Source organism: Scyliorhinus canicula, chromosome 19 (assembly GCF_902713615.1).
Source record: "Scyliorhinus canicula chromosome 19, sScyCan1.1, whole genome shotgun sequence".
Classification (NCBI taxonomy): Eukaryota; Metazoa; Chordata; class Chondrichthyes; order Carcharhiniformes; family Scyliorhinidae; genus Scyliorhinus; species Scyliorhinus canicula.
Genome location: NC_052164.1, coordinates 19,400,033 through 19,544,211, shown reverse-complemented (window position 1 = coordinate 19,544,211; position 144,179 = coordinate 19,400,033). Strand labels below are relative to the sequence as shown.

The window sequence follows — 144,179 nt, the reverse complement described above, 5'->3', positions numbered from 1 at the left end:
TGAATGAATGGTTGGAGCCATCCAGGAGACTTTCAGATAGTTTGAGTCCGGAGGTGGCAAAGGCATGGAAGAGTGTTTCAGCCACAGATGGGTTGAGGCAGTAGTGGGAATTGGATCTGTTCCAGGAGCTGCCTTTGCAATAGAGAATATATGGAGTTGAAAACACAACTCAGGATCAAACAGAATGCTGAGATTATGAACAATCTGTTTCAAACTGGAAGCCTGGTTAATGAAGGTGTTAGGATCAGGGGCAATGGGGAGTGTGAGTAAAAAAAGATGATGACTTTGGCCTTTCCAAATGCCATAACCCTCACGAGGCCCAAGGGGAAACCATTATCGGTCTCTCCCTGGGGCTCATGTGGAGTACGAGCTTCCCAGGTAGGGGGTCGGAGGCCCACCCAGCTGGGGCTCATTAGAACCAAGCATAAAAGTCAGTCCGAGCAGGGACCGACATGTTGGTTGTCCCAACAGGGCCTGTGATTGTAGATAGTTACTGCTGTGGGCAGATTATTATTGAAGTAAAATAAATCTTTTACTTCCTTCCGCTGGCTTCCAAACCAACATATAATTGGATAAAACTTCAGATCATCAAAGATTAGATATCAGTTAGGCAGCCTGATGGGACAGAAGTACCAAAGCGGTTGAGGGAGTAGATTTTATTAGTAAATCAATTATACAATTATTTGTCTTTTCTGTAAACTGCATTCAAATTCCATCCATAAATATACACAAGTATAGTTTAACTGAGATGTATCAATAGCCACATTTTTTGATTTAGATTTTTTAAAATTTTAATTTATTATTGACACGTATTAGTATACAGTGAAAAGTATTGTTTCTTGCATGCTGTACAAACTGCATACGGTACGTAGTGAAGGAAGGAGAGACTGCAGAATATAATGTTACAGTTACAGCAAGGTGCAGAGTAAAGATCAACTTAATACAAAGTAGGTCCATTCAAAAGTCTGATGGCAGTAGGGAAGAAGCTGTTCTTGAGTCGGTTGGTACGTGACCTCAAACTTTAGTATCTTTTTCCTGACGGAAGAAGGTGGAAGAGAGTATGTCCGGGGTGCGTGGGTCCTTAATTATGCTGGCTGCCTTTCTGAGGCAGCGGGAATTAGAGTCAATGGATGGGAGGCTGGTTTGCGTGAGGGACTGGGCTACATTCACAACCTTTTGTAGTTTCCTGTGGTCTTGGATAGAGCAGGTTCCATACCAAGCTGTGATACAACCAGAAAGAATGCTTTCTCTGGTGCATCTGTAGAAGTTGGTGAGGGTCATAGCTGACATGCCAAATTTTCTTAGGAAATTGTATGGAAGCTGACCCCATGTTTTTTGGATGATGTTGCAAAGGGTTGAAGAAAAAGAGATTATGCTTGGGAGACTTCAAAGACAACAGTGTGTGAGTGGTAAGGGAAGCCATTGCTTGTGATGCTCTGGCTGCAGATGGATAGGTAAGAGTGGAACCAAGGAAGGAAAATGCCACTGAATGAGGTTGCTGAGGAGAAACATAGAGGAAGATGGTTTGCTTGACCATGTTTAAGGTTGAAGAGAGATAAAGGAGGATGGGGTGGAAAACTCAATAAAGGCAGTCAGCGAGGGCATAATGATTAAATTCTGCATTCAGTTTGAGGGAGAGAAATATGGGTCTAAGACTAGTGTTTTAAACGTAAATATAGGTAATGTTAAGGGTATTAAGATAGAAGTGGTTAAAATGAACCAGGAAATTCAGTTAAGGGATAGGTCTGCAGAGATGCAATGACAGACTTTAAAAAAAATCATTTTATTAGGGTATTTGTAGTTTTAATAATAATAACAATAACAGCAACATCGACATGGTACATAAAACATTTCCATCCCTATCACGTTCTTCGCATCCCCAATCAATGAAACAATAGCCTAACCACCCCCCCTTAGATTTCTGCCTCTGCTGACATTTTAATTTTCTCCGAGAAAGTTGACGAACAGCTGCCACCTCCGGATGAACCCAAACATTGACCCACTTAGGGCGAACTTTATTTTCTCGAGATTGAGAACACCAGCCATGTCACTAACCCAGGTCTCTAATTTTGGGGGCTTTGAGTCACTCCACATTAACAGTATCCGTCTCCGGGCTACCAAAGTGAAAAAGTGAAAATCGCTTATTGTCATGAGTAGGCTTCAAATGAAGTTATTGTGAAAAGCCCCTAGTCTCCACATTCCGGCGCCTGTTCGGGGAGGCTGTTACGGGAATCGAACCGTGCTGCTGGCCTGGTTGGTCTGCTTTCAAAACCAGCTATTTAGCCCTGTGCTAGAGGCAAAGGCCAAATCTTCAGCCTCTCTTGCGCCCTGGGCTCCTGGCTCTGTTGACACTCCAAACATTGCCACCTCTGGACTCGCCACCACCCGTGTTTTAAGTATCATGGATATAGTCTTAGCAAAACCCTGCCAAAACCCTCCAAGCTGGGCAGCACGGTGGCACAGTGGGTTAGCCCTGCAGCCTCATGGCACGAGGTCCCAAGTTCGATCCTGGCTCTGGGTCACTGCCCGTGTGGAGTTTGCACATTTTCCCCGTGTTTGCGTGGGTTTCACCCCCACAACACAAAGATGTGCAGGCTAGGCAGATTGGTCATGCTAAATTGCCCCTTAATTGGAAAAGAATTGTGTTCTCTAAATTTTTTTAAAACCCCTCCAAGCTTCGGGCATGCCCAAAACAAATGGACATGGTTTGCTGGGTCTCCCGCTCACCTCACACACCTCTCCTCTACCCCAAAGAACTTGCTCATCCGGGCCACCGTCATGTGTGCCTGGTGAACTACCTTAAATTGGCAATGGCAGACTTTTGAAGAGATATTTCAAAGCATTCAGCAAAGAGACATTCCATTGAGAAGGGAAGAGTTTAGGGGAAGAAAGCAATAATTGTGGCTAGCTAAGGAATCTACCCGGCTTGCAATGCCTTGCACGATCTAACACAATGGGTGGGATCACCTTTTAGAAAATCTGCATATTAAAGCGAGGCAGCTAGTCCTACTTTAATATGCAGATTCCCAAGGTACCCAAGGCGTGGGATCTATCTCCTTTATCTTGGAGACCTTGGGCGAGCACCGTTCAGTACAGGTCTCCAAGGGGCAGCACAGTGGTGCGGTGGGTAGCACTGTTGCCTCACAGCGCTGAGGTCCCAGGTTCGATCCTGGCTCTGGGTCACTGTTCGTGTGAAGTTTGCACATTCTCCCTGTGTTTGTGTGGAATCGAGCCCAAAGAATCTGCAAGGGGATATAGATGGATTAAGTGATTGGGCAAAACATTGGCAGATGGAGGGAATATGTGAACTTGCCCACTTTGGGGGGGAGGGGGGGGGGTAGCGATGGTGTGAAGGGAGCAGGCAGTCTGTCTCATGGGAAAAATAAGCTCCAAACCAAATGAGGAAAGATAGAGGAGAAAGCCGAGAAAGAAGTTCAGGGGTGAGGCAGAGCCGAACCTGCGGGGAACTTTGGCATGGTGGACAAGGGCAAAGGATGGAACTAGCACAGGGAATTGAAGGGATGATCTCAATCTCAATGCCGAAGGAGTCCATGAGTTCCTCGCACATGTTGTTGGTGGAGAGGCTGTGGGTGAGGTGTGTAAGAAGACAGTTGATATTGGGGTTTTATTTACTAATTGGAACAAGCATTTGTATCATCCAGGCATACACTGCACAGCAGTAGCATTTTGAAAAAAATCTTTCATGGGATGTGAGACGTTGCTGGCAACTAGGCCAGCCCTAATTGCCCTTGAACTGCTGAGTGGCTTGCCAGGCCACTTCAGAGGGGCAGTTAAGAGTCCACCACATTGCTGTAGGTCTGGAGTCACATGCCGGCTGGAATGGTTCCTTCCCTCAACGGACCAGCTGGGGTTTTCCAGCAACAGACGGTAGTTGCCAAGGTCACCATTACTGACAGAGTCTTTATATTCCAGATATATTCTTTTGATTTAAATGACACCAGCTTTGATTTGAATCCCTGTCCCCAGAGCAATAGGCCTGGGCCTCTGGATTACTCCTCCAGCGACATGACCACGATGTCACCGTCTCCCCATGCAGTGCCCTCTTGACATGTCACCTCTGTTTTTTTTTACAGTGAACTGTTTTGAAAGGAATTGTACCGGTTGGGACTTCCCCTTTAAAATCGTTTTCCATGACTTTCTTCCCATGCCATATAATTTATTCATTAAATCAGTCCATGAATTGGATCTTTGTTGATGCAAATCAACAGTTTCATACTGAAAGCACTCACATCGCTGTTAAATTGCGTTTCACCAATCTGATTGTTGCAATTATGACACATTTTCTGCAACAATCATGAGCTGCGGGTCTGGGAATTGTAGCAGCAAAATAACATTTGCTACATAATTATTTATTTTTACCGGCTCCATGGTTGTTCTGTCGGTAAATGTTCTTGACGTGTAATACTGGGACATGCAGACCACGAAGATATCAGATTCAATTCCTGCTTTGTGGTGGGGGAGCCAGATTACTGGGTGGCCGGGAGGGGGGGAGTGCAATCACTGTCAGTGTCCTTCATACAGAGAGCCGGAAGAAATCAGCCAGGACACTTAATTCTGTTTGCTATCTAGTGATTCCTTCTGGTAATAATAATAATCTTTTTTAGTGTCACAAATAGGTTTACATTTGCAAGTTAATGAATTTACTGTGAAAATCTCCTAGTTGTCACACTCCGAAACCTGTTCAGGCACACTGAGGGAGAATTCAGAATTTCCAATTCACCTAACAAGCCACATCTTTCGGGACTTGTGGGAGGAAAACAGAGCTCGCGGAGCAAACCCGTGCAGACATGGGGTGAATGTGCGGACTCCGCACAGCCAGTGACCCAAGCCGGGAATCAAAACTGGGTCTCTGGCGCTGTGAAGCAACAGTGCTAACCACTGTGTTACAGTGCCGCCCAAAGCAATGGCGCCCAATGTGGGCGTCACACATGTGGGCGTTCAATAAGTTACAAGATTTGCAATACGCTCACAATATATAAGACCATTCCATTAATCGTGTTTTCAACAATGGGCTGCACTCCCAGAATTCATATTGGTGCTGCACAGCCCAGGATTCTCCATCCGTTAAATGGTTGCACATTCATGGGTTCCCGTGATCTACTCTCTTCAAAAATGGATCCCGTTGGTAGGAAGAGCCCTTATGTCCCGGCTTATCCTTGAAACATGGCCACTAAATGGAGTGACCTAAAGGAGGCAGTGAACTCTGAAGCTGGGTTACAACCTCCCTACACTCTCCACTAAGGAATGGAAAATTGAGAAAGTGGGAATAATAAGCATGGCACCCATTTATTTCATTTTAATTTTACATTCTTTCATCATGATTTTTAAAAAAAATTTAGAGTATCCAATTAATTTTTTCCAATTAAGGGGAAATTTAGCGAGGCCAATCCACCTATTCTGCACATCTTTGGGTTGCGGGGGCAAGACCCACGCAAACATGGGGAGAATGTGCCAACTCCACACGGACTGTGACCCAGAGCCGGGATCGAACCTGAGACCTAGGCTCCGTGAGGCAGCAGTGCTAACAACTGTGCCACCGTGCTACCCTTAGTCATGATTTTTTTATGAATCTCACCGCCTGGAACAATTTTTATTCTTCAGGAAAGGGAAACTGCTATTTGGAGAACTCCATCATCGTGTCATCTTATCAGGAGGTTATAAAGCCTCTGAAATGTATTTTGTAATAGGATAATCGCAACTGAGGCATTTCTGGGATTATTAGCATTCACATATATCCCTCAAAAAGGTTTAAATTATTCATCGGGCTAATTTTTATTCCCACTCAATCCCTCCATCAATGCCTAGGATCTCCTGCTCTTTCCTTAAGGACAATCAAGAAATATCTAAATGTGATGGGCGGAGAGGCTGTTCCCATCCCCGAGCTTCAAACCTGCTTTACATTTTGAGTCCGTTTTCATTTTCGTCCAGGGAAATGTTCTGGACAATTTCCCACAAATTCAAGCCGAAGGTCACCCTGTACCATAGACACAGCTCACACAAGTGCTCCCATCAATATGGAAATGGTATCAAAATGCATTTCTGAAACAATGCAGTTTCTAAAATGTAGAGGAAGTCCACCCTGATGGTTAATTGGAGCAAGTATGACGTAAGATAGAACATGGGTGCATAAATCCAAAGGATTTGGGTTGGATGCTTCACCTGTGTTGAATGAGGACAGCTACTTTGAATTTGGACGAAGAAAATCAACCCAGCTTTTGATTGATTGATTGATTGATTTATTGTCACATGTACCGAAGTACAGTGAAAGGTATTTTTCTACGGCTGAGGGAACGTACATAGTACGTACATAGTAGACAAAAAGAAGAATCTACACAATTTCCATCTACACAAAGTAGGTACATGCAGGTCAGTATTGTACTTGGCTGCGTTATCCTCTACATCCATATGTCTAACCCATTGGTACCTACTCTCTAGGTTAGCGCATTGAATTTGGCCAGTTGGGTAAGATACTGGAGGTAGGCTGGTATCCATGGGTCTGCCTCAGCAAGAGAAGGCATAATCTTCCTTAGAAGAACAGAGAGTAACTCGGGGTGCTGAAGAATAATAAAAGTTACAACTTTTTAAAAAAAACTTCTCTACTTTTTCCTTCAGAAGTTGAATTGGAAAATTTACCTCAGTGTACTGATTGCGCTCTGACCAGATAATGGAGAATAAACAATCGTTCGCGTCATAGAGATCCCTTCACTAGGGGAATAGTGAGAAAAAAGGAAATTGTTACAATGCAAATCTCGTGGCAGCACGGTGGCGCAGTGGGTTAGCACTGCTGTCTCACAGCGCCGAGGTCCCAGGTTTGATCGCGGCTCTAGGTCACTCTCTGTGTGGAGTTTGCACACTCGCCCCGTGTTTGCGTGGCTTTCGCCCCCACAACCCAAAGATGTGCAGACTAGATAGATTGGCCATGCTAAATTGCCCCTTAATTGGACAAAATGAATTGGGTACTCAATTTTTTTTAAAAGAAAATATAATGCGAATCTCCCAGTTCAGCCCTTCTGAAGAGATCTGTGCCTTGTCAACCTTAATCTAATCCAATAAATCATACCAATTCGTCCTGATTCATAAGCCAACTCTTCTGTGAAATAATTTCTAAAATAACTAATTATTAAAACATCTTGATAGGAACTCTGATTGCGAAATAGTCTATTTCAATTTACCACTGCTAATGTTGGTTTTCCCAGAGGAGCTCATTTCGACATTAATGTAAGTCATTAAAAAGGGTTTGTTTTTGTAGTTATGTTAATGGCCTAAAATATCATCAATGCATAATGAACTGCAAATTCTGGAAACTGAAAAAGCTTATTGTACTGATCCTCTTTCTTTTGAAAAACAGAAGACATCGCTCTACACAGTATAGCACTTAACTTGAGGGTTCTAATATAAAGGTTATCTTTTTCTTTAGCTCAAACACTTCATTTCTTTTTTCTTCCTAATGTACTCGCGTGCCATGCAAGTGCCATTCCTTATTACAAGCTGGATCCCTGACATCTATTGATGCCATTTTCTGATGAGACAATGCGTGATGTAGGTGACTGATCGGTGTTCTTTGTCCCACCCCTTCACCAATCGAGACATGTTGTGTAGGGAATAAACACCTGTAGTTGAGCGTCCTACATCATACTGTTTTGGGGTGGATGCTGTAGACCTCCGGTGCTTTTACAATCCAGCAGCTGTCATTAATGTATGGTGTGTCACAGCTCAGGTCCTATCAGACATTTCATTCTTTTCAATCACAGAACAGATTTGGATGAAAGAAACCAATTTGGTGCATTTGATCTCGTTCTTTCAGACCACCTACTGTATTTTTATTCAGGTTTTTAATATCCTGCTGAACAGATGGGGGCCCAGCTTTTGCATATCATTGATAGAACAGCACTCGCTGTGCTCCAGCCCTTGTTCAGTGTTGCACTAGAATCCAACACTGCATCATTTCTTCAATCGGGCCGAAATAGGAGATAAACGTTTAACCAACTAATACATGATTGAATCAAGTAAAGGGTGGAATTTCCCATTCTGGATAAGTCCAGTGGTGGGCGGAAATATCAGTGTCATCCCTGCTGGGTGGTAGGGCAGATGAACACACATAATCTTCTGCTTTCAGCTATTTAAATTATGCACTCACGAGGAGCTCCGTGAATCTTGATGTGGGGTGGGCAGGAAGCCACCTCCTGTCATGACCTCATCTGGTCGAAGGTCCTGGTGACATATTTAAAGAACAGCTGGGAACACATTCACTGGTTGCAGGCCAGGAGCTCTGCACTACTCCTCCAGACTCCTTGAGGCCATTGCTCGTACGGGAGAAGCTGGCAGATGTGAGCAACCACATCCCAGGCAATGCAAGGGCGCCTCTGACACTGCCTTTCACTCATCTCTGGATAAGAGCACCGCTGATGATGCACTCATGCTCAGGCCAATGCTCACCATTTCAGTGGTCTGTGCTCGCCAGCATCTTGACCTTCTCGAGGCCCTGCTGCCGCTTGTTGCTCAGGCCCTTTCTCCCCTGGTCCTGTGCCAAACTCGGCAGGCCCTCATTCTCTTCATCTGGGTGAGAGACATTACCAAGGCAGGGTTGCCTGCAGTTTGCATCATCAACGCTTCTGGATGTGTGAGCAATTGAAGTGATACATTTAGTGAGCATCTCTTTTTTCAGTATTTCCTCCATCCCAGCCAGCGCGCCAGTACCAAGCCCTTCACCTGACCTCTGTCTTGACATGGGATCTGACCCCACTCCTTCCAAACAAATGACATCCTAGAGGGCCAGAGAAGGGTGTTCCTTTCAATCATACATGACTGCTTACAGAGACATGTGCAAGGGGCCTCACACAGACACTTTTCCACTTGTCTCCATCACCCTCAAAACTGTATAGACAGACTATTGCCATGGCAACATAGAAAGATGGGGCGGCACAGTGGTGCAATAGTTAGCACTGCTGCCTATGGCGTTGAGGACCCAGGCTCGATCCCAGCCCTGGGTCACTGTCCGTATGGAGTTTGCACATTCTCCCCATGTCTGGTGGGTTTCACCCCCACAACCCAAAGATGTGCAGGTTAGGTGGATTGGCCATGCTAAATTGCCCCTTAATTGGAAAAATATGTATTTGGGTACTCTAAATTTATTTTAAAGAAAGAAAGACTAACCGCAAGATACACTGGTTTAGTTCAGTGGGCTAGACACCTGATTGGTGATGCAGAACAAGGCCAGCAGCGCCGGTTCAATTCCCATAACAGCTGAGAATTCTCAATTCACCCTCTGTGTACCCGAACAGGCGTGGAATGTGGCGACTAGGGGCTTTTCACAGTAACTTCATTGCAGCGTTAACGTAAGCCTACTTGTGACAATAAAGGTTATTTATTTATTTATTTATGATCCCCTGGCAGACATGACCATTCGCCCAGGAGGATGAAGGTTTGGAGTCACGAGTTGGCTGCCCTCTAGCAGCTGTGTCCCTTAGATGCACCAACCTCCTTCCCTCCCTTCACTCTGCCTCTGACAGCAGCCAATGATAAATGGCACAGAATAAACAGCAGCTCCGCACCTTGCTGGGATCTCAATGGGTTCTGAGACCCATGAGTCAGGAACAAATCTGCTGCACAGCGGCTTCACCTGAGAGAGGAGAGCACAACTGAGCTGCTTTGACATCCAGTTGCCTCATAATAATTAGGGGGCCCTTTAGTTGGCCACTTCGGCTGACCTTGAACTCCAGCCACCTGAAAAACTCCTCCTCCCATCTCATGGGGCCTCACTGACTGACTAACTGTGTGGCTACGGTCAAATTGTAAAAAAAAATTTTTTTTTTTAAATATAATTTTTATTGGAATTTTTTACAGAAGATATAAAACATAACGACAAACAATGAAATGCAACAAAATAACCCATAATAACTGTAACACCCCCAGACCGTATCGACGCATGTATCCCATCTCCCACCCCCCCAACCCCAATGAACAACAAAAGAACTTAAAAATAAATTTAAATTAAATAAACAAACATAGTCATCGTCCACCCCCCCCCCCCCCTACCTTTTCCCTCCCCCTCCTCCCCCTCCCCCCCGGGTTACTGCTGCAACTGTCCCCGTACCCTATCGTTGAGCCAGAAAGTCGAGAAAAGGTTGCCACCGCCTAAAGAACCCTTGTACCAACCCTCTCAGGGCGAATTTGATCTTCTCTAGCTTAATGAAACCCGCCATGTCATTGATCCAGGTCTCCACGCTTGGGGGCCTTGCATCCTTCCATTGTAGCAAGATCCTTCGCCGGACTACTAGGGACGCAAAGGCCAGCACACCGGCCTCTTTCGCCTCCTGCACTCCCGGCTCCACCCCAACCCCAAAAATCGGGAGTCCCCATCCTGGCTTGACCCTGGATCCCACCACCCTCGACACCGTAACCTCGGGAGAACTGTCATTTTGACGGACTGCACTCTACCCGCCAACGATAGCGGCACCATGTCCCACCTTTTAAATTCCTCCTCCATCTGTTCCACCAGCCTGGTAAAATTAAGCTTATGGAGAGTCCCCCAACTCCTGGCCACCTACACCCCCAGGTATCTGAAACTCTTCACTGCCCTCTTAAATGGGAGTCTCCCAATTCCCTCCTCCTGATCACCCGGGTGTACTACAAATACCTCACTCTTGCCTAAATTTAACTTATAGCCCGAGAAGCCCTCAAATTCGGCTAACAGCTCCATCACCCCCGGCATTCCCCCTTCTGGATCCGCCACATACAACAGCAGGTCGTCCGCATACAGCGATACATGATGTTGTCAAATTGTAAAAATGGTGTACGTTACCGTTCAATCTCCCTCCATCACCTGCTACCCTCCAACTTCCCTCCACATCCACCAAAGACTCACCCAATATCACCACTTCTCTCCCCTCTGCCCCTCTGTACTTCTGAACCTCCCCCTATTACCCTGGACCCTTCCAGGGTCCACCTGCACATGTTTTTCTCTCCTCAGAGCTGACATCTGTTACCATCCCCATGCCCCACCCAGCCCCCTCTCGTTATCTGAGCCACCTGTCTAATTTCCCTACACCCCTCCCACGCCATGACACATCCGATATAACCTTCACCTACCAGACGTGGACCTGCCACCCTACCACATACCACACCCCCCCTCAGACTGTGATAATTTCCTCCTCATAGAATCCCTACAGTGCAGAAGGAGGCCATTTGGCCCGTCGGGTCTGCACCGGCCCTCTGAAAGAGCACCCTACTGAGACCCAATTGCCCACCCTATCACCATAACCCCACCTAGGGGCAATTTAGCATGGCTAATCCACCTATCCTGCTTTTCTTTGGACTGTGGGAGGAAACTGGAACACCCGGACGATACCCATGCAGACACGGAAAGAATGTACAAACTCCAAGGTCGGAATCGAACCTGGCGCTGTGAGGCAGCAATGCTAGCCACTGTGCCACCGTGCCGTCCCTCCTGTCGCCATACTCTGAATTCTGCCCCCACGACTCCACCGTTGACACAACCGATCCCACTCTGGAAGACACTATCACCCCCTTCCCCGGACACTTCCCCTCTTTCCTGGATACTATCCCATCAACCCCCCAAAAGCCTGGCTCTCCTGTCTAACCCTTAATCCACTCTTCCACTCAACACTACCCCCATCACCCACCCTCCGCTCAGCCTTTGCCTGCCTCCATTGTCCAGCCTTGGTGCAGCATTTGTTAATGGCCTTTGAATGAAGTTGTGCGAGGACCCACAATCTGTGGTCCTTGAAGTCACTGATGAAGTGAAACTCAGCCAATTCTAAATTCTCGCTGGCGAGAGCTTGAGAGGGACAATGTGATACAACACTGGAGTGGGGGTGTAGGAGAGGGCAAGCCCTCCCCCCCCCCAGCCACAAAAAGAACACAGCGGAAGCCGACGGACGCAAGAAAGAAAAGGGGAGGGAAACAAGGTGAAAGGGGAGCTACACCCACCCCCAATCAACCAGGAGGCCAACAGGGGGGGTGGGTGGGCGGAGGGGGAGGAGTTACGGAAAGGGGGCTGGGGTGGCTAGGGGGAGAAGGGGCTAGGCAGCCATTCTATGTAACTGAAGTAATGAAAAGTAGGACAAAGCCTTTTTCTACACTGTATAATAAATGAAAATGGATGGTCAATGTACATAATTTTGAAAAATGCCAATAAAAAGGTTTTTTCTTTTTAAATTCTCGCTGGCAGGGCACTTAATTTGCAGGGGAATCGTAATTCCAATGAGTCGGCCTTTTAGCTAGAATTCATGAGATGTAAATGTGGTTGACGCCATAGGTCAGTGGGAAAATAAGTCCACCTTTAGCGTGCCATCAAATTCTGGGTGGACATTGGTGCCGGGATTTACAAGTGTGGCCCTGATATGGTGGACTTTGCTTCAGCCCGGGGATAGCTCTTTACGGGAATTTCCCCCAAAATCCATCGGAGGGCCACCCTACCCTCACAATGCAAATCCTGCCCCCCTCCCCACACCACCAGACCCCATCCCACCGCTTCCCCTCACCAGAGACCTCTCATGAGAGAGAACCCCAACAGAGATCCCCCAATTACAGAGATCCCCCACAAGAGACACCCCAAGGGAGAGAGCCCTGTCTGGAAGCCCCCATAAGAGAGAGTGATTTCGGCAGAGTAAAAAAAGGGGAAATGAGAGCACTTAACTGTCTTTGATGTGGTCAAAGAGCTGTCAATCAAAGCTAGATGTTTATAAGCATTGCTAGTTTCACAGCTGACTACTTGAAAGCTGCTCAAGCATGAAGGGAGAGCATTTAAGCAATGCAGAAAGCTGGGTATATGTGGAAGCCTAGTTAAAGCAATCTCACAGTGATATGAATGAAAGGCCTTGCAGATCAAAGATCTGAGGGGATTTGAACCCAGCTGACTGGTTTTCTCTTTCCAGGAATTTACAGGTGCTTCTTCCTCTGCCTGAACCAGCAGGCCTATTGAAGAGGTGAGTTTTACGGCAGTGATTTTTTTTCACTGCCTCTGTCTGGATTGCTTGCTAGCTTCCACACATAAGTCTCTTTTATGGGGAGCTTCCAAGCAGGTCTCCCTCCTGTGGAGGCCTTCTAGGCAGGGCTCACTCTTATGGTGTGCTTCCAGCCAGCGGTCTTTCTTATGCGGGGGAGGGGGGTTCTCTGGTGATGGTCTCTCTTATGGGGGGGGGGTCTTTTTTGGTGGGGATTGGGTCACCCTTAAATTGTGGGGGGCGGTGGAACCAAAAAAATACCATAGTTGGGGGGGGTGGAATTTCAATGCGGAAGGGGGGCCCAGCCATGGCACCTAGTAATCGGGCCTCAAAATGGCGGCCTGATGACAGGATTCGCGAGGTGATCCCTCACAATCCCTGCCATGTATATTTTTGCAAGGCAAGGGATAGTGAATCGTACCTGGGCGTACCTCCCAGTATGAGCACAAATCAGTTACGATTCATCTCTGGCGGTAGAATCCTGTCCATGGTCCCTGTAGATTGTGTGGATGACTATCCCGTGTTTTGTCATTGCCAGAGGGCACCATAGGTGTTCCATGGGGCTGTTTAGCACACTGGGCTAAATCGCTGGCTTTGAAAGCAGGCCAAGGCAGGCCAGCAGCACGGTTCGATTCCCGTAACAGCCTTCCCGAACAGGCGCCGGAATGTGGCGACTAGGGGCTTTTCACAGTAACTTCATTGAAGCCTACTCGTGACAATAAGCGATTTTCATTTCATTTTCATCTTTTTTTTAAAGCTATTTTATTCCCAACATATACAACATCAACAACATTGGTCCAAGACATAATTAACAGTTTGTACAATTTATTTCCCCTTTTAATCCCTCCCCTCCCCTTCCTCCTCCTCCCTCCCTGCCCCCGCTGCAACATACAGTTCCTCAAATACAGTCATGAACGGCATCCACCGCACATCAAAGCCCTCTTCTGATCCCCTCAGTAGGTACAAATTTCTGTCAATTCCCATCAGTCCATTCCATACTCTATAGAACACGGTCAGTCTAGTTTCTCCCCTCCTTCACTTTAGTGATTCCCTTTCCAAATCTTTGATCAAGGATGTGACACTGGTGTATTTCCCACGCAGAATCGCACACATGTGCCTTGATCTTTGCACAATAAGGGGGGGGGGGGGGGGAGAGCAACAGCACATTTGAAAATGAGGATAGTTTTATGAGACAGGAAATTTGACTGAAAGTATTTTTATTTGGCATAAGGATAGCACATTCGTACTCTCCAAACTCTGGTTTTTGGAACCAGTGACAAAAGCAGTTGCCTTTCTGGGTCTCTTCTCACTTGAATCCTGTCAGTCCACTTCACTAACAGTTCAGCCTCAACTCTTGACAGCAGCATCACGCGCAGAGGTCCCAGGTTCGATCCCGACTCTGGGTCACTGTCCGTGTGGAGTTTGCACATTCTCCCCGTGTTTGCATGGGTTTCGCCCCCACAGCCCAAAAAGATGTGCAGGGTAGGTGGATTGGCCATGATAAATTGCCCCTTAATTGGAAAACGTGAATTGGATACTCTAAATTTATTTTTAAAAACTTTTGGCAGCAGCAGTTCTAAACTTTGTTACGAGATACAGCCGTCAACATAGAATATATTATCAAGGAGCACGGCCTTTTTGCTGCTTGTGATGAGGAAGAACATAGAGCCACAAAGCCATGATTTACAGTTTTTCAGCACAAATATTACACAGTGAGCTTCTGGGCTGCTAATGAACTGCTAGTGATGCATTACACTCAGAACCAAATATTACAGCATTTGTGGGTAAAGTCATCTCTCACCAAAAAGGCCCGTTGAGGGCTAGCACACTGTTTTTGAAGGAGCTTTCAACTTTGAGTCTGAAACTGTTACATTATGAACCCAATGACAAGCTTACCCCACTGCTAAACTGCACTTGGTGAGATCCATTTCAATGGATTGTCTACCCCAATAGTTGGCCAAGGTACTGACAATGACAGCTCCCCTCCTCCATCACGTCAGGCTGTTGGATCTCATGAACAAGTCAATATAAATGTATGTAACCAGCAGAGACAAAGCAGGTGGCTTTCTAATTTCTCTTGACACCCAGAGCACCAGAGTACATCAACAGACTGTGACTTCCGGTGACGGCAGGCACGAGGCAGCCACACATTGGAGGGCTCCTGTTTGGGGTTTAACGCCCGGTCCCAGGGGCAACGGAGCCAGCCATAGCCAGGAGAAGGCACAGTGAAGGGAAATGTTGAAAATAAGTTAAAAAACGGCCGTGAAAAAAGGGGCTGAAAGTCCGTCGGGGAGTGGAAAGGTCACCGCGGGGACAGCAAGAAAAGTGGAGGCTCCGGCACCAGGGGAGGCCGCATTGCCCACGGCTGAAGAAATGACTAAGGTGATGGCCGTGGAACTCGAAAGTCAGTTCACAAAACACATGGAGGCGATGAGGAAGGAGATGGGGGCGATATTGAAAGTGCTGGTGGAGGAGGCGATTGCCCCGGTGAGGGCGGCGGTATTGAGCGCGGTGGCGGAGGTGCGGGAGCACCGTGAGGTGCTGAAGGAAGTGGAAGAGACATTATTGCAGCACAGTGATCAACTTACCTCGATGGGGGAAGGAGATGCGGAAGGTGATAGAGATCAACAAGGGTCGGTGAACCAAAATGGGCGACTTGGAAAACAGATCCAGGTGACAGAATCTGAGGATTGTGGGTCTGCCCGAAGGAGTGGAAGGCTCGAGGCCGACTGAGTATTTTGCCACGATGTTGGCGAAGCTATTGGGGGAGGGGGATGATCCCTCCCGATATGAACTGGATTGGGCTCATCGGTCATGGAGGCCTGTACCAAAGGCAAGTGAGCCTGTGACTCTGTGATTTCGTAGGTACAGTGTGTTGGAACCAATAATTCTACGGACACGTGCTTGTAGGATTAGAATAGCGGTTTTAATATACTTACAACAGAGCCAGCCTGTTAGCCGTTGAACTTTCGGTGAACTGGCCGGCTGACACTGTGACACTGATCTTTATACAGCAGCTCCCGGGGGGGGAGTCCTGGCCGGAGCCAAGGGAGACGCCCCGTACAACTCTCAAGCATTCCCAGAGCTACTCCCCCTGGAGGTTCAGGTAGTGCCACTGCACTTACAATATAGACACTTGTATATACAGGTTATAATCCGGTGTGAATCACATTCACCACACAGTGTGAAGGAGAAGGCCCTGTGCTGGGCAAAGCAGAAGCAGGTGGTGCAGTGGGCTGGAGCTGGTATACGCATATATCAGGACTTTACGGTGGAGCTGGCGAGGAGGCGGGCTGCCTTCAGCCGGGTGAGGAAGGCACTGTATCAGCAAGGTGCAGTGCAGCATAGTATACCCATCTAAGTTGAGGGTGACCTACAAATCCAAGGACTTTTATTTTGGGACAGCGGAAGCAGCGGAGGAGTTTGCAAAGGCAGAAGGACTGTGGCTGAATTGAGAAATGGTCATGTACCGATGTAGCCTCACGTAACTGTATTTTCTCACTGCGTGCTGGTGTATGTGCTAAATGAGCCAGCGTTGTATATATTTGGACAAGGGAAGAGTTGGGATTTTCACTTGCAATAATGGTTCTTTGGGGCTTGGGTGTGTATGCGGGGTTTGTGTGCCAAAGGGGATTTCTTGGTTTTCCTGGGACCGGGCAAGGGGGAAAGAGACCCGGGCGGGGGCCTCCACGCTGGCCGGTTTAAGCCGGCCAGTGAACAGGAGTGAGGTGGGGGGAGGGGCTGTGGCCATCGGAGCCTGGCAGAACAGGTTCCAATGAGTCTAGCTGGTGTGGAAAATTGGGGGAACAGAGATTGGGGGGAGGAGTTTTATAAGAGGAAGTGGAGGGAGGAGTCGGGGAGGGGGGGTTTACAATTCATAGGTGTCATTTACGGTACTCTTTCGGGGATTGGATGGCATTGAATGTTGGGAGGGGGGTGGACTCTATAGGTCAATGGTGACCATAGGCGATTCCTGATTCCTTTTTCATTTTTTTCCTTAATTTTTCCCACCGTGGGAGGGTTTTTTTACTTTGATGCTTATATTGTCAGGTGGGGTGTTGTTTGGGGTGGTGGGAGGATGGGATCGTTGTTGTTGATAAGGGGATTGACTTTGTATTTGTTACTGTTTACTGTTTGTTGGTGGGGTGTAATTTCTGAAGAACATGTGAAAATGGAGAATAAAAATATTTTACAAAAAAAAGACTCGTGACTGTGATCACATCATAGCACATGAGATCTTGACACGCCCAGTGACTATCTAAGTTCCAAAAGACGTCATCAGAAGCATGAGTAAGATGGATCTTGCACTCACTTCACCACATATTACACAACATGTTACTGGACTACTAATCAGGACAACCAGGGCGATGCCGTGAGAACCTGGTTTTGAATCACACCATGGCGGATGTTGGAATTTGAATTCAATAAAGACCTGGAATTAAAAGTCTGACGATGTCCATGAAACCATTTAAAAAAAATAAAAATTTAGCGTACCCAATTATTTTTTTTCCAATTAAGGGCAATTTAACATGGCCAATCCACTTCCCCTGCACATCTTTTGGGTTGTGGGCGTGAGACCCACGCAGACATGGTGGAAATGTGCAAACTCCACATGGACAGTGGCCCTGGGCTGGGATCGAACCCGGGTCCTCGGTGCCGTGAGGCAGCAGTGCTAACCACTGTGCCACCGTGCTGCCCTAACCATGAAACCATTATCGATTGTTGTAAATCCCATCTGGTTGTGGATCCAGCCAGGAATCAGGCTATTTTGGATTTGGTAATGAGGAAGTTTAATAAATAATCTCATGGTAATAACATGGTAGAATTTAGCATCCAATTTGAGAGTGAGAAACTTGGGTCATAAACAACTACGCTACCCTTAATTAAGAGCAATTATAAAGGAATGAGGGCCGAGTTGGCTAGACTGGACTGGGAAAGGAGTTAAGCAGGAAAGATGAATGATCAACAATGGCAGATATTTCTGAAAATAGTACATGACTCACAACAAAGATATATCACAGTGAGGAAGAAGGATTCTAGGAAGGGGATAAATAAACCATGGTTAACCAAGGAAGTGAAGGATTGTATTAAACTGAAAGACAAAACATGTAGGACGCGATTAAACGCCCATGCTTTCCCGAATAACGGCACGCCATGGTGCAACCTGGTTGATAGAAGTCAGATGACCCTGTTCCCAGGATCTTCCTGGTTTGCAACCCCTCGTGTGACGATGCATTGTGCGCAGGATTACTTTTTGGCAAATCTGCATATAAGTGCGAGACAGCTAGTCTCACTGTAATATGCAGTTGCCTGAGGCACCTGAGGCATTGGGATCTATTCCCTTTGTCTCAGAGACCTTGGGTGAGTGCTGTTCAGTACTGGTTGCCACAAACTGGTACTAGATGGAATGGCACTTTTGGGGGTCTCCCAGGGGATCAGTGACTCCCAGGTGCATGCCATTTGAACAGGGTGGCATTGTGGCAGTACTGGTGCCACCTAGGCACCCTGGCAGTGGCACCTGGGAATCCCTCAGTGTGGAAAATGGACTATGTGTGGCCACGGATGCACATTCCCTGCTGAGGCCCCCTAACTAACCTGAGTGGCATTGGTGGCGTTATATGTCTTGGGACTGTGAGCACCAGGAAATACCTGGCTAAATATCCTCATTATGGGACTTTGTTCCCATTTAGTTAAATCACTCCTGGAATGGAGAGTAGGTCTTATGAGGAAAGGTTGTTCGGTGCTAGGCCTTTTCTCATTAGAACGGAGGAGGATGAGGGGCGACTTGATAGAGGTTTGTAAAATGATCAGGGGAATAGATAGAGTAGACAGGGGGAGGCTTTTCCCCCGTGTGGAACAAACCATTACAAGGGGACATAAATTTAAGGTGAATGGTGGAAGATATAGGGGGATGTCAGAGGTAGGTTCTTTACCTAGAGAGTAGTGGGGGCATGGAATGCACTGCCTGTTGAAGTAGTTGAGTCGGAAACATTAGGGACCTTCAAGCGGCTATTGGATAGGTACATGGATCACGGTAGAATGATGGGGTGTAGATTAATTTGTTCTTAATCTAGGACAAAAGTTCGGCACAACATCGTGGGCCGAAGGGCCTGTTCTGTGCTGTATTTTTCTATGATCTATGTTCTATGTAATGTGTCAAAGATTAGTGGTAAGCCAGAGGAATGGAGAAGTTTTAAAAATCAACAAAAGATTACCAAAAAAAAGATAAACTATGAGGGTAAATGAGCAAGCAATATAAAAATGGACAACAAGAGGTTTTTAAAAATATATAAATATATAGCGGTCAAAGTGAACACAGGCACCTTAGAGAATGAGACTGGGAATATAAAAATGGGAAACCAGGAAAAGTTAAACAAATATTTTGCATCAATCTTCACAGTGGAAGACACTAATAACATTCCAAATATACAAAATAATCAAGAGGCAGAAAGGGGGAGGAAATAAATACAATAACAATCACTAAGGAAACAGTACTGGGGAAACTATTGAGGCTAAAAGCCGATAAGTCCCCTGGACCTGATGGATTGCATCCCAGGATATTAAAGGAAGTAGCTACAGAGATAATAATAATAATCTTTATTGTCACAGGTAGGCTTACATCAACAGTGCAACAAAGCCACCACCAAAAGCCCCTAGTCGCCATATTCTGACACCTGTTCGGATACACGGAGGGAAAATTCAGAATGTCCAAATGACCTAACAGCACATCTTTCTGGACTTGTGGGAGGAATCCTGATCACCCGGAGGAAACCCATGCAGACACGGGGAGAACGTGCAGACTCTGCACAGACAGTGGCCCGAGCCAGGAATCAAACCTGGGACCCTGGCACTGTGACGCAACAGTGCTAACCTCTGTGATAGTGGATAGACTGCTAGTAATCTTAGAAGAATCCTTCAATTCTGGAAGCGTTCCAAAGGATTGGAAAACTGCCAATGTAACACCATCATTCAAAAAAGGAGGGAGATAAAAAAAACTTACCCATAGGATTGTTAGCTTAACTTCTGTCATTGAGAAAATGTTAGAGGCCATTATAAAGAATGTAAAAGCACAGCATTTACAAATGCACAATATAATCAAGCAGAGTCAGAATGGCTTCATGAAAGGGAAATCAGGCCTGACAAATTTATTAGAATTCTTTGAGGATGGAATAAGCAGGAGAGATGAAGGGGGACCAGTAGATATAATATTCTTGGATTTCCAAAGAGCGTTCGATTAGGTACCAGACAAAAGGCTACTTAATAAGATAAGATCCCATGGTGTTGGGGATAGTATTTCAGCATGGATAGAGGATTGGTTAACTGATTCAAGACAGAGAATTGGGAAAAGAGGGGCATTTTCAGTTTGGCGACATGTAACTAGTGGAGTGCCACAGGGATCCGTGCTGGGGCCACAATTATTCACAATATATATTAATGACTTGGATGAATACTTAATGCACTATTGTCAAGTTTGCAGATGACACAAAATTAGATGGGAAGGCAAGTGGTGAGGATGCCTACATAATGATTTAGACAGGTTAGATGAGTGGGCAAAAACTTGGCAGATGGAATATAATGTAAGAAAATGTGAAGTTATGAACTTTGGTAGGAAGAATAAAGGAGCTGATTATTTAAATGGAGAAAGACTGCAGAAAACTGCAGCACAGAAGGATTTGGGTGTCCTCCTGCATAAATCACAAAAAACTAGCATGCAAGTTCAACAGGTAATTGGGAAGACACATGGAATGTTGGTCTTTATTTCAAAGGAAATGGAGCATAAAAATAGGGAAATCCTGTTAAAACTATACAACACACTCGTTAGACTGCACGTGGAATACTGTGACAGTTTTGGTTCCCTTATCTAAGGAAAGATATACTGGCATTGGAGGCAATCCAGAGAAGGTTCACTAAATTGATCCTGGGTATGGAGGGATTTTCTTATAAGAAGAGGTTGTACATTGGGCCTGTACTCATTGGAGTTTAGAAGAATGAGAGGTGACCTATTGAGACAACTATGATTCTCGGGGAGCTTGATAGAGTAGATGCTGAGAGGATGTTTCCTCTCGGAGCAGAGAGCCTCTCAGAGTAAGGAGTCGTCGATTTAAGACAGAGATGAGGAGTAATTTCTTCTCTCAGATGGTAGTGAATCTGTGGAATCTTTACCACAGAGAACTGGAAAGATTGGGTCGTTAAGTATATTCAAGGCTGAGACAGACAGATTTTTAATCTGTAAGTGAATCAATAGTTATGGGGATAAGGCTGGGAAGTGGAGTTGAGGATTATATCAGAGCAGCAATGATCTCAATGAATGGTGGAGCAGACCCGATGGACCTACTTCTGCTCCTATGATTTATGGTTCACTAATGTCCTTTAGGGAAGGAAATTTACCATCCTTACCTGGACTGGCCTACAGCAAAGTGGCTGACTCTTAACTTGATCACTGAAATGGTCTAGCAAGCCATTCTGTTCAAGAGCAATTATGGATGGGCAATAAAAGCTGGCCCAGCCAGCGATGCCCACTTCCCATGGATGAATAGGGGGAAAATAAACTACTAAACCAGGGAGCTCAATCACAATAACCGTAATAATAATAATCTTTACTGTTACAAGTAGGCTCACATTGCATTGAAGTTACTGTGAAAAGCACCTACACAAACCACAATGAGGCAAAGGGAGCCTGAAAACATTTAATCTAAATCAATGTTATCCATCGCTTCTCGGCCTTTTGGCTAAGATTGAGCTTTAGATCAAGCCCAAGAGGAGGTGTAATGCTTTTGGCCAAGATGAGGTATGATGCCTTTTCTGGTCAGCTTGGATCTTGAATGTCTTTCTTCTGGGGACCTGAAATTGGCTTCAATTTGAAATTGAATAGGGTTTTGGAGCAAGCAATGAGAAGGATGAAGGGTTTGCCCTGTCCACTCTGAGTATTGGCTCTGTAACTTTAAGGATGGGATAAAAAAAAAAATTTAAATCCATATTATCCAAATGATCAGGCGCCGGAATGTGGCGACTAGGGGCTTTTCACAGTAACTTCATTGAAGCCTACACGTGACAATAAGTGATTTTCATTTCATTTCATTTTTCATTAGATTTTAGTCAATTATTTTGAGTGTCATGTTTCTAAATGAGAAATAATGATCTCACTTTGGGACGTGTATAGTTGAAACCCTTGGTCAGTCAAGAAATTGGTCTAAATTGCATGTATAACACACTTCTTGTGTCTGGCGATTCTAAAGTACTTTATAGCTAATTAATTATGTTGGAAATGTGTTCCTTGTTATTTTGTAAGGTATACAATTTGTGCACAGCAATGAGATCAATGAGCAGACGATATTTTGGCGATGCTGTTTGAGGAATAAATGTTGGCCAGAATTCCAAATGCCTGCTCTTTTTCATACGTGTTCTCAAATATTTATGTCCATTTGAGAAGTTTAACTTTGCAGCCAAAAGTCATCATGCCTAACAATGCAACAACTTTTCCCTTCTCCCTCTCTTGCCCATCTTCTCCGCTGTACTGTGATGAAGTGCCACCCAAGGATATATGTTCAAATCATAGAGAAAATCTAAAATCCACCAACTTTGGACTCAAAGATATGAATGTCAGTTATAAGTCTCTACATTGTCAACTGGAGGACTTGTGGTGCAGCGGGCAGCATCTCTGCCTCTGAGCCAGAAGGACGTGACGGTCAAGGAAGGTGCGTTCATAACACGGTCAAACAGGTTGAGTGCTTCGACCTGCAAATCCTTTCAACTTGCCAATGGCTGGAGGTAAGAGTGGGAATGACTCCTGGTCAGCCACACTTGATGCAGAGCAGCTTTCCCACAAGTTATAAACTCCAGGCAACAGACCTGCGACCTGTTCTGGGAATTACTAAACAGACGAAAGTGCACCACTAGTTACGGGAAGAGAATTGGATTTCGAACTTTGATCATTTTAAAGTTCTCAATGCAGTAATGACTGTGTATCCATTTTATTTGTCACAATTGGCAACAGGATAATGTTTATCCTCGAGATAGGTAGGACATCAAGGTGCGGCGATGGTGGGAAGGAGAAAGGGTAGAGTGGGTTAGGCTGGAGGAAGAATTTTGTAAGGGGTATAGTTTGAGGGCTATGCTGACAGCAGCATTGCCAATGGCTTCAAGTAGGTATCCAGGGAGCCTGGTGGTGCAGTCCACCACGGTGAAGATATGAAATCAGTTGAGGTCTGTGCGGTGCGCGGTGGGGGGGGGGGGGGGGGGGGGGGGTGGTCGTCAACCATGTCCACATTTTCTGGGCGTGTCCAAGACCGAGGTGGTTCTGGCAGGGGTTTTCGGATGTGATGTCTGAGGTGCTGGGTGTGGATATTGTTCCCAGTCCAGAGGTGGTGATATTTGGGGTGTTGGAAGACCCGGGAGTCCAGGGAGTAAGGGTGGCCAACGCTTCGGCCTTTGCCTCCCTAATAGCCCGGAGACGGATTTTGCTAGGGTGGCAAGACTCGGAGCTGCCGAAAGCGGGTGGGGGGGGGGGGGGGGGGGGGGGGTCGGGGGAGCGACCTGGCAGAATCCCTGAGGCTGGAGTAGGTCAAGTTCGCTTTGAGGGGGCTGGCAGAGGGGTTCCCCCGGAAGTGGGAGCCGTTTATTGATTTATTTAAGGAGGATTGAAGGCGAGGGGAGGTTGGGCACATAAGGAGGTTAAAATGGGCAAGGCGAGATGTGGCGGGGTGTTGGCATCAGGGAAGCAGGCGAGATGTGGTTGTTTATTGAGTTGTTTATGTTGTTCTTCTGATATTTTTTGTGTACAGGCGAAAATGCCTTTAATAAAATATTTTATTAAAAAAAAGAAATAGGAACAGGAGTAGACCTGCTCCACCATTCAATAGGATCATGGCTGTTCTGACATTCCTCATGTCCACTTTCCTGTCATTTCCCGTAGCCCTTCATTTCCTCATTGATCAAGAATCTATCTATCTCAGCCTTAAATATACACACCTCTGCCCCCACAGATGCTCCGCCCCCGATGGGCTGACTTCCTGACAGCGGGGGGCACGCGTGCTCGGAGTTTTTGTCAACCTCGCGTGGCGGCTGTGGACTGTGTCTAGTGACGCCACAGTCGGGGGAAAGGGGGGGGAGCCATTCTGCTGGCCGGGTTGGGCTTCAGCAGGAACTGGTGGGGGGTGGTCATGGGGTGGCGAGCGGGGTTACAGGTCGTCGCCGTGCACATGCGCAGCCACGGAACTGCCAATTGTCGGGCCGTTTCTGTCAGGAGCGGCGGGGGTTTTACAGGACGCGACTGTTCGCCACCAGACGGAGCATCGGTGCGGGGGAGGCGCTGTCATTTTGGTCGTAAGACTAGACACATGCTCCGGACATAGCCTCAAAATCGGACAATCCAGCCCATAGTCTCACAAACAGAGAATCCTGCCCGATATCTTTCCTTAAACAAGGGGACCAAAACTGCTCACAGTACTTCAGCCGAGTTCTCCCCAGTAGCTTTTACAGTTGCAGCAAGACTTCCCTACTCTAACATTCCAACCCCCTTGGAATGAGGGCCAATGTTCCATTAAACTTTCTCATTACCTGCGGCATCAGTGTGCTAGCTTTCTGTGTTTTGTGCACAAGTAGCCCCAAGCCCCTTTGTGTTACAGCTTTCTGAAGTTTTCCTGCTCTTCTGTTCTCCCTTCCAAAATGGACAACTTCATATTTTCCCAAGTTATGCTGTATTTGCCAACTTTTTACCCACTTACTTAACCTGTAAATATCGCTTTGCAAACTGTCTATATCCCTCTCGCAACTTGCCTTTCACCTATTTTTCTGTTGTCTGCAAATTTTGCTACTGTACATTTCTTCCTTCCTCCAAGCCACTAATATATATTGTAAACAGTTGTGGTCCCAGCACAGATCCCTGTGGAACCTCACTTGTTACAGGTTATCAACCTGGAAAATAGTCCCTTATCCCCACTCACCATTTCCTGCCCATTGGCCAATTCTCTATCCATACCTCTAACACTATGGGCAATTATTTTAAGACTTAGCATTTGGTGAGGTACCTTGTCAAATGCTTTCTGGGAGTCAAAATATAAAACATCTACTGGTTCCCCTCTATCTACTCTGGTTGAAACTTGTTCAAAAAACTCTAATAATTAAGTCAGACATGACTTCGCTAGTGATTTTGACAGTATTTAATTTCTCCCCCATATTCTTTACTATTATTGGGATGCTCAAAGTATCTTCCACCATAAAGAGTGATCCAAAATATCTGTTTAACTCCTCTCCAGTTATGTTCCCCATAGCTATCTCCCCAGATTCACTTTTAAGGAATCTATGTTCACTTTGGCCTCTCTCTTCCTTTTTATATGTTTAAAGAAGCCCTTATTTTATTTTCCTCGCTAGTTTGCCCTCGTAGTTTATTTTCTTTCTTTTTATTATCTTTTTAGTCCTCCTTTGCTGGATTCTGAATTTATCCCATCTGTAGCGATTCAAATTTCAGTCAGTTTTGCTCCATCTTATGATTTACAAGAACCGTAATTCCTCACTTGTTTCATTATAACGTTATGGACGGAAAAGAGGACACCTATCTTTGCAACGTCGGAGCTTTCAGCGATCCCCTCTTCCTGCTGTCCCGTCCGCCAAGGGGCAGCCGGCAGACACTGTGATTGTCATTCCAAGCCACCACCAGAATGGCCTGGTACCCCAGGTCTGGCAGCCTGAACAACCTCTCAGCTGTGCCCTTTCTCTCCCACCCACCCCACTCCCTCCATCCACTCCTTCCCCCCCCCCCCAAAACCTGCTCTTACCACTGAAGCCAGTGGTTTCTGCCCCCAGGGAGACCGAGACTGCTTCTCCAATGCCGGTACCATCTTCTGCCATTAGATTTAGTCCAGTTACTCCGAAACCAGGCAGCTGGTCAATGTAGCCTTATTGACATTTATATGTCTTTTACCTTTATACGTTTGTTATGTTTTTTTTTTATTGTTTCATTTAATAACGTGCGGTATTTCAACTTACAGTGTAATGCTTTATTTCTCCTGAGGTGAAATGTGCAGAAAAATCTAACTGCAAAATTTTTACACTCGTTGTAAAGAGAAAATCCGATTCATTTAACATTCCCCGTGTCTGCGTGGGTTTCCTCCCACAGTCCAAAGATGTGCAGGTTAGGTGGATTGGCCAAGCTAAATTGCCCCTTAGTGTCCAAGGATGTGGAGGTTAGGTGAGGTTATGGAGATAGGGCGGGGGAATGGGCCTAGGTGGGGTACTCTTTCAGATGGTCAGTGTAGAAATTATATGGTTCTGCACTGTAGTAATTATGTGGTTCTGACTCCATACTTTTTAATAATATAAACTAAAACATTAAGTGGGGAGTTACTGTGCTGTTTGTCTCCCAAGACCTGAAGCTCCATTTATATGAAGCAACCGGTTCATTGTGTCCAAAACAATCAATGTAGACAAGTCCAGAAAAATTGCAATCTGGAGATAACTTCATCTCTATTCACAACGGATATTGTCACTGTAATTTTGTGGGATAGAAATTTCAGCAGCACCACTGGAATTGCGACAGAATACCTGCCCAATACGTCATCAATTTGGCTGCATCCTAAATTCTGTAGCAACAATGTATGTAACTAACAGAGCCAGAACACATGATTTTCTAGTTTCTGTTGAAACTGCACATTCACATCATAGTAGACGAGGTTTGGGCATGCCCAGTGACAATGCTATGAGTAACGTGGTCATGGGCATTGCACCTCACTCTCTGTATGCCTCACACAGAGGGTTGGGTGGGTGGGCGGTGCGAGTGGGTGGGGGGGGGGGGTTGGTAGCAGTAAAACCTGATGATATTTATCTTCCAGTTATCCGTTTTCTCTGTAGGAATAGCAATTTGTCCTTCTGGAATTGAATACCTCTCTGAATACCCACAGTGCAAACCATACCTGCTCTCAGCATCCATAGGTACCATGGAGCACTTCTACAGAACGTTCCCAAGATTCAACCATGACTAAGTGATGGGAAGAAACTGGCTGGAATTCTCCGGTGCCCCAGCCACATGTTTCGCGACGGTGCGCCATTCGCTGGCTGCGAGATTCTATCTTCCCGCTGATTGTCAATATGATTTCCCATTGTAACTACCCCACCCCGCTCGGAACCCGCTGGCGGGGGTGCGCTGCCAGCGGGAAAAGTGAATCGCAACAACTGGAGAATTCACATCTATTTCTACAGGACCTTCTTAAGGTGTGTGGAAACCTGGCACACTTATGTTCCTCATCAGATACCCAACCTCATCACACTCAGAATACTTCCGACTTGCACGATTTTTCTCCAATTTGTATCACGTAATTACAATTGAACCCTGTAGATATTCATGTGATATCAAGAAACAGCTGAAGGCACTGGATACTGCAAAGTCTATGGGTCCTGACAGCATTCTGGCAATGTAGACTTGTGCTCCAGAAGTATCCATGCCCCTGGTTCCAGTACGGCAACACCGGCATCTACCCGGCAACGTGGAAATGTTTCCAGGTGTGTCCTGTTCACAAAAGGCAGGATAAATCCAACCCATCCAGTTACTGTCCCATCTCCTCTCGATAAGCAACAAAGTGATGGGGACATTGACAGTGCTCGCATGTGGCGGTTACACATCAATAACCTGCTCACTCAAGCACAGTTTGGTTTCCTCTAGAGCCACTCAGCTCCTGGAACATAGAACAGTACAGCACAGAACAGGCCCTTCGGCCCTCGATGTTGTGCCGAGCAATGATCACCCTACTCAAACCCACGTATTCACCCTATACCCGTAACCCAACAATCCCCCCATTAACCTTACACTATGGGCAATTTAGCATGGCCAATCCACCTAACCTGCACATCTTTGGACTGTGGGAGGAAACCGGAGCACCCGGAGGAAACCCACGCACACACGGGGAGGACATGCAGACTCCACACAGACAGTGACCCAGCTGGGAATCGAACCTGGGACCCTGGAGCTGTGAAGCATTTATGCTAATCACCATGCTACCGTGCTGCTCCTGATCTCCTTACAGCCTTGATCCAAACACAGGGCAGCATGGTAGCACAAGTGGCTTCACAGCACCAGGGTCCCAGGTTCGATTCCCCGCTGGGTCACTGCTTGTGCGGAGTCTGCATGTTCTCCCTGTGTCTCCGTGGGTTTCCAATGGGTGCTCTGGTTTCCTCCCACAGTCCAAAGACGTGCAGGTTAGGTGGATTGGCCATGATAAATTTCCCTTAGTGACCAAAAAGGTTAGGAGGGGTTATTGGGTTACAGGGGTAGGGGGGAAGTGAGGGCTTAAGTGGGGCAGTGCAGACTCGATGGGCTGAACGGCCTCCTTCTGCACTGTATGTTCTATGGACAAAACAGCTGAACTACAGATGTGAGGTGAGAGTGGTTGCACATGACATCAAGGTTCCAAGACCCCTTCAACATACCTTCCACCCACTATCCCGACTACCTAGAAGGACTAGGGCAGCAGGTGCATGGGAACACCATCGCCTGCAAGTAGTCTTTCTTCCAAGCCACAGATCATCCTGATTTGAAATGTTCCTTCACTGTCACGGGATCAAAATCACTTCCCTGCAGTTCTGTGTGAGTACCTACACCCAATGGACTGCAGTGGATCAAGATGGTAGCTCACCGTTATCATCTCAAGGACGTTTAGGGATGGGCAGCAAATGCTGCTCTTGCTAGCGTCGTCCATGGAAGAATAATGAAGAAAAGTAATATTATGGAGATTTTAAAACATTAAGGACAATAATTACTTTTTCCCATTAATCGCAGGGCAGCTCACCAAACCATTTTGCAGCTTCACTAAAGTAATTTAAGCCAGGCTATTCAACCTTTTTCTTCCAGATACATTACTAAAGTCACCAATGTGATGACAAATAATGCAGTTCAGATACCATTTAATCACATGGAGATCAAACCTGTTTCCTGCAAGAGTAATGTTGCAAAAAGGAAATTGGAAGGCAGTACATACAAACATGATTTTAGCCTGTAGGTGCTATAGGTAGGTATTTTCTATTTCAAGGGCTTATTACTTGGTTGGACAGTTGGTTCGTGATGCAGAGCGAGGCCAACAGCGCAGGTTCAATCCCCGCACCGGCTGAGGTTATTCATGAAGGCCCTGCCTTCTCAATCTTGCTCCTCGCCTCAGGTGCGGTGGCCGCAGGTTCAACCACCACCAGGTCAGCTCTCCCCCTCAAAGGGGAAAGAAGCCTATGGTCATTTGGGACGATGATGACTTTACTGCTACTCCTCTACAATAAGCAAACTTGGACCCCCCTCCCCCCCGGGTATTCACAGTTTGTGCCCCAGATGGGAGCCTTTTGGATGAGTGTGGATTTTCCACTCATCCAATGGTTTCCTTTCATCACCAGAATTCAAAATTAGATGAAACAATTCATGAGAAATGTTGGAAAAGATTTGTAATGAACTGCCCAAACCCTTGAAACTGTCCCAGAACATCATAATTTGTTGTCTGACCTCAAGTATTTGTCTGTTGTTGCTAGGTTTTCAGAAATAGGATGGATAGAAATTGATGGCACAAATTGGAGTTTGCATTTGTGTTGAGCGAGAATCTGGCTGATCAAGGACCCTCACCTGATCTGGCTGATCAAGGACCCTCACCCTTACCTGCCTTAAATTTAGATTGACGCCAGTTAGAAATGTCTTAAAACATTTCATGAAATTCCTTTGTCTGATATTTTAAAAAGAGTGCAGAGGAGTTTATTTGAAATGGTGTATTTGCCTTGTTAGAATAGCAGACAGTGTAATTACAGACATGACATTCATGCATCTGTGCTGATATCACACAGTGAAATTTTAATGCACAAAGGGGTAAACCTTCCAGTGATTATTTGAGTGGAAAGATCAGTGCTGTACAGAATGAGAATCACCTTTGTGCTTGTGAGCTTTACACGAACAGTTTGTTTGCACAAAAAGGAACACTTTTACAATGATGCTGCAGTAGTAGTGTAAACACAACTCCAAACCAGAACGAGTGCCTGACCGACTGTGTAACATCACCTGAAAGAGGGGGTTACATCCTGCACTTTAGAGTCAGTTCAGGCCTTGTTTCACATCCGAGTTACCCTCCAAATTCTGCAGTAATGCAAAGTGACTTGGGCTTTAAACTAATGTTAAACCTGTGGAACGTGAACATATTCCAGATAACCGAGTCATCTTGACAGTGAAGCTAATTGAAAGATGTGGCAATTTGAATAAAGCAATGTAGATATCTCAACAAAGTGACAACAGGGAACTAAAACAAAAAATCAAATTGTCAGATCGTTTTGTAATAAATGACTTTGAATTAAAAGGAACAGGCTACAAATACGAACAAGAGGAATTTAACCCTCCCAAAAGTTCAGACTTTGCTGAAAGATTAATGCTAAGATCGATTGGCTGCTGTGAGTGAGGAGTGAAGAAATGGAATTTCGCCTTTGACTGACCTGTTGTTAAATCGACCCAAGCCGCGTGCACAACAGAAAGGACACGACTCTCAAACTGAATCCCTGCCATTTGAGAACCATTTCATTCCCATTTGGGCTAATTTGGATTGGCAGTGCCTCCAAATTAAGTTGAAGAGAAAGCTTTCAATGTGGAGCAAGTTTTTTTGCAATGACAGAAATTCAGGCACTGTGGAAGCTCTGCAGAACTCAAACAATAACAGTTGGGCAATGGTGGAACTTTGAAGTGCACCTTGCGTGTGATCAAGAGAGGGAGGAGTGTGGTTTGACTCATATGCAGCGCAAGTTCAAGGTAACCAACATCACAAAGCCATGGCAAGATTCGACTTGTGAGGTTACTATGATTTTATGAAATTGATTTTAAAACCCCCAAATTTAATAAAGATATTTTGTCATGATGACCTGAAGCTGTGCATGAGGGTTTATCTCCTGTAACATATTTGAGAGTAGATTTCCACAGTAATCCAAAAGGATGACAAATGAAGCACAAACGGTGAAAGCTGGGGTGGGAGTAGAGGAGGAGACTAGTTTGACAAGCGGAAACATTAGGCAGGATTTCCATCCCCCACCCCAGGGGGAGGGGTTTACGGTGGAAGAGGTGGCCCGCCATTGGCTGGCAGCAGGATCTTCCAGTCCTGCCAGGGTCAGGGGGTTTCCCCATTGTTCTCACCCTCTGCCGCCGGGGAACCTATGGCAAGGGGTCACCCTCGGCGTGACCGGAAGATTACAAGCCCCGTCACAGTGGGTACTAGGCCGGAAACTGCAGCGAGCCGTTCAAATGTCAGCAGGACTGGAAAATCCCATCGGCGGGAGGGGCTGGAAAATCTCACTCAGAAATCTGTTCATCAGGGGAAGGTTTATGATCTCACTTCAGTTACCACTAAATATAATACATAGACTCTCCCCATTGGGCGAAACCCCTCCATATACCCAGGAAAGCCTTTTATACTGTTGTCTAAATGGTCCCTATTTAGCGCACATTGAATGGGCAGGTGGAAGGCACAGGTGTCTTCATCTGCAAGCCTTGCTTATTGAAAGGGCTTGCAGTCCCATTCATTTAGCTCCATTTAAAATGTGCTCCAATTTAACAGAGCAAATCGAACAAGTAGACATGCTGTGCAGACACGCTCTGTTTTCCCAGTGCAAGTGCCGACAGGTGACTACAGTATTTTGTAAGCTCATAATGAGTGATTACCATGGAATGTATGTGTAGATGAGCTGTCACGCACAGTGGCTAATCACGTTGTGCTGAAGGGGATATTCAAGCATGTGAAGAATAATAAATACCTGGGAGTGGCTAGAGAATGTCATGCAAATCTAAGTTAGACTTCCTGCATAGACTGGAGGTGGGGAGGGGTTGGCGTGGAAGGCCAGTCAGGGTTGGTCCTCCCAGTTACTGTGGCTACTGTTGGGAAGCTAGACTGTGTGACTGGAAACAGGCTCTGCGATGCCCCTGACATCCAGCCAGCTTGCCGAATCCCAGTGTTCAGGCTCACACAGGCTCAAGAACTGGTGATGCAGATGAAACCCATAACCCAGCCTATGTCGGCACGTGGCCACAAGAGGAGAAGGTTTCCAACTCGAATAAGAAAAAGAGGTTTAATGCACTTTTAGTTATTTATTATTTAAAAAATGAAAGCACTGCATATACTCAACTATTTGTTATTTTATTGAAGATGTATTTTGTTTTAATTCAACGATAGCTTTTTGCTATCATGCAGTTTACAGTTAATCATCAGTGTGATGATGCTAAATATGTACTTCTGGTCCAAGGATAAATTGCCCAGAAAACGCCTGTACATCACAGGAACTATTATAGTCTTACAAGAATTATTTAATGGTTCTCCAATTGGTAACACAGATCATACGTGATGTATAAAATAACTAAGTTATTTATTGTAAAATTGCAAATACTGAAGCAGTGGGAGCTTGACTGACAACACTCAGTCTAATACCAGACCTCCTTCAGAGTGGTGCTTGCTGTCAGCTCTGTCTCACCATGTGCCCTTGAGGAGAATGACAAGGTGGTTCGATACTCAGCTCAAGTGCATCATGAAATGATCACACAATTTCATCCCAGTGGAGCAAGTCTAGAGAAGACTGTCACAGGAAGCTTAGGTTACATGTAAGGTCACCTTTGATTTTTTTTTTTTTCCCCTTCAGTTACAGTTGCACCCATGGGCAAATTATAAGAACGTAGCTATTTTAGCCAGGAATTGCCCGTAGGCTAACTGACAAATAATGCATTGGCCACTTAGAGGTTTGTCTTCAAAAAGGGTCTTTCATAAACGCCAGTTGCTACTGCAAATCCAACCTTTAGCCCCATAAATTTGAAGTGTCTCTCAAAGTGTTGGACGAGGGGGCAAAGTCATCAATCCACAGATCAGCTAAGCTAATTTAGCAATGCAATACATTCCAAGGTACTTCAGCAGTCCAAATTGTAATGGTGAGCATTTGTGCCACAACTAGGATTACCTGTTCAACTGATGTCTCCCGAATGGAAATTTCCGCCGCTAATATATATTTTCTTTATAAATTTAGAGTACCCAATTATTTTTTTTCCAATTAAGGGGCAATTTAGCGTGGCCAATCGACCTAACCTGCACATCTTGAGTTGTGGGGGTGAAACCCATGCAGATATGGAGAGAATGAGCAAACTCCAAACAGCCAGTGACCTGGGGCTGGGATCGAACCCAGGTCCTCAAAGCTGTAGAGAGCAGTGCTAACCACTGCGCCACCGTGCCCCCCCCCCTCAGCTGCTCATATTTTTAGCGTGATGCACAGCTACAGAAAACCTACAGTCATTTCTACACGTTTGGAAAGAAAACTAATCTAAAAAGAAATGTTTAGTACTTTGTTTTGGTAAAGGAATGCTGCTGAGCCTTTCTTTAGGAAACACCAGGAATTGTGTAGTGTCATTTGACTGTACCTCAGTATAGGCCAGTACAGGAGCAGCTGCAAACCCACCATTACTGGGCGATGAAGGCACAGTTGTACCAGAGGGAATTTTTAGTTCTTTTTGTAAGTTCTTAATCATTAACAGGAATGTGAAGTCTCCTAATGAATTCTAATGATAAGTATGCAAAAAAGGTTTTATTCGAGTCCAGGAAAGTTCAATAGAAATGATGGCGTAATGCTATAATTCTGAAGATAATAAGTCGGGATATTATATTTGGCGTGTTTTTGTTAGAGTCCAATAGAATTTGTTTCAGAAGGCAATACCCAAGGTGGCTGTCATACATTTTTACTACACAACACAAAAACTATCACTGCCCATCAATCGTTCCCACAGTCCCTGTAGAAATCCAGCTCTTAACACAAACAAACAGCCCACATCTCCCTTAGCAACACTGTTTCACAAACATTCAAACACTTGGTTAGTCTTCCTCTTCATTAGTTCCTTTCCACAAGAAGCCAACACAGCAACAGTCAATCTGCAAGCCTCATAAATAAGCAAAAGCTCTCTGGATTCAGAAATAGCCAGTTTTGAGGCCTAGGCTGAAGGAAAAGCCTTGGATACCGACCTTGGACTAGGCAACAATCCCGTTGCTTCTGTGCCAGTTACTGTACAAAATGCACAATAAATACAAATAATTATAAGTCCATTCTTCACATTATTGAGCAACTTTTAGCACGGTCCTTTCTGATTTCGGAGTCATCCAGTATCTCTGTCCTCCCGGGCAATTGCGACACCCTCTTTAGTCCTCGCTTGGAATTGCTGCGTTTCAGATGTTTTTGCATCTTATTTACAGAAGCCAGGGTCGTAACGTGAAACACATCACGGACACTGTTCTCAGAAACTTTCGATGAACATTCCACATAGGCCGTTGCTCCTATTTGCCGAGCCACTGTACTGCCCTGCAAAAAAAAATGAAGGGGGGGAGAATGCCATAATGTCAACCTTCACTCCGTAAAGAAAAGCATGAAATGTGTGCTTCACATTTAATTAACCTTCATCCATTATGTTGTCCAACACAAGTAATTTGAGCACAGCATGAAATGGCATCCAAGCAGCATTAATTCAAGAGCATGTCAAAATAGCTGAAGTAAAGCTTAGGTTGGCTATGTTTTAAATGCTGCTTTCGGAATTGGATGACCTTTGCGTTTTTCTTTAAGAGAACAGAAGCTCACTTGTGAGAAACGCATTACGGTGAAAATCTAGGTTAAGTCAAGCTTGGTCTTTCCCTCCCAGAGTCACATCACTCTCGCTTCGCCCTTCCCCACCATAAGGAGTGCGGAGGATCTCATTCAGCTTTCATACAGGAGTGTAATTCCATGCTCTTGGGTGGGGTGAGAAAAAGGCTTTCTGTGAGGGTGAGCACCCAATTAAAGGCTCCAAACAGAATCATTGCCTTTTCCGCTCGATTGAGTAAACTTTTTAATGACCGCGTTTCAACAGAACAATTGAAGAGAATGAACGTTTGTACATGGGAATTAGTCAGTTTGTCAGCCGATTACAGTGCAGTTTTATTTATTCTGCAAATCTTAACATAAATTCAAACTATTTCCTGAAGTCTTCAAAAGGAAGTTCATGGCCATTTTGGGAACGGCTATTCCAGTTCGTACTGAGGTTGAAAAAGACGGAACATACTTTTAATCCAAACAATGGGATTGTGACAGGCTGGCTGGGGTACAAATAAGGCCAAGCTTTTGTGCAAAGAGATTTGTGCAGAGTGCAACAATATTAGTGTAATTAGCCACCTGTGGACTATCATGCACTTCTTCAGCTGCTGGAGGGAAGAAGATGGAATGCAAAATATCTGCATATTTTGTTAATTACGAGATGCGATAGAACCAGTTCTTCAGTCAGTTTGTCAGGTGCTTGTTTTTTGACGCCTCACAGGCGCGAAGCAGCGGGAAAAAACCCCACACTAATTGAATTGTGAATAGAGACGTCACTGCACAATATTTAGGACTTTAAAAATAACGAGTTATTAGGATTGAGTGTACAGGTGTTACTTCACAGCTACCAGCTGCTGTCTAACACTCAGTAAATCAGCAGTTACCAAATCCAAATTGTTTATATTTTACTAAGAGTGCTGACTTTGAAAATCAATCTCCAATAGAGCGGAGTGGGAATAATCGGTTGGCTTTTTCAAAGAAGAGATATCAGCATGATGGGCTGAGTGGCCTTCGCTGCAAGATTCGATGATTTATTTTAATTTAAAATTTGCCAAGGCAAGGCAGTTACGGTGGCGCAGTGGTTAGCTGTGCTGCCTCACGGCGCCGAGGTCCCAGGTTCGATCCCAGCTCTGGGTCACTGTCCGCGTGGAGTTTGCACATTCTCCCCGTGTTTGCGTGGGTTTGGCCCCCGTGGTCACGCCCCTTTAAAAAAAAATTTAGTGTATCCAATTAATTTTTTTCCAATTAAGGGGCAATTTAGTGTGGCCAATCCACCTACCCTGCACATCTTTGGGTTGTGGGGGCAAAACCCACGTAAACATGGGGAGAATGTGCAAACTCCACACGGGCAGTGACCCAGAGCCATGATCGAATCTGGGACCTTGGTGTCATGAGGTAGCAGAGCTAACCACTGCGCCACCGTGCTGCCTAAATTGCCCCTTAATTGGAAAAATGAATTGGGCACTCTAGAAATAAATAAATAAATAAAATTTGCCAAGGTGATTACAAGAACATAATTTAACCCTGTGATCCAGGTATGTCCCTTACAAAAGTTGGATGTGAAGGAGGTCGTAAATTAAGGGACTGAATTTAGCTGAAGAGAGGGGTTGTGAATAGTTCATTCACCAAAATGGCCGGCTTGAGGTGGGGTGGGTGGTGGGCATGGTTGAGAGCTTCAATCCTGCAGTATGCAGTTTTATCAGCATGGGGTTAGATTCACAGGGGTTGTGAAGACAGCGAGGGCATTGTGGTTTCTCAGATTATTCATGCAGAGACCTCGCCAGAATACGTGGAGCAGCATTTCGGTTCCAGAAATGCACACACCCTCCCAATGAAAAAGTAACTCCCATGTCCAGGGAACTACAAGTACATTGTAGAAAAAAAAAATCACAAGCGCCAACTGTGAAATGTCACCACGTTATGGATTAGCCCTCAGAGTACTCCAGGCCCTTCACAGTTTTCAAAAGGCGCACGCAGTTTCTGTCATTCAGCAGCTGCAATGGTGTGATTTACAACGCCTTTCAAATGATGGAGTGTACAGAACCTACAAGGGCTTCACTGGGCTTGAGCGGACAACCAGGATTCCCATCCACTTGCAGAAGTCAGCAATTAATAGCTGCGAGTCCGTGGGTGGAGATATTTGGAGTGTCAGGTGTGTGTGTTTCCGTTTGCCAGAGTTGGATTTTGTACATATTGAAAATTCCTTCAATAATACTTTTTTTTTAAAAAGTCACCAATTACTTAGAGGTACATCTTATTAAAACAGGTTCCGACATTTCTAACAACTTGCCATTGTGTATCCGCAGTAAGCCATTTTCTGCTGTCTCTCGAGTTCTCCTATTTAATCACAGTACTGCTCTCTGCAAGAGGAACTCGCTTAGTCCCACACCCCTGCCTTTTCTCCACGGCCCTGTGCATTATCTCTTTTCAGACAATTAACCAATTATTTATTCAAGGCCTCCCCCCCCCCCAGACCCTAACCACTTGCTGCAGAAAAACATTTCCACATGTCATTGTTGCTACTTTTGCCAATCACCTTTCATTAACATCCTTTGTCTATAGATCCTCCTGCCAACAGGAACGGTTTCTCCCCATCTAGCCTGTCCACACTCCACATGATTTTGAGCACCCCTATCAAATCTCCTCGTAATCTTCTCTTCCCCAAGGAAAACACCCCCAGCTTTTCCAATGTACCCACATAGCTGAGGTTACTCATCTTTGGGACCAATCTGGTGGATCGTTTTGGCATGCTCTCTTCCCTTCCTAAAGTGTGGGGCGCTGCTTTTCCTGAATGAAACTCACACTAGCTTTAGGGTGACAAGTGTTGCCAACATCTCTAAGTCAGCTTTATGTCCAAGAAGATCGGGCGGCACAGTAGCACAGTGGTTAGCACAGTTGCTTCACAGTGCCAGGGTCCCAGGTTTGATTCCCGCTTGTGCCACTGTCTGTGCAGAGTCTGCACATTCTTGTGTCTGCATGGGTTCCCTCCGGCTGCTCCACTTTCTTCCCACAAGGCCCGAAAGATGTGCTGTTAGGTGAACTGGACATTCTGAATTTCCCTCAGTGTACCTGAACAGGCGCTGGAATGTGGCGACTAGGAGCTTTTCGCAGTACCCTCATTGCAGTGTCAATGTAAGCCTACTTGTGACAATGATAAAGATTATTATTATTATTAAGGGGAGAAATACATGCTCCTGTACCTGTTCGTGTGTAACTGGAATAAGTCTCTGCTTCGAAAGTTCCCTCAGCACGTTCAGATCTGTCCTCATATCGATCTTACATCCAACCACCAGCACTTTAGCATTGGGACAGAACTCTTGAGTCTCACTTTGCCACTAGAGAAAGAAGAATCAAAAAGGTTAAGTCACACTGGTTGGTGCTGTGACCAAGTAAGCTAATCTCAAATCATCTGCGACCAAAACTATTACAATGCTCCAGATTTTTCATTGGGGATTTTGTTTTAACTGCCCCATCTTCAGAAAGGTAAGAGTGTATCATCTGGTACGCGTGCAAGATAGCTTGGGGTTGGGAAGCACCGTGGCGCAGTGGTTAGCACTGCTGCCTCACCGCGTTGAGGACCCAGGTTCGCTCCAGGTCCCGGGTGACTGTCCGTGTGGAGTTTGCACATTCTCCCCCTGTCTGCATGGGTCTCATCCCCACAACCCAAAGATGTGCAGGTTAGGTGGATTGGCCATGCTAAATTGCCCCTTTATTGGAAACATTTTATAAAAAAAGATAGATTGGGGTTTACCCTGTTGCAGGAATATACTGTGATGCCTCTTCCGAGCTTTGCGAACATTTGTGTGGCAGCCACATGTTTATGGTCAGTTCGTAAAAGGTCAGTCCCAACCTGGCCAAGATCTCCGGATCATATCGGAACTCACGGGTCAAGGACCGTGGGGACTGGGTAAACGATCAGCTCGGTGCAAAAATCGGTATCCAAACATTGCTGGATCAACACATCTGACAGGAGGCATTTCTCTCAGGAGAGAACAAGGGCAAGCAGTGAGGTTGTAGAACACACTGCTTCAAGGTGTATTGAAGTGAATAACATCGGCGCATTTCAGGGAAGGCTCAATCAGCATGTGTAGGAGAAAAGAATAGAAGGATAATGTTGATCAGGTGAGATGAGGAGGGATAGGAGGAGGTTTCTATTCAGGGTAAACACCAGCATAGATGATACTAATTGGGGGTATAGAGTTTGCAGTTTAATCAGCAACTTTGATTGCGGATTGTATTTGTTTGTAGTCTCAAGATGAGAGTGAATTCATCTGAAGCAATTACACTGTCTAGTCCAATTAAGGCCTGTTACATATCCAGACTCCTAAAGTGGACTTGTTCACAATTCCACTGGTCAGAGCTGGCTGCATGAAATGCACCAGGCTGCTTAACCTTCTAAATAATATTGGAAGCTACAGGAAGCCAGTGGGGTAGGTCAGGTTTTAGCTGTCTGCTTATTGCCGTCTCTTCACCCCAAGCAACAACAAGCACCCCCCCCCCCCCCCCCCCCCCACGTGCCCTCACCCCCGCACCCCAAGTGACCAAGGTTAAAATCAGTCCTTTCAATGCACGAGGGACTTTGGATCCTTCAAAGTGTAAAAGATTGACAACCGATGTTTGTACAAACTAACAGGACTGGATTTTTAAAGAAAGGGTTGAACAATTGTTTTGTGACAAACTGCATAACATTCCGCCTTTTTGTGGAAAAAACCTGCCATCACCCGGCTGAATTTAATAAACGACAAAGTAATCACACAATGCTATTTTGCCTGGATTGCTTTTGTTTGACATTATAAAAAGGTTCAAAATAAAGTGACTCCCCTTCCACTTATGAGGATGCCTCAACATCCTTTTCCACAGCACTACTTTCCCATAACACTAATTTTATGATGTAAATTGCATAACGTGCCCCCCCCCCCCCCCCCCCCCCCCTCCTCGAGGGCCCTGCATAATGAACCATGACCTGGATAATGACCCAAGCCCTCAATTATCCCGCTGTTGGTTCCCATAAGTGTTGACAGTTCAGGAAGCTGGAAAAGGATTAGAGTTACTGTGACCCCCTAGAAAGGGGCATTGGAGTCAGGAATTTGGCAAGCTGGGTCATGGATCATTTATAGAGCAGTTGATTTGTGACTGGTGGGTGTCTGACCTCTCTTTTCCACACTCCTCATCATTTTCCTTTTGTCCCGAGTGTCTTGGGCTTCAAACAGCTACCCAGAGACTGTCATTTCATTGACCCATTGTGGGATTAGCAGTTCATTGGACATTGTGCGGGGAAAACGCATCAAGACATGCCATAGCAAGCGGTCATGTGTAATGACAAATGAAGAGACAGTTGAGGACAGCTGTGTCGGCAACTCCGAGCCCAGTTTACACATCTCCAGTCACTTCCTGCTTACAGGAATATAGCTAATGACCTATGTTCAAATACTACTATGCAAAGGGTGGAAATCTATTTTCCTGATAATTGCAACAGAAGCACATACAGGATTGCTAAACAGAGTGAAGCATTCAACATTCAAATCAAATTTATGGCGTTTGGAACAAAGGGCTCCCTGTCAATCAAATGTCCTGGTCATGGTTGGGTGAGAGTTCCCAGCAGCTTGCCAGGGAATGGGAGGAAGGGAAGGAGAGAAAGAGTGGCAGGGTGGGGAATATGTGGAAGAAAGGAGAGGGTAACAGAAAAAGGAATTTGTGATACCGCCCAATACATCCAGGTCATATATTAACTCTTGTGGTGAGTTATAAAGTGTGATTGCCATTGCTCCCTATGGTAAAGTCTGCAAGCTAAACAGGGGCAGGTTGTCACCATGGCGGTGAACTTGGGAATGTAACAGGAGAAAAGACAATGAATTCTATCAATTGCAGCAATCTGCCCCCTTCAGCGTTTGAGGGCAGCAGAAGAATCCATTCACAAAGCATCCAAGCCATTCCACAATGGGAGTGAGAGACCTCTTTTCACATTCGAACCTCAGATTCAGAACGATGAGCTCAATAGGCAACCTTTAAATTCAGACGGTGAACGTTATCCCAATGTTTATCCATGGCACAATGGAGGCCACCAGAGCTGCCCGTTCCTGCAACTGCTGCTGGGTTGTAATCTGGGCCGCTAACTTTACATGAAATTCCTGACACTCCACTTGATAAAAACAGAATTAGATTTATTCCGTCACCATAAGTTATCAGCGCTGATTACCCCCGTTTCCCCTCTCCGTGTGGGGACAGATGTCAACTCACGGCACCCTCATCTCGACCTCCGACTTAGTGCAGGTTGAGCATTTACAGCTCGGCAACCTCCTTGCCTTCATGGAGCAACCTGGCCACTCACTCAGCAATCAGGGGAGTCTTTTAATTGAGAAACTCAGTGAAGGGTCAAGCCTCATTGTGTCAGACACCTTAAAAAAAGGTTCAAACACGACAGAGGAGGCGTGGTAAATCTGGAAGCAATTTTCAGGTAACTTATGGCTTTAGATTAAAAGTCTGAAATTGTAGGGGGAAATAAACAAGAGAGAAAGTTGAGAAACTCCACAGTGCCGAGGGCAAGTTGACTTGGAACAGGACAGGGTGTTATATCTTGACTGCAATAAAGTGAGGATATCAGGGACAGAAACATCTTCTATTATGAGTATTTAGGAAGATTAAGAGGACTAATCAGGCAACACGGTAGCATAGTGGTACTGTAGCACAATTGCTTCACAGCTCCGGGGTCCCAGGTTCGATTCCAGGATTGGATCACTGTATATGTGGAGTCTGCATGTTCTCCCCGTGCGTGGGTTTCCTCCGGGTGCTCCGGTTTTCTCCCACAGTCCAAGGATGTGCCAACTAGGTGGATTGGCCATGCTAAAATTGCCCTTAAGTGTCCAAAATTGCCCTCAGTGTTAGGTGGGGTTACTGGGTTATCGGGATAGGGTGGTGGTGTGGGCTTGGGTAGGGTGCGCTTTCCAAGAGCTGGTGCAGACTCGATGGGCCGAATGGCCTCCTTCTGCACTATAAATCTATGATTCTATGAATCAGTTGTTAAACTAGATCAAAAACTCTTGTCTTAACTATGGGATGCTGCCGATGCTAGCTACGGTGGGCAGCACGGTAGCACAGTTGCGTCACAGCTCCGGGGTCGCAGGTTCAATTCCCGGCTTGGGTCACTGTCTTTGCGGAGTCTGCACGTTCTCCCAGTGTGTGCATGGATTTCCTCCGGGTGCTCCGGTTTCCTCCCACAGTCCAAAGATGTACAGGTTAGGTGGATTGGACATGATAAATTGCCGTTAATATCCAAAAGGGGTAGGTGGGGTTACTGGGATAGGGTGGGAGCACGGGCTTGAGTGGGGTGCTCTTTCCAGGGGCCGGAGCAGCCTCAAGGGGCCGAATGGCCTCCTTCTGTACTGTAAATTCCACGATTCTATGATTCAATACTCTCAGGTGGGACAAGGACTATTTTGCATTCAGAAGATTGAACCAAGATGAGAAAATGGAAGTGGTTGAACAGATCCAGCCACTGTCCATTTCTGGTGAGCTTTATTGCAGAGGAAAACGGAGCAGCAACCTCGTTACAGAAAAACAGAGCTTGCGATAAACCCAGAAAGCAACAACAGCTGTTAAAAGAGATTAACGCAGAGGGACAGGTTATTGACAATTACCGGCAGAGACTGGAGGAAGTAAATGCACACCATCCCTTTTCTCCACAGGGACACTCTGCTCATTTTTCACATGTTCTCCATGCTTAGGCCCATCATTTATAAACTAACCAGGTCTCAGGGGATCTCAACGAACCAACTCAGGCAGGTGGGGAAACACTAACCACAAACTGGATCAAACAAGCTGCTGATGGAGAGCTAACCTTCACTCACAGTTGCCAAAGCAACAGTTTGAGTTTATAATTATGTATTGCATTTTGTGATTCCTACTGACGATATTAAGACTTGGTAAGAGATACAGGAGATTTAAAATGAAGACTAGCACTTGAGTTGGGGGCGCAGGGGGAGGTAGCTCAGTGAGCTAGATGGCTAGTATGTGGCTCAGAATAATGGCAATAGCACACGGTTCTATCCCTGTTCCAGCTGAGGTAGACTTGAGTCCTGCCTCCTCACCATTCCATAGAATCCCAACAGTCCCGGAGGAGGCCATTTGGCCCACCGAGTCCGCACCGACCATCCGAAAGTGCACTCTACCTAGGCCCACCTCCCTGCCCCATGCCCGTAACCCCACCTGAGCCACACAACTTCAGACCGTGGGTGTAAACCAGAGCACCCAGAGGAAACACATGCAGACATGGGGAGAACGTGCAAACTCTACACAGTCACCCAAGGCCGGAATCGAACCCGGGTCCCTGGCGCTGTGAGGCGGCAGTGCTAACCACTGTGTCGCCCTCATAGTAAAAAATCATGACACAGTTCAGCCACCCTCAAAGAATGGAGGATGCTACTTGGCGAAGATTACATGAAGTAAACTAATATCATGCTCTCAGAGGTACGCATTGTCGGCTCTGAGGTACAAATTAAAAGAAGTGTGAAGGATAACTGAAGGTGATTTGTGCGATATAATTGTGGCTATAAGCTGAAGTCACTGAATAAGTAACAAATGAAGCATCCTAGTCAACTTTGAAATTGAAATTAAAGTACGTCAAAGATCTGTACGAATTGTTTATTTTATGCCAATTGAGCCATGCTTTATTTTTAATAAGGAAAGTGTTTGGAATTAATGAATGAATCAAACTCTGATCTCAATGCGTCACTGAGAGACTGAAGGTTTGTCATAACAGGGCCCATTCACACCTGAAGTGGAATCGTTTTTTGGGTTCTCGAGAGCACGAGGAGTCTGCACAGATTTAAAGGTGCATTAAGGCCCTATTTTCAAAGCACATGCGGCCTGCCAGTAACTCATAAGTGAGTTACTGTGTGCCATTTGCTAACTGCTGCTGCAAAAGAGGATGGTAGCAGAATTCTTAAGTATTCCCAATGTGCATGACCTTCTTCCTCAAGGGCATTCACCTTTCCTGAAGCTGGATCATAGGGTTTCACAGGTCAATGTATTCGAGCTACACTTCCCCCTCCCCCGAGCCTCCTTTTTCAGGAGACAATCGTCAACCTGCTGCTGGTGCAGTAATCAGCCTCACCCCAACAACAACTGGCATTGAAATACCACCTCTAATGCAATAAAGGGCAGCACGGTAGCATAGTGGTAGGCACAGTTACTTCACAGCTCCAGGGTCCCAGGTTCGATTCCTGGCTTGGGTCACTGTCTGTGCAGAATCTGCATGTCCTCCCAGTGTGTGCGTGGGTTTCCTCCGGGTGCTCCGCTTTCCCTCCACAGTCCAAAGATGTGCGGGTTAGGTGGATTGGCAATGCTAAATTGCCCTTAGTGTCCAAAAAGGTTAAATGGGTGTCACTGGGTTACAGGGATAGGGTAGATAGGGCTCGAGTAGGGTGCTCTTTGTAAGGGCCAGTGCAGACTCGATGGGCCGAATGGCCTCCTTCTCACACACACACACAATTTACAGTGCAGAAGGAGGCCATTCGGCCCATCGAGTCTGCACCGGCTCTTGGAAAGAGCACCCTACCCAAGGTCAACACCTCCACCTCCACCTCCCCATAACCCAGTAACCCCACCCAACACTAAGGGCAATTTTGGACACTAAGGGCAATTTATCATGGTCAATCCACCTAACCTGCACATCTTTGGACTGTGGGAGGAAACCGGAGCACCCGGAGGAAACCCACGCACACACGGGAAAGATGTGCAGACTCCGCACAGACAGTGACCCAAGCCGGAATCGAACCTGGGACCCTGGAGCTGTGAAGCATTTGTGCTATCCACAATGCTACCGTGCTGCCCTGTAAATTCTATGATTCTATGAAAATGCCCCAAGGCCCACATGACAGGGGCACTATCAAATGAAATTTTCCATTAAGCCACACAAGGCAATACAAAAGATGACCAAAAGCTTGTTCAAAGGGGCAAGTGTTACAGAATATCTCAGCAGAGGTGATGGGCGAAGGAGACGAGATGCAAATTAGGGAGCCTGATGCTGGGGGAGCCTGACCTAGCCTCGTCTCACGAGAACGCAGGCATATTTGTCATCAGGGTTCATAGATAGATGGCAATGGCAGGAATTTTTGTCAATCTCCTCTTACCCTAAAACAGATGTGACAACAACTAGATCCTACTAGAGCATCAGTGTGCAATGGTAATTTATGTTCACTTGTGAGCCTCGCTAGATATCTGTGATCAGTTCAACGGTTAGAGTTGATGCGTGCACAGTATTTACTCCACTGAGCAGAATATATTCTAGTTATAACATTTGCAGTAAATTTTAAATTGATATAAATTAAATAGCTATATTGTTTTGTGGCCAGAGGGTGGAACAGTGCAAACACCTTTATTAACTTTACATTTGTACGAGTTATGCAAATAATACTGTGCATTGGTAAAGTGCTGAAATGTTTTAAGATCAAAGCATAATAGCAAGAAACAATGGTGTTCATCTTTAGTATGCTGCTGGTATCATCACAGTGATACATGCAAAAGCTGCCAACACTTCTTTTCTCATCCATTTCAATAGAAGCTGAAGCCCTTTCAGATGAAGGCTATCCTGGCCATTCTTGCAGCTGGCATTTACAATGGAGATTCTGACAAAAACAGTGGTTCTGTTTTTAAGTGGGAGCTGAAGGCAGTAGGTTGGTTTATTTGCTGGACAGACTACAAATTTCTTTCAGTTTTCCGCATGTGCGCCTACCCTCGCCCCTTGCAGAGAAAGTACGAGACTTCCAAACTTGCCAACAATATAACTGAATGTCAGTGAAAGCCAGCAGCTGCAAGGAATTGCCAGAACATGGGGACAGATTTTCAATTGCCAGCGGGGGTGAGAATGCACCACAATTTCTAAAGGGGAGACGAGGGGTGCTCACCCCAAATAATTGATTCATTAAGATCCCTGCAGAGCACCTTAATGGGCCGAGGAGGGAGAGGGGGTAATTTTCACTGCAGAATTTAGCAAACCTGAACGGTCTGGTACATGCACATTAACGCACAGCGGTTGGATAGAATTTAGGGAGAACTGAAAGTTTGATTTCAAACAATAAAAGGTCTTGGGGCATGGGGAATGTTGTGCAGGATAGGGCGCATTGTCTTTGGGGGCAATTCTCCGAGCCCCGCACGGGGCTGGAGAATCGCCGCAACCACACCACAACGCCGGCGCGCGATTGTCCGAGGTGCGGAGAATCGGCGCCATTTGCGCCGGCGATGTTGGCGCGGCACTGGAATTGGCGGGGCCGCCGATTTTCCAGCCAGAAGGGCCGGGCGGCCACGTGGACACGACAGTCCCGCCGGCGCCGTTCATCCCTGGTCGCTGCTGCCGGGAACTCTGCGCAAATGGTCGGGGGGACGGCCTGTCCGGGGGGGGGGGGGGGGGGGGGGGGGTGGGTGGGGGGGGGGGGGGGGGGGGGGGGGGGGGGGGGTGGGGTGGGTGGGGGGGGGGGGGGGGGGGGGGTCCTCTCCAATGGGCTCTGGCCTGCGATCGCTTGCGGCTACCACCGGCCAAGCCGGCCTCTTCCCCCCCCCCCCCCCCCCCCCCCCCCCGGGGCCTACGTTCCTGCGCGGCTGGCCCCATGAACACCAAGTTGAAGTTGGGGGCGCAGCGCAACAGGTTGGCGGCGGCCCAACTGCGCCTGTGCGGGTTGGCGGGCGGTGCCCATTTGCCCGCCGGGAAGAGTAGGAGGCTGGAGGCGGGCGTGAACCGCTCCAGCACCGTGCTGGCCCCCGGTGAAGATCAGAATCGATCGGGACCCGAGGCCCGGTTTGAACCGTCGTGAAACGCAACGACATTCACGAAAGCACAAACACTTGGGCTCCATTTGAGAGAATCGTCCCCGTATTTTGGCTGCATGGCCACTTTCAATTGCATTAATGCTATCCTCTTGAGGAGCTGCCTGCTCCAATCAACAAGGCAGCGACAAACCCCATCATGGCTACAGTTTGCATTTGCTGCTGGTGCTCTACAGGCATCTCCTGCCTCCTGGAGATACTCAGTGCCACAAACCGGATGATGAGCCTCCATCCCAATTTGGAGATTACCATTTCATAATAGCGTGGCGTGGCAGACAGAAGACATCGGTTTCCCAAACCCGCTTTGACAATTCAACCCATGAACATGTGCACATATTTAAAAAATATATATATCTCATTGTGCCCATCAGCCAATTTGCACAGGACACATAAAAGTACAGGATATACAATCTGCAAAGGTTTGGTTAAGATTAAAGCTGACTTTCACTCGGGAGTACCATTGTATGGGCACATTTTGTATTCAGCTATTACATGTGACTCGTAGTACAGTGCAGAGTTCGGCCCATCGAGTCTGCACTGCCCGTCTGAGAGAACACCGTAACTAGGCCCACAGCCCCAACCTATCGCCGGGGTGCAAATTCCACACAGTCGCCCAAGGTCAGAATTGAATCCGGGTCCCTGGCGCTGAGGCAGCAGTGATAACCAATGTGCCACCGTGCCATCCCCGACTGAACATCATTATCTGTTAAACAAGTTGGGTTCAAGAGATTCATGTCCTAAGTTTAAGAATTCTCTGGTGGCAGCTTTCATACCTGTCCACTCAGTGATCCCTACTGTCTCTTGCACTTACGGTGAACTTGGGAAAAGAAGCAAAACTGCCCAGTCAGTTATCTGAATTGATCTGACATCCAGTGGTTCCAGAGTCTTTGATTGGAATTAAATCTATTAACTGCAACATGCTGCATCCCAATTTGGAGACTACCATTTCATAATAGCATGGCGTGGCAGCCAGAAGACATCGGTTTCCCAAACCCAGCTCATCACCCAGTTTGTGACATTTTTAAAGTCCAACTGGACAGTTGGTTTTAAAATGATTTTTTTTTGATCACTCTGACATCTATTTTTCAGAGTATCTGCCAATGCTCCCTGTGTCATTGTCAGTTAGTGTCTCTCTCTACTTTTGTTTTATACAAGCTATAAGTGTCTCAAATGCTAACATAATTTGTGATTTTACAGTGTTACCAAAATCTAATAATCCCTTACTAAAGAGCAAAATAATCTTCAGGGGACAAGTGGATCTCATGAAAAATAGAAAGTTGCATTTTAATGAGAAGATCTAAGGAGTGCACTCAGGTCTTCTCACAAGTTGGCTCAGTCAGGGAGCCTAGCACAGCTCAAGCTATTAATCCTGAAATGCCTGTCAGGAGGGTGTTATAGACACTTATGTTTGGAACACTGTCGCATTGATCTGAATACCCTTTGTCCACTGTTCTGCTCTCTCAGCTTCGCTAGTTTCCATGTAAAGCCTAGTGCAGCAGGAATGATTGGGCAAGAAGGATTTTCTACATACTTAGTAGTTGGCAGGACTTACTGGGTCAATAGGCCAGAGATCTTGCTGCCTGCATCACTGGAAAACAGAGTTTGGTTTACTTTGGCTTCCAGTCTTTGCCATTTAAGGCAAGGTATTTCTATATTTACCAGATGCTTTTGAAAATATTCTAAAATATAAACTGCAACAAATTAAGGTCTGGAGCGTTTTCTTTCACACAAAGGACACAGTATTTAGTTCAAGCCAGGCGAGTGCAATATTTTCCCTGTTTTGAAAACAGCTCTTGTTCTGTTGTCCCTTCCTTACTGCACATTTGTGGTCAGTTAACTCAGTTGACTGGACGGCCGGTTCACGATGCGGAGCAATACCAACAGAGTGGACTCAAATCCCCTAGCGGCTGAGGTTATTCATGAAGGCCCCGCCTTCTCAACCTTGCCCTTCGTCTGAGGTGAGGTGACCCTCACCACCAGTCAGCTCTCTCTCTCTCTCTCTCTCACTCAAAAGGGGAGAGCAGCCTATGGTCCTCTGGGACTTTCCCTCATAGGTCAAGCGGCCTGCTCCCAGAATGCCAAGCTCTAAATTGTGGCCAATGTAGTATGAATCTTTCTGACCGTTAGGTACTGCCCCCTTTTCTCTGGGGATGTGATTGCACTCAGCACCACACTGGTTGAGCCTAGTGGAGTTCGGAAGCTTGAGGTGCAAGAAATCTAGAAGTGAAACATGGGCCTTATCTGTCCAGGGCACATGCCTTCATGCACAGACACAGCAGGCGATAGTTTAACTCATTCAAAACCCACCTACTTACAGAGAGTTAAAGCCAGGGACACTGTCAACACTTCAGCAGGTTCTAAGCATTTGTGCAGCACTCCACAGCCAGTTGGACATGTGCTCGCCCATACAAAGTGGCTACCAATTGCCAGAGTCATGGAATCTCAGAATTTGTAAGTGAGAAAGGCTTAAACATTGGATTTCAAAGGCCGTAACCTTGATGTAACATCTGGGAAGCAGCAGATATCAGCCACTGACAGTATTTGAATGGCTTTAGCACCGAGTGAGATCAGGATCAGACCATACGGGCTGGATTTTATACTCCCCCCAGCAGTGGTTTGAAGGTGGAGGGTGGGTGGGGTTGGACATAAATCCGGCACGTGGGCCTTCCAACCACCATCCTGCCCCTCCCCAACCGCTGAAACTTTACACGGGTAGGGGACGCATTGGCTACCCCTTGGGCCTATTGATGCCCTTAAGTGGTCAGCACACTTGCACAGTGGTCACATTGCTGCCTCACAGCGGCAGAGACATAGGTTTGATTCCGACCTTAGGTGACTGTGTAGACTCTGTGCTTTCTCCCAGTGTCTGTCTGGGTTTCCTCCGAGTGCTCCGGTTTCGTCCTACACTCCAAAGATATGTGCAAGTTTGGTGCACTGGCCATGATAAATTGCCCCTTAGGTATCCAGGGATGTGCAGGTTAGGTTATGGGATTACGGCGCTAGGGTGCGGTGGATGGGGGTGTGCACATGGTTAGGGTGCTCTTTTGAAGGGTCGGTGCAGACTCGATGGGCTGAATAGCCTCCTTCTGCACTGTAGGGATTCTATGAACAATTAAGGTCCTCATTCTGCCACCACTGATATTTTATCCGCGGCAGGGAAGTTGGCACTTTAATTGAGTGGTCTAGTGTCAGGTGAAGGGATAGAGGGAACTTCCTTTATCAGCTCTTTCGCCCTATTGGTGGCTCTTTGCCAGCCCCCCACCCTTCCAACCACCCCAAGCTAATCCTACTATTTTAACCCTCCCACTCGTCTCGTGAACCCAACCTTCCACCCTGGTCACCCTCTCTTCACCGAGTCCAGATTGGCAGGTCTCAGAGAGGACTCCAGACATACCTGTGAACTTTGGCATGGTGGAACGGCCCGTAGTCCCAGCAATGGCCATAGCTCCCAGTGGCACTGCTGGGACTGCAGAACTCCCAGCCATTCAATTGACCAGCAGATCTCCAAGGTGGGACATCCAAGATGGGGGAGCGGGAGCTTATCTTAAAGCAATTCACTTTGGCCCCAGTGTTAAATCTCTATAGAGCAGCCATTGGACCCATGAGCGGGTTATACCCCCTAACCTTCTAGCCAATCCAGCCCTGTGTTTTAGGTGTTGGTTGAGGGATACATAAAAGAAAGGATACCCGGGTAAATACTCTGCTCATTTTCTAAACGACGTGGGATCATGTCTCCTTAGAGGACAGATGCACCTTGTTTTAACATCTGATTTGCACAAATTGGGTAAAATTTAACTGTAGACCTATATCAGTTTACAGCGCAATGTGGTCCATCGTATTTATGTTGGTTCTTGAATAGAGTAGTCAAACCTAATTGGACTGTCCTGCTCTCTCCCAATAGACCTAGACCTACAAAAGTAAAATACTGCAGATGCCAGAAATCTGCAATAAAAACAGAAAATGCGAAATATATTTTGCAGGTCAGGTAGCATCAGTGGGGAGAGAAACAGGAGTTAGAGTTTTAAGTTGATGACCTTTCAGCAGAACATTGTTAACCATTACAACGTCAACTCCATTTCCCTTCACAGAGGCTTCCTGACCGACTGATTATTTCCAGCATTTTTCCATTTTTAATCACCCTATACCTTCCTCAGCTTCAAACTTCTTGAAAGGTCATTCAAAAGCAATATTAAAAGGTCACACTGGAAATTATTTGCTTTTCGTATTTTTTTAACGAAAGATTACCCTACAGCGCCAGGGACTTTACTCCTGACTGGCTCTGGAAGTATTTTTAAAATTCCGACCTTGGGTGGCTATGTGGAGGTTGCACGTTCTCCACTTATCTGCGTGGGTTTCCTCTGGGTGCTATGGTTTCCTCCCACCATCTAAAGATGTGCAGGTTAGGTAAGGTTACAGGGATAGGGTGGGGGAGTTGGCCTAGGTAGGGTGCTCTTTCAGAGGGTCAGTGCAGACTTGATGGGTTGAATGGCCTCCTTCTGCATTATTGGAATTCTATCATTCTATGGTTTTTGACATTTCCAATGCTGCAGCTCTCCCTCAGCGGTGGACTGAAGGATGAGCCCAGAAAATATTGTTCATCTCTCTGGACTGGTTCTTATAAATGTAGCCCTCTGTCTCCAAGTAATACCATCAGGCTGAAGCTCCTGCTCTTATCCTATTCTCTCTCTCATCTCCACAGGGTAGGGATAACAAGCAGTCGGTGGACACCCTCCACCAATAACCCCAAAGTATCAGAAACACACAGACAATCCACATCTGTACAGAGAAAAATGGACATTTCTTTTCTGACCTTTTGTGGGACTCTAGTATTTTGTGTTTCCCAGCACTTTACCCTCTAGTACAACTGTGACTGACACATTGGCTTGCATCAATAAGCATTAAAAAAAATGCTAGGAACGTGAGACTATGAAAACATACCACTGAGAAGTCATGGTTTCTCAGCTTGCTTTCTGAGGCTACTATACGAGAGTATTGTGAGATCTAACCCTTTAATCATAAGAACGCATCCCTTTCTCAAAGTTGCCCAAAAGCATGTTGTATTTTTAAACCGCCCTCGCATGCAAATTTACATGTCAGAATGAGAACAGAAAGGTTTGGGACTTTATGTATGGTCCTTTCTAAAATTAAAATTTCAACATTTTCTTAAAGATAATTAAACTTTAAACCATGGTCCCCAGAGGGTATCTGTAAAAGATTTGCCCTGCATTAGCTTTGGACTATACTCCTGACAAGCTCTGGAAGCATTTTTAAAATTTACTTAAAGCTTTACACACACAAAAATCAGAAAAGAAAAATAAGTTTTAATGTTTGAAATACTACCGGAAAAGAAACTGAGTAAAATGTAACTGTAGGACTATTTCAGTTTATAGCACAATGTAGCTCCGCGCAGCACGGCGGCGCAGTGGTTAGCACTGCTGCCTACGGCACCGAGGACCGGGTTGGACCCCTGTCCGTGTGGAGTTTGCACATTCTCCCAGTGTCTGCGTGGGTCTCACCCCCACAATCCCAAAGATGTGCAGATTAGGTGGATTGGCCAAAGTAAACCGACCCTGAATTGGGTACTCATTGTAAAAAAAATAACACAATGTGGCCTATCGGTGTGGGTTGTTGCATGGTGTAATCAAAAATTAATTGCTCTCTCCCAATAGCCCTTGATCTTCAAAAGTAAAATACTTCAGATGCTGGAAATCTGCAGAAAATGCTGGAAAGACTCAGCAGGTCAGGCAGTATCGGTAGGGAAACAAAACAAAGGTTAACGTTTCGGATTGACGACCTTTCATCGGAACATTCGTTACAAGGGGCTGGTTTAGCTCACAAGGCTAAATCACTGGCTTATAAAGCAGACCAAGCAGGCCAGCAGCACGGTTCGATTCCTGTACCAGCCTCCCCGGACAGGCGCCGGAATGTGGCGACTAGGGGCTTTTCACAGTAACTTCATTGAAGTCTACTCGTGACAATAAGCGATTTTCATTTCATTTCAAGGTCAACTCCGTTTAATTTCTCTTCGCAGAGGCTGCCTGAACCTGTTGAGCGTTTCCAGCATTTTCTGTTTTTCTAACCCTGCACCTTCCTCACCTTTGAGCTGTTTCGAAGGCCATTCTAAAGCAGTTCGCCCTGTGGAAATTGCCTGCTTACTGGACTTGCAGGAGGTTCGCTACTTCAACCGGCGAGAAATTTCATCCCCATGAGCTAATCATTTTTCTTTTGCTAAAATGGACACACAAGGTAATTTCTGCCCTCCAGCTGGGCCTAATTCTTTTTCCTGCAACATTAGACACACAACCCGACTGGTCTACTTCCTTAAAAAGGATGAGAAATTGACGCCAACCTTCTTTAAAACACTGTCTAGAGTCTCCGGGCGACTGATGTCAAAACAGATTAGCACAGCATCCGAGTCAGGATAGGCCAGCGGGCGAACGTTGTCATAATATGCTGATCCTGGAGGGAAATGAAGAAAGATGTCAGAATGGGATGGAAAAGGAGTTATTTTACACACCTTGTGAGAGCTCCCGTCATGACTAAGCAATGTGCAGTTTCTTTTTTTTTGGAAAAGCCGTTAAACAAAACATTTGCAATGGGCCACAGAGATCAAAGAGAAGGTCACTGAACATGTCTCATGCCGGAATGCTGCATTTAGTAAACCCAGAAAGCAGAAAGTGAACTGCTCATTGGATTGCACATTTCAGTGGGCTACAATCAACCAGTTATGGAGGGAAAGCGAGTTTGATTTTGATACAGCATTACTAAAAAGAAAATCCACATTGGGTGGTATTTTAGTCTCCACCGCATGGGTTTTGGGGGCAGGGAGGGTATTTAAATCAGGTGGGAAGATAGTAGCAGGGAAGCCCACCATGTTCCTGCCTCCACCCTATTAGGTCTGTGGCAGGGAGACCCGTGGTTGGCCTTCTTGCCCCGTCGCCAATCGAGGTCCTGGAGTAGGCAATTAATGCCCAATTATCAGGGCCTCTTCCCACTGCAGTTGGTATTAACTCAACAGCAGTCCCCTCCCGAGCACGGCCATGGTGCTCAATCCCCTCTCCGCCCCCCACAGGCCCCAAATTCACCTTTCGCGCACTGTTCATGCCAGCAGCGACATATTCTCTGCAGTTCAGTAGAATGAGAAAAGATCTAATTGAAGCCTACAAGACACTGAAGAGATTTGTGAGGGTAGAGGCTGCGAGATTGTTTCTGTTGGTCGGTGAATCTAAAACACGGAGGCAAAGTCTCAGGATAAGGGGAGGCAATCATCTGGGACTGAGATGAGGAGAAATGATTTCACTCAAAGCATTGTCTTTGGAATTTTCTACCCACAGGGGTGAGGATGTTTCATCATTGAATATATTTCAGGCTGAGACAGACAGAATTTTGGTGCCTCGGGCAACTACAAATTATGGGGAGGAGATGGGAAAATGGAGTTGAGGCCCAAGCTCAGCATGATTGCATTGAATGAAGGACCAGGTCAAAGGGCCGTATGGTCTACTCCTCCTCCTATTTCTTGTGAATGGCCTTCTTCTGTGCCTTAATGATTCCAGGACTACTGTTAGAATTTTACACCGCTCCTGGGTGTGGATTGACACGCCCAGGGGGGGCGGGGGGGACTTCCTCTCCTGAAATCCCGCCTCAGGCCAATTAACTACCCCACTGACATTAAAAAGCTGCGGGCCAAGCCGGGGAATCTTAGGCAGCCTGTGCTAGATTTTGTATGCTGGAGATGGGGCCGCTGCAACCCCACACTTCCGGCCCTATGACTCGAACCCGTAATACACCATGAGCATATGGTTTGAACTATCATTTTCTTTGCAGATGCTCATGGCAACCTTCAGTGAATGATATTTTCTGTTTTCATCATTACAAATACTCACTACTCGATTGTGGCTAATGTACTGAGGATTTTCAAGCTGCTCTCGAAACACGGCATCAGTCTGTGCATATGACAGATTGAGCACCCTGAATGCCACACATTGCATATAAACAGTAAATCACAACGTACAACCTTCAAAAATATACAAACAAGCAGAAGAAAACCAGCCATTTCCTGTAGATTTGTTCCTGACCTTGGGAGGTATCTGGTCTCTCCTCCAGGAAGGAGCCCAAACCAGGCTAATCTGCGGAAACCTCGAACAGTAATTACATTTCACTGGAGCTCAGGATCTATCTGGACTTGCCGGCTCATTGGGAATAGAGGAACAACGGCATTCACAAGGGATAAACCAGATTACCACCCAAATACCTCAACCAGGCCACCGAGGCTGACTATCCATGAACAATAACACAGCAGCTCAACTGGTGTTCAGTTCCTGTTTTCTTTGGAAAATGGGTGGCTTATGGTTTCCTCTTAAATTAAGTGACAGATGAAATTGTGTAAAGCCAGAGGGTGCCAGGTGTAGTCACAACATTGAAGCAGGGAGGATTATTTTACTTTCTGATGCAGGTGAGAAGGACAGGCACACCGTGAGTCACAAAACAAAACAGCAAAAAGACGCAAGCAGTTGTTTAGATGACTGCATTTGCTGCTCCACCCAAGTCTATTTTTGCGGTTCACAGCCCAGTTCACACGTTCATTAAAAAAGGAGAATATTTTTGTTACGCCAGATGCGGGTGCACTGATATGACACATGGCGCTAGGTTACCAGTGGGCAGTCAGCTGTGGCCATCTCGACCCCAGAACCTACCTCGTAGCCACCCCTCGCTACTCCCCACAGCCCTGGCAGACACTCCCGGGCCAGCGGCTCAACTGTCAGCACACAATAGCGCTGTTGGATACTTTGTCCCCCCCCCCCCCCCCCCCCCCCCCCCCCCCCCCCGCCGCACCGTCAGCAACCACGGCGACCGGTTCCCAATTTTAAATACCGCAAGTGAACCACGCAGTGGAGAATTCCTCTTGGCGGAGGCGGAGCATCACTGGAGTCCCCGGAGAATTCTGGTGTGGGCCCACTAATGGTATGCCAATGGCGTTTACTGTAAATTTGCATATCCACGCAAGCACGCGGTGTAGAACGCATTCACGCCACTGTGGAGGGACCAGAGAATGGCATTCTTTTTGACGCCCGGCACCGACCACGATTTCAGTTGACCCGCGATTCTCCGCCCGATCGCGTTTCCCGATTCAGGCCTGGCTGGACGGAGAACTTTACTTGACTCCATTAAGGCTACTGGAATGCGTTTTCTCTCAGAAATGAAGAGCAAAGCTGTATTATTTCGGGAGGTTACTTCTGATAATCTCTGGGGAGTCTGCGGCACAAAGGCCAGTTCCAAATAACCCGCCATTTACTCAGAATTATTGGATATTGGAAATCCTCTTCATGCCACAAATCTTGTTCTGGGGTTAGGAATTCAGCTTTGACACACGCCTTGCTGTGCAAGGTCAACACATGGGTCATCCGGGCACAGAAATACGTCCTATTAAATGGCATTCGGAGTATGCTGTTGGTACTGGACAACTTAATCAGCAGCACTGAAGAATACTGAAGCCCATCTTCGGCGTGTGCGGTTTACCTTTAGGCAACTTGAGAAATCAGAGAGATGACAGGTCATCACCACATCACACATCTTTGAGGCACCGACTAGCGGTATTGCAAAGCCCAAGTGTCTTTTATGACTTGCCATATAACCAAGAGTCCAGTGGATGTTGGAATGCCAAATTTCACGTGATCCTCACCATGATTCATACTACAGGAGGCAAAGATGCTGATTTGTTGACAAGGCAACTCCAAAACCAGAGAGATAAATCATGGGTCCAGGTGCTTCTCCCGTTTCCCTTAACCCTCCCTCACAACATTCTGGTTCCCAGAATTGGGAACCATAGTTGGTTTTTAAAAAAATAGGTTTAGCAAAACCTTTTTGCTTGTGTACTCTACACTCTATTTGTAAAGCCCATTGAAAGACCACGTTTCAGTATGATACACTCTATAACTACTGCTTTGTCAGACAATTACACACAGGGCGGCAGGGTGGTTTGCACCGTCTATCTCAGTGCCAGGGATCTGGGTTCAATTCCCATCGTGGAGACTGCATAGAGTTTTCGCAATCTCCCCATGTCAGCGTGGGTTTCATCCGGGTGCTCCGGATTTCTCCCCAGCCCAAAGGTTAGGTGGATTGACCATGCTAAATTGCCCCTTACCGTGTAAAGATGTGCAGGTTAGGTGGGGTTACGGGGATAGACCAGGGGAACGGACCCAGGTAGGGTGCTCTTTCAGATGATTGCTGCAGACTCAAGGGGCCGAATGGCCTCCTCCTGCACTGTAGGGATTCTATTCCAGGGTCATTCAAGTTATGCAACCAATGCCGCTTCTTTGAACTTGGCTCTACGTAATATCCGGACTGGAACATCCAAAAGACTTGAACCTTGAGCACTGCAAACAACAATCTCATGTACAAATGAGAATATTTTGAACTAACAGGGACACATCCTATTGGCAAATATGATGTTCTCACTTCCAAATTTAAAACTGCCAAAACCGTTCAGTAAATTAGCACCAACTAATTCACCGACAAAGATCTGTTATTCTATCCACATAAGCGGGCTTTGTTAAACAGAAAAATTTACTTTGCATTGTGAGGTAAATAATTTCCCATACGTAATTGAATCTAAGCAGACTTACAAATGCCCCAACATGCAGAGAATATAATAGGGGAGTAAAGTACTGCAGATTCTGGAAATCTGAAATGCAAATAAAAAATGCGGGAAACACTCAGCGCGTCAGGTGGCATATGTGGAGAGAGTAACAGACAATGTTTCAGGTGCATCATTCATTTCCGATGCCCCCACAGCCACACACCATCAGGAAATAGTTTATTTTTGATCTTGGTTTCATTTTGTTTTGAAATAACGTGCAATGAGCCAATTCAAGTGAAGTAGTAAATTGGAAAAGAGTTGGATAACTGAACTGGAAACATAGATGCTGAGGGAATTCCATGCGTGTCACACGTCAATATCAATCATATTTGACTTCCGTTGTCAAAAACAGAGAAAATAAATTTGATACAGGAAACTAGTAACTAGGAAATATAAAGAAATTCATGATGCAAGGATTATTAACAAGACTTATGGTAGTAATTCAGATATTAGCCAATCAGCAATTAATCAAATAATTAAAGTTAGGCCAGAAAAAAAAAGAGTAATGATCCAACAGTAATGGTCCACTAGTTATGTGCAACCTGCCATGCACAAATAAAATAACTAGAACAATGCTAAAGCTATTGTAATACATCAGAGAAAATTGTACAGAAGGGAAATAAGAAACTTTAAAAACTAATAAGACGTATTTTCATTCCATCAAGTTCGGGTTGAAACATTTCAATTGCTCCTAAAATTGCACTTTAGTCCTTTAGTGGCCAGCGCCTGCGTGGGAGGGTGAGAGCGCGGCCATTGGCGGACATCCGCATCACCCAAAATGCCCCCTGGCTGTCAAGACAAATGGCCACATGGACTTGTGCTCTCGCTGCAGGACAATCGGATCCAGAGGGCTGGAACTTTGTTCCGACGCGGAGCACCCATTGTGCGCTTGTTTGCAAGCACATTGGTCCCTGAGACAGCTACATCAGAGCGAGGTGGTCACGTTGGCGTCTGGAACTCTTGAAGGCATGGATCCTGGTGATTTGATCCATATGCATCCCCTCCCTCCCAACAGCCCAACTTGCCTCTAGAAACTATAAATACCCCAAGCTCTTGAGTAATGCAAAAAAGTTACAAGACTTGAAAATATTCCTAGTATTTGCAGAGAATGGAGGTTTGTGTGTCTGAATGTGTGTGTTGCTTTGAGCAAGCGTAAGTGAGTCATGTTGTGAACTTGACTGATTATCCTAAATTGGTTGTTAGTGTAGCTATTAGCGCATTCAGAATTCTTCTACAAGTGCTGCCCGATTGCAGATTCACATCTAACAGGAGATATTTTGTTTGGGCTTTGCAAGCGTGGCCTGGTTGAATGCATTTAGTATCTGCCTATTACAAATGACTGGAACAACATATTGTTTGATTCAATCAGTCAATTTTGGGGATGTACGGCCGGGTAACTGGTATCGCTTCAGCAACATTTCTCTCTTTTCAACATTAATCTTCTATTAGTGGTATCCCGAGCTAGCCATGTTGAAGGTGAGGATACTAATACAGCTACAAATGCAACAAGCGCACAAATTGGCAACACTTTGTGCAGTGCCAAAACATTCATTATAGTTTCATGTTCACTACGACTAAATAGGGTGACTCACTTGGATGAAGCCAGGAGTTCAGATATGAGGAAGGATGAAGACTAACTACATAGCAGCTGGTAAAATATTCAAAATGAATGCGTCAAATCTATGACTTTGATTTTATTCTTGAATAGATGTGGCTCTAATAAAAAAATTGCCTTTTTGAGCAGAAATTGTGAATGTTATGATTTTTTTAAAAAAAAAGTGTTAAACTACATATTTGGCATTTTCCCACCACATATGATGCACGGGACTGGCGAGTAGGGCTTTGAATAGAATAAAAGCTTGGAAGAATGCTAGAAACAACTAGTGAGTTCTTGGTTACCAGGCATAAGTAAAGGAAATCAAACCTTTAACAAAATTTAAACCCAATTATTTTCTTTTCCAATTAAGGGGCAATTTAGTCTGGCCAATCCACCTAGCCCGCACATCTTGTGGATTGTGGGGTGAGACCCACGCAGACACAGGGAGAATGTGCAAACTTCACACAAACAGTGACCCGGGGCCGGGATCGAACTAGAGTCCTCAACGCCATGAGGCAGCAGTGCTAGCCATTGCGCCACTGTGCCGCCCAAAAGGAAATCAAACCTGAGAGACTGCGAAGATTACAATAAATGTAGGCAACAATTAATTAGTTCCACCAGCAAGACTTTGGAAGGGAAAAGTATTTTTCAGGAAAATATATTTCCATTTGTAATTTACAAAATTAAAAATATTTTGCAAAATTCTCAACTGGAATTAACCATTAGATAAGAGAGCCAATATTCCTACATCAGTAAGATCAAAGGTCTAAAAATTTAATTAGCCCTGCTGAACGAACTCAAAATGGCTGAATTTATATTTTATTTTCTGAAACAAGATCTGCAGGGATCCTTAAAACTACCTGGTGAGAATATTAAGGAATGCCACTTGGTTCGCTGCATTTCTAAATTTTGTTTAATTACCAGTACCAGAAATTGTCACGGTGGCGCAGATTGGAGAAGTGAATCATTCTTTACAAAGCTACATCAACAAAGATTAATTTCAGAAATATCTGAGGTTAGAAATGTCAGTGATGTAAGGGTGGTGAGCACTGCTGCCTCACGGCGCCAAGGACCCCGGTTCAATCCCCGCCCCGGGTCACTATCCGTGTGGAGTTTGCACATTCTCCCAGTGTCTCCACGGCTTTCACCCCCATAACCCAAAGATGTGCAGGGTAGGTGGATCGGCCACACTAAATTGCCCCTTAATTGAAAAAAAAATTGAATTGGGTACTCTAAAAAAAATTTTTTAAAAGGAAACATCAGTGATGTATAATCTTTTTTTTTTAAAAACCTTTATTATTGTCACAAGTCGGATTACATTAACATGGGGAGAACGTGCAGACTCCACACAGACAGTGACCCAAGCCAGGAATCGAACCTCGGACCCTGGTCCCTGTGAAGCAACAGTGCTACAGATCTTTCAATTATATTAAATCCCACTAACTTTTCTAATAGAGAAAAATTTGAGCACATATACAGATGGATTTAAAATCAATGAAATAGGGCAGCACGGTGGCGCAGAGGGTTAGCCCTGCTGCCTCACGGCGCCGAGGTCCCAGGTTCGATCCCGGCTCTGGGTCACTGTCCGTGTGGAGTTTGCACATTCTCCCCGTGTTTGCGTGGGTTTCGCCCCCACCACCCAAAGATGTGCAAGGTAGGTGGATTGGCTATGCTAAATTGCCCCTTAATTGGAAAAAAATGAATTGGGTACTCTAAATTTATAAAAAAAAAAGAAAATCAATGAAATAATTTAAGATTGGAGGGGGGGGGGGGGGTGGGGGGCGGTGGAGAAAGGGATTCAAACACACCAAGCATGAATACTGTATCATTGTTGACAGGTCGTTTTTCTCCAATATTGTCTGTGATTGCACAAATTTACAATGCTGACTGATTGAATACTTGCCGTAATGCAAGATGCCATTAGGTTATAAATTAATGTCGTCTAAATATTAGCATCTTCCTTGATTAGCATGTCAGTCTTGTTACACTGTGGGCAACCCTGACTTCCAATCCATTAATATTCTTACTGAAAGCATCACTGGTGAATTCCATCCATTCATCATTAATGAACAAAAGACTATTATACATCTTTTTTTTTTAAAAAGAAAGAATACAGCACTGCTACTGTCACTGGAGTTTAGTCAATAAACCAGGGAGAAACTCATTAAATCATTGATAAATGAGTCAGAGTGTCGTGTTCTGGCCATCGAACTCTTACTTTTTGGATCCATGTTGGAATCCAACGCTGCTGGCCAGAAATCGAAATGGATCCCAATTTTCAGAATCTCCATTTAAGCCATAACCATTCAATATGTTAGTACACTGTGCAATATTTCATTAAAATCATGTTTTTGTCATTGTTTTCAGGGAAGGTACACTTAAAACTGATCATTGGGATTTTAATTATGGGACAGAATTAATTTGTGTGGGCTGAAGGGCATGCAGGTGCATTCAGGGATAACTGGAACACCTGCATTTTGTGCACAAAAGGAGGAAAGAAGCAATAGCAAATTAATACAGGTACTTTTTGTAAGCATTCTATTGCGGGAAGCGGTTGAAAGGTAGAGTAGGGAGGAGTGGGTTGACCTATTGGGTCTTAAACGATTCACCCTTAAAGTGGGAGCCAATGTCCAAAGATCTGTCACCACATTCAATCCAATCATCGCTTTGCATGAAACCTTGATGGTATGTTGCACATTAAGCAAGCCTAAGAAAGACTTGATGTTTTTTCTACCAAACAAACGCAAAATACTGAGCCTGTTGGAAATCTGAAATAAAAACAAGAATGTGCTGGAAATATTGTAAGAAGTCTTACAACACCAGGTTAAAGTCCAACAGGTTTGTTTCAAACACGAGCTTTCGGAGCACGGCTCCTTCTTCAGGTGAATGGAAAGGCTTGTTCCAGAAATGTTTATATAGACACAGTCAGAGATGCCCCGGAATGCGAGCACCTGCAGGCAATCAAATCATCAAAGATGCAGAGAGAGAGGTAACTCCAGGTTAAAGAGGTGTGAATTGTCCCAAGCCAGTTCAGTCGGTAGGCCTCTGCAAGTCCAGGCTTGTTGGTGGGGGCCGAATGTAATGCGACATGAATCCCAGATCCCGGTTGAGTCCGCATTCATGCGTGCGGAACTTAGCTATAAGTTTTTGCTCAGCAATTTTGCGTTGTCGCGTCTCCTGGAAATATTCAGCAGTTGAGGCAGCATCCGTGGAGACTGAAGCAGAGTTAATGTTTCAGACTGATTTTTTTCCAGCCACTGGTTAAAATTTGGAAGCACCTAGTATTCGGTAAAATTGCTTCACAGGACAGCAACTAAACTGGCTTTACCTCAGAATGTGTTTGTGCAGTTCAGAGGCACCTTTTAGATGTGGTGTGGAATGTTGTTGTGGCATTGTGGTCTCACTTGCCTGTGAGACAGTAGGCAAGAGATCCTCAATGCCTCTTTTTTAAAATATAAATTTAGAGTACCCAATTATTATTTTTTTTCCAATTAAGGGGCAATTTAGCGTGGCCAATCCACCTAACCTGCACATCTTTGGGTTGTGGGGGTGAAACCCACGCAGACACGGGGAGAATGTGCAAACTCCACACGGACAGTGACCCAGGGCCGGGATTTGAACCCAGGTCCTCAGCGCTGCAGTCCCAGTGCTAACCACTGCGCCACATGCCGCCCCCTAATGCCTCTTTTCTGAAGGCCCACTGACGACCACATGCCAGTTAAGGAGTAGCAAGGCACTGGCGGGTTATTCCAGGGAATCAAGATGTTGGGGGTGGGGGGGGGGGGGGGGGGGGGGGCGGTTGGGGAGCACACCTCCTGTCTAAAGAGGGATGCCAGGCAATCAGAGACCAGGAACTCTTGTATTCAGCAGTGCCACTAAAACGGCCATTGCTGCTGTCAACGCAAACCCCCACCCCCACCCCCACAAAGTCCCAGGGTCACAGAGAAGACAAGCCATAGGTAAGTAATGTGGAGGAGGGGAGGTAGTTTTTCCTGGGAATGGGAGGGGCAGGGTGACTGAAGTAAAAGCAGGGGGGTAGTGCTTATCTCCTCATTTATAATGTCCAGTCCCTCAATCAAGCACTGATTGCCTTTGATCAAGGGACCCCTGTTCTGCCCACTCTCGTACATGACAACTGGTCCACAGAGCTTTGCTTACCATGCACACCATGATGCGACAGGACCACCTGCAGCTGGGTTAACCATGTAATAAGTTACTATATAACTGATCACCAATTGACCACTTAAGGGCCTCAATTGGCAGTGAAACGGGAAGGTTCCCATCCAGAACTTAATTCGGTGAGGGCGGAAAAGCAAGGGGGTTCAGAAACCTGGAAAAGGTTGATTGGAATGTTGATAGTCCCAAAATCCTTCAGTGGTCAATACATTAAAGAGCGCCATTCCTCACCCATTGCACTGAGTTTTCAATTGGTCTTCTAGTGGGGAGAAAGACTGACAACAGAAAAAGCCACTCAGCACCAAGTGACCCTTTCCTGGTGATTAATCTTGTGGGTGAAACAAAATAAACATTGGTGGCTTTAACTCCATAACTGGAAGGGGAGAAGAAATACTGCAGCCTCCAGCAAAGGACTAGTGGGTTGTCAGGTATATGACTGAAGTATTTCTTATTTTTAAATTTTCTAATGGCTTTGTTGAATGGCTTGTATTGTTTGAACTTTTCCTTCACAGATTGCTGCACAGTGGACACATTTTTATTGATGGTACACACTTAAATATAGGACCTGCTCTTTCCTGCAGCTATTCATTGTAGGCCAAGTTTAGATATCAGAAACGATTAACTATATAAGAGACAACAATAAAACATTTAATTAAATTTGAAGCTCCTCTTACACAGATTATTTATTTATTCAGCCCTTAATTATTTCTTTTTTAAACTTTCACAATTTAATTGCCCAGACCATAAAACATGGGCAAAACAAAGGCAGCTGGAGTTCAATACAGGGGAAACGTGGAGCCATCGAATTTGGAGGAAAGAAAGACAAAATCGGATTATTCTCCTAACTGTTGAAGAGCAAAAAGGTTTAAGTAGCTATGGACACAACACACTTCGAGCCACTGCACAGGCACAAAAATCAAAATCAAAAGCGCTAATGGAAAATTGACCCATAACTCAAGATGATTTGAATATTATGATACTTCAGGGTCGAGATTTTTCAGATGGTGGAGTTTGCCATCCCACCATCTGGGAAGCCTGGGGTGAACACATCCCTGTTTAGACCCACTGCTCCGTAACCATTTAACTCTCCAAGCAGCGTGAATTTACTGGAGACAGGACTTGTGCCCCTCAAGCCCTGCCTCAAAGGCCGGCAGCTCTTTAGTTCCAGCAGTGCCAGGACCTGCAGTGGACAGCACTGGTATTGCAAGTGGAACCCAGAGTCTGAAGACCCATGAGTCCAGAGCCAGATAAATTTTAGTGTCTCAGGGCAGGGAGAGGTAGTGAGGCCTGGGGGGTGTTGGGTAGTCTGGGGTATGGATGTTGGTGGAGAGGCCAAGGGCAGGACCTATCACCTGCAGTGGCCAGACCTGTTAAGGGTCTCCCACTGTTCAAAGAAAATGAAGGCCCCCAGGCCCATAGTTAAATCTGCCATTTAAAACCAGCCATGATCTAACTAAATGGCAAAATAGTTTGACGAGCTGAGCGGCCCACTCATGTTCCTATTGCAGTTCTTGTCAATACAATAATTGCAGAAAGAATATGAATTGCTTGTTAAAATTTTCTCCCTCAACCTCTCTGTATTGAAAGTCTTATTTTCAGCACAGTTCTCCATGTAATGGCATACCTTCATACCTCAGCAAAGGACCATTCTTTAGGAATGCACCTATACGGGCGGCACGATGCTGCAATGGTTAGCACTGCTGCCTCATGGCGCTGAGGACCCGGGTTCGATCCCAGCTCCGGGTCACTGTCCGTGTGGAGTTTGCACATTCTCCCAGTGTCTGCATGGGTCTCACCCCCACAACCCAAAGATGTACAAGGTAGGTGGATTGGTCACACTAAATTGCCCCTTAATTGGAATTTAAAAAAAAAGAAATGCACTTATAGTAAATAGCAGCAGGAAACGCAATCATAGAAGGATCATCATTGAAGAATCGGATTCATTCTTTCAACGTGTACTTTCCTGAAGGGGGATTTTTGATAGCAATGTGATCCTGATACAGTGCAACAGTGCCATACAGCACTGTGGTATAAGACCATAGTGTTTCATCATGCAGTACACCCATACGCATGCAGTGCCAAATTCATTAAATATTTAAATTACTAAACAAAGATGTCCACCGTTCACAAATCCTGATACAAAAAAAAAACAAATGCCCTGAAAGATGCCACAGACCAATCTCATTTCGGGCAACCCTTGTATAGTTATTTGTTCCGCTGGGAAGTTGAAATCTGTTTCAAATGTTTCCATTCACTGATCAATTGTTTCGCTGAAATTTAACTTCATGATAAAGAAACTGTTTTCTTTTCCCCCCCCAGAGCTAGGCAATTGTTCCACGGTCATGCATGAGAAATTCCTGCAGGTCTTCCAATTGTCAGTGTTACTTGGAAATGTGTAACACTTTGCAGAGAAAGTGGAGCCATGCCAGTGATGCAGTGCAGGACGAAACAGTGATTGAGTGGGATCGTTTTAATCTCCTGTTCAGTTATGACAAAACTATTCATTAAGTGCCTAAGCAGAAGCGGCTCCAGCAGCTCAAATGTGGAACAAAGGGTCAACACCTCAGCCACAGTCTAAGGATACAAACCAACAGGTTACATCCCCCCACCCCGCAGTAATTCCCGACCAACCTTAAAAGCAGAACTGTCCACAAGAACCAGTAAATGAAAGGAGAGAAGGAAAAATTGGTGCAGGGAGGGAGCGGAATAAATGTCTTCAATTAACAAAATCTTTTAAGGTCTCTGCAAATTCATTAGTTTTCTAACCTCCAGTAATTGAATTAAACACATGTGACTCATTTTATTGTTAAGAGAGAGTTGAACTGCCTTCGAGTTGCTTCTGAAAGGTAGCGTAGCAACACTTTCTGCCAGATAATGATGTGTAAAATTGTTCCTTTGTGGGATGGTGGACATGAATAGTGGAAGAGAATCGGCAGAATGGAAAAGTAAATCCACAGCCAGAAAAGAGATTCTGCTGAATAATCACAAAAAAATACCGGACACCTCTCGTCATTTAGTGCATCATGGATTCTGTGGACATGTCTTGCTGCAGGAAGCGACTGCGGCTACTCTAGAGGATTTTGAAAAGCAGTGAAAGCAATAATGGCACAATTTGTTTTACAGTACGTTTGAGACCATATTCTGAAACAACTGCAATTTCATTTGGAGAAAGAGGGAATAATGCAGCATAATGATTATTGGATTGGAGTACGACAGAAGAGCTGCTCTTTATCTGTATGACATCAATATGGTACTTAAATTCCAATTTACTGGTTTACTAATTTACTCGCAGGCCAACAATGCATCAATTTTAAAATCCTCATCCATCTCGAATCCCTTCATGGCCTGGCCCTCCTTATCTCTGAAGCCTCCTCCAGCCCTACAGCTCGGATATCTGCACTCCTCCAACACAACAGGACTCTTGTGCATCTCTGATTTTCTTGAAAATTGTGCCCTCGGGTATCCAAGCCGTGAGTTCTGGACTGCTCGAGGCAAATGCCATTGACGCCTAGGCGGAGTCTGAGAAGTGCGTGAGGAAGAAAAGATTAGAAGGGCAAACTGTTAAGATTACATCAGATGAGGTAAAGTGGGTGGAGCAAGTGCAGAGTGTGAACACCATCATGGACCAGTTGGCCCAAGTGGGCGGTTTATGTGTTGTAAAGTCTACGTAATTCTGCGTAAACTCCAAAGTACAGCATTTCTACTCTGCTGAGTGAATTAAGGTCTTCCTGTAGTCCAGTTCCACAATCGCTGGGCAATTGTCACCAGGTGGAGATAGAACATAGAACATAGAACAGTACAGCACAGAACAGGCCCTTCGGCCCTCGATGTTGTGCCGAGCAATGATCACCCTACTTAAACCCACGTAACCCGTATACCCGTAACCCAACAATCCCCCCATTAACCTTACGCTACGGGCAATTTAGCATGGCCAATCCACCTAACCCGCACATCTTTGGACTGTGGGAGGAAACCGGAGCACCCGGAGGAAACCCACGCACACACGGGGAGGACGTGCAGACTCCACACAGACAGTGACCCAGCCGGGAATCGAACCTGGGACCCTGGAGCTGTGAAGCATTGATGCTAACCACCATGCTACCGTGAGGCTACCGTGAGATGAACAGTGAATGTTGGCAGGCTATTTCACCTTGTGGGGCATAGCAGCTGGAGAGCAATCCTGGCCTGGCTCCCCACTCACTTGTTCACTGTCCAGCAGGAATTTCGGTTTCAAATCGGCAAGAGTCACTTCGACCTCCAATATTCCTTCTCTAACCCATGGGGGAGCCGAGATCCACTGAAACCAATCAATCACAGTGCCCCTTAGTGCCACCCTGACTAAGACCAACCGACTCAGCACCCAGGTGACAACAACTGGCACCTTTATGGTCTGCATGGCTCAACCACCCAAAAACATCTCCTTGAAATTGCTCATTAAAGCAAAGAGCTTATTTCAGCCTGGCTATTTTCTTAAAACAAGGAAGTCACAGCTGAGAAATGTTCTGTGCCATCAACAAAAGCATTTCCAGGGCAGCATGGTGGCACAGTGGTTAGCATTGCTTCCTACGGCGCTGAGGACCCAGGTTCGAATCCTGGCCCCGGGTCACTGTCTGTATGGAGTTTGCACATTCTCCCCGTGTCTGCGTGGGTTTCACCCCCACAACCCAAAGATGTGCAGGATAGGTGGATTGGCCACGCTAAATTATTGCTTAATTGGAAAAAATAATTGGGTACTCTTAAAAAAAATAATAAAACAAAAGCATTTCCTGAAAGAAACACATATTAAAAGGATTTGTTTTCAGGTCGGAAAAACAAAATAACAGCAAACCACAGAAATCACTTCCAGGTTTTGTTTCTCCCCGATGATTCCACAGCAGATGGGGAAACAAATCCTCACAGAATCATCAATGTTAAAAGCAAACATTCTCTCTCTTTCTCTTCCAAAAAGCAAATGCAGGAGGAAATTTTTTTTTTTAAAAAGGGTAATCAGAATTAATTTGACGATCATGTGATTTGGCAAGTAGGACAGAGTCGGGAGTTACAGACATCACTCACTGACAAGCCAGTCAACAGTTCACTACTGAGCCCAACTGGCTTGCTATCAGATCGATGAAGTCTGAAGAAATCAATGTCAGACCAGTGTGATTCAACAGAGGGAAAATTTGGTGTGTGCAAGTAGAAAATTACAGTAACCCACCTGGCAAACCTATTTTCCTGCACTCTTGGCCAATATCCAAGAACCAGGATTTAGTTTGGCTCTCATTCCTGGTGCCTGATAGGCCCGGAGGCTGATCGGGCCCATCAGACTGTTACAACTACCAGCTGAATATCATGAGAAAGGGCGTTCTTAATGAAGAACATACTGGAGAGCCAGCAGAGATGAAAGAAAGTCCACTAATTGACAAACGCCGTTCCTAACAGCAGGGCCTTATTCCTATTTGCAACACCTTTGAAGATATTTATAAATAAAAACGATTCAGCCTATCTAGTGAAGGGAAATATTAAATCTAGAATGAGGCATCTGGAAGTGGATTGCTTTCAGCATAAGCATCAAGTTGTAAAAGCTCAGCTTCTCCCGAGCTCATTTGCTAACAGCAGTCAATCGTGTTAACGCTAACACTGGGAATTCTCCCAAAGTAGCAGGTCTGTTTTATGGAATTCAGGCAGTAAAGCTTGCACGCATTCACTGAACATTTTCTCAGGACAATACTCGAAGAGGTGCATAAACTAAAGAGGGGGTTGGGAATTTGAGCTACGTTTTATTAATAACAATTAAACACAACCCAAACTTGCTCAAACATAATCGCACTGTGACTCCGATCTTGGGAGATTTTCCGGTTTGTTATTCGATACTACATAGATACAAGAGAAACCGTAATGAAAGACCCATCGAAGGCAAGAAGTGATGTGGCTGTTTTAGCATGCGCGGACATTCATTGATGTGGTCTCACCCCGTGGTCTATTAATTCAGTCTCCCTGGTGATGGATTGACTGAGTTTTACCGCGGAAGACAGGTGCCAGTTTAATCCTGGTTCTGTTACGAAGTTTTGGCCTTTAGAGAGTGAGGAAAGTGGTTCTCAAAAGCAGCTGGCAGTCAAATCACATTAAAGCTGATTGTCATAACACGGTATGCATATCTGCCGAAGAAGTCATTCTTCGCCTCTCCCATACAATGCAGTTCTAAAGAGCAGCTGTCAACATTCATGCTCGCCTGCCATTAAGAGTCAGATCTGCAGAGGGCACCCCAATTATTGCACTGCATGCTGACCAAAATATATTTGCCACCAAGTCTGCAATGCAACTACACATATATTCCACTCCTCAATCGGTGGCAAAGTCTTCATTGACCTCATCGCAATTCTCTGAAACTTCCTTCCCAAACCTCTCTCAACACATCTCTTTCAGCAAGCTTTTCTCCTCAATCTCTCTCAACATGGCTCCCATCAATTGCTTTCCACCCATTCATGAAGTGCATTGGGCCATTTCTTCAAATTAAAAGGTGTCATTGTTATTGCTGCAAAGTGCACAACCGTGATGGTGCTCCGAGTATCAGAGGAGACACACTTGGTTAATATAATATAGGTTAGGGTGGAGGTGTGGGCTCAAGTAGGGTGCTCTTTCCAAGAGCCAGGGCAGACTCGATGGGCCAAATGGGCTCCTTCTGCACTATAAATTCTATGATATCTATGATAAGCTGGCCAGGCACAATCAAGATACGTGACTACCACAACGATGTGATTTTTGAGAGTGCACATTGATTCTTTGTTCTTGTCTCAAGGTTTTTCTTTCCAAAGTCAACAACCATCACATACTTGACGGGCAAAAAGTCCTCCTTCTGTGCTGTACTCTTCTCAGAAGGGTTGAAATGCATGCATTTATATACCGTCTTTCACAAGGACATCTCAAAGTGCTCTACGGCAGGGGGGTCAACATACAGCTTGATCCAAATGTCAGCACTGCTGAAGGGACTGCACTGGAAGTGCCAACCTAGAATTTTGTATTCAAGGCTCTGGAGTGGGATTTGAGCCCACAACCCTCAACCCCAAGAGTTGAGAGTATGAACAACTGATCCATGGCTGACACAGGCATTGTTTTGTCAGAATCAATTGACTATGAGTAAAGGTTCTAATGGCCTGCTGGATAAAAGGGAGGAGCTGAGTAATCTGAGCTTTGGGAAACCAGGACCTTTTGGTTGGCACACATTCAAATAATAGGATACTCTGCATGTCTACTGAATCGGACTCACGGTAAAAGGTCAGCACATAAAAGGCACCATTGACTAGCCACGTTTCGATACAGACTTCCTTTCCCAGTCACGTTGTGCAGAGTGAATGCAAAACATAGTAGTTTATCCCCACCATGCTTTAGAGCTTCGATCTACTAAGGAGTCAAGGGTTATAGAATCCCTGAAGTGCAGAAGGAGGCCATTCTGCCCAAAGAGACTGCAGCAACCTCCGAAAGAGCACCCTATTTAGACCCCCTCCACCCCCTTTAACTCACCTAACGTTTGGACACTAAGGGATAATTTAGCCTAGCCAGTCCACCTAACCTGCACATCTTTGGACTGTGGGAAGAAACCGGGGCACCCGAAGGAAACCCACTCTTTGACAATTAGTTTCAGCGGACTATAATACTGCGGGAAACCTTGCAGCGGAGCCGAATCCCATCCTCGGACAATGACCACATGTACAGACTTTCCACCGTGAGGAAATAGCAGGGTGAGCCTTGGCTGGAAACCCTGCCTGTCTTCTCTCCTCGCAGGACTGTTGTCCCCGTTGGGCAGTCAGTAAGGAACAAGGAAGTGACAGAGGCACCAGTATATTTGCAGCTATGGCCTTTTATAAAATTCTTGATTACTCAGTAATTCATGTGATTACCAGCAGCACCCAGCAATTATAGGATTAAAAGGTGACACAGCGCCAACGGTACATCTGTACACAAATTGAGGGCCCACCTTGTATTCAGTCAGCATAATTGCAGGTTTTATTTTGCTCAGCATACTCCTGTTGGGTTGGGTCCTTTTGCTGCTTGCATGTTGAAACGGTGGAAAACTGTGGAAGTGGGCCGACAGCTTGGGGCGGTAGTTTAGATGTTCCAACTGTGTCAAGGGCAGTCGCATCTAGTAACATGCAAGTGCTTGGTGCACTTAGCATTGCACGAGCTTAAACCAGGAGCTGCAAGAAGTGGTTTCCTATGTGGAATAGGCAATTATCGTTTCTCACAATGTAGTCTTTTGAATATAAAATTTCCCCATATTTGTCCTTCAGTATTGTATTGTGATTGTTGTGCTTACTTCAATTGTGTCTCTTCCCTCCCCCCCTTCAATTAGAATTTGCCTCTAGATATTTGCAGCATTGTGAAACCCGATTGCAAGGCATAGTGCACAAGGCCACAATGTACTACGGCCATCATAGAAATCATTCTGTCAACAGCATTGCAGGCGTTTTATCAAGGCATTCAGAATTCCCTTGCTGGGACTTTCCTCAAGCGGCCACTCAAACGGCTGCATTAACTTTAGTGGAATGGCGGCCTTGGCTCACGGGTAGCATTCCGCCCAAAGGTCCTGGGTTCGAACCCCACTCCCGGGGCCTGTACTCCCCATCCCAGCTGACACAGTGCAGGGACTTCGGCATGGTTGGTAGCTCCCACATTTTGGTTGCAAGGTTAAAGTGAGGCCCTGTCCCTGTCAGCCCCCTTACTTCTTTGACCATGGGGACTGTCTTTTCCCGGTTACCCGGCAGTGAGGGGTGGCTTCAATGGGAATTCCCATTGACTAGCAACGGGAATAGTGAATCCCACCTCCAGCAAACCGCACGCCGCCGAGAAACACACGGCTGGAGACTGGAGATAATAATAGGATTTGGAAGGAGCACAGGATTGTTCCCTCCAGCATTCTGCCAAATATTTATTCCTAAACTGACTCCCACGACAGATTCATTTTCTCATTGCTGTTAGTGGGACCTTTGGGTGGAAATTGGCTACCATGTTTCATACACCACAATCGCTTCTCGGCCTTTTGGCTCAGATCAAGTGTAGTATTGGTTCTCGGCCTTTTGGCTAAGATGAGCGTGAGGTCAGGCGTAATGCCTGGATCTGCTACATCTCTCTTTAAGGGGACCATGAATTGGATTCAATTTGAATTGGTTTTTGGAGCAGGCGGTTATCAAACAAAATAACATCTCACAGGACAAATGACCAAACATTTAGTCAAAAAGATATTGGGCAAGGGCACCACGGTGGCCTAGTGGTTAGCACAACCGCCTCACGGCGCTGAGGGCCCAGGTTCGATCCCGGCTCTGGGTCACTGAGTTTGCACATTCTCCCCGTGTCTGCGTGGGTTTCGCCCCCACAACCCAAAAATGTGCAGAGTAGGTGGATTGGTGACGCTAAATTGCCCCTTAATTGGGAAAAATAATTGGGTAATCTAAATTTTAAAAAAAAGATATTGGGCAGAGGGCAACATGATTGTGCAGTGGTTTTACTCTGCTGCCGCACCTCACGGCACCGAGGTCCCAGGTTCGATCCCGGCTCTGGGTCACTGTCTGTGTGGAGTTTGCACATTCTCCCCGTGTTTGCGTGGGTTTCACCCCCACAACCCAAAGATATGCAGGGTAGGTGGATTGGCCACGCTAAATTGCACTTTAATTGGGTACTCTAAATTTAAAAAAAAAAGATATTGAGCAGAATTTTAAAAAGGAGGAAAGAGATAGAAAAACAGACAGATTTAGGGAGGAAATTCCAGAGTTAGGGCCTAGGTAGCTGAAAACACTATGCCAATGGTGAAGCAATTACAATTATAGCAGTGACTATGCTTCAAAATTACTTCAATTAACTATAAAAGCACTTTGGGGTGTCCAGAGGTAATTGAAGGCAGAAAATAAAGACTTTTTTTCTTTCCTAAATAGGGACAGAGTACCATAGTGTGCAAGATGAGCTGGGTTTTTCCCAACATTCATAGCAACAAGAAACACCCCACTATCTGACGCCCATCTGGAAAGATCAGAGGCCTCAGTGGGGAACTCCTGAACGAGGCCGGCACTTAGCCCCGTTTTCTGCATTGAGAAGTTTTAGCGAGCAGAAGCCCCCCCCGCCAGATGAAACCCTGAACCCCCACACCCACGTAGGGCATAGAATAGAATCCCAACATTGTAGAAACAGGCCATTCAGCCTATCGAGTCTGTGCCTACCCTCCAAAGGAATACCCTACCTAGGCCCACACCCCTGTCAATCCCCTTAACCCCACCTTTTAGTCACTAAGGGACAATTTAACCTGGTCAATTCCCCTAACCTGCACATCTTTGACTGTGGGAAGACACGGGAGCACCCGGAGGAAACCCACGCAGACAAGAGGAGAATGTAGCTACTAAGTGTGATTCCCACCTCTCTATCTTGATATCTGATGAATGAAAGGCCATGGGCTGAAGGCAGCCAAGGTCATTTATTAATATGTTAACAGCTACTCAAATATCAATCTTAAAACAAGTATTGAAGCCTTGAACTTGGACTGCAATTGCTAGGAGTGTGGATTAAAACTACCACCACCTTAGCCCAATCACCGCCATGCATTAAATGCCAGTTTGGCATCTTGGCAGTGCCAGAGTGGTACCACTCTGCCCAGAAGTCCCGGGGGCCTCCAATTCCCTGGGAGACCCCCACAAGTGCGTTCCGTCTAGACCCTGTTTGCGGGGACCAGCACTGAACGACGCTCGCCCGAGGTCTCCAAGGTGAGGGAGAAAGATCCAATGCCTTGTTTAAATCTCTGGAGCGCATATTGGAGTGAGACTAGATGTCTCTAACATGCAGATTTTCCAGAAGGTGATCCCAGTAACAATGGGCAGGATTCACATTGCGAGATCTCGCAAGGCGTGGCCAGCCGGATAGATCCTGGAAGTGGGGTCTCCCGGCATCTACCGGGTGTGTTGCACCACGCCGCTTTTCGGGCACATCGCTATCAATGGATCCCGCCCTGTTTCAGTGGAAATGTGTAAATTCTGTCAACTTCCCATCAAAGTCACCATGGATGTGCAGAAAATCCCCCAGCAATGTATTTTGTGGTATTTGGCCCCTCCGTCCTGCAAGGTCATCTCTTCAGACTCACCTAGGATGCGTACACAATTGTTACCCAGCCCAAATGAGCATACTGTCACCCTTGACCGTTGGTTGTGCCAAGCTTCATATCATGGGAGCACAAGTCAGGGCACCTCACTCGATTGCCCATCCTAACGAATGGAAAGGATTGAGGCACATTGAAACCTTACAGGCATGCTCCCCTGTTATCTGAAGCTCTGTGTTGTGACTCTTGTGAATGGAGGTCCTGCTTCACTGTAGACCTCCCCACCGCAGATTTCCTGTTCACTTGAACCGGGTCCCGAACACCTCCCCCTCGCGGGGACCTACAAGCCTGACCCCGGCAAAACCTCCCACTCCTCTCAATCTGGATCTGTGGCTCCTCAGGGTGAGGGACTGGAGAGCTGCCATCAGATTGGCTGCATCTCTAATAGAGGTGGGGGAGGAAGAGAGACACACTACCTTTGAGAAAGAGGGTGGAAGTCTCACCTTGAGCCAGTCAACAGTCCGATGGCTACTACAACCCTGTCAAGAGGTGGGCAATCAAGGGGTCCTTTTCAATTCTCCCATCACTCGGTTTCTCACAGACCCCATAAAAATTCGAAGCTTAAAATATACTAAATTTTGTACACAGAGAACACAGGAGGATGTAATTATTCTTCATGAAGCATCTCTAGATGACGAATGCCGTTATATACTCACTATTTTCAGTCTTTTAAAAGGTGTGCACTTGAACAGTACCTAATGCGGCCAGAGAGGGCTATTGTTCATCCCTGGATCGCAGACAGATGGCTTCAAGTATCCGGCAACCATCCAAACATCCCCTCTAACATTAACAGCCATCCCTGTTGCACTTCACTGTCAGTATAAATGCTCCTGCTGAATCGCAGGACCGAGTTGAGTTTTACTCTGATTTCCCTTCACAATCATCTCGATCTTTCTGGCTGCCAACGTCAACACAGATCTTATTACTTTAGATCTGTGTGTGCAGCTTTAGATTTGACAACTGGAAGCAGCACTTAGCTCCCAAGACAAGCTTGTCCTGAGCTACCGTGCTGCTCCTTAGAAACGCACAGTAGGGCTGACGATTGTTCTTGGCATGAAGAATAAAAGGCAGATCGTGAACGAGTAGGTGTCTCAAAAATATTGAACTTGTGCTGTTGGTGTTATTCTGAACCACATGCTAGCAATCTAGCCAACCGAGCAAACCGGGCCCCACGTTTTTGGGATGCAGATGCATAAAAGAACAAGTCTATAACAACAGCTCAAAACCAGAAATGTGATGGCCTACAAGCAGAGGGAAAAAGACCAGAGTTTTTGCAACCATAAAGTAAAATCGTGATGCAGCCCACATTAATTTCAAAGCAGCAGAATAATGTCATAGTGAAGGGTCTCTCAAACAGGAGGTCTGTATGGTGGAGTTTTCTCCAGCTCAGAATTTGAGAATATTTTTCTCCTACAATTTTTCCCCCCCACCCCCTTAGTCCTCTTCTTCCAGCAGCAACACACCTCCGGTTCACCCGGAGATGCAGAGTTCTGAAACTGGGGTCTAGACTTAGTTCCGTTCAATAATTCTAGTGACAAAATGAAGTAGGAGTGGTGTTGTGGCAATGAGAAAGCACTAACCGACTAGGTGACACTTAACACATGACACCGCTCCTTCCTTATCAAGAACGGATTTGAGATCAGCAGGAATAGGAGGGGGAAGGGCAGCACGATGGCACAGTGGGTTAGCCCTGCTGCCTCACAGCACTGAGGTCCCAGGTTCGATCCTAGCTCCAGCTCTGGGTCATTGTCCGTGTGGAGTTTGCATATTCTCCCCATGTTTGAGTGGGTTTCGCCCCGACAACCCAAAGATATGCAGGCTAGGTGGATTGGCCACGCTAAATTGCCCCTCAATTAGAAAAAGAAATTAATTGGGTATGCTAATTTTTTTTAAAGGAATAGGAGGGGAAGAAAACGTGATTATTGCTCTACGTTATTATTCGTGACAGTTCATAGGCCAGGATTTGACTCGAGGCAGGAACGGACAATTCTGGCGGCAGCTGGGAATAGAAAATCACGCCCATGGAATTATACGGCATGGGGTTATACAGCCATTTAGCCCATTGTTACTGTCACCAGGGCACTGCAAATGTTATAACCATTCTCATGTTATCTTCCCTTTGGAAATCTCATTTCAGGCGGTGACCACAACAATTCATTGCAGAAAAAATATTTTCTAATCTTCCCATAAGTTTTTTTTTGCGAATTACATCAAATCTGCATCCATTGGTTAACACCCTCCTGCCAGTGGAAGCGGTTTCTCCTTATTTACTCATCAAAATCCCTCATGATTTAGAACACCTCTATTAAAACCCACACGCTTCTCAGCTTGATGGAGAGAACAATCCCAGCTCCTCTGGTCTCTCCTCACAACTGAAGGGTCTCTTTTTTCACATCATTCTGATAAACCTTCTCTGTCCCCTCTCCTAGGCCTCGACACCCTTCCCAAGTGCTCAGATTTAGGCCCCAGTGTTCAGCTTCCTGAAGCAGAAAAATCAAAGTAATTGTAAGTAATTCACTCAAGGTCAGGCCTGGTGTCACCAAGTTTAGCAAAGCAAAGGTTTTTGAAGTATTACCCCAACCATGTGCACTGCAGCAACTCACCAAGGCTCCTCTGACAGCACCTTCCAAACCTGGGACTCCTGCTACCGAGAAAGACGAGGGCAGCAGGCGCACCACCACCTGCAAGTTCCCCTCCAAGTCACAAACCATCCTGACGTAGAATGTACTGCTGTTCCTTCGCTGCCACTGGGGCAAAAATAATACAATCCCTTCCCCAACAGCACTGCAGGTGTACCTACAGCACATGCAATGCAATGGCCCAAGAAAGTCATTTACCACCACCTTAAAGGCAATTAGGAATGGAAAATAACTGCTGCCTTGGCCAATGATGTTCACATCCCAAGACCAAAAATAAAAAAGCACAGAAGATTTTGCTTCCCGAATTCACCTCAGTAGTGGAAGAACAAAAGTAAACTCCAAGCATGGCATGTACCTACCTGGGTACGGCAAAGCAACAACATTTAGGTTCACAAAGATTACAATTAAGGAGTGCCATGCTGCGTAAACACCTGCATTCACAATGAATCATCGGCAAAGCAATTTTATGCTGAGGGACCCGAGAGGCTTTTGGACGGACTTCAAAATTTCATGAAGACAAATTAATTTGACTCGGTTTTATAACACTGTGGTAAATCAGTTGAATAAGATTTTCTTACTCCTTGGTTGTGGACCATTTGCTAATGGGTTAATGTCTATTGAGGTATTTCATTGACAGTACAGGTAGCACTATGCACTTGTACATACTAAGTAGCATATCATGCAATATATAGAATACGCCATTACTCTAGTAAATACCAGTAGCTGTGTGTGTCCGACCTGTCTCTACATTCCCAGTCTATTTTGGATTCTTCCATTCCAAATAAGTTCCAGATATTATCTGCTCTAATGGAGTAGTTCCGGCCAGATCATTATCAACCTGTATGACATTATTACGTGTCCGTGCTTTCGTCAAATATAGGAGTGGTGAGAATGGAAATCTGATAATGTGGTTCCTCCAGTACATTATCTCATCATGTACATCCTCATTTATATATTTTATTGCTTTATTTGCTACTTCCTTGTTATCATTTCTCAGCATCAGTACTCCAATTTTTTCTATTTACCTTTATAAAAATGTACTTTTATTCCTGGCCAGGTAGATCCTGTGTTGTAATTTAACAGTAATGCGCATATTGTATCTGTTTCATTGTCACCTAACAGCACCTGGAAGTGTTGCCAGGTCTTCTGAGTAGACCAAGCAAGATCAGCACACTTGCCTCTTCCCCACGGCAACGTAAAGATTTTTTAAAAATAAATTGTCCTTCTTGATGGTAGCGGTCTTGAGTTTGGAGACTGCTGCCGGAGGAGCCTTGGTGAGTTCCTGCAGTGCATCTTGGAGATGGTGCACAGTGCTGACGCTGTGCGTCGGTGGTGGAGTGATGCACCTTAAACCACTCTCTTCCTCATTTTTATGACATTTGTCCTTGGACAGCCCCCAGGGCAAAGGTTAGACAAATCTCCCCTATCTAATGGCACATCAGCAACACCTGTCTGTGGATTTCATTTCAGGTCACACAGTTTTTTGTCAGTGTATTTGCCCGAAATAGGCCAAGTCAGTGCAAAGGATTGAGGAATTTCAAACTGGCGATTCTCCCAGATCAAATTAAGACCATAAGTCATAGGAGCAGAATTCGTCCACTCGGCCCATTGAGTCTGCTTCGCCATTCAATCATGGCTGATTTTTTTCTCATCCCCATTCTCCTGCCTTCTCCCCATAACCCCTGATCCCCTTATTATTCAAGAACCTACCTTATTATTCAAGAACCTATCTATCTCAAAGGCATTAGTGATTTGGCCGCCATAGCCTTCTGTGGCAAAGAGTTCCACAGATTCACCACCCTCTGGCTGAAGAAATTCCTCCTCATCTCTGTTTTAAAGGGGGCAGCACGGTGGCGCAGTGGGTTAGCCCTGCTGCCTCACGGCGCTGAGGTCCCAGGTTCGATCCCGTCTCTAGGTCACTGTCCGTGTGGAGTTTGCACATTCTTCCCGTGTTTGTCTGGGTTTTGCCCCCACAACCCAAAGATGTGCAGGGTAGGTGGATTGGCCACGCTAAATCCATGCAAACACGGGGAGAATGTGCAAACTCCACACGGACAGTGTCCCAGAGCTGGGATCGAACCTGGGACCTCGGCGCCGTGAGGCAACAGGGCTAACCCACTGCGCCACCGTGTTGCCCTCTGCTCACCTTTTTTAAAGCATAATTCCCGAGTTCAGAAAATCGGGCATTCATTAAGGCTGTACGATATCCATTTATTGTTAATTCCTCTTTTTTTTTAAATGGCAGGTTTGACTGCCATTTGCATTCTGACTGAGCTCTCCAGTAAAGATTAAAAGAGTTTTTAAAAATCATGGCCTACCATTTTTAATAAAATCTGAATGATCTGTTCCCTTGAAATCTGAAGTACAGGCCTCAGCAACTTCAGAAGTTAATATTTAATATAACACTGTCAGCATAAAGAAAACCACAGACTATCATCCTTTCTGGGAACAATTTTTTGACATTAGGCAACAACAAAGTAGTTGCCAAGTGGCTCAGATACAAAAAAAAAAATCCCGTCCAGTATTTACCAACCCTGTCCAGTATTTACTAGAACAGAGAGGAGCAAAACCTGCTAATCTGATTCATCACATATTGCTATCATCTGTGTCTTAAAGGAAAATTAATTCAGTCGCCCATTGTCTAACGGCGATGATCATTTATTTGCCTGCTAATGCTTTATTTAGAAACTACTGCCATGTGTCTAAATCGGTTAGAATGAGGAAAGAAGCTTTGCACTTCTTGCCCTCAAAGGTTGAGGAAATCAGAACATTGCACTGACATACAAGCTACAAAATATCAGGTATGACATAGCTGGGGATAAATCTTTCTAAACAAGCCCTATGTCTGCGTGGGTTTCCTCCGGGTGCTCTGGTTTCCTCCCACAATCCAAAGATGTGCAGGTTAGTTGGGTTGGCCATGTTAAATTGCCCTTTGTGTCCAAAAAGGTTGGGTGGGGTTACTGGGCTTGAGTGGGGTGCCCTTTCCAAGGGCTGGTGCAGACCCAATCGGCCGAATGGCCTCCTTCTGCACTGTAAATTCTATGAAATGGCTGAAAAAGTGTGAAGGAAAAAAGGGAGAGGAGGGTAATGTTGGCATGTCTCCAGATCGGCCCCATCATGCAGCTTACCCCTCCACTACAGGTTTGGTTTAGCCGGGGTCATAAAACCACAGAAAAATAACGGCACAGAAGAGAGCATTCAGACCACTGGGTGGGATTTTCCAGCCCCGCATACCAGAAATCCCCGTCCACAGTCAACGGATCTCTAAATTGTCCTCAAATGTTCCATCCTCCCCCTCCCCCCCATCCCACGCGATAATGGGCGGACCATAACATTTGCCCCATCATATCTGCACTGACCAGAAAAGGAGAAAATAACTAACAAGCACCCAGTCTGTAGCCTTGCAGGTTGAACCACATTATGTGAAGATCATATTGAATATTATCCACTCAGTTCTGCTCCTGAAGACGGCATGTTAGCACAATGGTTAGCACTGTTGCTTCACAGCACCAGGGTCCCAGGTTCGATTCCTGCTTGGGTCACTGTGCGGAGTCTGCATGTTCTCCCCGTGTCAGTGTGGGTTCCCTCCGGGTGCTCTGGCTTCTGCCCACAAGTCCCAAAAGATGTGCTGTTAGGTGAATTGGACATTCTGAATTCTCCCTCTGTGTATGCGAACAGGCGCCGAAGTGTGACGACTAGGGGATTCTCACAGTAAATTCATTGCTGTGATAATGTAAGCCTACGTGTGGCACTAAAGATTATTATTATTATAGGAAATGGTTTCTGAAAGTCATCTTCATTGGAGAATCAAATATTTGCAATGTAGAAATGTCCAAGTTATTTTCTTCGTAAACAATTTGAGGTGATGATGACCTTGCTGTCACAATGTTCAAGGGACAGCCAGTCACAACATACATTTATAAGGCATAGTGCAGGCCAAAAATGATCATTTTCTCTAGCTACTATCCACCCTAGTCTAATATCTGGAACAGAGGTGCATGATGACATTCTGGTGGGGTCGACAGGCTGTGAGCGCCAAAGATTCACTCCAGTGCACATTACAATATCATTGCAGCATCTGTTAACAAGTTCATTGTATGCAGTGCTCAGTCCAGCAATTTAAATATTTCCAGGAACAATTGGCACAGAAGGTAATTTCTGTTACAGTTAATGCACACGTTAAGTGTGTTAGGCCTGCTGGGTTCTTCCACCCATCTGTGCTCTGTACCTTTCGTACAAAAGATGATAAAAAACACACTGCACAGCCAAACACTGTGCAATTTCAATGGCAGAACTGTCATACAGTCTGTTCAGACCGTTCGCTGGATAGTGTGGGCAGTTCTTGACACTGAGAAACAAGGGAATAATGCAAAGGCACAAGAATAATCCGGGATATCAAGAATTGAAATGATAAGGAAAGACTCGACAAATGTAGGCTTTTTCATCTGGAAATAAGGTGACTGAGATGATCTTGCAGAGGTGACCATTGAATCCCTACTGTCCAGAAAAAAGCACTCCGAAAGAGCACCCTATCTAGGCTCACCTATTCCTGTAACCCCAGTTAACCTGCACATCTTTGCACTAAGGGGCAATTTAGATTGGTCAACCCACCTAACCTGCACATCTGGGGGCTGGTTTAGCACAGGGCTAAATTGCTGGCTTTGAAAGCAGACCAAGGCAGGGCAGCAGCACGGTTCAATTCCCGTACCAGCCTCCCCGAACAGGTGGCGGAATGTGGCAACTAGGGGCTTTTCACACTAACTTAATTTGAAGCCTACTTGTGACAATAAGCGATTTTCATCTTTGGACTCGTAGTTCCATTCCATTGACTATCTTATTACTTCAAAGTTAAAGTTAGTTTGACTGGGTATTTTGAAAGGATACAAAAGGAGCAGTCTTTCATCTCCTGGCCTTGGTGAAATGAAAGATGTAGGGCGTGATTCTCCGTCCCGGCAGCCAGCCAATGGGGTTTACCATTGTGGGCAGCCCCACGTCGTCGGGAAATCCGCGGGCGTTGAGTGGGCTGTCGGTGAAACGGAGGATCCCGCTGACGGGGAATCCAGCTCTCAACGTTTGCTGGTCAATTTTATGGCCGGCACCCAGTAGGCCCAGTCCCTTGGTTAGACTGCCCAATCCCTTTTACATAGGAGTCTGCAATGTGTATATTCTGCCTCGTTGTACCATTACATTGCAATCTGGGTCTACAACTGGCATGGAACCCCTCAAGCAACCTCCTGGAAGTTCCTGCAGGCAGCCTTTGTCCATTTACAGGCCCGCTCAAAAGATTACATCCTGTTGGGTCCTTGATATTAATGGAGTGGCCAAAAGGTGAACAGTTTGGGTGGGGGGGGGACAACAATTCCCTGGTTCATTCCCCATGGCAATTCCTTGACCAGAGTAGACCCGCCTGGTTTGACTTCAAACAATAGCTTGGCAGTTAACTGGTCCCTCATGCATTCTCCAAAGAAATTCCTCTAACCATCAGTGCCTACTTGCCAACCAATCAGCACTCTTACAATGCAGTGTAAATTATTGTCCTCCTTGAGATTTGGTATTCTGGCGATTCTGTCTTGATGAGTGCAAGGCAAAAAGCTTTGAAAGTAGGTCTCTTTTTTCCCCGCAGTACTAAAATTGTTTTCTACATTCCACAGCAACTTGTGATCTCAAGGTAAGTTATATATAAAACCCATAGAAAGTTAATGAGAACATTTGAGATTGGTTGAATACATGCAATTGTCAGCTATATGTGGACATGAACTCTGCTTCAATTGTTCACATCTACATCATTCTAGAATCTCCTTTTTTTGATGCCGCACCATATTCATTACTTTCCTTTGTGTCGCATTTGCAGAAGGTGACTGATCAATTTGAGTTAAGTAATCTAATGTACTCAAGCAACCACATCTGACATCTGCAATTATGTTTGATTGTCATCAGCGTCTGCTTAATATATGGGAATCTTCAGATATGACAGGCTACATTCATCCATTCTCTTTCTTATTTCTCCCCACGGTGCGCACCCCCCCCCCCCCCCCCCCCCCTCCCCCCCATATAGGCTTCAGAGCTCTTCTGCTGACTATGTGCAAAGGTCCTCCATGACGGTCCCTCAGTAACTGGGCAATCTGTAGACAACAATGCGCTGTACCCTCAGCGATGTACAGAAGCCGATCCTTAAATGCTGCTTCAAACTCGCTGCCCTCTCTCCACAGTTCAGAAACTGCACACCACACAGTACGGTTAACCATTTAATTAGCTCGTGAGGCCCAGCAGTTGTTTCCTGAAGAGGTTATTTAGTTGTCTGACATTTCTTGCTCACATTAACACCTCTGGGTTCGGAAGGTGCACAGAGTAAAGGTTAGCATCCCTTGGATGTGTTTGAAGGTGACAAAAGCTCCATGTTGTACATTGCCAGTGAGCCAAGAGTCACTTCATCCATTCAATTTCTCAGCACTTGGTGCTCTTCAAACAAATGCAGGGGCAAAATAAAGCAGATCCATGAATGCAACAAAACCTTAATGATACACCCCAAACACCCACACTTTTACCAGAAAAAGGGACGGACACAAATGAACTAAATGGGAACAAAGTCTCATAACAAGCGCGTTTAGGGCTTAATAGCGCTGAGAAACAGAAAGGCTATAAAACGCGACTCACGTTTGATAAGGGGCCTGAACCGGGAACACGCAGCACAGGCCACACATAGCCCCACTCGCGCCGGAACTCCTCAGTCTGGCGAGAGATCGGGATACTTTTTAAAAATGGCATCCAAATCTGAGGCCCCCAAAGTGACAATCCTAACCACACACCCCAAAACATGCCCCAATGCAAGGATCCCCAGGCAGCCCCCCCCCCCCCCCCCCCCCACACACACAGTAGATGCCAGCCTGATCATACCCACACACAAAATTGCCAGCTTGGCACTTTGGCAGTGCCAACCTGGCAATGCCCACATCAGCTGACAATGCCACTAGGGCACCTTGGCAGTGCCAGGCTGGCACCCAGGTGGCACTGCCAGGGTGCCACCCTGCCCAAAGGGCATGCACCTGGGGGCCTACCCATTCCATCTGGTCCCTGTTTTTCTGTTTGTGGAGACCAGTAGTGAACAGCGCTTGCCCAATGCCTGAGGCAAAGGAGATAGATCACATGCCTCGGGTAACTTCAGAATCTGCACACTAAAGTGAGACGAGCTGTCTCGCTCTGATGTGCAGATTTGCTAAAAAGCGATCCCACCCACACTGGGCAGGATTTACACTGCAACGAGTTTGTGTTAGATATCGCGAGGCATTGTCGATCTGGGGAAAGGGCTCTCCCAGCTTTTATCGCCCACAATGCACCGCAGTGAGCTTTTCGGACACATCATGGCCATTAAATTGCGCCCTACAGCTCCAGTTTTAGGCCCATCTTTTGACTCCTGATTTAGGGAAACTGAATATTCAGCACAACACACAAGTCACTGAATGGGTTATCAACTTCTCATTTGTTAATTAAAATAACAAATGGGATCACGTGAAAGAAAAAAATAGTATATGGCCCTGCTTCATTACGATTTCTTTATTGATTTTTAATGTCTGTGAGCTTGGGAAATGAGGAATCAATCATTTTCTGAACAGACTGTTTTCAATAGGAAGGAAGACAATTTCTAACACTTTTTTCCTACTCCAAAGAGGCTGTATGAATGTGGTAATGTTCCAAATGCCCTAAACAATCAGATAGCACAAACATTGAGGATTAATTCTTCATCCAATTGGTATCAAAATTCCCAATGGTTAGTCCAGTGAACAAAATTTACAGTTAATTGTCTATTGCATTCTCATGGTATACAGGGGTATTAAAGTATTCTAAATTTTCAGTACAGCATTTTTTAGCTTAAGTGCATGTAGCTTAGTGATATGTTAGGAAAATAACATTTTTTTTCAAACTTCAAAGAGTATCCAATTATTTTTTTCCAATTGAGGGGCAATTTAGGCTAGCCAGTCCACCTAACCTGCACATTATTTTGGGTTGTGGGGGTGAAACCCACGCAGACACGGGGAGAATGTGCAAATTCCACATAGACATTGACCCGGGGCCGGGATCGGACCTGGGTCCCCAGCGCTGAAGGCAGCAGTGCTAACCACTGCACCACCATGCTGCCCGGGAAAATATACCATTGAACGGCGCTGAGCTACATAACTTCAGAGCATCACGGTTACAGGGAGTAAAATTTGCTGGATCACCGATCTCCCAGTGGGTTGCATAGAATGCATGTTTCCCTGGGGAGAGGGCGGACCACCCAGCTGGGGCTCATTAGAGTGACCTTTAAATGTAGCTCCCAGTTCCCGATCGTTCAAGGCTGGGATGTGTGTTCTGTGTGCCATGGTAACGGCTTTATTTTTAGTTTCAAATAAACCATTTGGCTTTCACTTTGCCCCTCCTGGAATTATTATTAATTTAGAGTACCCAATTCATTTTCTCCAATTATGGAGCAATTTAGCGTGGTCAATGCACCTAACCTGCACATCTTTGGGTTGTGGGGGCAAAACCCACGCAAACACGGGGAGAATGTGCAAACTCCACACAGACAGTGACCCAAAGCCGGGATCGAACCTGGGACCTCGGCGCTGTGAGGGAGCAGGGCTAACCACTGCCCCACCGTGCTGCCCTCCTCCTGGATTTATTACACACTTATTTTTCCAGGGTAGAGATCCAGAGGACGCGGCTTTAAGGCCAAAAGGCATTGGAGGAAGAACGTTTGCTTTTGCACAGCGAGTGGTTCGAATCTGGAATACACTGCCCCAAGAGTGAGGCCGAGGCAAATTCATTGGTGAGCTTCAAGCAGGAATTGGATAGTTATCTGAATTGAAACGATTGGTGAGGCTGGAAGGAGTAGACAGGGGCAGCAGGACATGGTGAGTAAAGGTCAAAAGCCCACACAAGGCCAAATGGCCTCCTTCTGTACTGTAACCATTTGATTGATTGTTAGGCCAGGCCTCCAGTTCACTAGCCCAGGAACATAACCGCACTACTGTACCCAACGATACGTAACACAATATTTGACATTTTCTACTGCTCAGTGTCAGTTTACATGCTGGAAGTTGGCAGTATTTGAGTGTTTTACTGTGAACTGAAAATGACAGATTCATCTTGACCCATTGATATCAGCCTGAAGCAAGTACCCATACTGCTAACTGTCTCTCAATCCAGAATCCACAATTAGGATAGTCACTCCACATTTACAAACTCTACATGACTTGAACGAGGACTACTGCTGCACATTTTCAGTTCTTGCTAATTCGAATCTAAAAGTGTCAAGAGAATCAGCCTGTTTACAGAAGGTTTTTGTTGCTCGAATTAACTCAATGTTACTTCACTCAGAAGTAGACTTTGGTGGGGATCAGGTCCAGAATAAAGAGAAGGAGGTTGTGACAGCAATCTGATCGAATTTCTCTCCATTTCACCAAGATGTTCCAGTACAGCTACAACACTGGCATCTACCCAGCAATGTGGGAAATTGCCCGAGTCTGGATTGGGAGCAGCTGTTTGAAGATAAAATCACATTTGATATGTGGGAGGCTTTTAAAGAGAGGTTGATTAGTGTGCAGGACAGACATGTCCCTGTGAAAATAAGGGATAGAAATGGCAAGATTAGGGAATCATGGGTGACAGGTGAAATTGTGAGACTAGAATATCGGGAATGTAGGACCAATCTGAAACGAGGAGTCAAGAGGGTTAGAAGGGGTCATGAAATATCTTTAGCAAACAGGGTTAAGGAAAATTCCAAAGCCTTTTATTCATATATAAGGAGCAAGAGGGTAACTAGAGAAAGGGTTGGCCCACTCAAGGACAAAGGAGGAAAGTTATGCGTGGAGTCAGAGAAAATGGGTGAGATTCTTAACGAGTATTTTGCATCGGTATTCACCGAGGAGAGGGACATGACGGATGTTGAGGTTAGGGACCAATGTTTGATTACTCTAGGTCAAGTCAGCATAAGGAGGGAGGATGTGTTGGGTATTCTAAAAGGCATTAAGGTGGACAAGTCCCCAGGTCTGGATGGGATCTATCCCAGGTTACTGAGGGAAGTGAGAGAGGAAATAGCTGGGGCCTTAACAGATATCTTTGCAGCATCCTTGAACACGGGTGAGGTACCGGAGAACTGGAGAATTGCTAATGTTGTCCCCTTGTTCAAGAAGGGCAGCAGGGATAATCCAGGTAATTATAGACCGGTGAGCCAGATGTCAGAAGCTGCTGGAGAAGATACTGAGGGATAGGATCTATTCCCATTTGGAAGAAAATGGGCTTATCAGTGATAGGCAGCATGGTTTTGTGCAGGGAAGGTCATGTCTTACCAACTTAATAGAATTCTTTGAGGAAGTGACAAAATTGATTGATGAGGGAAGGGCTGTAGATGTCATATACATGGACTTCAGTAAGGCATTTGATAAGGTTCTCCATGGTAGGCTGATGGAGAAAGTGAAGTCTCATAGGCTCCAGGGTGTACTAGCTAGATGGATAAAGAACTGGCTGGCAACAGGAGACAGAGGGTAGTAGTGGAAGGGAGTGTCTCAAAATGGAGAAGGGTGACTAGTGGTGTTCCACAGGGATCTGTGCTCGGACCACTGTTGTTTGTGATATACATAAATGATTTGGAGGAAGGTACAGGTGGTCTGATTAGCAAGTTTGCAGATGACACTAAGATTGGCGGATCTAAAGAGTGGTCAAGAAGGCATAGGGCATGCTTTCCTTCATCAGAAGGGGTATTGAGTACAAGAGTTGGCAGGCCATGTTACAGTTGTATAAGACTTTGGTTTGGCCACATTTGAAATACTGCGTACAGTTCTGGTCGCCACATTACCAAAAGGATGTGGATGCTTTGGAGAAAGTGCAGAGGAGGTTCACCAGGATGTTGCCTGGTATGGAGGGTGCTAGTTATGAAGAGAGGTTGAGTAGATTAGGATTATTTTCATTAGAAAGACGGAGGTTGAGGGGGGGACCACATTGAGGTCTACAAAATCATGAGAGGTATAGACAGGGTGGATAGCAACAAGCTTTTTCCCCCAGAGTGGGGGACTCAATTACTAGGGGTCACGAGTTCAAGGTGTGAGGGGAAACATTTAAGGAAGATATGCGTGGAAAATTCTTTAGGCAGAAGGTGGTGGGTGCCTGGAACACATTGCCGGCAGAAGTGGTAGAGGCGGGTACGATAGCATCATTTAAGATGTATCTAGACAGATGCATGAATGGGCAGGGAGCAGAGGGATACAGGTCCTTAGAAAATAAGCGAGTTTTAGATAAAGGATCTGGATTGGCGCAGGCTTGGAGGGCTGAAGGGCCTGTTCCTGTGCTGTAATTTTTCTTTGTTCTTGTTCTTTGTGGCCTGTACATAGGAAACAGGGCAAATTCAACCCAGCCAGTTACTGCCCAGTCTACTCTCCATCATCAGCACAGTGGTGGAATGGGTCATCAACAGTGCTATCAAGCGGCAGTTATCAGCAATAACCTGCTCAGTTTGGGTTCCGCCAGGGTCACTCAGCTCATGACCTCATTATAGCCTTGGTTCAAACATGGACTAAAGAGTTGAATGCCAGAGGTGAGGTGAGTGATTGCCCTTGACATCAAAGCAACATTTGACAGAGTATGGCATCAAGGAGCTCTAGCATAACTGGAGTCAATGGGAATCAAGGAGAAATCTCTCTGCTGGTTATATCTGGCTTACAAGATGATGGTTGTGGTGGCTGGAGGTCAATCATCTCAGCTCCAGGACATCACTGCAGGAGTTCCTTGGGGTAGTGTCCTAGGCCCAACTTCATCAATGACCTGCCGTCCATCATAAAGTCGGAAGTGGGAATTTTAGCAGATGACTGCACAATGTTTAACATCATTCGCGACTCCTCAGATAATGAAGCAGTCCATGTCAAAATTCAGCAAGACCCGGACGATATCCAGGCTTGGGCTGACAAGCAGAAAGTTACATTTGTGCCACAGTAGTGCCCAAATCTCCATCTCCTACAAGAGAGGATCTAACCATCACCCCTTGACATTCAATGGCATTACCATCGTCAAATCACCCACAATCAACATCCTGGGGGTTACCATTGATCTGAAATGGAACTTGGCTAGCGATATTAATACTGTGGTTACCAGGGCAGGTCAAAAGCTAGAAATCCTATGGAGAGTAACCCATCTCCTGACACCTCTCCTTCCCCCCCCCCCCCCCCCCCAACCCGCGCAAATTAAAAATCAGTCCACCATCTACAAGGCGCAATCAGGAGTGTAATGGAATTGTAATGACCTCCAATTAGCATTATTGGTTGGCCAATTGGAGTATGAGCTCCCTCAATGATAGCTCATTGAGGGGGCCCATATAAGCACCTGTGTAGGCTTTGTGAGCAGTCTTAAGTTGACTGGAATGCCAGCAGCACTGTTTGGAGCTGCTCTTGTATCTAGTTATTGGCAATAAATATTGGTGTGGTGACGGGACTCCTGCATCCTGTGAATTATTACAGGAATACTCTCCACTTGCCTGGATGAGTGCAGCTCCAACAACATTCAAGAAGCACGACACCATCCGGATAAAGCAGCCCGCTTGATTGCTACCCCTTCCACAATCCTTCCACCACCGACAAACAGTGGCAGCCATGTACATCATCTACAAGACGCACTGCAGGAACTCGCCAAGTTTCCTTAAGCGGCACCTTCCACACCCATGACCACTACCGTCTAGAAGGATAAGAGCAGCAGATATCTGGGAACCCCACCACCTGAAGGTTCCCCTCCAAGTCACTCACCAACCCGACTTGGAAATATATCGCCGTTCCTTCTCTGTTGCTGGGCCAAACTCCCTCATTAATGGCACTGTGGGTGAGGTTCAATAAGGCAACTCACCACCACCTTCTGAAGGGCAACCAGGGGTGTAGCCTAACCTCCACTGCCCAAGTCCCATAAATGATTTTTTTTTTAAAAAATAGCAATATATTACTGAAGGGGGTTGGACAACTCAGTTGATTGGATAGCTGGTTCATGATGCACAGCGACGCCAATAACAGGTTCAATTCCCATATCGGCCAAGGTTATTCAGGAAGGCCCCGCCTTATTCTCAACCTTGTCCCTTACCTGTGGTATGGTGATCCTCAGGTTAAATCACCACCAGTCACCTCTCTCTCATAGGGGAGAGCAGCCTAAGCAGTCTTCTGCGACTGTGGCAACATTTAAATATGTACTGACAGGGCAGCACGGTGGCCTAGTGGTTAGCACAGCTGCCTCACGGCGCTGAGGTCCCAGGTTCGATCCCGACTCTGGGTCACTGTCCGTGTGGAGTTTGCACATTCTCCCCGTGTCTGTGTGGGTTTCGCCCCCACAACCCAAAAATGTGCAGAGTAGGTGGATTGGCCACACTAAATTGCCCCTTAATTGGAAAAAATAATTGGGTAATCTAAATTTAAAAAAAAAAGAAAAAAAAAAAAAAAAAATATGTACTGACAATCATAGGTACTCTATATTATGGTGATATGTACAGTCTCTTCTACTGCTTGGAAGGTAACAGTGTGAAGAGAAGTAAAGGAGGGATCTAAAGTGAAGTCAAAAGTATTTCAATCACTTCCGTGGTTCATTAAGTCATCCAAGTAGATGTTCCTGCTGTTATTCTTCAAGGAAAGCTACCTAATGTTACGGTATATCGCCCCCCTCCCCCCTTTGTATTCTTATTTTGCTTAGTCATAAAATGTTATTTGTGGATTTGAAATGCATTGAATGGGATTATAGAACAATGGCAAAATAGTTCAGATAAGCAAGATATGCACTGGGAATATTAATATTTATTCCCCCCCCTCACCTTCTCTGCGACACATTATCAATGATGAAAAGCTCTTGACTTTGGAATGGGAAATAATATTTTACAAATCAAACCAAAATGCAATTGATGTGCTCTAATGGAAAGTCTTTTTTTTTTACAGCAAGAGTGATTAGACAATTTTACATTTTTTGTTTGTTTTACTCGAGGGAACTTTAGGCTTTCATTTGATTTGGTTTGTGATACAATCCCTTCCAATTAACTTGCTGGGGAGTAGTGCTCAATAGCCCACTAGGACGAGCACAATGAGTGGGGCCAGGTTTAGCACACTTCCCTGCAGCTGCCCCTTCCGGCCCACCTGTAGTTCACACCCCAGTTCCCAGGCAGCACATTACACAGCGACAGATGCAGAAGGCTGCTTAGTGCATTTCTCACTACAGCTGATCCCAACACAAGGTGGAAAGAGCTGCCTGCCATTGGCGGAACAGAATCCCTCATTTTTTAAATCTAAAAACAGTCTAACACCCCTAGGAATGAGGGTTTGTGCAAAATCCTGAAGCAAAACATCCAATTTTGTTGGAGGAAGTTTGCACTTAATTTACATGCTCAAGTTTCTTTCGATCACAAGATGTGTCTGCAAAAAAACTGTAAATCAATAAAACGGTACATTCAACAGCAACACACTGAGAATATCCTTCCTCCCCTTTTGAACACGTTGCAAACATTAAAGCAACAAAACCTGGGGCAGGAGGAACAGTGAGAGAGAATTAGAAAGTTCAGAATTGAGCGCTTTGAATTTTAAAACAAGTCACAAGGTGTTATAAACATACAGCCAAAGGCGGCACGGTGGTGCAGTGGTTAGCACTGCTGCCTCAGCGCCAGGGACCCAGGTTCAATCTCGACCTCGGGTCACTGTCCATGTGGAGTTTGCACATTCTCCCAATTTCTGCTTGGGTCTCACCCCCACAGCCCAAAAGATGTGCAGGGTAGATGGATTGGCCACGCTAAATTGCCCCTTAATTGGAAATATTAAAAAAATAAACATACAACCAGTCAGTCAAGAACTAGCACCTGAAAAAGCAGATCAGATTCCATTGCAAGCATTAATCTATCATTTCTCGGGGCAGCACGGTGGCACAGCGGTTAGCATTGCTGCCTATGGCGCTGAGGACCCGGGTTCAAATCCCGGCCCTGGGTCACTGTCCGTGTGGAGTTTGCACATTCTCCCCGTGTCTGCGTGGGTTTCACCCCCACAACCCAAAGATGTGCAGGATAGGTAGATTGGCCACTCTAAATTGTCCCTTAATTGGAAAAAATAAAAAACAAACCTATCATTTCTCTTTCACTTTCAGATGCTTACGAACCTGCTGAGCATTTACAGTGTTTTCTGTTCTTATTTCAGGTTTCCAGCATGTGTTGTTTCCTTCTTTTCTACCCATTTCTATTTTAAATTGGGCCTCTTTTCAAAGAAAGGGGAAACTTTGAAGGTTCCCTTCCCTCCGCCCAACACCTATGATTACAAATGGTTAGAAAATGGGAGTAGCAAACCGGCTCATGTACTCTCTCGAGTTAGCCTTTTACATTGGGATAAGAAGCCTCCGGATTGCATTGCCGCTGTAAATATCTTTATCAAGGTTTTATCTGTATGGCATTTTTAGCAATATAAACATCATCCCAAATACAATAAAATTGTTACACATCAGGCTGGAAATGAATGTGAGCCACATTAGTATCCAGACACTTCACACATGTTAATATTCATCAATCTGTTTGTACAAGTTAATACAATACTAAAATATGATACAGAGGAATGTTATGCAAATATGCTAAGCATTCATCCGCTAATATTGCCAGCAGTCATTTCTACAGTGAACTACGGAGATTCTTGATCTGTTGCTTTCAATCTGACAGGGACAAGCTTCAACACTCTGCGATTTGAGAGAGACACGGAATGCCCAGAGGACTTTCCAACTCCATTTGAAAATAATGAGGCCAGCGGAAACTCCATTGGTCCAACCAGAATCATAATAGAGGTTGTATTGTCCGAGTGACATTTCCTGTTTGGGTCAGAGTTTGGAGGAGCATTGCTGTTTAAATTGACACGAGTATCATTAGGCTTTGCCATCAGCCTTATAATTTATTAAAAGACAATACAATCCTTGTGCAGTAAATGAAGTATTGATTGTGCGTGGGGCAAAATAGCTTGTACGGCTTCCTGTGCAGTATTAATCCAGTTATTGTTCTCGGATTTGGTTCCACTTTATTAATCTGCGTTCCGGTCCATTGATCAATTAATAGGCTTTGCTAATCAAGAGGCCAGAGTCTTGGCCTGTCATCTGACCTCAGAGGGAGGCAGGGCACAGAGGGATCAAGGGGTCGCAACCTTTGCAAGTTCTCAAGCTGACAAGCAGCTTTGGCCCGGAATCCAGGAGAACGGGCTGTTCACACTCAGTTTTGGCAGCCTGGCTGCCTGAAAGGTGAAAATTTCATTCAAACCTATGGAACAAGTTCAAATAAGTGGCGATGGGGGGGTGGGGGGGGTATTAATAATAGAATTCAATCTTTATGGGCCTGCAAAGTTCTATTTATACAGCCAGCTCAGAATGGAACTGTGTTGGAATCATGTGAGAGTTAGTTTAGTTTATGAAGGGGGGGGGGGGGGGGGGGGGAAGTGACAGACTTTGTCCTGGCAGGATTAGGCCATGGAACCCTTGTTTGGCATTAACTAAATAACCGCCTGTACTCCAGGGATAACAGAGGAACTCATTTACATAAATACTTTAATGAAGCAGTTGCAGCACCTTCACATCAAGTTGCCCTTGCCTCCACCCCCCCCCCCCCCCACCCCCATCCCCACACGTATCATCCTCTTGACTATTAGTGTAACTAACTGATTAATGCCCAATTGACTCTCGGTGCAGTTTATAATCAACTTTTCAGGACCACGGTCAGTCTTGTGATGGGTGAAAAGAAGACAGCAGAACAAAAAAACAATATAAATACTACCATTTTTATGGCCTCACAGACGTTTTAGCATTTCCTTGTATTCTAAGAAATTGTTGAGATACATTAGCAGCCTGTGATAATCCCATGGGTGGAAGGAACTGAGTAATGTGCTTGCACAGAGTGAAGGGCATCAGATACAATTTCCCCAGCGAATTCTCAATTTCAGCCTTGAGACAACCAAGACACTGGCCCTCAGGGAAAAGTGGGGACAAGTAATCATGTCTGGAGGGCTGATAAGCAGCATTTGCAGCCTTGGAAACCATAAGGCCATCTGGACTGTATTGTCCAGTGAAACCCAGATAGGAAAAAAATAAATAACTTGGTGACTGGAACATTGAAATTATTTTTTCCCCCCCCAATTTAGAATAGTCAATATTTTTTTTTAATGAAGAGGCAATTTAGCGTGGCCAATCCACCTACCCTGCAAATCTCTGGGTTGTGGGGGTGAGACCCATGCAGACACGGGAAGAATGTGCAAACTCCACATGGGCAGTCACCCGGGACCAGGATCAAACCCAGGTCTTTGGCATCATGAGGCAGCAGTGCTAACCACTGCGCCACCGTGCTGCCCCTTGGACCATTGAAATAATGGACAGCATCTTGTGCTCTCGCTAATGGAGAACTTGGCAGTTGGATGGGCATGTAATTAAACGGAATAATGGCGTGCTTGAAATCCACTACCTTCCCTCCTCCACCAGAAATAAGTTCTGGGTAGGAAGGCTCTTGGTCACCCTTCCAACCCCGCCATCTACTGAGGCCCTTAAGTGGCTAATAAACAATCACAAGGGCTTCATGAATACCCAATTATTTTTTTTTCAATTAAGGGGCAATTTAGCATGGCCAATCCACCTAACCTGCACATCTTTGGGTTGTGGGGGTGAAACCCGCGCAGACATGGGGAGAATGTGCAAATTCCACACGGACAGTGACCCAGGGCCGAGATTCAAACACGGGTCTTCAGCGCCGCAGTCCCAGTGCTATCCACTGCGCCACATGCCGCCCTATGCCTTGCACTTCTGATATTAACCCAGTGGGAGATGGGCCTGTCGCCATGCACAACATGCAAAATTGTGTGGGCAGCTTGTCACCTCTGGGTTGGGGGCCTCAATCAGAAGCATTTTGTCAAGTTCCCCAGTCAGACAGTCAATTTGAGGAAGGTCAGGGCCTGCTGGGAACCACCCCGGCCCATGATGCTGACCGCCTACACCCACCCCCCTTCCCAGCAACCCCCACCCTGTGAAACCCGCCTCCACATTTCGTACCTGTGGCCGAGTTCACTCTGGGTCCTGGGATTCCATTGCTTGTCCTTCCAGTGACAGCTACCGCCTCCCAATGGCCCTTGTGAGCACAAGAACGGTCAGCTCCTGTGGCTGATAGCTCTCGGTAGGACAGGCATCTACAACTGGGATCTTGATTCCATGGGAAGGCCCGCAGCTGCCTCTTGCCACTGCCTGGCTGGCTTGTGACACGGTGGACCTTCTCAAAAAGAGGCAACATGGGTCTCTTGCTGGATCTCAAGCCAGCAGGTGAGTCCTCCCCCACCCATTCCCAAGACCTCAGCAAGATTCTGCCCAACAACACATGTAAAAGAAATGCTTTTCATAGCTCATGTAAAATGTTGTTGTGTTAAAAAGTCTAAATACTGAAATAATTGTGTTTGCCACTCTGGGGCATCATTTGCTTCCTCCACTTTCTCCTTTCTTTTAAACAATGAATACACTGAAATTTGATTCCAAGAGCTCTGGCAAATCTCTGGTATTTTGATGAATTATATTATTCATGCACAAGCTGAGAATGCAAATATCCTCAAGCCTGCCTAACATCCACACACTTTCCAGCAAGGTTGCTGCAGTGTGATTCGGAGAAAGAGCCCCGAGGCCAGTTGCAATGCTCCTGATTCAATTCTGGCTAACACCAGCTAACTGCACAGACCCAGAATCAAACATGACTCTCGGGTCCTGTTTTCCTCTCTTACAGCCAAACAGATTTAATGTTGCAAACTTAATGGGCATATGACTAAAGATTGGGTCTTTGTTCAAACCAAGACATCATTTCATTCTTATGTGAAAACTTACTCGAACTTCACATTAGAAATTTAATTTTAAAAACTATTGATTACGATAAACAGGAATTAGTAAAACGAAAGCTCATCCAGTGCCTAGATAAGTTACTGCAGCTCAAGATGTCTGTTCCTTTCGCAAAACCTTTTCAAGTTTAACACTGATGTGGGCAGCATGGTGGCACAGTCAGTAGCACTGCTGCCTCACGGCGCCGAGGTCCCAGGTTTGATCCTAGCTCTGGGTCACTGTCCGTGTGCAGTATGCACATTCTCCCGTGTTTGCATGGGTTTTGCCCCCACAACCCAAAAGATGTGCAGGGTAGGCGGATTGGCCACATAAAATTGCCCCTTAATTGGAAAAAATTAATTGGATACATTTTTAAAAAATTTAAATTAACACTAATTTCAAATAAACTACAATATTATTTTGGATTTTTGAAATAAAACTATTGTTTTCGATTAAAATTACAATACAAGTTAGGAGAAATGCAACCAAAATTAACATCATATTTAATAGCATCTGTGGTCAATGACTTTTCTATCCACATGGGCGCCTATATCTCTGGGAACCAGCAAGGGGTCAGGATAAAACCCTAGTCTATTCATGTACCAAATCTCATCAACATTCCTCAAGCACTCTTGCTGAAGGGGGGAGGGAATTTGTTATCAGGAACCACAGGTTCCCACACTACAGACTTCTGTGAGGGGACAAGGGCCTATTCCAAGATATTCTGCTCATTTACAGAGGGGGGGGGGGGGGGGGGGGGGGAACAGGGGAAGTTCAATTATTTGCATGTTTTATAAAAAGGCACAACTCAAACCATTCTCTTCCAAATCCCCTTGTGGAACTTCAAACTTACAGTGCCACATTTTTGGCTTAACATGTTTTGCTCAGCTTTTTCTTAAATTTAGAGTACCCAATTCTTTTTTTCCCCCAATTAAGGGGCGATTTTAGCGTGGCCAATCCCTGCACAGCTTTTTGGGTTGTGGGGGTGAGACCCACACAGACACAGGGAGAATATGCAAACTCCACACAGCCAGTGACCCTGGGGGGATTAAACCTGGGCCCTTGGTGCCGCGAGGCAGCATTCTAACCATTGTGCCACCCTGCCACTCAGCTCAGCCTTTTTGTTATTAAAAAGAAAGGTACTCCTGAAATGCAAAGTTAGACTTGATTCAGCACAATGCATAAAGATTCAAGAAATAGTTATGCAGAAATCCATTTAAAATAAAAGACAAGGGGGTGGCACAGCTGCATAGTGGTTAGCACTGCTGCCTACGGCGCTGAGGACCCCGATTCGATCCTGGCCCCGGGTCACTATCTGTGTGGAGTTTGCACATTCTCCCAGTGTCTGCATGTCCCCACAACCCAAAGATGTGCAGGTTATGTGGATTGGCCACGCTAAATTGCCCCTTAATTGGAAAGAAAAATGAATTAGGTACTCTAAATTTATATTTAAAAAAATAAAATAAAAGCCCTTGCAACTCATAACCCATAATTTATTTTAAATCATTCTGGAATTGTATGTGGCCAAGCATATAATAGCAAATTAAGGAATCATATATGGACTCAAAATGTTAACTCTATTTTCTCTCTCCCCAGATGCTGCCAGACTTGCTGGGATTTTCCAGCATTTTCTATTTTTGTTTCAGCATCCAGTGTTTTGCTTTTATTGCACAGTATTCATTGTATTGAAAGCCAATGGTTATCGAGTGCTTTTGTCGATACCCACCACAAAGTACAAGTGTAATAAAAATAAAAGATGCTCGAAATTCACAATAATTTCATCAGCTGAAAGGAAAAATGACAGTTCAGGATATAGGTCGGAGATTCTCAGCCAGAACTAACCCACTTTTCTCCTTTCAATGTCCAGCTGTCCATTTCTGCTTTTATTTCAGTTTATCAAAGACGTTCAGAAACAAAACCATGTCCTATCTTGAAGTCAAGAGCTAGAATTACTGGATTCTTCATTATTTTCCCTTGAAACTTTAATCGGATTATTATTTCAATTATTTAACTTTTTTTTGAAGAAAAGAAAACTCGGAAACTGATATGTTGCTGTTAAATGATACCAAAAACTGACTGTGGCAGAAAGAGGTACAACATCTAGATGTAATTGGTTTAACTGAAGGCTACTATTGAAAATAAAAGCATGCAAAGTCCCTTTATAAATCTATTACATTTAATTGGAACCTTGCGTTATAAATCAATTATAACTGCCCCAACGTGCCCTATTAGGCATGATTGGGTAACATAGTATTTCCCCTCTTAAGATCGAACAAATTTTATGGTCACCGAATCCAAGTAAATCAATACAAATCCTTGCAGTTCATAGCTCCTGAAAATAAAATCCTCAGAGACAGAGAAGCAGAACATGGGAAGTGCAATCTTCCCATTCAGTGTAACACATATTGGGCTCTTTAAACATGAAAGATGATCCTCATGGCGAAAGTAATGGTTTCAAGCTCTCTTTAGGCTATTGATTCAGGAATTTGGCTTTGGAAAGGCTCATTGTAGCTTCAGACAATACTCCACATGGGAAAGAGCCATGAAAGGGACAGCCGAGAGACTGGAAGAGACCTCTGCTGGGTCCCAATTCCTGTTCAACAGCACTGATTGCACGTTCCTTTTTACAAGGACTCTCGAAATAGCAGCCACTGGAGGAGAAGTGCATTCACTAACTCACACTGAATAAAAATAGCCCTTGATGCAAACATGGAATGCAATTATAATTTTAAAAGGAACTATTGTAATCTGTAAGGAATGATGTTTTCACTGTAGGAATCAGCTGATATACTGACTCTGCCACCAGACATAATGCAATAGTTTCCCCTGCACCCCCCTCCCCGCCCACCCTTAAATTTAGAAAGAATAGCCTTTCGGAATCATTTATTGAGAATCCACAGTGAAGGGTCAATGTCCACAATGCGAGGCATCCTCAAGGTTGAAAGCATCAGGAGAAGCGACAAATTAAATGAATAAATCCCCGATAGGTGACACCAAAGTTCAGAATTCACAGGGGGAGGATTGCGTTCAGGAACAGACGCACACCCAACTTTTCTGCCAGTGCCACTTTCTTTCATTTAATAATAATCTTTATCATTGTCACAAGTAGGCTTACATTAACATGGCAATAAAGTTACTGTGAAAAACCCATAGTCACCACACTCCGGCGCCTGTTCGGGTACACTGAGGGAGAATTCAGAATGTTCAATTCAAGTAACAATGTGTGGGGCAGGGTGGGCACCACACCTAAAGTTAAACAATGTAGCCCATTTAATTTTAACCATGTGAATATATGACCAATCCATCAGATCACCTCCATTTATTCATCTGAAGATAACGTGATTTAGTTCAACGTGGAATCAACACCTAAAGTAGGCACTTTATAATCAAATCAAAACTCCCCATCTACCTCAGCAGGGAGTAAAGGGACATAAAGTTAGTGTTGTGGTCCAAATTGGGCCTTGAAAGAGTTGCCAATCAGCCTGAATATCTCATGTTATTATCAAAGCACAAATACATTAAAACAACAACACTATGGTTTAATAGATAACTACTACCAACAAAACTCTTGCACAGCATCAACTTATAGGATGCAAAACAAAAAAAAACAAACATTGACCTCTATAACGTCTCCTGAATCTGCGCCTGCCTCAGCTGATTGGCCACTGAAACCCTCAGCCATGCCTTAAGGCTTGAATATTCAAAGGTTTTCCTGGCCAAGCTCCCCATTTCCACCCAAATAGACTACAGGCCATCTATAACTCTGCTGTTCATAGAATTTACAGTGCAGAAGGAGGCCATTTGGCCCATCGAGTCTGCACTGACCCTTGGAAAGAGCACCCTACTTAAGCCCATGCCTCCACCCGATGCCCATAACCCAATGACCCCACCTAAGTTTTGGACACCGAGGGTAAACCTGCACATCTTTGGACTGTGCGAGGAAACGAGAGCAACCAGAGGAAACCCATGCAGACATGGGGAGAAAGTGCAAACTCCACACAGTCACCCAAGGCCGGAATTGAACCCGGGTCCCTGGAACTCAGTGGCAGATGTGCTAACCACAGTGACACCGTGCGCCCTTTTTAAAAAATAAATTTAGAGTACCCAATTCTATTTTTCCAATTAAGGGGCAATTTAGCATGGCCAATTCACCTACCCTGCACATCTTTTTGGGTCGTGGGGGTGAGACCCACAGAGACACGGGGGGAATGCGAAAGCTCCACACAGAGAGTGACCCAGAGCCGGGATTGAACCCCAGTCCTCAGCATGGTGAGGCAGTGCTAACCACTGCGCCACTGTGCCGTCCTGTCATATCACAACTCACAAGTCCTATTCACCAATCACCTCTTTTTACTCTGACCACCATCTCCCCCCGCCCTCACCAGGGCTCCCAGTCCTGCAGAAACTCAATTTTAAAATTCTTGTCCTCATTTTCATAGGCTTCTGGCCATACTTCCAAAGATCTCTGCACTTGCCATGGTAAATTGCTCTTAGTGTCAAAAATTGCCCTTAGTGTTGAGTGGGGTTACTGGGTTACGGAGATAGGGTGGAGGTGTGGGCTTGGGCGGTGCAGACTCGATGGGCCGAATGGCCTCCTTCTGCACTGTAAATTCTATGAAAACTATGAAAACTTCTCCAATGCTTAGCCACTTGCAAATCCCGGATTTTATTTGCTCAATCATTTGTGGTCGTGCTTTCAACTGCTTAGATCCGTAGCTCTGGAATACCTTCTTAAACCTCACCAGCTCTCTAACTAACTGTCTGTGCTCCTTCTAGATGTTTTTATAAATAATCACTGACCAAGCTTTGAGACGCCCATCAAACTGTCTCCTTAAATGGCTCAGTGTCAAATATTCTTTGATAATACTTCTGTGAAGCATCTTTGGATATTTTACTATGTTAAAGACATTATATAAATGAAAGTAATTAATAGCGCATGACTGATAACAGGAAGAGATACAAGATTCAGCGTTAAAATGTTGGCACAGTCCAAATCAACATCTGCTTATCAGATTTAAGCAAACTTCTGGTAACTTCTCACCATGAGCTTTGCAGAGCAACTTTGGGCTGGGCAATAAATGTAAACTTGCTAGTGTAAGTCGTAATCCAAGGAGGCACTTTTTCGTTTTAGGTACCATTCTGAAATCTTGTCACCAAAGTTGCAGGCAAGATTCACTTTCAAAAAGGAGAACCAGGAAGTCTATTCCCCATAGAGAGAGAGAGACAGGGCGCATCTCAGTCACTCTGCTCCCCACTCTCATGGCGAAGAGGCAGACAGGAAAGTGTTCAAGAGCTTCTCGCAGTCACTTCAACGCCTCCATGTGACCAGTATCAGAAAAGGGCCGGGAGGTAGCAGACTGCACCAGTGACTGCTGCTGCTACAAGATCAGAAATCTGTGCAGTGCCCCGCAGCCTAAAGATTGGTCGCTTCAAAAAAAAAAGTAATTTTTTTTTTTTTTTACAAGTTTTGTCACTAAAATCATTTGACAGACTCGTTGTCCGCGAGAGACGTGGGGGGAGACTTTCATAAATGACAATGGACATGTTTCTCACAAACATAAAAGGGGTTGGACAGGTTTCCCATAAGATATGTCCTTAAGATGAGTTTCTTTAGGGATGTAGGAGTAATCGGTCACCCTCCACCCTCTCCCCTCCCCGATACAAGACTCGGCTGCCACATTCCCTTCCATATCAGCTGGGCTGTGGAAACTGAATAGACCCATCCAGCTCCAGATAGACCGCGCCTGGGCTGCTGTCTGTGCAACTGAAGCAGCCTCGCCACCTTCCAGAAAGTTTATTTTCTGTGTTTGTAAATGAATGATCCGACCTCTCTTGGCTGCTCGGCGTTTATCTGCGGTGACAATCCCCATGTCAATCTGCCCACCGCACATTACAGTCCAATTGATTAAGGGGGGGGGGGGGGGGGGGGGTTGGACATGTTCCCATTGCAAAAGCCCCCTCCCTCCCCAAGCAGGATGTGATTCCCCTTATTATCAGAAACAAGAGGTCACAAAGCAAATGAGGTTACATTTCACTCTGGACCTGAGCACTTCGGATTGGCTCAAGCTCACAAAAGTGGCTGGCTCCAGGTGTTGTATTGGATTTGCGCATTGCCGCACAGTTTGGAGAGGGTGGGGGTGTCTCAGCGACTAAACCAGGGGACCCGTCATTCAAAAACACAGCAACAGCACCCCCCCCCCACACCAAAAAAGGGGGTCCCAAACAGCACAACTCACCTGAAGTATCCCACATATTCAATTCGATTCTTTGCTTTTCAATTTCGAAACTCGCCGTGTAATTCTCAAAGACGGTGGGAACATAACTCTAGAATTAAAAATACGCAACGTGAGAACTAACGTCTTGTGTTAAATATACAGGCATTTTAATAATTGTTACGTTTAACAATGAGGCACCAGTGGCAAATCGATTGAATACAGTTCATTGAACAATGTGCTAGTGTATTATTTTTTTAAACTTACTACAGAAGTGTTCTTCACCTGGGAGATGGTTTGGGAAAGAGCGCAGAAGGAAATATTCTAATCTAAATTCAGTACCAGCTTTCACACAAGCCCCAAGCCCGATTGGTTTTTCTTTAAGAAATTCTTTTCAAAGTGAATATCGTTCTGAGCAGGAGAATCGATTATGTTTGGAATGAGATGTGTCGTTTCGCGGTTAATCAATTACAGACCCGAGACAAAACTTCATACAAACCACTCTTATCGTTGTGTTTATTTCTAGGGCAACGCGAACCCGGGATCGTAGCAAAAATGTGACTTGCTCAACACACCAGGTGGTCTGTTCAAATTTTAAGTGGAAAAATTATTTTTAAAAAACATTCACCTCGGGATAGCAGTCCTTGGCAAATACATGCAATAAAGTAGTTTTCCCACACTGCGAATCCCCAACCACGACAATCTTGCAACGAGCGGTTTGGTTCTCCATGGTTTGACCCTGGTCCTGGTGACTGGTCCCTTTTTTCATCTACTGTGCGATGTGCTGCCGCTTTCTAACCAGTAAATCCCCGAAGTGCAAGAACAGCTCCCCTCCGCTGCGCTCAGTCTTTTGCCTCCTCCAGCCCGGACTGCCTTTTGCTTTCTCAGGGCTGTTTGTCGAGGAGCCGGGAGCTTCCCTCATTGAGGAAAGAGTCTCCAATCAGTGCTGTGTTCCCGGAGATATGCAAAACCCTGGGCGGGGCCACCAGTTGGAAAATAATTCAATTAAAACGAGTGGGTTAAGTCAAAGGCAAATCAAGCCAACTTAACACAAAAGTGTGTGAAAGACACCCTGTGAAGTACTCATCTGGAAGAATAGGCTTTAGGTGCCAAGAGAGACTGTGACATTTTTTGGAAAGATTTTTTAAAATGATGGGCTGGAGTTTGTATGTATGGAATGGGACAAATTTTCTTTTTGCTGACATCTGAAATATTAGCTTTGAAGAAGACGGGCATTTAAAACATGCACCAAAATATGGGAAGTAAAAATAGATGACATCATTTGACAATTCTACTGTGTGTGCACGTACAAAGGATGCGTTAAGGATAGAAACTGCCAAATGGTTCAACACCAGCATGCAGTGCCACAGTGTGGGGAAATGTGGGATTTCCCCTCACTACGCATTGCCCAATCCCAATCATTTTTTTAAATGTCGTCTACGGGATGTAGGCACGGGTGGCAAGGCCAACATTTAATGCCCATTCCCCAATTGGCCGTGAGAAGGAGGTGGGGAACCACCATATTGAACCACTGCAGTCTATGTGGTGTAGCGATAATAATAATCTTTATTATTGTCACAAGTAGGCTTACATTAACACTGCAATGAAGTTACTGTGAAAATTCCCTAGTCGACACACTCGGCTGCCTGTTTGGGTACATTGAGGGGAAATTCAGAATGTCCAAATTACCTAACTGCACGTCATTTGGGACTTGTGGGAGGAAACCGGAGTACTCGGAGGAAACTCACAGACACGGGGAGAATGTGAAGGCTCTGTACAGACAGTGACCCAAGCCGGGAATGTTATGGAGGAAATTCCAAGATTCTGGCCCAGCGATGATGAAAGAGCAGCGATATGGTTCCAAGTAGAGATGGTTTGTGACTTGGAGGGGAAATTGTAAAGTGATGGCTTTCTCATAAGTCTGATGTCCTTATCCTCTCAGGCGGTGGAGGTCATGGGTTTGGGAGATGCCTCCAAAGAAGCTTTGGTTACCTGCAGCAGTACACACAGCACCCACAGTGTGCTGGTAATTGAGTCAATGCTGAGCATTGTGATGACATCGTTGATTTGAAACATGGTGTTCTTTGCTCTTAAAGGGGAAATTAGATGTGGGGTAATAATTCACCCCATTCAATGAAAGGCATGCTTAACCACCCATGTTTGTGCATCAGAGGAAACCACAACACTATGTGATGTAAGGTAAGGCCACCATAGTCCCAGATGACTATAGGCTGCTTTCCCCTTTGAGGGGGAGAGCTGATTGGTGGTGGTTTAACCTGACGATCATCACACCTCAGACAAGGGACAAGGTTGAGAAGGTGGGTTCTTTATGAATAACCTCACCTGCAATCAAATTAATAGGCATCAACACAGATCTTGCAGTATGTTGTTGGAAATGGGGAAATACAGCACCAATATCAGCTTAATATTGATATAGATATATTGATATAGCACTTTCAATTAAAAAATAATTAAATTAAGGGGCAATTTAGCGTGGCCAATCCACCTACCCTACACATCTTTGGGTTGTGAGAGTGAGACCCACGCAGACACGGGGAGAATATGCAAACTCTACATGGACAGTGACCCGGAGCCAGGATCAAACATGGGTCCCCGGTACTGTGATGCAGCAGTGCTAACCATTGTGCCTCTGTGCCGCCCCTAGCACTTTCAATTTAAATGTGCCCCATGGTGTTTCAGAGATGAAGAAAGGATTCCAGAGACGCTTGACATTCTGTCACGAGCCAGATTACTAATAACCTTTATGCAGGGTTTGGGATCCACTTGTGTCTATAATAGCCATCAGAACAAAAATGATCTTATTCGATTCCACAGTTCCAGATGACCATAGGCTGTTTCACCCTTTGAGGGGGGAGAGCTGACTGGTGGAGATTTAACCGGAGGATCACCACACCTCAGGCAAGGTTGAGTATGTGGAACTTTCATGAATAACCTCAGTTCATACGGGAATTGAACCCACATGTTGGTCTCTGCATCACAAACCAGCTGGGGTCGGTTTGGCTCAGTTGGCTGGACAGCTGGTTTGTGATGCAGAGTGTGACCAACAGCATGAGTTCAGTTTCACTAGCGGCTGAGGTTATTAGATCTCCTCAACCTTGCCCCTTGCCTGAGGTGTGGTGATCCTCAGGTTAAATCACCTCAATGGGGAAAGCAACCTATGGTCATCCGGAACTATGGTGACTTCATTTGATTCCCTTCTGGTTGCTTTGCTTGCATTGGATATCAGGAGGAACTGGGGTGAAACCACACTTTAAAGCACCATTAATGTATGAAAATGATCCGAAGCATTTCACAGAAGTAAAACAACTGAATGTTGAGCGTTAGTGGGAAGCTGACATTCCGGAGCAGTAATGAGGGAGTTCTGAACTGTTGTAGCTGATGTCTTTGGATGAGAACATAAATCGAGGGCTGCATTCCTCCCACTCAGGGGGATTAAAGGATCCTATGGCTTTATTTTGAAGGAGGCCAGGTCAGTTAGACCTTGTGTCCTGGCTGATAATTATCCCTCAATCAACATCACTAAAACAGGTTTTGTGGTCATTATTTCATTGCTGTCGGTGGGAGCTGACTCTGTGCAAATTGTCTCCCGTATTTCCTACATGACAAGTACTTCAATTGCTCTATAACCCATTGGGACAATAAATGCAAATCTTTTGGTTTTGGAAAAAAATGCCAAAGTGTGCGGCCACGATAGCAGAAGTTTCTGCGGCTGAGGATGAATTATGAAGAGAGGGGAGGATGTGAAGGAGGTGTGAGCCAGAAGAGTCATGGCAAGCAGGATGCTTGATTAACTGATTCTGGAGGTGACAAAGACATGAATGAAGTTTTCATCAACGGATGAGGTGAAGGGGGAGGTGGGTGGTGTTTCGAAGTTGGAAATAGGTGATGGTTGGTAATATGGAATTTAACAGTAAATTTCAAGCTGAACAGTGATTCCATGCACCATAGAAATCAGTCTAAATGAGCAACCAGGGGCAAGTTAGAGGCTGGCTTCAGAGTTTCAGGGAAGACAGAACTGAAGAGAAAGTGAAATAAAACGACCCAATTAAAATAATAATTCAAGGAGATTGTAAAATAATAGTAATCTTTATTATTGTCACAAGTAGGTTTACATTAACACTGCAATGAAGTTACTGTGAAAAACCCCTAGTCGCCACATTCCCGCGTCTGTTCGGGTACACTGAGGGAGAATTCAGAATGTCCAATTCACCTAACAAGCATGTCTTTCGGGACTTGTAGGAGGAAACCGGAGCACCCGGAGGAAATTGAAGTAAGAAATTAAAGGAGAAGGAGGCCAATAAAAGCAGAAACAAGCAAAAAAGAAGATGGACTTCCAGAACCGAAGCAGCATAAGAAAAAAAAGATGCAATGTCCCTCTGGTAAACATGTTTAATCAATTTAGATAAGAAAAATAAGAGCGGGCTGCACAAGCAATGATAAGATGAATGATGAAAAAAGGTTGAGATAGTGCTGACAAAGAAATAGAACTAACAATTGTAAATGGATATGTCAAAGATGAGGTGTTGCAAAAGATGGTGTTTGCAATGAAAATAATTATAAAGTGAAGTTGTGATTTAAATCAGTGAACTGTATGTCACATATCTCGTACGAAAAGTCAAAAATGAAAATGAAAGACGTGAATAAAGTTTCGGAGCCAGCAGGAACATCCAGATGTTAGTTTTGTAAATTATATTGCGTTGCACACTAACCCGTTCTACAAAAACCTCTCGCACCCAGCTAGAATCAGCAACGTGTTTGTTTCTTCCAAGCCAGTTTATTTGAAAGTTTTTTGTTTTATAAATCCTCAAGGCAGCTGTGTCCTCTGTTAAGCCATTTCTTAAGGCCTGCCTCTTTGACCAAACTTTTCAACATCTGTCCTAATATCTCCTTTTGGCTCAGTGTCAAATCTTATTTGGTAACACTCCTGTGATGCACCTTGGGATGTTTTATTACATTCGATGTGTTATATAAATACAAGTTGTTAAGGTTGCTGCTGCTTCATGCTGGGGTGTTATTCCCTGGTGGCAGCTGCCTTATCCAAATGGTCACAAATGTGCAAGCCTCAGCAGTGGGTGAGGGAAGGCTAAGAATTCACACTTCATATCTTTCATTAGAATTGATTGTTTAATCATCGCACCACTACCCTGATTGAGATCATAGCTGCATCAATGTCAGGATTTGTGCTACTCAATAATGAATGCCGCATTTGACCCATTAAACTATCAGAAAATCTAGTAAACTGATGTAAAGCAAAAAAACAGAAAATGGTGAAATTGCTTAAAACGGAGTCAACGCCTCGGGTCAATGACCTTTTGTCAGAACGTTTTGATGAACTACCAACAGTCTGAGACACTGGGCAAGGGGTTTCCAGTCCCCCCCCCCCTCCCCCCTCCCCTCCCCCCCCTCCCCCTCCCTCCCCTCCCCCTCCCCCCCTCCCTCCCTCCCCCTCCCCCTCCCCCTCCCTCCCTCCCCCCCCCCTCCCCCTCCCTCCCTCCCCCCCCCCCTCCCCCTCCCTCCCTCCCCCCCCCCCCCTCCCCCTCCCTCCCCCCCCCCCCCTCCCCCTCCCCCCCCCCCCTCCCCCTCCCTCCCTCCCCCCCCCCCCCCCTCCCCCTCCCTCCCTCCCCCCCCCCCCCTCCCCCTCCCTCCCCCCCCCCCCCCCCCCCTCCCTCCCCTCGGAATGTATTCCTCCAGCGGAGGTATCTCGCTATCGGGATCTCCCGGTCCTGCTGAAATCAATGCCAATTCATGTTGCTCGCCCACTCCGCCACTGGGGAACCCGTCATGGGTGAGGAGGGGGGTCACCTTCGGCGGGACTGAAAGCTACTGGCAGTGGGAAGGGCTGGAAAATCTCACCCAATATCTCTGCTTCTCCCTCCACAGACACTGTGAGATCTCGTGCGTATTTCCAACATTTTCTGTTTTTTATTTCCATCATCTGGGGCAACATTTTACTTTTGTACTTGTAAATTGCTTTATTGAACTCTGTACATGATCTAGGTATAATTTGTGTGTAACGTTTGCAGTTTGATGATGTCCTTTACAGGCCACTTAGAGTGCAAAACTCAACCTGTTCTTTAATTTGATGTGCCGTAATGGGTTCACAAAAGTTGGAGACACGTATTTCTCTGGCATGACAATTCAGTATTGAATATTTTCTTGAAGTCAGTTCCTAGCTGAAATTAAACAGCAAAAGAAAGAAAAGAGGATCATTTGTACAGAGCTTATCACTCTTCGGATGGACCAGCTGAAGCACTTTGCAGCCAATTACTAAATTGTGAAGTGTAGTCAACGTGATTATGTGCAGAGGATTTGCACCAAAAGTGACTGAGATAAGTAGCTAGATAATGGACAGGATTTACCGGCCTCAATGTGACTGATTTGGTGACACGACGAGGCCTTTGAATGTCGTGAGTGTCCTCTCATGAGGGTTCCTACGCTCCCACTGGGCATGATCCAGATCAGCACATTTAAATGAGCCATTATGTCTACATAGAACAGTACAGCACAGAACAGGCCCTTCGGCCCTCAATGTTGTGCCGAGCCATGATCACCCTACTCAAACCCACGTATCCACCCTATACCCGTAACCCAACAACCCCCCCCTTAACCTTACTTTTTATTAGGACACTACGGGCAATTTAGCATGGCCAATCCACCTAACCCACACATCTTTGGACTGTGGGAGGAAACCGGAGCACCCGGAGGAAACCCACGCACACAGGGGGAGGACGTGCAGACTCCACACAGACAGTGACCCAGCCGGGAATCGAACCTGGGACCCTGGAGCTGTGAAGCATTTATGCTAACCACCATGCTACCCTGCTGCCCTTGCATTGCATTGCATTCCCCCGGGGACCCAGGAACTAATGGCCACCCCAGTGAGGCCTCAAATAGGTGCAGTTTAGTACTGGTCCACACTAACTTGGACCAGCCGTGATGGTACCTGGTGGGGGGGGGGCATTTCCCAGGACATTGGAGCCCCCCAGATGGTTGGCTTCTGGATAGGGTGGCACTTCTGTTGGCACCAGGGCACCGTGGCACTGCCAGCCTGGCATTGCCACCCGGGTACTCTGTCAGTGCCACCTGTTGCTCTGTTTTGGTCCCAACAGCGTCGCCAATACTGTGGGTCTTTCTATTTATCTTAGTGAACCACAAGCCTTCCCTTATATCGATCAAGTGACCACACAACCGGTTAGTTAGTTCAAAAGATGGTTTATAAACATACACAAGAGTTATCTCAACATGCAAACACAATATCTACTACGAGTTAAACTACATCTATCAGCTACATTAACCTATACTTAACTTCAAGGCGACCGGCACTGTGCAAATGGATAAGGCCATTATCTGGATTTCACTTGGCTCATTCGAAGAAAGTGGCTCTGTCTCTGCTGGGCTCATCTGTCAGGTAGCGATCATCGGTCTGGAACTTGGCTGGCTGTTCCTGCTACAATTGTGTTGGCACAGGCCGGATCCAAAAGAGACAGAACACATGGCTGCACTCTCTTTTATCCCTCTGGGGCGGTCCTTAACCTTGGACCCAATAGTTCGACAGGGCTTCGATTTCGGCTAATAAAGGGGCGGATGCCTAGGTGGCCTTAGCGGTCATTGACCTTGGCAGTTGGGCTTTCTGAGTAAGGGGAGTTTCGCTGATCAGTCTGTGGCTGTACTGGTTGCTTGATTGGAGTTCTATTGTCCTGGGAAAATGGGCCATTAAAATGCAAACGAGCAGAGGTTTCGATCAGGTCTGGTTACCTGTGTTTCAGATACACATAGGCTCTGTATCTGTCTGAGTCCTGGGTTGGCCATAATTCCCATGGTCCATTGCAGGTGACCATCTTAGATGGCTATACATCCTGGAATTACCAGGGTGCCTGGGTGGCACTATGGCAGTGCCCCTGCCAGCCTGGCAGTGCCAAGGTGCCTGGGTGCCCATGCCAGGGGTGCCCTTATGAGATGGGGCGGGGGGGCTTGAAGAGCCCAGATGAGGTAGTTTGGGTGCAGTGTGGTGGTCCAGAGGCTGCGGTGGGGTAGCTGGGGGGGTGAGGGGGGTGGAAAGATCGGGCCTGACTTTAAAAATAGGGCCCGATCCACGAGTACTCTTCCTGCACTAGCGTGTTGAGCTCATCAGTACAGGAAATGATGTCATCGCGGCCTCGACAGGAAGTTCCTCACTGAGGCCCAACAAAACGGCAAAGTGCTGTTGAATAGCTGGGTGTTTCTCAGCACTGCAGCCACTGAGAAACAACCCACTAAATGTACCCAAAAGTGGACTCTGATTTCCCCCCCCCCCCCCCTTAAATCACACCCTATAGTACCGATCTTCTGAATGTCCCCAGCCCAGACACTAAACAGGAGCAGTGCACCTCTTCAGCCCTTCGAGCTTCTGCATTTGAGCTAGTGGTCCCGCTCTGGCATGGCCTCGCACTGGTGGTGGAGGCAAGAGGTCCAGGAGCAGCTGTGGGACTTTGAGACCTGCAGGCCCTTCTCTGGCCCTGGTGCTCAGGATTTCCTGGCTGCCAATTGCAGATCAATGATCAAATAATCCAGGTTGAAATCCAAACTTTTGTTGAAGGCAGGGAACAATTAGAAACGCTTTATCTAGTAATTATTCACCTGCCCGGGGACCTCCGCTAGCCTTCCAGTCATTGGAGCTCAACGTTGATTACAGTGCCGGTTCTCCTTGACCTTCAGTATTCTTGGGCATCCAGAAAGCTTTAGTGGATGGAAATAGAAGCAGCAGACCAGGAACAATCCACACCTCCATCCCCATTGGAAAACACCTGGAATCCCGAGGCTTTAGTAGAGGGGTTTAGACGCTGCAATCATGATGCCTCCCATTTTTGGGGGCCTTCTGCCTGCAGGGCACTTAGTTCCCAAGTTTATGGACCAGGTAAATTGGCCTAATCATTTTTTGGTGGTCAGCACGGTAGCATTGTGGATAGCACAATTGCTTCACAGCTCCAGGGTCCGAGGTTTGATTCCGGCTTGGGTCACTGTCTGTGCAGAGTCTGCACATCCTCCCCGTGTGTGCGTGGGTTTCCTCCAGGTGCTCCGGTTTCCTCCCACAGTCCAAAGATGTGCAGGTTAGGTGGATTGGCCATGATAAATTGCCCTTAGTGTCCAAAATTGCCGTTAGTGTTGGGTGGGGTTACTGGGTTATGGGGATAGGGTGGAGGTGTTGACCTTGGGTAGGGTGCTCTTTCCAAGAGCCAGTGCAGACACGATGGGCTGAGTGGCCTCCTTCTACACTGTAAATTCTATGATAAAAAATGCATATTGCCCAAAGCACATCGTGGTCTTCCTGCCCTATTTACATTGTCTAGTGGAATCCTTTACATTGATTGCACTTCTCACCAGAATCCTTTACATTGATTGCACTCCTCACCTCGGACACTGCAGCACTCCCTCACTAATGCACTTAAGTGTTAACCGAGATTTACGTGTTCAAATCCTAATGCAGAGTTAGCACCAGTCTTATGACTCAGAGTTCACAGTATGTCCGCTGACACGAGCTGATATTAATCTATCTCCCACTCTGAGATTCTTTGAGGAGGAACTTCATTTGATAACACTGGGGTAGAAATTGGTATGCTTCGTGGCTGCAAAGCATAGCAATCTAGCAACAGGACAATTTGCAATGCTTAGGTAAACCGCTATGCTGTTCTAAACAGAATTTAAAAGGTTGAGAAAAGCCCAAATTAGAACATTTATTGTTCTAACTCATTTCTTCTAAACTCATTCGTTTTTAGGCCAAAAATAGTTATTAATTCTTGGTTGTAAATCATGTGAAGATCTGAATTGGATCCATCACTATCCTTCTACCCAAAGTTACCCTTTCCCTGCAATATTCTTGCTGTGATCAGTGCCGTACTCAGAAAATAGTACTCGGCAAGGTGCTGTGAAATAACATTTGAAATCTTCCTATTGTAATCTTTACTGCTTTTAATTATAATGGAAGATTTCCAATAGTGTAAACAGTTCTTTGAATGACACAAATGTTCTTTAGAGGTTTTGTGTTACTCCCTGTATTTGGTGTGATTTGACTGAAAGTTGAATTAATTGGAATGCACAGCATGCGAAACAGAAATTCACTCAGGTAATTTGATCTGTGACGTGGTCAACTACAAAATCTGCCCAACACCCCGGAACTCAATTAACAGGAGATAATGGATAAAATGGTTAATACAATGAGTGGAGATAAAATGATTTCTAATTGTTCTTGTCAATTTGTTTAAGACAATTCTTAACTTATTAATGTTGGGACAGTTAAATTCTATAATCAAAGGTCAAACCAGCCTGGGGTACTGGCTGAATGAGTACAAACACTTCTTTCCAAATCACAGCTTGCCAATATAATTGTTTGGAAAATGGCTATATTATGGTAATTTTCATAAAATTTAAATGACTTGAATTATTTTTCAAATTTCCACTTGTGCAGAGTTAAAATTAACCCACTGTCTTCATTTGCTAAAGGTAATAGAACCATAGGATTCCTGCAGTGCAGAAGGAGGCCATTTGGCCCATCGTGTCTGCACCAACCCACTGAAAGAGCACCCTACATGGGCCCACTCCCTCACCCTTTCCCGGTAACTCCATAATACCACCAACCTGCACATTGTTGGACACTAAGCAGCAATTTTAGCATGGCCAATCCACCTAAGTTGCACACCTTTGGACTGTGGGCGGAAGCCGGCGCACGTGGAGGAAACCCACGCAGACTAAGGGAGAACTTGCAAACGCCACACAGACAGCCACCCGAAGCTGGAATTAAACTCGGGTCCCTGGCGCTGTGAGGCAGCAATGCTCACCATGCGCCACCGTGTCGCCACAATATTAGAAAGATATTGACTATTAGATAACAACAACTATGGTACTGGAGACAAATGGAATTATACATTTGGGCAAGGAATTCACTTATCTCCCTCAGATTAAAAGAATGGTGACGGTAAATTTAAGTCAACATGGGTTAATGGTGATATTTGGAAACAGATTAAACAACAACAAATACTTTATCAGATTCAGGAAAAGTAATTATTAAACTAACAGAATTAGATATAAAGATTAATGTTGCCCGCTACAAAATCTACTCTCAGATTGACCAGCAGAATAATGGGTAAAAGGATTGTGGATTGGCACAACAGTAATTGTGTGGATTTGTTTTAGTTACATTCGAAGTCAGAAAGGAGCCAAAGACCACAGAGGGGTTATCAGACATGGATGGAGTTCCAGCATTTTCCAAAGTTGCTGAGGAGTCTGTTATATCTATTTTAACAATTGAGTTGCTGGCGTTGATAGATTATATGTGATATGAGATGAGAGTGAGTGACCTTGACATCAAGGCAGCAATTGACTGAGTGTGGGAACAGGGAGCCCTAGCAAGACTGGAGTCAATGGAAATCCGGGTGGAACTCTTCACTACTTGGAGTCATACCTAGCATTTTTGGACACTAAGGTCAATTTAACATGGCCAGTCCACCTAACCTGCACGTCTTTGGACTGTGAGAGGAATGTGCAAACTCCGCAGGGAGACTCCGCACAGACAGTGACCCAGCAGGGAATCGAACCTGGGACCCTGGCAGTGTGAAGCCACAGTACTAACCACTGTGCTACCGTGCTGCCTGATATACAAAGCCTTCCTTTAACTGTGGTGCAATAATTGTGATGGCAATCAGGAAGTGGCGTCAATCCGTCTTTATACCATCCGCAGCAGTATAATAACAATATGGTGTAATGGACAATTTTAATACTTAATATTGAATAACTGCTTAATAGTGTGATTACCTAAAGCTTCAGGCCTTTGTGTGTGTGTGTGTGTGTGTGTGTGCAAGGTTAGAGAGGGAGAGAGAAAAACTGATATCCCAGCTGTCTGAAGGTCGAGAAAGTAAAGTTAGGAGAAAAACAACTCCTTATATGGAATGGAGATTTACTTGTATCTTTTGAATGAATAAAGACTGTAGCTTGCTGCGCTCGGCGCGCTTTCCTCTCTCGCCTGTAGAGAGAGGAGGGTGTCCTCTGCAGAGCTAAGAAATAAACTAAACTTGTTCTTGTTCATGACTGATTGTTTCTGAGTTTTCCTTTTCCCACCACAGTTCTTGGCGACGAGGATGGGATCCCATGCTTGAGGTAGACACTGGGAGATTCCGGGGAGGCGTTAGCGCTGACGCCTTGAGGGCTTTTCACCTCATCTCAAACGCTTCAATGGCCATCAGCGTGAGAGGACCAGGAATTACTGTGTCACCTCAACACCGGGATCCGGACTGAAATCTGTGGTAAGGAATTGCTCTATTATTAATTATAGACAGTGGTGAACAGTCTCACAGTGACGGGTGGATTTAGACTTGGATCTATCAAACAGGTTGGACCTGTAAAAATACCTAAACGATAGGTATTGGTTTGCTGGTTTAGGAAAACCAAGCCACCTAAGCGGACGCGCTTACGTGCGGGAGCCTCCGGAGGAAAATCAAGTCACAAAGGATAAGGTCGCTGTGAGTCTGGCTCACAAGTAAGAGACCGGTCATGGGTAATAGCAATGGGAAAAAACAAACAAATTGGGGCAGCAGGGTAGCATGGTGGTTAGCATAAATGCTTCACAGCTCCAGGGTCCCAGGTTCGATTCCCAGCTGGGTCACTGTCTGTGTGGAGTCTGCACGTCCTCCCCCTGTGTGCGTGGGTTTCCTCCGGGTGCTCCGGTTTCCTCCCACAGTCTAAAGATGTGAGGGTTAGGTGGATTGGCCATGCTAAATTGCCCGTAGTGTCCTAATAAAAGTAAGGTTAAGGGGGGGGGTTGTTGGGTTACGGGTATAGGGTGTATACGTGGGTTTGAGTGGGGTGATCATGGCTCGGCACAACATTGAGGGCCGAAGGGCCTGTTCTGTGCTGTACTGTTCTATGTTCTATGTTCTAAATGCTGCAAGTTTAAATAGCCCTAATATACGATACATGGTTACTAATTATGGACAAGACTCGGTGAGTCAAGTTAAAATGTGGGTGAAGGAGTGTGGTTTTCCTGAAGGAGGAAGTTTTAGTTTAAGACAATTGGAATTATTAAAAACCCAGTTAGAACAGAGGGCAAAAGAAAGTGGAAAGAAAAGCAAAAGGAAAAAAGAAACAATAAATTGGGCGGCTTACGGTATGTGGAAAACAGAGGCAGAAATAAGAAATAGACGATCACAGGCGAAACCCAAAGAAACTGCAAATAAAACCAAATCTCTTCAGTGTGTTAAGTCTATTTCAGGTCACCCCATTCCGGATGATCCCGACCTGGATGGCTGCCTCCCAGGCCAACGGCTCCTCCACAAGTGGCCCCCATGAACCCAGGCCAAGAGTCGCGACCGAGCCCTCCACCATATAGTGAACCCCCTCGGGGAATGCCTGAGACGTCCATGGGAACTCTACCGTCAGGAGCTGACCGTCACCCCCTTTACCCAGACATCAGTACCATGACTACATCTGACTCCCGAGTAGCTCACCATACCCGGAGTAAGGCGTCGTGCAGACCTAAATCTGCCCTTCCAGATGCACCAGAACCGTTTAATTATCACAAAGGCGACGAAGAAAGGGAAGGAGACAGTAAATTCCTCGGCAATGTCCTCAATGCTCCAATGATAGAAGTGGCGGGCCCGGAAGGACAACCGATACTTGTCCACAGACCGTGGACAATGAAAGACATTGAATGTGCCTATGAACAACTCCCAGATCCCAGAGAAGCGGGAGGCCAGAAATTTGCAGGCGAGGTACGCAGGTTCTGCCTCGAGTTTCGCCCCACGTCTCATGAGATGCGGCGATTATTGGGGAGGAAATTGGGCGCAGACATCCCCAAGATCCGATACAATTGGCCAGGTGATAATGTACGAGCTTGCCAAGTTCAACCAGACCATGCAGATAATGTGCCTTATAACGCCTTTGTTACAGGTCTGGTGGACGCCTGTCAAACTGCCTTTCCGGTAAGAATGGACATGACAAAAATTGCCACGTGTAAGCAGCGTGACGGTGAAACTGTGTCCCAGTACCTGACCCGGCTCACAGAAGTCCATAACGCTCATAGTGGACTTACACCACCAGCTGACATAAATACAGCTGAAGTGACTCCGTATGAGGCACATCTGCGGAACAGTTTTATGAATGGATTAAGTGAGGACATCGCTAAGAAGGTGAAAAATACATGTATTACATGGGACACAGGGAAACTCAACTTAATCGAACAACACGCCATGCACGCTGAAAAGCTACTGACACAAGAAAAGGTGAAGCGGAACAAAAGGAGGGAGGATCAGAGTCACCAAGCACAGCTAACTATGATGCAGATGGTGACACAGGTTGCAGAAGGTCAGCAACGAGGAAGAGGTAGAGGACAGACAAGAGGAAGAGGCAGGGGAGGTCGAGGACGCGGTAAGACGGATGGGTGTTTCACGTGCGGAAGCAAGGATCACTGGGCAAGAGACTGCCCAACAAAGAGACAAGAAGGGCCAAGAGACAATGATGACAATGGTAATTGACAAAGGGGAGGAGAGGACGATGGAGGTATGCCTGAAGGAGAGGGTGAGTCCAAAACCTTGATACTTTGCAATGAAGAACCGCTTAAGCTAACCTCTTGTACTAACGTTCTTGAAATCTTTACACAGACTATAGAGAGTGTGATGCACGAATCCAAGGAGTTAAATTTGACGCCAGACCCCTGATGTATATTTATGAATGGAGATTGACTCCAGCGGCAGTGAGTTCAGTAAACCAAGCACTCATGGGAGAAGCACGCAAACGCGTTAACCCTATTAACACTGACTTTATGTCCAAGGAGAATCTGCACTGCACCGCACACATTCACTTGGGGGGACCAGATAATCAATACGAGAATGAATGGCTCGGGAAGTTGCAAAAGTCTGAGGTGCTGCTGATATGGGAGTTATATTGGGATGAGCATAGGTTCTAGACCTGTCTAGAATACGTCTGAGATCAGGAGTACCACACCCCTTTACAATAGAAGGGTCACACCCCCATGTATCATTAGCGAAAGGGCGCAATAGACAATGGAAAGATTTGGGACCGTGGGTCCTTAAAAATCTCAAAGTCAATGATTGGACACTGCTTTCAGACACAACTGTGTGGTTCAGTACGAGTATGCGAGCTTATAAAAAGAATCTTAACTGGCTATCTCGGGCAGAGAGAGTGGTGGAGATAGTCCCCGCCTCAGACCAGAGCCATAGGGGAACAACCTGGAGTTTTGTACAAATTACTGCCGATGACCCGCGACTGCAGACAGTTCCGGGGAAACTTTGGGCAAAGGGAAAACATGATGTGGTTGAAAAGGTGTACCATACTTAACCCCGCCACTCTTCATCCCACCGCAGGTGATGGGGAACCACATGATTGTGTTGCTCTAACTAATGAAGTTTGTAGTCCGCGACCTGACTTGCAGGATACCCCCCTACAAAACCCCGACATGGAACTGTTTGTGGATGGGTCTGCGTTCAGAGATCGAGAAGCGGGCCAGAACTGTGTGGGGTATGCCATAGTCACATCACACAACATACTAAAAGCAGAGCCACTTCCTAGACACCTCTCCGCACAAGCTGCGGAATTGATAGCCCTTACAGAAGCATGTAAACTTGCAGAAGGCAAGTCCGTTACTATCTACACAGACAGTATGCCTTTGGGGTGACTCATGATTTCGGAACCTTGTGGAAACATAGGGGATTCTTAACATCAACAGGCAAACCAATCACGCACCATGGGCTGATTTCTGATCTCTTGGACGCAGTCCTCTTACCTGAGTGTATTGCAGTCTGTAAGTGTGACGCACATACAGGGAAAACCGATCCAGTCTCACAGGGAAATGCAAGGGCGGATGCGGCAGCGAAAGCAGCAGCACGAAAACCTATCAGTGATAATGTAAACATGCCAATGCTAACAGTTCCTATCCCAACAGCGGACATACAAGACCTGCAAACACAAGCCTCACGGGAAGAAAAGAAAGAATGGTCAAAGGCAGGGGGTAAGGTAAAAAAAAGGGGGATGGTACGGCCCCAATGATAAGCCATGTCTACCGAGAGCGCTATTTCCTCATTATGCTAAGTTGACACACGGCAAGGACCATGTGTCAAAAGGAGGGATGTTCAAGAGTATCGCTGCACATTGGTACACCAGAGGCTTTACTAGTTACTCCCAGAAATTTTGTGAGCGATGTGTTATTTGTGCTACCAATAATGTGGGGAGAGGAATTAAGATAAGCCCAGGGGCGCACCCAGAACCTCTGAGACCCTTCGAGCATATTCAAATGGACTTTATTGAGCTAACCCCAAGTGAAGGGAAGAAATACTGCCTAGTAATGGTTGACATGTTCTCTAAGTGGGTAGAGGTGTTCCCTACAGCCAAACAAGATGCTAGTGCAGTAACCAAGGCCCTGTTAACTGAAATCATTCCACGATGGGGCATCCCAGAGAAAATCAGCAGTGATAATGGCACGCCATTTGTAAACCAGGCTCTGAAACAGGTAGGAGAATACCTAGGTATTGATCTAAGGCAACACTGTGCATACCATCAAGCGAGTGGAGGAGCGGTAGAAAGGGAAAATGCCACTCTGAAAAATAAGCTAGCAAAGTGTTGCGATGAAATGGGAATACCGTGGACGAAAGCCCTGCCCGTAGTACTAATGTACATGAGGACTAGGGTCAGAGGTAGAGCCAATTTAAGTCCATTTGAAATATTATTCGGCAGACCACCCAACACTGGAATTGGGCCAAAACCCGTCGCGAGGACCCTGACTAGCCATTGTGAGGATGAAATGTTACGTTACTGTACAAAACTCTCTGCAATTTTATCCCAGGTGCAAGCTCAAGTGAAGGAAGCCCTGCCACGACCGGCTGAGGGGAAGTTGCACGACCTGCAGCCAGGCGACTGGGTAGTGGTGAAAGACCTCAGGAGGAAGAGCTGGAGAGCTAGACGGTGGCTGGGACCATTCCAGGTGCTTCTTGTGATGCAGACAGCGATAAAGGTAGCAGAAAGAGCAACGTGGATTCACGCTAGTCATTGTTAGCAGGTGCCGGAGCCCCAGCTCACACCGGACAAGTCAACATGAAAGGGGTAATGTCGCTTATCATGATGCTTATGCCGGAACTGATAATGGGAAAAGCGTATTGGGCTGGAGAGGTTACAGTGACATTAACCAGAGGAGAGACAGGCACATTTACGTGTGACCCATGGCCCTATGACTCTAAATACTTGCGAGATGATAAGTACTTATGCCGAGACCCCTGTGGCCCATACAACTGGAACCTGGTGGTGGCGAGCACAGCGAAAGGACTTCCCAAAACTGGACCATGCATCTGCCAATGCCTACAGAAAGCAGCTATAGCAAACCTGTCCCGCAGTTACCGGATGTTGAAACTATCTGACCCAACAGCAGCAAGGGAACAAGTTGACTTAGAGGAGGCAAACCAGTAGATACCTCCATTCGAGAATGAACTGTCAATAGACTAATCTGCTGTGTCATATAGCTATAATGACAACCTGTTTCCCATTTTATGTACCAAAGATTAATGATGGTATTATTGAAAAATCTACAGGAGTACGATGATACCTGATATATGTTCTTTGAGCAAACATTTGTTTAACAATAAGGGAATGTAGATATTGCTTAGGTGACTGGCTGCGATTAAAATTTTGATAGATGTTGTCATTAGGATGACAAAAAGGAGGGAATAGCAATGGACAATTTTAATACTTAATATCGAATAACTGCTTAATAGTGTGATTACCTAAAGCTTCAGGCCTTTGTGTGCGTGTGTGTGCAAGGTTAGAGAGAGAGAGAGAGAGAAAAACTGATATCCCAGCTGTCTGAAGGTCGAGAAAGTAAAGTTAGGAGAAAAACAACTCCTTATATGGAATGGAGATTTACTTGTATCTTTTGAATGAATAAAGACTGTAGCTTGCTGCCCTCGGCGCGCTTTCCTCTCTCTCCTGTTGCTCTTATTCATGACTGATTGTTTCTGAGTTTTCCTTTTCCCACCACAATGGGTTACAGCAATTCACAGGGCACTAAAGACAGCTCCTCAGATGATTAAAATCATGTGAAATCTCAATGGCTTTACCATAAGGGTATAGGAAGACAAAATATACAAGAGATAAATAAATAATGGGCAAATATAAAACCAATGGAAAGTAAATATCAGGATGAGTGTAAAATAATGGGCGGGATTCTCCGGCCTCTCAGCCACGCGTTTCTCTGCAGCGGGAGGGGGCGCGCCATTTACTGGTGGTGGAATTCTCTCTTCCCGCCACTGCCAATGGGAATTTCCAATGAAACCAGCCTACGCCGCCTGGAAACCCACGGGTGGAGTTCCACTGCTTACGGGACCAGAGAAGCCCGCCTCCAGCGAATGGCCTGAACATTCCGGCCCAGTTAGCACACTGGGCTAAATCGCTGGCTTTTAAAGCAGACCAAGCAGGCTAGCAGCACGGTTCAATTCCCGTACCAGCCTCCCCGGACAGGCGCCGGAATGTGATGACTAGGGGCTTTTCACAGTAACTTCATTGAAGCCTACACGTGACAATAAGCGATTTTCATTTCATTTTTTCATTGATTCGATACAGGGAGAATGTGCAAAATCCACCCGTGTTCAATCCCGGCCCTGGGTAACTGCCCGTGTGGATTTTGCACATTCTCCCTGTATCTGCGTGGGTCTCACCCCCACAACCCAAAAAGATGTGCCAGGTAGGTGAATTGGCCAGGCTAAATTGCCCCTTAATTGGAAACAGAATTAGGTACTCTAAATTTTAAAAAAATCTTTGTTCTTCAAATTGTGCTATGGGATTTTTAAAAAAGAAATTTAGAGTACCCAATTCATTTTTTTCCAATTAAGGGACAATTTTAGCATGTTCAATCCACCTACCCTGCACATCTTTGGGTTGTGGGAGCTAAACCCAGGGGGAATGTGCAAACTCCACACGGGCAGTGACCCAGAGCCGGGATCGAACCTAGGACCTCGACACCGTGATACTGCAGTGCTAACCCACTGTGCCACCATGCTGCCCTTTCTATGGGATCTCTGATAGCCAACTGAACAGATATACAAGGCCTTCCTTTAACATCTCTTCCAAAGAGGATACACCTTTGACAATGTGGCACCCCCTTAACACTGAACTGAAGGGTCAGTCTAAATTCATAGAATCATAGAATCTACAGTGCAGAGGGAGGCCATTCGGCCTATCGAGTCTGCACCAGCCCTTGGAAAGAGCACCCTACCTAGGCCCACACCTCCACCTTATCCCCATAACCCAGTAACCCCACCTAACCTTTTGGACATGAAGGAGCAATTTATCATGGCCAATCTACCTAAACTGTACATCTTTGGACTGTGGGAGGAAACCGGAGCACCCAGAGGAAACCCACGCAGACACGGGGAGAACATGCAGACTCCGCACAGACAGTGACCCAAGCCGGGAATCGAACCTGAGACCCTGGAGCTGTGAGGCAGCAGTGCTAACCACTGTGCCACCGTGCCACCCTTTTAATGTGCTGAAGTCTTGGGATAGGGCTTTAAACCTACAGTCTTTTGACTCAGAAACAAATGCAACCACAGAGTCAAGGTGACACTTAGTAGAAGCCAACGAGGTATGCTGCCAGTTCTGTACTAATCTGGACTCAGCCAGACCAGCTTCCAACACACCTCTGTTGCGATGCCAGTGAATTTTTAATGCCGTGTTAGCTCGTTACCAACATTAAAAATAGGATAGGAATTTCTCGTGCTGTATGCTCAGCAGGTTCTGAGGATTTTCGAGACTTTTACAATTGATCCCTAGCTTTGGTTGAGGTCCTGTATATATTTTATTACAATGAACTCAGCCGCCATGTGGTATGGCGCTGATTCTGAACACAGCTGGCTGTGGTAAAGCGCTGGTTCTGAACAGAGCTCACCATGGTGCTTCCAGAAACTGGTTATTCTGACCTTTTTTTCACAGCTCTGAAGCTTTTTAAACCACTCGTGGCATCAAACTGACAGTTTGCTCACCCCTGCTAGGTCCTTTGACTCTGCACTGGGTCAGCATTCACAGTGGCCCTCCACAAGATCTTGTAGAGCTGTCAGCTGCATAGTGCATTTTTGTTTTCTTTGCCTCTCTGCCTCTAACTCTGCAATGGAGCTTCTTTTAGGTGATCGCCCTCAATTTCAGGTCAAAATGCTCCTCCTTTGATTTTCAAGCTTTTGAATTTCTCTCCAGCTTCTCTGAGGTTCTTCTATTTATTTCCATTATCTGTCAGCGTGTTGTATCTTCAGTAGGTCTGATAAGACGTTTTGAATATTGTATGGTTGAACATTAAGTGTTTATTGATAGTAGAACTGTGCACATATATACAGGGTGCAGCACAAGCTAGGAGCTAACTCCATGCTTGCTTCTACACCAGTTTCTGTCCAGTCCACAACTGATCTACTCTCAGGTCTTGTATCTCTTTATATCACACTGTGAGTGGCACCATTTCCCAGTCCCAAATTAATCCTTGCTATGCCAGACACCCTTACACTACATCTTCGAACTTTTTAAACTTCGAAAGTAAATATTTAAAATATGAGTTTGAACTTACAGCAACAATGCTTCAGCCAGAATTAAGCTTGAGTGAGAAGCAGCAGTCAGATTCTTGAAATAATCTCGCACTTCTCCCCATGTCTGGTTAAGTCTTACCCTCACAACCCAAAAAGATGTGCAGGGTAGGTGAATTGGCAATGCTACATTGCCCCTTAATTGAAAAAGAAGAATTGGGTACCCTAAATTTATATATTTTAAAACACTTTTTTCAAAATGGAAATAATCTACCTACGGCGTGGAGGTCCCGGATTCAATCCCGGCCCCAGGTCACTGTCAGTGTGGAGTTTGCACATTTTCCCTGTGGTGTGGGTGTCACCCTCATAACCCAAAGATGTGCAGGTTAGGTGGATTGGCCACGCTAAATTGACTGTTAATTGGAAAAAGAAGAATTGGGTTCTCTAAATTTATATAAATTTTTTTAAAAATAAGGGCAGCACAGTGGTGCAGTGGTTAGCACTGCGGCCTCACAGCGCCGAGGTCCCAGGTTCAATCCTTTTTTAAAAAATTTAGAGCACCCAATTATTTTTTCCAATTAAGGGGCAATTTAGCGTGGTCAATCCACCTACTCTGCACATTTTTTGGGTTGTGGGGGCGAAACCCACGCAGACACGGGGAGAATGTGCAAACTCCACACGGACAGTGATCCAGAGCCGGGATCGAACCTGGGACCTCAGCGCCGTGAGGCGGTTGTGCTAACCACTAGGCCACCGTGCTGCCCTCCCAGGTTCAATCCTGGCTTTGGGTCGCTGTCTGTTTGGAGTTTGCACATTCTCCTCGTGCTTGTGTGGGTTTCCCCCCCACAACCCAAAAATTGTGCAGGATAGGTGGATTAGCCATGCTAAATTCCCCGTAATTGGAAAAAAAAAAAATTGGGTATTCTAAATTTTAAAAAAACAAGATTTTAATCTTAACCTATGCAAATGAAACAGAATAAGTTCCTTTGATTGTTGTGAATGACTCTAATAGAAATGTTAACGTTTTCTTACCACTGGAAGTCAACGCTCCTTGGAGTTTGAAACCATTTGGGCAAATACAGAAAATAGCAATGTTACACTTGTGCAGCAGAGGGTGCTATTCTGAGGCTAGCACAATGCATTTGGACCCAATTCTGCAGGAAAATAACATTATGAGGTGGACTTTCCACTTCTTTACCCCAGTAATATTAGTGCAGTCTTGTTGGTAACAGCTAGAAGAACAACAACGAGTTTTAAACGTAAGCAAATTATGCCCAAATCCAATTATGTTTATGCTTTTCACAATCTTTTACACTGGTTCCAGATTTGATTACTCCCGATCAGGCCCTGAACACAAAATTGGTGTCTGTGTTGCAATTGCGTAATTACAGCAATTGCACTGGTTTGAGAAGGCTCTGCAAACAACATTATTTTTCGTAGGGTCACTGGTGCTAGTAGATACATTTTAAAAGTCTTTTCCTATTAAAAATGTTAAAATTGTAGCATACAACACGCAGATCTTGCGGCACAGTGGGGAGTAAACCTACCTCTGAGCCAGAATTTCCAGGTTCAAGTCCCACTTCAGGACTTGATGACTGATGCTGTGGTCGCGAAGGACACAGGGGGATCGGCGACAGATCTCCCTGCGGTTTTCGTGGAGGGTCAATTCCCCATTAAGCAGGCGACTGCTCGCCCAATAGGGAATGCATGGCGGTCCCAAGGATACTGCAGAAGGTGTGCTAGAGGTCCCCATTCCAGGGCTGCATGAGAGGTTTAAACGTCGGATGGGAAATTACCCTACAGCCTGGAACTGTCCAATACACTTTGATTGTTTCAACTCTGAGCAGATAGTTACCGAGGAAAAGTTAAATGAATTCAAACTAGTTCTAACTCCTGGGCTACTCGGGCATTGACACACCCGATCACTTGACCACCCCTGACCCATCCGACACGCTTACATTCTCGCCTGCTAAAGTGGCTGGGGCCTCTAAATTTACTGGTTTATGGCAGCAGGGGCAGTACTGTGGTTAACACTGCTGCCTCACAGCACCAGGGACCTGGGTTTGATTCCAACCTTGGGTGACAGCCTGCGTGGAGTTTGTACATTCTCCCCATGTTTCCTTCGGGTGCTCCAGTTTCCTCCCACAGTCAGAAGATGTGCCGAAAAGGTGCATTGGCCATGCTAAATTACCCCTTAAGGTGGGTTTGAAGGAATAAGGCGTGGGATGTGGCATGTGGTTTTTCGAAGGGCCCATGCAGACTCGATGGGCTGAATGGCTCCTTCTGCACTGTAGAGATTCTATGTTGCAATTTTCTCACTAGGTCTGGGTGAGAAATGTATAGTTGCCGGCTAGGATAAGTAAAAAGAAGCAGAGCGGCAATTCCACGGTGCTTATCATTCCACTTCGGGCCAACCTGTAAATCCTTCCAATCCACCTTTGGCAGGCAATATAGACTGGGAGAGTCTCCTGGTCAGCCTGTTTGGTGCAGGGTGGAGCCCAGCGAGCTATACAGCCTCTGGCAACAGGCCAGCAACCTGTTCCAGGGAAAACTAGTTTTGGAAACAGATGTAAGCTCGTGCTTTGTCTGCCTCATGTGCCACTAGGCATGGCAAAAACACGCCATGGTGCAGCGCCAACAATCTATCCCTCAATGCCAGCAAAACTAAAGAGCTAGTCATTGACTTCAGAAAGCCAAGTACTGTACACACCACTGTCAGCATCAACGGGGCCGAGGTGGAGAATGGTTAGCAGCTTCAAATTTCTAGGGGTGCACATCACCAAAAATCTGTCCTGGCCCACCCATGTTGACGCTACCACCACGAAAGCACAACAGCGCCTATACATCCTCAGGAAACTAAGGAAATTTGGCATGTCCACATTAACTCTTACCAACTTTTACAGATGTACCATAGAAAGCATCCTATCTGGCTGCATCACAGGCTGGTATGGCAACTGCTCGGCCCAAGACTGCAAGAAACTTCAGAGAGTTGTGAACACAGCCCAGTCCATCACACAAACCTGCCTCCCATTCATTGACTCCAGCTATACCTTCCGCTGCCTGGGGAAAGTGGGCAGTATAATCAAAGACTCCTCCCACCCGGCTTACTCACTCTTCCAACCGGCAGGAGATACAAAAGTCTGAGAACACACACGAACAGACTTAAAAACAGCTTCTTCCTCGCTGTTACCACTCTCCTTAACGACCTTCTTATGGGCTGACCTGATTAATACTACACCACTGTGTGCTTCACCCGATGCTTGTGTCTATGTAGTTACATTGTGTACCTTGTGTTGCCATATTATGTATTTTCTTTGCTTTTCATGAACTTAATGATCTGTTGAGCTGCTCGCAGAAAAATACTTTCCACTGTACCTCGGTACACGTGACAATAAACAAATCCAATCCAATCCAAGAAAGTAGAAGAGTGTACAATGAGAAAACATGCACTAACATGGTTCAGCTTCAATTTCAAAATAATTTCTGATGATTTTAAATCAGTTTACTCACAGGTGGGCAACGAGGCACCCTCATTAAAAATGCCTTGTTTTAGGGGTGGCACAGTGGCACAGTGGTTAGCACTGCTGCCTCATGACGCTGGGTCACTGTCCGTGTGGGGTTTGCATATTCTCCCCGTGTATGCGTGTGTGTCACCCTCACAACCAAAAAGGATGTGCAGGGTAGGTGAATTGGCCACACTAATTGTCCCTTAATTGGAAAAATAAGAATTGAATACCCCAAAATCTTTTTTTTAAATGCCTAGTTTTGCTGAGGAACTCATTTTTACCGCATTAATAAAATTGTGACCAGTTCACCACTCTTCAATATTCAAGGGATACTTTTTAACGGAATGAAGAGAAGGAAATGTTCCCCTTTCTATTACACAGTGTGGTGGCTCTTGAAAGATTTAACACTTGTGAACATTTAGCAGAAATGTTCCCTGTCATTCTATTGCTCCAAACGTGAATCAATCAGCTTAAACATTTTGTGTGCACTTGACCAAATCATAATTTAAAAATTAGACAAATCGCATTTGTATGAAATAAAATTGTCCTCTGCATTGGTCTTCAAAGCTCAGATTCAAGAGGAGGGAAAATCTCCGGGTAGCAGACACATAGTTAATGTTATACATATCGAGGGTATATCGAGTCAAGAGCAACAGGCGTGCATTGGTCCATTGACACAATAGGCCAGCTTAAAGAATTGAACACCTCATTTATTATTCCAAAAGGCAGTCAGATTCAAATGCTAATTTGCTGAATCAAACATCCTTTTTGAATGCTAAACAATCTCATCTTAACCACTGTGCCCCCTGCACAATAATTGTTCTCAGTTTCATTTAGTTCTATGCCGTGGTTAGGATACTCAAATGGGGATCCTGACCTATGACTGTCATTCTCCCTGTTATTGTTCACATTGTGTAGCCGGTCCCATTGCAGGACCAATAAGCCCGATAGCCGGATGGCAGATTTCGACACCCATGAAAATTCATGCCGTGGACCGTCTCACAGGTCTCGAGTTCACTTACTCTGTAGTGCCTGATGCCATCTGCAGTGAGGGGACCATGTGGATGCAGCTAACAGCAAATAAGGGAAAAATAAAACAGATTGATGCCACAATCATCACAGCAACTGGAGTCTGGAGTTACGTTGCTTGTTTAAATATGGCCAAGACTGCACTGCCAAATCTCATGTCCCTAGAGACGATACTGTTGTTTTCCGAAGTCATTCATTTATTCTTGCAGCTGCTTCACAACCTTGTTCTGATGCTCCTTTCCTTCAGTTAGTTCTGTAGAGACGAGATAAGGAAAACTATAATCCCAACTAAAAAGATATCATAGAATCATAGAATCCCTGCAGTGCTGAAGGAGGCCATTCCGCCCATCGAGTGTGCACCGACCCTCTGAAAGGGCAACCAACCGAGGCACAATCCCCTGCCCTATCCCCGTAATCCCACTTGGGGCAATTTTGCAAAGCCAATCCACCTAACCTGCACATCCATGGACTGTGGGAGGAAGCTGGAGCACCCGATGGAAACCCACGCAGACACGGGGAGAACGTGCAAACCCCACAGTCACCCAAGGTCGGAATCGAACCCGGGTCCCAGGTGCTGTGAGGCGCTGCACATAAATGCAGAAACACACAGAAAGAAACACACACACAAAGATATACTGACACACGCATTCAGATATAGAAAGCGTACACCCACCCACACACACACACACAGACCTATGGCTACTCCTTGCACATCTACAATGTGTCGACCAACTTTGTCCTAACTGACTACTATGCTACAGTTAATGCAAATGGAGAAAAAATGGCTTTATGGGATATAAATTGCCCGTGGCAGGGAGGGGGAAAAGGATGACAGTTCTAGAAATAAGAATACTGTACACCATGCAAAAGATTTAGTTTGCAAATTGGTGGTTGTGGAAGGAGTGAGGCTTGGGGTGAGGAGGATCGAGGAGCATGAACCCCCAAAATCTGACAGTACGCACTTGATTTGGTGCATGAACAGCATATAATAGATAAATATTTAGATATTTAATAATATACCATCTCATGATGTACGAAAATGGACTATATAATTAAAATGCAAAATCCCAACGTCCATGATGTTGTGGTTAGAAGCTGAAACATATAAATTAGGAGGGACAGTCAGCCCATAATTAGTCCACAACCGTCCCAATCAGCCTATAGTCAGTCCCAGTCAGAGAACAACCGGCCCATGGTCAGTCACACAAGCGGTAACCGGGCAACAAAATTGTGTGCGGCAACCAGGATTGCAGTCCAGACTGTAATTGACATACCACTGGTATTATTCTTCAGTTGCATTGAGCAGAAGACCAACCTCTCCTCTGGGAGTAAACTGGTTGCCATGGTGTCAGACAGTTCTACTTTCCTCTGGGATGCCCTGGCAGCACCTTGGAGGTCTCGTGCGACATGTTGTCACCTCTGGTTTACTCTCTTTCTTCTTCATCGGCTCCAATTCCTAGCTTTTGCTGAATATATTATTATTTTCGGTGGTGTTTGCACCTTACTTTCTCTCCATGTTTACAAAGTAAAGCTCATAAACTGCTTCAAGAGACCCAATGAACATTGTGTACGTTTAGGCAAAAGCATTTAAATTTGCATAAATGTTGCAATATCTGCCGTGCTTCAGCTTTCGAAGATGGGCCGCATTCTTTGTTCCGGAGACTACGGGGGCGATTCTCCAAAATGGACACCAAGTGGGCACGGGGACGACCGATTCTGGCCCCACAGGGGGCCAGCACGGCGCAGGAGTGGTTCACACCGCTCCAGCCTCCCTTCCCAGCACCAAATGAGCGCCGCGCCAACCCGCGCATGCACGGGGGTCTTCTTCAGTGCGCCGGCCCCGACTCAACATGGCGTCGGGGGTTCAGGGGCTGGCTGCGCAACAAAGTAGGCCCTGGGGAGGGGAGAGGCCGGCCCACTGATCGGTGGACCCCGTTCGCGGGCCAGACCCCATCGGAGGCCCCCCCCCCCCCCCCGGTGAAGGAGCGCTTTTCCCCGCCCCACAGGTTGACCCCCGACCCTTCGCGCAGAGTTCCCACTGGCAACGACCAGGGGTGAACGGTACCGATGGGACTCTGCCGTATCTGCAAGGCCGCTCGGCCCATCCGGGCCGGAGTATCGGCGCGCCCCGCCATTTCCAGCAGCCCGCGGCTGGCGCCGCATCAAACGCGCCGGCGCAAATGGCGCTGATTTTCCGCACCTCGGAGAATCGCGCCCTGGCATCGTGGCGCGGTTGCGGCAATTCTCTAGCCCAGCGCGGGGCTCATAGAATCGCACCCTAAGTGCTCCCACCAGCAGAAATTTGGGACTGGTCCCCGCTGCCTTTGGGAGTGGCACCCAGATGCAACTCACAGTCCTTTGGTATGCAAATATATGCAGAGCCGGCAAGCTTGTCGGATTTCCATCACTCTCCGGCTCGGGCTGCCTTCTGGAATGGATGTCCCGATCCCAAAGTCCTGCAGCGCAAATGTTGACCCCCCACCCCCACCAGCAAGTGGAGCACCCCAAATACCTCATCAAGGAAGGGCATCCTTCCCTCCATCACGGGAATAATAATAATCTTTATTAGTGTTACAATTAGGCTTACATTAACGCTGCAATGAAGTTACTGTGAAAATCCACTTGTCGCCACACTCCGGCGCTTGTTCGGGTACACTGAGGGAGAATTCAGAATGTCCAATTCACCTAACAAGCACGCCTTTTGGGACTTGCAGGAGGAAACTGGAGCACCCGGAGGAAACCCACGCAGACACTGGGAGAATGTGCAGACTCCGCACAGACAGTTACCCAAGCCGGGAATCGAACCTGCGACCCTGGCGCTGTGACAGGTAACCCACACACCACACTCGCATGAGGTTGGCCCGACTTCTCAGCCTCCTCTTAATCCCCCCCTCAGCACCCACCCCCTCCAGCCACCATCACCACCATCACCCCCCCACCCCCCACTCTCAGCCGCATCAGCGGTTAAAAAGAGCAAGTGAAACCATTTAGATTTGTTGATATGGTGAGGAGCTGTCACTCATAACAAGAGTGTTTATAAACATTGTGGTTAGAATCAATGAGGGGACTTAAGATGCATTCAAGGGTGAAAGGAAAGATAAATAAACAAAGCCCCTAGCAGCGGTGTCTGAACCATTAAGCTTAAGCTGGCAATCATAGGCTGGCGAAAGGTATTGCTCTGTGAAAATGAATGAATGCTTAGAATTTCAAAGAATCTCAGGGGATTTCAAGCTTTTTCAAGGTGTCAGAAAGAGCAGTTCAGTATGAGGAGGCCACCAAGATGATGCTGTTGAACAGAGGGCTGCCTCAGATCACCATTCCAAGGGTGATCTTTGGGTTACCCAGGGATTGAAGGGCAGTCCATGCATGGGACTCCCATCCCAGGGTAGGTACCGAGATCAAACCCTCACCCATAGCCCAAGCCCACCCAACCCCTGGGACACTTGGGGATCCCATTTTTCAGCCAACACTCCATTCTCCGCCCAATCAGGGTTCCCGATCAGAGCGACAGAAAACAGAGCACCTTGGCCACCATGTTTTGAAAGAGCCCCGTTGGCAGGATCCTCCGCTTCGCCGGCAGCGCACTCACACCCGTGGATTTGCCAATGGCGTGGCAGTGCCCACAATGGGAAACCCCATTGGCCGGCTGCCAGGACGGAGGATACCACTGCCAGCTGGCGCGCGCCGCACCTGAAAACGGATTCGGCAGGACGGAGAATCCCACCCATGTCTGCCCAAGATCTAAGGGCGCGATTCTCCGCAAAGGCAGAGAGTCGTGAAGGCTGCCACGAAACCGGCCGTGTTTAACGGCAGCCTCTGCGCCCCCTCCCGGGACCTGATTCTGCTCCCCGGTCAGGGCTAGCATCGCGGCCCCGTGAACTCCGGCATCGCGGGCTTAACGAAATTCGTTAAGCCCGCGCGCCAAAGTTAGCGACGGCTGATGCATATGATGACGTCAGCCGCACATGCGCGGATTGGACGACTCCAACCCGCGCATGCGCGGATGATGTCATCCGCGCATATGTGTCAGACCCGCGCATGCGCGGTCCGTAATACCCCTCAGCCGCCCCGTGGACTTATCCTGCGGGGCGGCGGAGGGAGAAAGAGTGCACCGATCGCGGGCCCATGCCACCCTTGGCACGGCCGTGGTGCGACCGTGCCAATCGGTGGCATGGTTGTGCAGAACGGCACTTTGCGGCCGTTTTCATGAACTGGTATAGCAGGTGTATTAAAAATCGTGAAAACGGCCGTAAAAGCCTTGGAAATCGGCCCATCGGCCAGGGGAGAATCGCTGCTCGCCGTAAAAAAACGTCGAGCAGCGATTCGTGTCGGGGGGCGGGCATGGGGGGGGGGGAGAATAGCGGGTGGGTGTCGGACCAGCGTCGCCGTAAAAATTTGCGCCGCCCGCTATTCTCCACCCCGTCATGAGTGCGGAGAATCGCGCCCTAAGTCTTCCAAAAACCACCTGACTTTGAAAACCTGCTGGCCTCCTTGAATGGCTTCAGAATTGGGGAATCAATGCACCACATTAAATAGTCTATCATATCACAAAGAAATACTAAAAAGAGTCATGACTGATAGCGACAAATGAAGATGGCCAAATCCAACACTTGGGTTCCTTTCCAGGGAATCACTCGATTGAAGGAAGCCAGGTCAGAAACTGTAATTGCCAAATTTTAATTAGTCTGTCAAATTCCAAGTGAGGCATTTTGCTCCTTTTTTCTAAGAGCTTGGATCGCGATAGGAAGACAGACTTTCTGATATCAGTTCTGTTCCAACATCTCGTTATCTTGTTCAAATACCACGTTAATCACTCTTTTATTTTTGAATGTTGGCGGCCCAGTTCTGGCTGGTACAAGCGTGTTAATTAGGAACACCTGGCTACATCAGAATGTGTGAAAACCTCCTCTGTTTCACTAGGATTTCTCAGAATGCAAAGATGAACCATTTTAACCCAGGGCTCTCTGCACATCCGGGCACCGGCCGCCTCGTGAGAGACAGCAGTCACACAAGAGCTGGCAGCCAACAGGAGTGGCAGCAGCTACAGTAGAGTTGGCAGACGCGACAGTGGCAGCAACGACAGGAAAACTGGCAGGAGTGACAGGTGAGGCAGCAGAATGTGAAGCCTGGCATCGTCAGGAGCAGGAGAGCGTGGAGGCTAGGAGTGAGAGGGGCAGCTCAATCACTTGATGTTGGAGCAGACGATACAGCTACAGAATTGGCAGCAGCAGGAGAGATAGAGAAGGAGAAAGACTGACATTTACATAGTGTTTTCGTAACCGTAGCGTGTCCCAAAGATGCTGTACAATCAAAGAGGTACTTCAGAAGTGTGGTCACTGTTGTAATGTAGGAAATGCAATGGCCAAATCGTGCACAGAAAGATCCAACAAATGGCAACATATCGTTGGGTTTTATTTAGTGATATTGACTGAGGGATAAATATTGCCCAGACACTGGGGATCACTCTCCTGTCTTGCTTTGCAATAGTGCCATGGGATCTTATATGCCCAGCTAAGAGGGCAAACTGAGTTTGTTTCAGCATCTCCTCTCTCAGATGAAAATCAGCGGCTCACAAGGTATATTTCCATGAAAAGTTTACAAAACAATCCCGTTGTGCTTCTTTCCTTTTCCAGATGTTTGTTGCTCTCACACTGCACGGTCATGCCAACATTCCTTTCCTTCAGCAACTGGGGGGGGGGGGAAATTCAGTTGGGGAGGTGACTCAGGCAGACTTTGGGGATGTTTGCAGCTGCCAAAAAACTGAGCATGTGCTTGTGGTCAAAATTAGAGTTCATTTACACGGTATGTGCAGCATCTGTGAAAGGCAGAACCGCTTTGCATGAGCGGTTTGTTACAAATACAACCTGAATCCAGCTTTAGTCCAGTCTGACATCGAGAAGCAAAGAGAAATCTGACTCACCTTCATTTTGAAGCCATTTTGTTCCTTAAGACATTATTTATATCAGACAAGCGTGTCCAAAATGACATTCCACTGATACTGGACTGATAGTCAAGTATGTTCTGAAAATGTGCAAATTCAGTATCCCTGTGTGCATCCTTGACTGCTGGAATGTCTATACCTTCTCGTACCCCAGCTCCAGAAACCACCCATTGTTGTGTTCTGTTGTCTTGTCTTTGCAATGATTCATACAGAACTGCTGATGACTTACTCAGAATGATGATTTCTTTTTTTTTCTATATAAATGTTTTTTATTGGGGTTTTGAACAAAGTATATTTGCCGTTACATACACAGAATATGATATATATAATTATATATATATATAGAAGAGAAGGGCACACACACAAATTCCAGAGAGAAGTAAAAAAAAACGTAACACCACGAGAGAAATACAAAATCAAATGAAGTAACTGGTTGGGTATTATGCACCCGGCGGGGGGGGGGACCAATTACGGAGGGCAATACTCGAATGGGTTGGGAGTTGATGTTGTCCCTTGCTTCTCCCGGACGGATCTCGCTGCCATTGTCGTCTCGTGCTCACTTCCGCTTCAGCCTGCCCTCCCGTCTTCCGCCTGTATTCTCCTTTTTCTCTGTTCCTGTGGATGCCAAGTTTGTTAAAATTTCCCTGCATCCCCCCCCCCCCCCCCCACCCCCCCCCCCCCCCCACCTCCCTGACGCTCCTCTATCATTCCCTGTCTCTTCCCTCTTCCCCCCCTTCCTCCGCCTTCGCCTCCTCCCCCCTGTGGTTCGCCTTTCCTTCCTCTTAGATTTAGTTGTCCCCCCCACCCCCCCTCTCCCGGACTATCTCTCCCTCTCATGCTTTGGCTACTTTCCCCTAGTTCTTGGTCACCTGGCTATTCTTCTCCTTGTTGGTTGGCCACAAACAGGTCCCGGAACAATTGGGTGAATGGCTCCCACGTTCTGTGGAAGCCGTCGTCTGACCCTCGGAAGGCAAATTTCATTTTGATGATTTATTATTTAACACGTGGAAGGATAATATGCAGAATCTATCCAGACTAGGTTTCTCTGGAACTACCCCATGTGCGACTGTCCTTGTGTACGCCTTACTACCAACTGTCGGTAGCTGGATGTCACGTGACTCATCTCGGACGCCACCTGCTGGTGGGAGGTCGCATTGCTGAGTGTATGCAGTATTATTCACAGGCATATCACCATACCCATGCCATAGATTCCTTGGAGCTGACCAAAAGAAGGCCAGACTATATCCACTATCAATACTTTATACTGCAAATCAAAGAGAAAGGCTGCAATAGCCTAAATTTGTGCTTTACTTAGCAATACAACCAATACCTTTTATTTTCAGTGAGTATAGTTAAAGCAATGAAGGAAAAAAAGTGAAATTTTATTCAAGATTGGAAGTCAAACCACCATTTTATAAACTCATTAATAGGTTAGCAAAATGTCCACATGTGGTCAATGTCGTTGTTGCTCTCCATGTCCCTTAGATTTTACTTGGTGAGTCAGTACAGCTATTAACATGTTCATTGATTAAAAATGTGAGGCAGTGAAAGGGATACGAAATTTAAATCAGGGACTAGGCACCTGAATAATGAGAGACTGCAGAAGCTGTGAATCTTTACACCGGAGACTAAAAGGTATGTGGTGACCTTATAGATGTAGTCACAATCTTGTTAGACATCAAAAGCTTTAACTTTGTTCCAAATTCGACAAGAGGGAAGAGCTTTATGATGGAGGGTGAAAATGCATATTAAATGTTGCTGTTTTACACATAGGGAGTTGGATATATGAGTTGAACCAAACCACCAAGAAAGGCATTGAGGACTGGGCCAATCCCCAAATTCTTTTTAAAAATAAATTTAGAGTACCCAATTATTTTTTCCAATTAAGGGGCAATTTAGCATGGCCAATCCACCTACTCTGCGCATCTTTGGGTTGTGGGGGCGAAACCCCCGCAAACACGGGGAGAATGTGCAAACTCCACACGGACAGTGACCCAGAGCCGGGATCGAACCGGGGACCTCAGCGCCGTGAGGCAGCTGTGCTAACCACAAGGCCACCGTGCTGCCCTATCCCCAAATTCAAGAGAGAATTGGTGAAGATCTGAAGAAACATTTGAAAGAGCAATGCAATATGTACTGTGGAAAATGTTTCCCAAACGCCGCGACTGATTGTTTTCTTTCCACCAATCTTCCTCATTTCCATGTTCCAGCGTTTTGTATCTAATTTATTTTCCTGATTACTGTAATGCTTGTTCTCAACTTTGGGGAAATAAGCAAGGGAAAATGTTCATATCGCAAAGGGGCAGCACGGTAGCCTTGTGGCTAGCACAATCGCTTCACAGCTCCAGGGTCCTAGGTTCGATTCCGGCTTGGGTCACTGTCTGTGCGGAGTCTGCACATCCTCCCCGTGTGTGCGTGGGTTTCCTCCGGGTGCTCCGGTTTCCTCCCACAGTCCAAAGATGAGCGGGTTAGGTGGATTGGCCATGATAAATTGCCCTTAGTATCCAAAATTGCCCTTAGTGTTGGGTGGGGTTACTGGGTAATGGGGATAGGGTGGAGGTGTTGACCTTGGATAGGGGGTAGGGCGCTCTTTCCAAGAGCCGGTGCAGACTCGATGGGCCAAATGGCCTCCTTCTGCACTGTAAATTCTATGTAAAAAAAAAAAATCGCAATGACCTGAGCACTGAAGTAGCAATATTGTTCACCTATTTATTGTAGTTTTGGAGATATTTCATAAAACTAAATTGTAATATTGTGAAACAAATAAAAGTCACAGAAATGCCTGAGATTCTGATTTCATTTTATTAAAGCGGTGGCTGAGAGTAATTAGTTATATTTTGATAATCGTGAATAACCATCTACTATTCCACACCAACTAGCAGTAAACACACAAGGGATGGAGCTGACTTTTATCCAATCTCTATCTTGCTTTCTCCTGCATGAATTAAGCTTTGAAGCTCGATTTCTTTAGTTTAAAATCGCAAGAATATTATTGCCTTGAGAAGACAGGAATAAATAACAAAAATGATTCTGGGTATCAGGAAATTCAATTTATGAGATAGTGAAAAATTGAGCTTTTACTTTTACATCATACAAATACACTGATTGTAGGATGAGACTTATTTGTCAAACCAAATTGTTCCCACCGCGAATGGCAGACATGTAACAAAGCTCAAAAAACTCTCTCCAGAAATGGCTCAAGTTTGGAAAGGAGAAGAGGTCATGAAATTTGCAGAGAGGGAAGTGGGTCTGAGTGGGGTGGGGGAAGAGAAATTGAAATTAGCTATACCTATTATTAATCCTATAAATTAAGTTAACTATATACAAATGGAGGTGATTTATTAGATTATCACTTGAGCACATATAAAGAGACACTGCTGGTGGAGTGTAGAGTTGGGAGCTATACATTTCTAATATGAATAAATCTAAAACTGAGTAAAGATTGACTTTTGGTTGTCTCCTTCACCAAGAGGCTGTCTCCTATATATAACTCCAATCTTAAGAACTCACCAGCAGTGTCAATAAATGTCTCATTGTATATATTTGTATCTAATGAACTCACTCCACCTATATATCCTTAACCTTAATTACTAGAATTAAAATCCACCGTCGATGACTCTGATCTTGTCAGAATTCCTGGGAACAGATTATCTGAAACACCATGAGTGGGTTTGTGCATAGCCAAGAAGGCTGTCTGACTAGGCCTGGGGAGGTTAGATATTCCCCGTAGTGTCAGTGTAAGGGCCCACGAAGTTACAGAGCCTTGGCTGGCTCCTTCTGCCACTTCCTCTGTACAATTGGTCAGTCTAGTTTGAAAGCATCATGAAGCCAGTCTTAAAAGTTCTGCCAAATGTCCCTGAATTCACAGGTGCCCTTGGTTACCAACACCCTCCTTAAACCCAATATTTTTGACCAACCAAACTTGCTTGTCCTCCTCCCACTGTTTAATTTCTCTCTCGTATATCAATGTTGTGTACCATTGCTGAAAGAGGTACTGACAACAAGGGGAATGGAGAAGGGGGTAGTGTTGCCGATTTATAGGGTGATTCTGGGGGAGGTCAAGGTATCACTGGGGGAGATTAAGGCGAGGTGAGAGGAAGAGTTGGGGGTGGGCTTGGAGGAGGGGTTGTGGTGTGAGGTGCTCCGGAGGGTGATTTCCTCAACTTTGTGCACGAGGTTGGGGCTGATACAGTTGAAGGTGGTAGATAGAGCGCGCCTCACGAGGACGAGGATGAGCCGACTCTTTGCGGGGAGGGGGTGGGGGTGCAGGATGTGTGTGAACGCTGTGGGAGGAGCCACGCAAATCACATTCATATATTTTGGTTGTGTCCAAAACTGGAGGGGTATTGGAGGGAGGTCTTCAGGGTAATCTCGAAGGTGGTGCGTGTGAGGCTCGAACCAGGTCCCCTAGAAGCCATATTCAGGGTGTCGGACCAGCTGGGGTTGGAGGTGTGTGCAGAGGAAGATGTCTTAGCCTTCGCCTCGCTAATCGCCCGAAGGCAGGTCCTGTTGGGGTGGAGGTTGGCTTCTCCACCCTGTGCCTTGGCGTGGTGGGGGGACCTGCTGGAGTTCTTAACACTCGAGAAAGTGAAGTCCAAGTTGAAGGGAAGGATGGAAGGGTTCTACAACTCATAGGCTTTGTTTGTCATGCATTTTCAAGGATTGGATGCCATCAAATATTTGGGGGGGTTGGAATTCGGGGGTTTATTGGTGATTATGTATGGGATGATTGTGGATTATTGATTCTTTTTCTTTCGTGTTCTGTATTTAAAATGCTGGGGGCTGTTTGGGGGTGGGGGGGGTAAAGGTATTGTTGGCCTGGGGATTGCCATTGTATTTGTTACGGTTGATTATTTGTTGGTGGCCGTATATTTGATGAAAATGTGAAAAAGGAGAAGAATAAATCTTTTTAAAAAATCAATGTCGTGTACATTTCCCATACCGATAGTTGATTTGAAAGGTCCCTGGCAGAGAATGCAGCCATAGATGCACATCAATGCCTTTTGGCATCATACTTGAAGAAAATTGTAACCATTTATTTGGCTTCAGACTGACAGAGGTAGGATGGCGAAATCGGTAAAAGTGTGGCAGATGATTTTTTTCAAATTCTTTCACGGGATTGGGACATTACTAACTGGGTGCAACTTCCCATGGTGGGATGTAAAAAGAAGACACACACAAGGTGGCTTCTGCCAGAGTACTGCATTTTTAGTTCTTTCCGCCCAGTTTCTGGGGGTACTTTTGTTTAAACTTCCAGCTGATCAATGGTATAAGGTGCCCACATAAGGGAAATGCCCAGAAGGACCAGGGCAAAGAAAGTTGAAGAAATAAATTTGTCGATGGAATCAGAGGCTTCTTGGGGCTGTTTGGTGGAGAAAATGGTGGAGGCTGCTGCTGCTCCTCCATCTAACAGCCGAATTGCTTACCGGCACCGTGGCGGTGGAATTCGAGACGGAAAGGCAGTCGATAGATGAGGCTCTAGCTCCCATTCAGTCGGCCTTGGAGAAGACCAATGAGTTGGTAAAAGTGCATGGCACTGCCATAAAGGGAGTGGAGGCAGCTCTGTCAAGGCTTAGCGACCAGGCTGTCTCCCTGGAAGCTGTGATGTTGCAGATGGCTGGTGTGAATAAAGCACTGAAGGCTAGAGTGGACGATCTGGAGAATCGTTCCAGGAGGCAGAGTAACAGAATTATGGGGTTGCCAGAGGGAATGGAGGGCCCAACTCCCACAAAATACTTTTCAAAGATGTTTGGAAAGATGGTGGGAGAGGGTGGATTCATGTCCCCTCCCGGGCTGGATTGAGCGCATGGGACACTCTGGCAGAAACCCCGTCCCAACAATCCGCCATGAGCTCTTATTTTAAAGTTCCATAGCTTTCAGGAAAAGGAATGGGTCCTGAGATGGGCTAAGGAACATACATTGTGACTATAATTGGGCCATGCCATCAGGATGATGTCTAAGGCTAAGGTTGCCCTGTAGATTGCCCAACTCGAAGGTTAGATTTGGATGGGAGGCTCAATTTGTGTTATCATTGTTATGGGAAATGTATGGCTCCCGTTGGAGTAAGTTGTGTAAGGGTTTATGTTCTACTTTTGTGGGGTTTTTTGTCAGTATTTTATTGACGGTGACTACAGATTTTTCTTTGTTTTGTCTTCTTGGTAGGGCTTGGTGGCCATCTTGCATGGGTCTGGTGCCTGTACTCTCTAAGAAGTGGTTGGATGACCCTTGGTAGAAATGGTTGACTCTGATTGAAGGGGGAGCAGTGGGAAGCCCCCAATTCAGTTGAACACCTGGAATATAAAGGGGGTGAATGGCCCAGTGAAAATGCCATGGGTATTTGCCCACCTGAAATGTTTGAGTGCTGATCTGGTGTTTCTGCAGGAGACTTACTTGCGGGTAAGGCATCAGACTAGGTTGCGGAAGGGGTGGGTGAGTCAAATATTTTCCTCGGGATTTGTCGGTTGGCCCCGGGGGTGAGGGGATTTTGATCAATTGAAGGGTTCAATTTTCAGCCACTAAGATCTTGCCGATCCTAATGGTAGGCATGTAACTGTTAATGGATACCTGGTGGGCACTTCGGTGGTCCTGGTCAATGTTTATACACCAAGTTGAACAGGTTGCTTGTCTCCATCCCTAATTGGGCTTGCATCAGCTAATTTTGGGGGGTGACTCAAACTGAGGATAGATCGATCTAGGCCCCAATTGCTGGTTCCATCAGGTGTGGCGAAGGCATTGCTGGCTCTTATAGAGCAGATTGGGTGGGGGGAGGGGGCAAATCCGAGGCATTTTTTGCATCTGAGGGACAAAGATTTTTCTTTTTTTTCCCATATCCATCAGTTTACTAACATTTTGACTTTTCTGTGGTGGGGAGATCTCCCCTCCCCTGGGTGAACACAGCAGGGTACTTGGCGACTGTCGTTTCGGACCATACTCCACATTTTGTGGATTTGATCCTAGAGTCAGGTCCTTCGCAACATCTGCCATGGAGATTGGATACGCCGTTGTTGGCAGATAAAATATTTGCAAATACATTTCCACTGCCATTGGAGAATATATTAAATTTAATACAGTGAGTCTATCTCACCTCCTATGTTGTGGGAAGCCCTTAAGGTGGTCATCAGGGGGAGATCATTTCCTACAAAGCATGCATGGAAAGGACTATGAGGGTGGAGCGCCAGAGTCTTGTGGACTCCATCCTCAAGGTGGACCATCAATAGTCACTTACCCCACCCTGGAGTTGCTTGTGCATAGGAAACGTTGCAGATGCAATTCGAATTACTATCCACAGGTGAATGGTAAGCCAGCAGCAATGGTCGAAGGGGGCATTGTATGAATATGGAGAGAAGGCCAGTCGCCTTTTAGTTCATCAGCTGAAGCAACAGTCTGCTTACCAGGGGATTGTGCAGATACGCGGTTTGGTTTTTGCCCCACCTAAAGTCAACGCGGCCTTTGAGGCATTCTATCGGGATCTTTTGAGGTCAGAGTTCCCCGAGAAAAGTTCAGCCTTGGCAGAGTTTATAAATGGTTATACTTCCCGTTTGTGGGGAGGAAAAGGCAGGAGGAGTTGGAATCCCAGTTGGGCCCTGAGGAAATTATGAAATGCATTGGCCTAATGCAGACTGGAAAAGCTCCCAGCCCTGATGGATTCCCCATTGAGTTTTGCAAGATGTTTGTTGGTCAGTTGATCCTGTTGATATGGGGTATGACCATTGACTCCTTGTCCTGGGGTTTGTTGCCTGTTACACTTGTGCAGGTCTCCATTTCCCTGATCCTGAAGAAGGACAAGGACCCTATGGAATGTGGTTTGTTTGGACCCATTTCATTTTTGAATGCAAATACCAAATTGCTCACAAAAGTGCTGGTGCTGCAGTTGGTTGCCCTCTTTCCCATCTCCTCGCCCGAACCAGAGATGATAGTATCTCCGGACACCAAAAAAGTGTTCAATAGGATGGAGTGGGGATATCTCTTTGAGAGGTATGATTTTGGGCAACGGTTCACATCCAGGGCACCGACTGTTAGTGTTTGCCTTAAGCTCGGGTTATTTTCTGTAAAATAGGGGTACGAGGCAGGGATGTCCTTTGTGTCTGCTTCTATTTGCTTTACCAATTGAAACGCTTCTAGTTTCAATTAATATCATTAATATCTTCTAGTTATTAGAAGGGGATAAATAGGGGAGAGAGGGAGCATAGGGTGTTCTTGCACACAGATGATCTGCTTCTTTATATTAAGGACCAGTTCCCACTATGGATGAGATAATAATAATCGCTTATTGTCACAAGCAGGCTTCAATTAACTTACTGTGAAAAGCCCCTAGTCGCCACATTCCGGCGCCTGTTCGGGGAGGCTGGAACGGCAATTGTACCAGCGCTGCCGTTCTTGTTCTCCATTACAAGCCAGCTGTCTTAGCCCACTGTGCTAAACCAGCCCCTAATGAGGCTACTTGGGAGGTTTGCTCCTTTTCTGGGTGGAAATTGAATTTCGACACGAGCAAATACTTTCTGGTTAACCCCCAGGGAAAAGAGCCTATCTGCGGATGCTGTCTTTTGTTTTTTGGAATCCAGGTGGCCCACGATTGGGTCTCGCTCCATAAATTAAATTATGCTGGTCTTGTGAACAGGGTCAAGTCTGACTTGCGGAGGTGGGATAACCTCCCCCTGTTCTTGGCGTTCAGACTATTAAAATAAATGTCCTCTCAAGGTTTTTATTTTTTTCAGTATCTCCCCATTTTTCTCCCTAAACCCTTTTTGGTCTGAGTTAACAGTGAAGTGAAAGTGAAAATTGCTTATTGTCACAAGTAGGCTTCAATGAAGTTGCTGTGAAAAGCCCCTAGTCGCCACATTCCGGCGCCTGTTCGGGGAGGCCGGTACGGGAAATTTGTGTTCTCTTTTATTTGGGTGGATAAAACCCCAAAGATTCATAGGGCTTTTCTCCAGAGAGATAGACAGTTGGGTGGTTTAGCGCTGCCTAATTTTATTACTGGGCTACCAATATTGAGAAAGTGCTGGGGTGACTTAGTGATCACAGATCTGTTGGGGGACAAATGGAGGCGAGTTCTTATGAGGGTTCGAGTTTCGGTACTTTAGTAACTGCCTCAGTTCCGTTCTCTCCGGCGAGACTTTCTTTGAATCGTAGTGGTGGCTCCTATTTGTAGTAATCATCTCTTTGCGCTGGCAGGCTTAGATGCGACCTTCAGGTCATGGGAGGGGAAGGGCCTGGAGAGGTTTGGGGACTTGTTTGTGGAAGGAAGTTTGCCAGCTTTGAGGAGTTGTCAGAAAAAAATTCAGTTCCCTGGAACAAATTTGTTTAGATATTTCCATATACGCGTTTCTGCGGAAGGCTTTTCTTTAATTTCCCATGGCACCACCGTCCTCCATGCAGAAAAATATTTTATTTTTGGCCAGGTCTGGTGAGTGAAGTATTCATCAAATGCTGTGCCACTGGACCTTTTATATCCTTTCAACTGGGCAGACAGTGCCTTGGCTTAACATATCTCATCCAACAGGCAGCACATCTAACACTCTCTCAGTACTGTACTGAGGTGTTAACTTGTAATTAGTTCTTAACTCTCTAGACCTGGGATTGAACCCAAAGTCTTCTGACTCAGCGGTGAGCCAAGGTTCAGTAAAAGGTAGAGCAGCGGGACTTCTGACAGGTGGCCTCCTTCATCCAGTCCTGGCAAATTCTGATCTCAGAAATTGGGGGTGGGGGAATACTTGGGGAATGGTACTGGGCACATATTGCCTCTGTCCCCAGCTTCTGGTGAAATATTTCCGCAGCAAAACACAGGGCAGCGATCCAGCAGATTTAGATCCCAATTCAGCCCATTATGCAGCAGTTTATGCTAGGTCTGTGAATGCTGCATTCTAAGTGGTGGTGAGCCATATAGCGAGTTCAAAAGCACACATCCCAAGGTTGTAATTGACTTAGGACACCAGTTTGGCTGTGAGAGTTGTCCTTAACAAGTGGGGAAACACAGTGACACAATGGTTAGCACTGCTGCCTCACAGTGCCAGGGACTCCAGTTCACTTTGGGCCTTGGGTGACTGTCTGTGTGGAGTTTGCACTCTCTCCCAATGTCTGCGTGGGTTTCCTCCGGGTGCTCCAGTTTCCTCCCACAGTCGAAAATTGTGCAGGTTAGGTGGGTAGATTGGCTGTGCTAAATTGCCCTTAGTGTCCAAAGATGTGCAGGTTAGGTGGGGTTATGGGAAAAATGGTGGGGGAGTGGACCTAGAGAGGGTGTTTCCGAGTGTTGGTGCAGACTTGATGGGCCAAATGGCCTCCTTCTATGTAGTAGGGATTCTATGGAATTAGCTTAGAGTCCAACCAATTTAATAGAAATGAACTCCGGGACAAATTAAAAGGAGCCACTCCACGTAGGGGCACTGCCCAAAAATAAAAATGAACAACGGAAACTTATCAATATCAAATCTTAATATGAAAAGAGGGGTTGAGTCCTAGGGCCAGGGAAGTTTAAACTGGCGGAAACACTTGCTCTTCATTGATATCTGGCAACCCCTGCTGGACTGGTGCATAAGACATCAGGTGCAGTCTGGAATGAGTTCTGCAGTGACAACCTCCTTTATTAAGTGCCCTGCCAAAACATTCCCTAGGCACACAGTACCTGGAGCGACAAGCACTCCTGGGACTGTATCCCCAGCAGAGTTATTGGGATAGATTTTCAGCTTACCTCCCTGGGCATAAAACTGGGAAAGCAGCTCAGCTACCTATTAGAAAAAAAAAGTCACTTTAACACATGTTGGAAATAATAAAATAAAAATGAGGCAGTTTCTTGAACTAGCAGCCAATCCGTAATACTAGATTTATGCCCCGAAGTCAGATCAAAAACTATCCACAATATCCTCAAAAGGGAATAATGGGTAATCAGCACGGTGGCACAGTGGTTAGCTCTGCTGCCTCACAGCTCCAGGGTCCCGGGTTCAATTCCGGCCTCAGGTGACTGTGTGGAGTTTGCACGTTCTCCTCGTGTCTGCGTGGGTTTGCTCTGGTTTCCTCCCACAGTCCAAAGACTTGCACGTTAGGTGGATTGGCCACAATTGGCCCTTAGTGTCCAAAAGGTTAGGTGGGGTTACGGGGATAGGGTGGAGGTGTGGGATTAAGTAGGGTGCTCTTTCCAAGGTCCAGTGCAGACTCGATGGGCCGAATGGACTCCTTCTGTATTGTAAATTCTATGGGGGGAAGAAAGTCATCTATCTTAGTTAGTAATATGTACCCCTTAATGTTGCAATAATTCCTGGTTATCCGCAAAACCGGTCTTATAGTTGCGCCATAATGACACCACAAATTTTATCTTTTAGCATTCACACCAGGAGATATTTTGAACTTAGTATTCTCACAGGAAGCCTGTAATGCACTGGTAAAGCAAAGGCTGGGAATGACAAACAGAAATTGCACAAGCACATTCTAACTAAACATCCTCTCAACTGTCTACAGGAAGCAGTACAATGGGTCACACCATGCCTTTTGTTTTAAGCAACGCTGGTGTACATAAAAATGTTTTAAAAACCTATACGGGGGGAGATTGGTAGTGGGAACATTCTC

At 45.9% G+C, this 144,179-nt stretch overlaps 2 protein-coding genes and 1 pseudogene across 8 annotated transcripts; 2 read left to right on the top strand and 1 right to left on the bottom strand.

The window, feature by feature from the left end:
* Nucleotides 1-29,681: 29,681 nt before the first annotated feature.
* Nucleotides 29,682-102,519, bottom strand: LOC119953921 (rho-related GTP-binding protein RhoN-like). The gene is made up of 5 exons (XM_038778592.1): nt 102,221-102,519; nt 101,617-101,704; nt 52,732-52,841; nt 37,766-37,900; nt 29,682-34,301 (listed from the first exon to the last, which is right to left on the bottom strand). The coding sequence occupies exons 1-5, from the start codon at nt 102,359-102,361 to the stop codon at nt 34,053-34,055; spliced, it is 723 nt and encodes a 240-aa protein (XP_038634520.1). The 5' UTR covers nt 102,362-102,519; the 3' UTR covers nt 29,682-34,052.
* LOC119954577 lies at nt 71,792-71,997 on the top strand (annotated as a pseudogene).
* Nucleotides 102,520-113,466: 10,947 nt separating the features above from the next.
* Nucleotides 113,467-119,549, top strand: LOC119953920. 7 transcript variants are annotated; one of them, XR_005458143.1, is made up of 4 exons: nt 113,467-113,885; nt 114,851-116,154; nt 117,539-117,604; nt 118,436-119,549. XR_005458143.1 is itself a non-coding variant. In XM_038778589.1 (3 exons), exon 2 carries the CDS (start codon nt 114,924-114,926, stop codon nt 116,109-116,111), a length of 1,188 nt encoding a protein of 395 aa, XP_038634517.1. In that variant the 5' UTR covers nt 113,467-113,885; nt 114,851-114,923; the 3' UTR covers nt 116,112-116,154; nt 118,436-119,549. The 7 variants fall into 7 exon arrangements, 4 of the variants coding, with proteins under 4 accessions (XP_038634517.1, XP_038634518.1, XP_038634516.1 ...); XR_005458140.1 differs by having other exon boundaries at nt 117,539-117,609; XR_005458141.1 differs by lacking the exons at nt 117,539-117,604; nt 118,436-119,549 and adding an exon at nt 116,961-117,531 and having other exon boundaries at nt 114,851-116,329.
* Nucleotides 119,550-144,179: the final 24,630 nt, after the last annotated feature.

Excerpts from the sequence above, each read along its gene's own strand:
- LOC119953920 (XM_038778589.1), top strand. The coding sequence starts at position 114,924 with ATGAACCCAGGCCAAGAGTCGCGACCGAGCCCTCCACCATATAGTGAA.
- LOC119953921 (XM_038778592.1), bottom strand. The coding sequence starts at position 102,361 with ATGAAAAAAGGGACCAGTCACCAGGACCAGGGTCAAACCATGGAGAAC. Across the intron at positions 101,705-102,220 it reads CCAAGGACTGCTATCCCGAG|AGTTATGTTCCCACCGTCTT; the intron begins GTGAATGTTTTT and ends TTTTAATTCTAG. Across the intron at positions 37,901-52,731 it reads TAGACAGTGTTTTAAAGAAG|TGGCAAAGTGAGACTCAAGA; the intron begins GTTGGCGTCAAT and ends TTCTTTCTCTAG.